This window comes from Gorilla gorilla, chromosome 1, assembly GCF_029281585.2.
Source record: "Gorilla gorilla gorilla isolate KB3781 chromosome 1, NHGRI_mGorGor1-v2.1_pri, whole genome shotgun sequence".
NCBI lineage: Eukaryota > Metazoa > Chordata > Mammalia > Primates > Hominidae > Gorilla > Gorilla gorilla.
Window position 1 is genome coordinate 148,378,479 of NC_073224.2, and position 144,179 is coordinate 148,522,657.

At 41.2% G+C, this 144,179-nt stretch overlaps 1 protein-coding gene, 1 long non-coding RNA gene and 2 pseudogenes across 5 annotated transcripts; 2 read left to right on the forward strand and 2 right to left on the reverse strand.

The window, feature by feature from the left end:
* Positions 1-29,070: 29,070 nt before the first annotated feature.
* On the forward strand, positions 29,071-56,027 carry LOC115933739 (uncharacterized). The gene is made up of 3 exons (XR_008668790.2): positions 29,071-30,015; positions 31,258-31,692; positions 52,092-56,027. It is a non-coding gene; the product is annotated as an uncharacterized lncRNA (long non-coding RNA).
* A 7,563-nt stretch (positions 56,028-63,590) lies between these two features.
* Positions 63,591-65,357, forward strand: LOC101143152 (WD repeat-containing protein 82-like; annotated as a pseudogene).
* Positions 65,358-73,553: 8,196 nt separating this feature from the next.
* CDC7 (cell division cycle 7) lies at positions 73,554-98,816 on the reverse strand. Of its 4 annotated transcripts, none has more exons than XM_019028906.4 (12): positions 98,757-98,816; positions 97,804-97,947; positions 91,716-91,799; positions 91,256-91,391; positions 87,660-87,753; positions 87,427-87,569; positions 86,039-86,288; positions 85,304-85,399; positions 84,349-84,527; positions 83,471-83,553; positions 79,049-79,198; positions 73,554-75,275 (listed from the first exon to the last, which is right to left on the reverse strand). In XM_019028906.4, the coding sequence occupies exons 1-12, from the start codon at positions 98,809-98,811 to the stop codon at positions 74,881-74,883; spliced, it is 1,809 nt and encodes a 602-aa protein (XP_018884451.3). In that variant the 5' UTR covers positions 98,812-98,816; the 3' UTR covers positions 73,554-74,880. The 4 variants fall into 4 exon arrangements, with proteins under 4 accessions (XP_018884451.3, XP_018884500.1, XP_004026166.1 ...); XM_019028955.4 differs by having other exon boundaries at positions 97,804-97,981; positions 98,757-98,799; XM_004026117.5 differs by having other exon boundaries at positions 97,804-97,981; positions 98,686-98,783.
* A 23,014-nt stretch (positions 98,817-121,830) lies between these two features.
* On the reverse strand, positions 121,831-133,794 carry LOC134758902 (uncharacterized; annotated as a pseudogene).
* Between the last annotated feature and the right edge of the window lie 10,385 nt (positions 133,795-144,179).

The following is a 144,179-nucleotide window of genomic DNA, read 5'->3' on the forward strand; positions in this document are numbered from 1 at the left end:
TAAAATAACACATTTGAGATTCATCTATGTTTTTGGGTGTGTCAAGAGTCTGTCACTTTCCTTGTTAAGTAGTATTCTATTGTGTGGATATACCCTTTGTTTATCCACTCACCATTTGAAGGGCATTTGGGCTATTTCCGGATTGGGACGATTATAAATAAACCTACCATCAACATTCATGTACAGGATTTTGTGTGAACATAAGTTTTCAATTCACTTGGGTAAATTCCCAGATAAATAAGAGTAAGATTGTTGAGTTGAATAAGTGTTTATAAATGTATGCTCAACTTTATTTTAAAAAGAAACCTACCGGCCGTGGCTCACACCTGTAATCCCAGCACTTTGGGAGGCCAAGGCGGGCGGATCACCTGAGGTCAGGAGTTCGAAACCAGCCTGGCCAACATGGAGAAACCTGTCTCAACTGAAATACAAAAAACAATTAGCCAGACATGGTGGCATGCGTTGTAGTCCCAGCTACTGGGGAGGCTGAGGCAGGGGAATCGCTTGAACCCGGGAGGTGGAGGTTGCAGTGAGCCAGGATTGCGCCACTGCATTCCAGCCTGGAGACAGAGCAAGATTCCATCTAAAAAAATAAATAAATAAAAGAAACCCGCCAAACTATTTTCCAAAGTAGATGTAGTATTTGCAAGTTCTAATTATCCACATCCTCACCAGCACTTAGCACAGGCACACCTGGTTTTATTGTGCATTGCTTTATTGTGCTTCACAAATACTGTGCTTTTTACTAATTGAAGGTCTGCGGCAACCCCGCATTGAGCAAGTCTATTGGTGCCATTTTTCCAACAGCAAGTGTTCACTTTGGGTCTCTGTGTCACAGTTTGGTAATTCTCACAGTATTTCAAATGTTTTCATTATTATTATATATGCTATGTTAATCTGTGATCAGTGATCTTTGATGTTACTATCATAATTGTTTTGGTACACTGCAAACCACCCATCTATAAGATGGTGAACTTAATCAATAAATGTCCTGTGTGTCTGACTGCTCTACTGACTCGCTGTTCCTCCCTCTCTCTCCCTCTCCTCGAGCCTTCCTATTCCCTGAGACACAATTTTTACATTAGGCCAATTAATAACCGTACAATGGCTTCTAAGTGTTCAAGTCGAAGGAAGGGTCACACATCTCTCACTTTAAATTAAAAGCTAGAAATGATTAAGCTTAGTGAATAAGACATGTTGAAAGCTGAAATAGGCTGAAAGCTAGGCCTCTTGCACCAATTAACCAATTAACCAAGTTGTGATTGCAAAGAAAAGGTTTTTGAAGGAAATTAAAAATGCTACTCCAGTGAACACACAAATGATAAGAAAGCAAAGCAGCCTTATTGCTGATATGGAGAAATTTAAGTGGTCTGGATAAAAGATCAAACCAGCCACCACATTCCCTTAAGCCAAAGCCTAATCCAAAACAAGCTCCTAACTCTCTTCAATTCTGTGAAGGCTGCAGAAGAAAAGTTTGAGGTTAGTAGAGGTTGGTTCACAAGGTTTAAGGAAAGAAGCCATCTCCATCACATAAAAGTGCAAGGCGAAGCAGCAAGTGCTGATGTAGAAGCTGCAGCAAGTTATCCAGAAGATCTAGCAAAGATCATAGATGAAGGTGGCTACACTACACAGCAGATTTTTAATGGAGATGAAACAGGCTTATATTGGAAGAAGATGCCATTTATGGCTTTCATAGCTAGAGAGGTGAAGTCAATGCCTGGCTTCAAAGCTTCAAAGGATAGGCTGACTCTCTTGATAAGGGTTAATGCAGTTGATGACTTTAAGGTGAAGCCAATGCTCATTTACCATTCCAGAAATCCTAGGGCCCTTAGAATCTTGCTAACGTGTGCTCTGTAAGTGGAATAACAAAGCCTGGATGACAACACGTCTATTTCCAGCATGGTTTATTGAATGTTCTAAGCCCATTATTGAAAGCTACTCCTCAGAAAAGAAGATTCCTTTTAAAATATGACTGCTCTTTGACAATGAACCTGTCACCCAAGAGCTCTGAGTGGAGATGTACAAGGAGGCTAATGTTGTTTTCATGCCTGCCAACACAACATCCATTCTGCAGCCCATGAATCAGGAGCTTATTTCTTATTATTTAAGAAATACATTTCATAAGGCTATAGTTGCCACACATAGTGACTCCTCTGAGGGATCTGGAAGTACATGGAAAATCTTCTGGAAAGGATTCACCATTCTAGATGACATTAAGAACATTTGTGATTCTTCAGAAGAGGTCAAAATATTAGCATCAATAAGAGTCTGAAAGAAGTTGATTCTAATCCTGATGGATGACTTTGAGGGGTTCAAGAAGTCAGTGGAGGAAGTCACTGCAGATGTGGTAGAAATAGCAAAAGAACTAGAGTTAGAAGTGGAGCCTAAAGGTGTGACTGAATTCCTGCAATCTCATGATCAAAGTTGAACAGATGAGAAGTTGCTTCTTAGGGATGAGTAAAAAAGTGGTTTCTTGAGATAGAACCTATTCTGTTGAAGACGCCATTAACATTGTTAAAATGACAACAAAAAATTTAGAATATTCTATCAACTTAGTTGATAAAACAGTGGCAGGGTTTGAGAAGATTGACCCCAATTTTGAAAGAAGTTCTACTGCGAGTAAAATGCTATCAAACAGCATCTAATGCTGCAGGGAAGATGTTCATGAAAGGAAGAGTCAATAGATGTGGGAAACTTCATTTTTATCTTTAAGAAATTGCCACAGCCACTCCAACTTTCAGCAACCACTCCCCTGATGAGTCAGCAGCCATCAACACTGAGGCAAGACACTCCACCAGCAAAAAGATGGTAACTCGCTGAAGGCTTGGGTGATTGTTAGCATTTTTCAGCAATAAAGTATTTTAAAATTAAGATACATACATTTTTTAAGACATAATGCTCTCATACACTTAGTAGACTACAATACAGAGTAAACATAACTTTTATATGCTCTGCGAAACCAAAAAAATTCATGTGACTTGTTTTTTTTTTTTGTGATATTTGCTTTGTCCTGGTGGCAACTGAACCCTGCATATCTCTGAGGTGTGCCTGTATTGTAATTTTTAATTTTAGGTATTCTGTGTGTGGTGGAATGTCATTGTGGCCTTAACTTGCATTTCCTTAATGGCTAATGATATCGAGCATCTTTTCATGTGTTTATTTGCCATCTTTATATCTCTTTTGGTGAAGGGTCTGTTCAAATCCACTAAAGTGACATGATCACAGTTCCGTGTTAGGAGATTATCCTGGCAGTGGTGCCCTGCCTTGCTACTCAAGCTATCGAATGAGGACTGACAGCATCTGCATCTCCCAGGGGCTTGGTAAAAATGCAGCACTTTGGCCTCATCCCAGTCCAGCCCAATCAGACTCTGCATTTGAACAAGATCCCCAGGTGATTTGTGTGCATGTTAAACTTTGAGAAGCACTGGTGTTCAGAAGAAATTAGAGGAGAGGGGAAAAATGTAAGGGACAAATTTAGGAAGCTATTGCCATATGGAGAACTTAGGAAGGCCGAACAGTTAGGTAAAGGAAGTAAGAATCCACACATCTACTGGCCCAGTCTGGAAACATGGCTCAGGGTTTGAGTCCCTATATGTTCCCTTACTTGTGTCCTGCTGCTGGATAAAGGCCCATGTGGTAACAAAGAGGGTCTTCAGAGGAAATCCCATTACCTAGAACAGCAGACCCAGGCCTCTAGTTACAACCTGAGGGATGGTAGTGTGGGGAGGCTTGTGGGGTCCCTAAGGCAGCACAAGGATAGGATTCCTTTTAATCAATTACTTTAGCCAATACTGGCAGTGCCTCTGACACCGTGCTGGATACACATGAGTAAGGTTCAGCCCTCAGATGAAAGTCATGATCTAGTGGAAGAGACAGAGAGACGTAATTACAATTCAATAGGATCAGTGTCATAGCAGAGATCTCTCTCTCTCTTTCTCTAAAATACCGTACAAGCCCAGAACTTAGAGAAGGGGCAGAGGGATTCAGAAAAAAGTTAACAGTTGACTTGGGTTTTAGAATTTAATAATAGCTAACATTGATGGAGCACCATCATGGAGCTATGTGCCAGACCTGTATCTTAGATTACACGTTACTATGTTTATTCCTCACAATGGCCTTCTGAGATAGGAACTGTTGTTAGCCCCATTTTACAGACAAGGTAACCATGGGCACGCCCCAGGCCTCTTAGCTAGATTCCCACTCAGTCTGTCTGGCACCAATGTTTGCATTCTTAAGTGAGCTTGCACTGTGAGCCAGGGAGTGTCCGAGAGAACCCCAGGAAGAACAGATGCAGAAACCAGTGTCCATGGCCCAAGGAGCTCCCAGACCTTGCCTCTGCCCCTTTGCCCAGAGTGACTGAAGAGAATGACAGATGCCTAGGCAAAGCCTTCAAGCTGCCTGGGGGAGGTCAGGCATTGCCGGGGGCACCCGGCTGTCTTGTTTGCTGCTGAGCAGCCTTCGGTCAAGCTTCCATGGTCAGCCTTTGCTCCGGCCACTGCCTTTCTCTGCAAGCAGAGCTGGACAGTGTCAAAGCTTGGCTCTCCTTCGATCTCACATAACTGTGGATTTCTCCTCTATCTAAGGAGATAAAGCCAAAGACAGGGTTTTGCTATTTCTCAGCCACCCCTGACAGCATAGAGGTCTGTACATTGTAAAGATTTCCGAAAAGGAACTCTGTTATGGTTTTTAGAAGTAAACCTGGAGATGCAGGGTAGACATGCCCCTCAGCATGCCTTTGTAAAGGCCTCTTGCCCCCCCAACAACTGCCACCCCTGCTCCCGACATGTCAGTTGGACTTAGTAAGCTCCTTGAGTTCAAGGACATGTATGCACTTTACATACTTCTTGCAGTGCCTTCGCACTGTGCCTACCCGAGGGAGGCGCTCCAGAAGTGTTGGTTGTGCCAACACCTCAGGAGGCTGAAGCATGGGGAGTTTGTGCCTCACAGGAGTGAGGAGCACAGCCTCTGGATCTAGGCTGCCAGGCTGATCCTGTCCCGGCCCCTTAACAGCTGTGCGACATTAAGCAAGTTGCTTAAACTCTCTGGGCCTTAGATTTTCCTCTGGAAGACGGAGATAATTGTTCCTCTTTCCTACAGATGTTACGAGGTTTAAGTGAGTTATAAATACTGGTGGTCCCGACTTAAAATTTTTTGGCTCTATGATGGTGCAAAAGTGACACTCATTCAGTAGAAACTGAACTTTAAATTCTGAATTTTTGATTTTTAATGATTATTAAATTTTTATTTTAAAGATTATAAAAGATGCTTTGTATTCCATAATTATGCCCAATTGTAGGCTAATGTAAGTGTTCTGAGCATGTTTAAGGTAGGCTAGGCTAAGCTGTGATGTCAGTAGGTTAGATGTACATGCATTTTTGACTTACTACAGGTTTATTGGAACACCCCATTGTAGGTCCCAGCCTGTAAAGTGCTTAGAAGAGTATCGAACCCATATTAAGCACAATGTGATGATTAGCATACTAGAAGAGAGCAGTTTTTGGAATCAGACCTGGATTGGACTGGGTTGGAATCCCAGTCCCATCCCCTTCTAGCTATGACCTTGGGCAAGTTACTGAGCCTCTCTAAGTGTCAGCTTCCACATCTGAAAAATGGGGATGATGACACCTTCATCGGAGGATGAGGGAGAGGAGGAGAAGCAGTAACAAGACCAGGTGCGGTGACTCACACCTATAATCCCAGCACTTTAGAAGGCCGAGGCACGCAGATCACTTGAAGCCAGGAGTTTGAGACCAGCCTGGCCAACATGGTAAAACCCGTTTCTACTAAAAATACAAAATATATTAGCTAGGCATGGTAGTGGATGCCTGTAGTCCCAGCTACTCAGGAGGCTGAGGCAGGAGAATTGCTTGAATCGTGAGGCAGAGGTTGTAGTGAGCCGAGGTCGCACCACTGCACTCCAGCCTGGGAGACAGAGGAAGACTCTGTCCCCCATCTCACCCCCCCAACTCCACTCCCCAAAAAAGGCAGTAACAAAAGTAAAAGGCTGGCCTGGTGCCTGCTCAGAGTAAGACTGCTGTAATCATATGGTTTCTTGATTCACTTGTCCACCTGATCTGAGGGGAAGGCAGACATGGCTGCTCTTTGGTTGACCTGATAAGGTGCCTTCACCCCTATCTAGGGCAAGTGGAAGTCATGGGCAATTGGAGGTCAAAGGCAACAGGACAGCTGAGTTGTGTTCATGGTGAACCTAACACTTAAAAAGGCAGAACCTGCCAGATGAATTCAGTAGGTGCCCTGAGGTAAGACAGCAAAATGGCCCTTAGTTCAGAAAGCAAACACTAGAAATTGGTGGCTGCAGGGGCCGAGGACAGGGACCCAGAACTGGAGCCACCTCCAAGCCATGGTTTCCCAGAACCTCTGTGTATTTCTGCCCTCGGCAATCTGCCTGCAGCCTGGGTCTCTGTCTCATTTCATAGCTCACTACCTGTTTCTAGGTATTTCAGGCTCTGTACAGATGAGTCTGTGCCATTTGATGTTGCTGGAACTGGAGTTCTCAGTAAACCTTGCTGACAGATAATGTGCAACATCAGAGTACTTCCAGCGAACCTTGGGTCAAGAACAGGGAGGGGGAGGAGAGATGAAGAGCAAACATCCACAGAAGATCAGTGGAGAAAGCCTGACTCTTAGTAGAACTCCTGTACAGGGTGGCCAAGGACACGGTCTTCTGAGTTTCTTCGGAGGTGGCCTTAGGTGGATGGTCTCAGGAGGCTCTTTATCACCTCTGTCTTCTGATGCGTCTTCACTGTGACCATGGCAGTGGGGCCCCTCTCATCCCTTTGAGTACAGCCTTCGGGAGCTCCTGGGGAGGAGGTGCATGGAAGGTGGGCGAGGGTTGACACTAGAGAGGTGGGCAGCACCGAATCACAGAGGGCTTTGGCTGCAGAGCCAAGGAATCCGAATCGCATTGTGTAAGCAACTGGCAGCCAGTGAGGGACTTTAATCAGGGAAGCAGAATGATTTGATGGGTGTTTTAGAAACTTTGTTCTCTGCTGGGCGGGCCTGGTGGCTCATGCCTGTAATCCCAGCACTTTGGGAGGCTGAGGCAGGTGGATCACAAGGTCAGGAGATCGAGACCATCCTGCCTGACACGGTGAAACCCCGTCTCTACTAAAAATACAAAAAATTAGCCTGGCATGGTGGCGGGCGCCTGTGGTCCCAGCTACACAGGAGGCTGAGCCAGGAGAATGGCATGAACCCAGGAGGCGGAGCTTGCAGTGAGCCAAGACTGCACCACTGCACTCCAACCTGGGTGACAGAGTGAGACTCCCTCTCAAAAAAAAAGAAACTTTGTTCTCCGCTGTGTGGAAGATAAGCATCTTGAGAAGATAAAGGAAACACTGTCTAATTTTTTTTGATGTACTATATTTTCCAAGTGAAGCCTACATCACTGCTATCACTTTCCTCTAGTTACGTATTTTTATTGATGCAATCTCTTTAAAAGGTCAAGGAAAATTTTTATTATCTTAAGCCTTTGATGATGCCCTAGTTTGTCCTTTCCCCACCATGGAAAGTAGGGCACAGAGAAATCAGGCAACTTTCCCAAACTCCTGCAGTGGGTTAGCACAGCCAGAAAGGACTTCACAGAGTCTGGATTCTCAGAACTGTGCTCAAATTAGATCCTGCTGCAATCCACCCACACAACCAGGTTTGCACTTACCTCCTAAAAAGTTGCTTTCAACTTCGAAAAAGAGAATATCTAGGTTTTCGAAACCTGGCTGAGATCGAGTTCCATGTTAGATTTTTGCAGATCACAGCCTTAGTTTTCTTCTGCAATACCAGCCTTGCATCATTAATGTTTCTCAGTGGTTTTCCTGCCAGTCCCTTCACTGTATTCCGAGTGTAAACAGTGTCAATGTTGACCTCTAGGCCAGCGGGGCTACCAGGCCCAAAAGAACCTCACCTCGGGAAATGTGAAGGGGGCATCAGCACTGGATAGAGAAGTCAATGTTGCCTGCCTTCTAATATCTCCAGTGCGCCTCTTCCTTTACTGCAGAAACTTGCCTCAGACTTTTGCATGAGTCAGCAGTTTCTTCTAATTGGCTGGAGTTGTGGCGGCTGCTCCGCAGTCCATCCCACCGTACTATGTCTCTAGAGCACACCTGGCAGGAAGGGACTGTGTGCAGAAAGGATGTTCAGATGTTCATGAGGCTGCATTTATAGTGCACTATGAATTTCATGTAAGTTCTTCTGCTATTTGAAGTCAAAAGTGGTGCACTATATATCACTGCAATTTATTTCAAATTCTATCTATGCTGTTCCCAAATGCAACATAAATGCATTGCTGTCATTTGTACAAACGACTTCCAAATGGTACTGTGACAAACAGGTATGTTTCCACACAGTTTTGCTCTTTTCAAAATACTGCATAGTACTTTGATTCTGGTCCATGTCTGACACACTTACCCGTGAGTCTTCTAAGGAAAAACCAACAGCAGGTGAAAAACCCTAGATCACTCAAGAAAACAAAATTTGAGCTTTTAAAATTCCATATTGTTGGACTCAATTGGACTTTGGGCTCTGGGGAATGAACAATGCCTTTGTCCACAAATGTAGGTTTCCAAAGAAAAGTACGGCAGGCTTCAAGGGAATCAAGCCTGCAGACAAGTTAGGACTTTTACAAATAAAATAGAAAATATAAATCTTGTGCTTTTTAAGCATCTACTTGTAAGATATTTTCAGCCAGAGAGTAAAAGCGTGCATTTTCTAGCAAGGATGCTTTACAAACCTGTCTCTGCAAACAGGTGTAAGCATGCATGTAAAAGCAGAGGGTAGCCACTTTATTGTCCCTCAGAGAATAAAGTGTTGTCCCAACAGGATACAACATTCACCTTGCTCTGAACAAAGCCCTGAGTGGAGCCTGTGCTGTATTTCACTGTGACACCATCTGGCCCCTATTCTCGAAGCTCTACATCCTCGTTTTCTCTCAATGAAGCACTAACTCAGAACAAGCTTGTGCTTATAAGAGGACTTGCATTCAGCTCAGTCCTCCGTGGAAAGGGATGGCAAATAGTGACCACGGCTGGCAAAAATCCACACGGGAGAAAGACCTCCGTGTGTGCCTTTCAGAAGTCTGAGGTGTCCAGTCTATATTGTGCTACAAGCCTCTCCTCCACATTTCTTGATTTTTAAAAAATCTTGGGCAGGCGCGGTGGTTCACGGCTGTAATCTCAGCACTCTGGGAGGCCGAGGCGGGTGGACCACAAGATCAGGAGATGGAGACCATCCTGGCCAACATGGTGAAACTCCATCTCTACCAGAAATACAAAAATTAGCTTGGCGTGGTCGCCTGTGCCTGTAATCCAGCTACTCGGGAGGCTGAGGCAGGAGAATCCCTTGAACCTGGGAAGCAGAGGTTGCAGTGAGCCGAGATCGTGTCACTGCACTCCAGCCTGGTGACAGAGCGAGACTCCGAAAAAAAAAAATTTTCACCAGCCTTCTTTGTATTCCCAGTCACCTGAGTGTTCTGTTACACTGTGTGATGCGTTTCTATCATTCAAGGATAATTTCAGAGCTTCATTTAATTTTTGTCCTCTACCCCCAAGTCCAAATGGGGACCCCAAAACACAACGACCATCCATTATTATACCAAGGAATTCAGGAAACGCTGAGAATAATGTCCCTCAGGGTTGCTTTCTAGAATTAGCATTTAACTGTGAGCCTGAATTTCTTCCTTTTGCCACAAGGAAAAAACAATCCACTGGAGAAATTGTGTTACTGATGAAACTGAAACAAGAGCATAAAGTCAAATGTCTTCCACAAATCTTCCAGCTGGGAAAAATGAGAGCAGCTTCCCTAAAAAGGGATAAGATTCAAGATAATTGTGTTATCATCCTGAGACATGTTTACAAGATTCAAGCTTAGGGGAGCACAGTGCTATCAGGACAAAACTAGCTTGCTAATCTTGTTTTCAAATGTATTTGGAAAAGTCAACTAAAGTTAAAACTAAAAATCTCCGGCTGGAAGAGTTTTTTTAAAAAAAGGTCTAAGCCTATTTGCCCAAATTCCCAAGTTAATATTTAGTATTTATTAAAATGTGAAATTGTGACATTTAAAAAGCCACATAATTAGTTTAAGCCAGGCTTGATTTGTCTTTACCAACTTTCCTCCTACATTATATCAATAATTACATGTACTGCTTTTTTTCCCACTTATAAGCATTTTTTCATGTTATAGTCTTCATAATTATCTTTTCATTTGTACCTTAATATTCAAACCGCTAAATGCACCATAAATACATTTATCATTCCCCTTTTGTTTTTTTAGGTTGCTCCCAATTTTTCACTATTGTAAATAATACTGCAATCAGCATTTTGAGTACTTTAGTTATATTTCAGCATTTGAATTACTTCCTTAGGATAGATTTCCAGACGTAGAAATAATGAATTAAATAGTATGTACATTTTTATGCCCCCGGATAGTTTGCTAAATTGTTTTTCCAAGGAATTATACCTAGTTACTCAGTCGTTAGCAATGAATGAGAAGCTTGTTCTCACCAGCATTGGGTATTAATATGTAAAATGTGTTCATTAATTTAACAGGAAAATAATCTATTTACCTGGAAGCTTTAAAATTTTTAAGTAGGCAAATACGTCCACCTTTTCCTCTGAGCTTTCTTAACTTGCTTGAGACTTATTAAGTTGTCCCTTCTCCTACCAAGAGCATTGGATTTGCAAGTATGTAGGAGGGCAGGATCCCCCTGGCCTAGGACACACTCTCCGGCAACTCCATCAAAACATCTGGAGGTGGGTCCTGGCTCCAGTGAATTCCCATGTGCAGCCAAGCCTGAGAACCTCTGGCATAGAAGGTAGGGATTCAGGCAGTGGGAAGATGAAGGCAACAGTTTCCCTTTAAGGAAGTTTGATGGAAGGCAGAGATATGATGGAAGTTTGAAGGAGTAAGGGTCAAAGAAAGGTACTCTTAAAAATAAAATACATGGGCTGGGTGCGGTGGCTCACACCTGTAATCCCAGCACTTTGGGAGGCCAAGGCGGGCGGATCACCTGAGGTCAGGAGTTCGAGACCAGCCTGCCCAACATGGCGAAACCCCATCTCTGCTGAAAATACAAAATATTAGTCAGGCTTGGTGGTGGGCACCTGTAATCCCAGCTACCCAGGAGGCTGAGGCAGGAGAATCGCTTGAACCCGGCAGGTGGAGGTTGCAGTGAGCCAAGATCGTGCCACTGCACTCCAGCCTGGGCAACAAGAGCAAAACTCTGTCTCAAAAAAATAAAATAAAATAAAATAAAATACATGACCTCAATATGTTTGAAGGCAGAGGGAAAGATTCTTTGGAAAGCAAGAGAATAAAGTAAGAGAAAGAAAAATGAAGAAAACAGGAATGAGGGAGAGGAGTTGGGTCAATGTCCCAGGGAGAGGGGTGAGCATGGGAAAGGGAAAATCATTTCTGCTTAGATGTGTGAAGGAAAGAATATGGGTGAAAATGCAAGGACGTTTTGAGGTATAGGAGTTTGCATGGGTTGGCCTTGATCTCAGGGCAGTGGAAATTATGTGGAATACCTACAGTGGAGAAGGGGAGAAGAGGAAGTAAAAGGATAGTTTACTAAAAGTAGTCGATTTATCAGCTGGTCAGCAGCACTCTTCCAGAAAGCCTCCACTGAGAAATGGACAACAATCTAATGACTAAAATTGGGGTTGGACATGATTAGTTGTCACTTACTCACATTATCCTTCCAAGTCTATCATGGTGGCCTGGCTCTATACATTGTATGAGGCAGGGCTCAATCAGAAAAGTGGAATCATCATGCATGAAACAGGGTAAGAGAATTTTTTTAAAATGTGGATTAGGCCTTAAGCAATTGTGGGTGCTGATGGGGACGTCAATGCCAGACTGTTGTCTCTGCATCTGGTGTTGGGACTGAAGTTGTTGTAGGCCAGAGGGAAAGGAGAACTGAATGTGCAATGAGGGAGAGCAATTAAGAACAACTGGTACTCCCATCTGTTTCACCACCTCCAGCCTTGAGGATGTGGGTGACTTGCAGAAACAGCTGGTACCTTTTGTCACAGGTGCACACATACCCGGCCCAGGACTCGGAGGAGCTGAAGGAGGGAACTGGCAGGAGCTGGAGTCCCACGCTAACAAGGTAGGCTAGGAGATACTTAACAACATACATGAGCTGCCACGGTACCTGGTACCTATACCCACCTTCCGAACACAAAAATGGCTGCTGCCTCAACTTTGCCTTCCAAATTTTACTTGCAGAACTGTAGAGGAAAGGGAATTCTGAGACTTGGCTTCATTGTGGTCCAGTTGACACCTTACAAAGCCACCACACTGTTTGAAAACAGTCTGTATTTGAAGACTCTATTTGACTGTTGGAAAACAGTGTCTATTTTCAAAAGTGCTTTGAAGTGGCCAGACGCGGTGGCTCATGCCTGTAATCCCAGCATTTTGGGAGGCCAAGGTGGGCGGATCACCTGAGGTCGGGAGTTTGAGACCAGCCTGACCAACATGGAGAAACCTCATCTCTACTAAAAATACAAAATTAGCCTGGCATGGTGGCACATGCCTGTAATCCCAGCTACTCAGGAGGCTGAGGCAGGAGAATCGCTTGAACCCAGGAGGCGGAAGTTGCAGTGAGCCAAGATCGCACCATTGCACTCCAGCCTGGGCAACAAGAGTGAAACTCTGTCTCAAAAAAAAAAAAAAAAAAAAAAAAAAGTGCTTCGAAGCACTCTACAGACTCATGCAAGAATCCAGCACATGCAGTAGGCTGCAAGCAATGGTTGAGTTTTATAAGAGGAGAAATGTCAGCTCAAAGGTTCCAGTTTGGGCCCAAAGTTACATCTTGTATTCCTGTTGGAATGATGGCATTTAAAACTAGTTTTCTGGTCCTATAAACGAGAACAGAGACGCCCTCTCTCTGTTGGTGGTGTGCTTAGGGAGGAAACTCCCCATGCCACTGTTTCATAACTGTCACCACAGCAAGAAGTTTGGGGCAAAATAGCCCCCAGAGTTTTTGGAAAGTAGCCTTAACTGAGCTTTTCCTTGTCTTAGCACACCCTCACAACTTAGACGTGACTGAGGATTGGGAACCATTTCCACAGCCAGCGCTGCAAACAGTGACTGGTATGAGTAATTAACTCTCACGTGGGGGCAGCTTGCTGTGAATTTGAAGACTCTGCAATGTCCCAGATCCTCATAAAGCAGCTCAAATATTTGCCGTCCAACGAAGCATGGCTGAAATAACAGTCTCCTTGTTGAAGGTTTTGGGAATGCAGCGTCAGCTAGACCCTGGGGCCCTGTGGCTTCCGTCCTCTCCTGGAGAGGTGACCAGCTGAGGAGTCAGGCCTCCTTGGCTCCGAGGAAGGGGGAACAACATCTGCTGTGGCATGTGCCCTGCCTGCTTCATCTCTCACCTGGCTTTAAACACACAGGGAATCAACGCCAAGCTAGAAGCTAGACAGCAGGCCCTCCTCCCTGTGTTTAAGCTCACACAGCCACATCTGATGCTGTGGAGAGGGCTAGTGTCAATCAGACTCAGACCCTCATTTAGTTTTCCTGCGCATGTGTGATGAAGCCAAACCATTTACTAGGACCTGGGTTTGAAGGATTTTGGAAAACATTCTTGGAACCTTGAAAGGCTGGCTTCCCAAAGAGTCTCTCAACCCCTCTCTTCTTTTTCTTTCTTCTGTGGTTTCCTTTTCCTTCTTCCCCTTCCTCTTTTTCTCTGCCCTTTGTTCTCACTCCAGAAACACATAACCAAACATTTACTGGGATCATGCCCGTGATGTAGGTAGGGGACAGGAGAATGGAAGGCACCATGCCTGCCTTCAGGGGACCGACTGGTCAGCAATGGGGGGAACACGGGGCGGTGAAGGCAAAAGAGAGGGCAGATGTCAGTTGAGCCGAGTCTTGAAGCAAAGGTAAGAATTACCAGTGGTCTCCTCCGTGCTTCGGTTGTCATTTATCTGCCCCAACTCCCTCCTTTCATACCCTTTGCCATCCACTAGGCTCTCACTGGAGAAAGAACCTGGCAGCCAGCAGTAAACTCTGACATCTTCTTATGGCCATCTCTGGGCTCATCTCCTGGGTAAAGAAATCACTCTCGAATGCAAACCCTCCTAACTTCCTGACTCTCCAGAAGTACCCAAAGTAAAGTTTCAAACACCCAATCACCTGCCCACTTTTAATTAGAGCTGGCAAGTCCTCTCAGCTACGGTGGCCACTTAACATTTCTGCAATTCTCTTAGAACACGAACAGACTTTCAAATCTCTTTCCTGTTGTTCACAGTGTTCCTGGCTGCTATGGTAGATTTTGCTGTTGCCTCTATTTTCACTCATGCCCCAGCCACACCAACGCTTGTAAGGGGGCCAGAAACAGTTTTAAACATAATTTGGCTTCCAGCCTAGAGCCGAATTTATCATCCACTCTTTCCCTGGCATCACACTTGTCCTGCCAACCTCTGGTGCCTGGCTCAACTGTAGCCTGAAAGAGTTAACAGCCAATAAGCTAGAACTAACTCTTAGGGGAGGAGCTTTAGAATGCTGACATGATAGTCACCAGATCTGCAAAATGGCATTCAGCAAAGTGTGAGATTGTTATGAGACCAAATGCTAAACTTAATATATGAGACCTTGACACTAGGTAGCAGATAGATCTGCTTTCAGGTCCCCTTTTTGCAGAATCCTTAGGAGCAGCATGTCATTTACCCACACTGCTTTACAAATGCTGCATCTGGAGTCAAGAAGACAATCTGAGGGGTTTGGAGGTTGCTGTCTGCCTGGTGATCAGAATGCTGCCCTTATGTCATATAGCAAATCAGAGGGAGGTCACTGGACTGCATCACCTGCGTCTCCTGGGAGCTTGTTAGAAATGCTGAATCTTGGGCTCACACTTGACCTGCAGAAACAGAATCTGCATGTTGACAAGATCACCAGGTGATCTGTGTGCACATTACTATTTGAGGAGCACTGCTATAGAGTTTTACGGCAACAAAACACTTTTACATACATAAAATCCTCCTCTGAGGAAGGCAGAGGAAAGTGAGGATTTGAGAAGGTGAGTGATTCTTTCAGGTCACATGGCTGGCGCCAGACATTTCTTAACTCCTATTTATTTGGTGCTCTTTTCACTGAACCACTTTGCCTCCTGCCAACAGTCCGGAGAGAATGACAGTGGCCATGGAGGCTTTCATTGAGCTCTCACCACACGCCACACATTGTTCTGATTAAGTTATTTAATATCACTGGATCTATGAGGTGGGGGCCTTTATTTTTCTCATTTTTCTATTAGGTAAGTGGTGGAGCACCAGAATCAACTAGTGTATTCCAGACTCCATTTAAGTTGCCCACACTGAAAGTTGAATTTTGAATTTCCCAGTAGTAACTGGGAAGCAGTAAGGAAACAAGGAAATAAACAGGAACCTAGCTATGTGACACTGGGCATGCCACATCACCCCATATCACTTATCCAAGAAATGAGGTTGAACTGGATGATCTTTAAGGCAATTTCCAGCACTGACATTTTAGCATTCTAAATATTTCTAAATCCTTTGCTTGATATCTACTGATGGCTTTTCTTCTGAGCATCTTTGATTTAGGATCAGAAACTGTCAGTCAAGGCCAGAGGATGGGGGAAGGAGATTGGAGGCAGAGGCACATTTTACATGAATGGGACAGATGACAAGCCCCGGGACCACATCCTGCACCTGCCTGCCGGCCAGCCACAACCCAGTCTACTGTGTGGCATCGTGGGATAACTCCCAATATGGCTGTCCTGCAGAAGTTTATGAGACTAATTTAACACCACTCCTTGCAGCTGCACCACACCCAGTTCAGCTGGCAAGAGGATGCTTTCAAAGAAGAAAGGTGATCAGGCCTGGAGTGTTTCCCACAAGCCCAACGTCACAGAATGAGTTAACTGCCAATGAATCAGAAACATATGGTGCTCAACAAGCTTCTCTCAGATTATGCACTGTTTAATAATCTAGGGAATCGCTATTTGTCAAAACAGTTGGAACTTGTTACCAAATGCAGGACCTCTGAGACCCAGTTTGAAATGTATTGTCAAACACGCCAGAGTCTCCAGGGCCAGATTAATGCATCTTAGCTCCATCCATGGGAGATTATTTTCCGAGTGTACCATTTGGTGATTGTAACTCAGAATGGGGTCTGACGAGAGCTGAGGTTTAAAAGACACCTGACCAATTACGCCTAAGTAAATATAGCTTAAAACAAATCACAAGTAAGCATTACTTTAGTCACAGTGCAAAAGAACACACACTTGCTGCTTCTATTTTCAGAAAATTAATGAACGATTTTAGTTATGGCAAAACAACCCTGCAGAACAAGGGTCAGTTTGCTCTTTAATCAAGAAGCTTTGCCAAATATTTACTAAAATAGGGCAGACTCCTTGTAAAAGTATAAATAGTTTTGTTTCTTATTTAAAATAAAAAGGTCTCTAGCACCTTATATGGTCTGATCCTTTGATAGCACTCAAGTGTTTCTATAGTAGGATTTCCATTGTGGTCTCTGCTAAGGAAAAAAGAAACAAAATTGCAGCACGAGGTCAGAGAAAAATGATGCTTCCCATAAAAATCCAATCGAAACTGCAGAGTAAACTGTGAGGAATGTTGTCTCATAGGATAAAGCATGTGGTGATGCTGTACTCAGACTCAGTGAGGACCAAGATTCCCGTGGCCAACTCATGATTCATCCCTTCACCTTCTTCCCTCCTTCCTGATAGCCCCAGATTCTGTGTCTCTCCCCAGTGTGGTCCAGGGGATAAGCTCCATGCTCAGCTCCAGGGGCAAGTTCTGCTTAAGCCAACCATGGGAGTTCCCTGATTGGTTTAGGAACAGTCATGTGACCCAATTCTGCCCCATGAAAAGTAGGAAGTCTGCTGTGGGGAGGTTTTGGGAAACAGTTTCTTGCTCCTAAGAAAGAGGAACAGGAAGAGACAGATCTTCTTACAGGTGTTGCCGTGTTTGGATATGATGCTCCAAAGTGGCAGCCATGTTGCTTTCAGGTGAGGGTAAACCTGACAGGGTTGGGCAAGATAAGGAGAATCAGTGAGAGACGGAACACAGCCCTGACACATCACGTCTGGAGCCCACCTGCCTTTGGATTTCCCGTTATGTGAAACAATACACTTCTTTATTGCTTAAATCAGTTTGAGTTGGTATTTCCAGTATTTGCTGCCCAAAGCATCCAAACAGATCTAATATAGCTTTCAAATTCACATACCACAGACTAGCCACCCCTCTTTTCCATTGCTATCCTGAAAACTTTGCCTCACCCATTGTTTTGCCAAAAGTCTTCTGAAAGGGTAAAATTTCCCCAGATACCATAACATAATGCTATAGATTAATCAATATGTCTACATGGTGATCCTCAACTGATTACAACTAATTTCATTGTTATTTATCAAGACAGGCAAACCAGAGTGGTTTTCTAAAGGGCCCTTTCTATAGTAAAAATAACATTCGGTCAGTCACACGTTCATTTCCAGGACTGGTTGAGTGGATCCATCCACCTTCTCTCATGGATACCCCTTGTGACAAAGCTGAGAATGTCAAGACAGCTGATGGGACTCAGGTTAGACAACAGAGGGTCTGAAACAGCAAATCTTACCGGTTCAACCAAGAGCCAAGGGAGTTGACATAAAAAACAGACATATTCTATATTTTGCATTCAGAATGTCTTTTTTTCTTTTTATAACCTTCATCAGAGATTTTTATGTACACACATTCCAAAATGGAACGATACAGCAAAAAGAGTCAAGGAGAATTCTAAAGCATTCTCTGCCTACATCTGATGAATGAAAGGGTTGGATTTTTCATCTTTATTTATTTGGCCTCAATGTTCAGCTTTCTTGTATCTATGAAGACCTAATTTAGCACACTTGAAATCCCTTGAGGGAGGTAGTTATTGAATGTGCTACCAGCTCTAAGAAGGAGAGCTGGAGGCTTTACTCCATGAGGGCCTCTGGCACTTAGATTACAGATTGGAGGAATGGTGGGTAATTCTCAATCAAAACTGAATCTGAAAATTATTTTTAAGACCACTTAACATGCTATCTATCTTCTTAACAAATTTTAAGTGTACATTACTGTTGACTATAGGTTGATTAGAGCTTACTCATGTTGCTAAGTGAAACTTTATATCTATTGATTAGTAGCTCTCCATTTCCCCCTCCTCCACTAGTCCCTGGTAACCACTATTCCAGTCACTGATTTTATGAATTTGACTATTTTAGATACTTCATACAAGAGGAACCATGCAGTATTTATCTTTCTGTGTCTGGCTTATTACATTTAGCATAATTTCCTCAAGGTCTATCCATGTGGTCACACAGTACAGAATTTCCTTCATTTTAAAGGCTGAATAGTATTCCATTGTATAAATATATCACATTTAAAAAAATCCAGTCATCTGTCAATGGACATTTAAGTAGTTTCCTTGTCTTAGCTATTGTGATTAGTGCTGCAGTGAACACAAGAATGCTAATATCCCTTAAAGATCCTCATTTCAATTCTTCTGGATATATACCCACAAGTGGTATTGCTGGATCCTATGGTGGTTGTATTTTTAAATTTTCGAGGAACTTCCATGCTGTTTTCCATAGCAGCTGCATCATTTTGCATTCTTGCAAACATGTATAAGGGTTCCAATTTCCTCACATCCTCACCAACACTTGTTGTCTTTTTTTTTTTTTTTGATAATAGCCATCCTAATAGGTGTAAGGTGATTTCTCATTGTGATTTTGACCTGCATTTTTCTGATTATAGTGATGATAAGCTTTTTTTCATATTCCTATTAGCCATTAGTATTTCTTTTTTTGAGAAATGTCTGTTCAAGTCTGTAGCCACTTTTTAAATTGGCTTCTCAGTTTTCTTGCTGTTGAGTTGTTTGAGTTCCTTATGTATTTTGGAGATTAATCCCTTGTCAGATACATGGCTTACACATATTTTCTCCCATTCTGTAGGTTGTCTTTTCACTCTGTTGATTGTTTCCTTTCCTGTGCAGAAGATTTTTAGTTTGATGTAGTCCCACTTGTTTATTTTTGTTGCCTGTGCTTTTGGTGTCATATTCATTGCCAAGACCAAGATCACAAAGCTTTTCCTCTATGTTTCCTGATAAGAATTACAGTTTCAGATCTTATGCTTAGAAATGTTTTTTGCTGGATGCTAGAATGCTAATCTTTGCTCCTATATTCACTCAGAATTATAAAATGAAAAAGAGGTTGTGAGAATCTGAGCAAAATTCACAAATTATAAATCAAATGTCAATTATACTTTCTATGTTCATGCATTCTTATAATGGCAAGAATATCTCTGGTTGCACTGACATTTTGGCACACATCATCATGCTCTTCAAAGACTGTAAACTGTGGTGTGACCTCTGTTCAGAAAGAATTACTGCCCTATAAAGTTATAGAGGCACTGAGAGTCTTTTACTTTCTCTTCTTTGGAAAGGTGCAGTGCGTTCCTTGCAGACATTGCTCTGAATAGTATGTTGCACAGACTCAAACACTGTACCTTTTTAACACTCACAGCTTGAACCCAGATTCACAGCCTTTGGGACTCCTTCCTTTGATATGAAATCCAACCACAAGGCTCATGAACTATTAACACAGGCCTTTATCTGTTGCACTTGTTACAATTCGAGCAGAAAGAAAGTAACTCGCTGCAATACTATTATGGGACAGTGGGCTTCAGTGATAATAATCCAGGGCACACCTCAGTTTGCAAAATGCTCTTCCTTATGTTGTCTCATGTCAGCCTCCCGAGAATCCTGATGGGATTTTATAGACAGGAAAAACAGATGAAATCAAAAGGCTCAAAGTACTTGACCAAGTTCAGAGGCAGAAGCAGAGCTAGCACTTGAGCCTAGCTTTCTTACTCCAAATCCAGTGTTTCTTCCACGATAATATCTTGTCTTGACAAAGGTGGCATGAGGGCAGGGTTATGTGATGGTTAAGAGCACAGTAGTTCTGGGTTCAAATTCCAGTTCTGCTACTTATCAGCCAGGTGAACTGGGGAAAGTTGCTAAGCCTCAGGGCCCTGCCTTGGTTTTCCCATCTATAAAATAGAAATAATAACACGTACACCATTGGGTTTTGGAGCTTAACGCATTAATGCAAGAAGAGCACTAAGCATAGTGCTTCACACAAAGTGCAGTACTCAGCAAGTCCTCAATGAATAATAGCTCTTAAAAAACCAAAGGGAAGTGAGCCTTGGTTGAACACTTTGCATGCGAATCCCATTTCTCTGGGTTTTCTCTGTTATTGACTGTTAGTCAAAGGTGTCCTGTGAGCTCCAGTTTCCTGTTTGGCCAAATGAAGGCAATGGGACTTGATAAGAACAATCACAAGAACCCCTCTATCTGGCCTCCATTTTTAACACTGCTCTCCATTGTCTGTGGGGTGTTTGTGTTCACCCTAGCTGTCTGGGGAGAAAGGAGGCAGAAGGGAGTGAAGGACCCTGGTATCAAATTTACCACCTTTCCCTTCATGCTAACACTCCCCACCGCACCCAGCCAAGATGTTTACAGGGCAGGAGATTAAGATGCAAAGGAAAGTGGTGATGCCTGGGAACGGCCTTGGCTGTTTTGGAAAATACACACCAACACACAGACACAGCTGCTATTGACTTCAAAGACATAATGATTCTAGGATGGCAACATTATGATTTGGTAGTTAGATCTCGTAAATTTACGTCATTTGTTTAAAGCCCTACAGGGCACAAACAAGTAGAGTAAACTGCAATAGTCAGATCACCTGACAAAAGTAATCATAAGATGAGAAGGCCAGCACCAAGGAGAGACTGTTTCTTATTACTACACTAAATGAACTGGACAATTCCACTGGGAATGTTTACTTTGTGTCATACAAGCCACTCTAACCGAGGCCCAGGGGATGGAGGAAGTTCCAGAGAGGCAGGATCCTCTCTCCAACCCTTTTGAAGTTGACCAACTATTTGCTGGAATGTGCCACACAAAAAGAAACTGACCAACTGTTTGCTGGAATGCACCATACAAAAAGAAAACAAACAAGAATTAGTACAGATTCTTGTGCAGCATTAAAAATGATTCTTCAAGAGTGTCAATGCTCCCTAGGGCTGTACTTGGCCAAGGGGATCAAACTCCCAAAGCTCAAGCTCCCAAAGTTCTAGCTCTTTATAGTCAATGCTTACTTTCCCTCTTCCAATAGCTTAGGCCCTAGAATGGAGTCTAAGACCCAACCCCTGACTCCCCATTTCCTCCCCATGAGTTCACCCTTGGAACCCAGGGTGTCCTTTCCCAAAAGCCAACCTTGGTTTGGACCCTCTCGACCCTCAGAGTTGTAGTAACGCAAAGCCCTGCATAACTCCTGTATGGGAGGGCAGCTTTGTAAAGCCTTGAAATGTTTCTGTTACCTCCCTCCCCTGGACAATGAGTGCCCATGGTCTTTAAGACACTTAAGTAAAAAGGAGCAAAGAAGGACCACTCGAATGAGTCTCCTCAGAATGCAGATTTATTCCAAGGCAGTTTACTGTCCTTCCTAGATGGAGCACTGCTTGACCACTTTTAAACACACAGCCCTTGATAAAACAAATGTCAAGTTCTGCCTAACCAGTTCTGCCCACTGTATTAAAAATACTGGACACTTATGGTCTCTTTTTGTTGGTATGAGTTAATAGAATTTTTGTCTTCAGTAATGTTTCAGGAAGTCTGGAAGTCAGGAAGACTGCTTTAGAATTACCTGAGATGCTTGTGAAAATGCAGAATCCCAGACCCCATCTCTGGCCTAATAAAGCAAAGTTTCTGGGAATGGGCCAAGAAATGAGCATCCCATGTGATTCCGATACACACCAGAGCTTGTGCTGATCAATGAGAAGTCACCTTGTCTGGCATTTACTCCTTCCGTTCATGAATATGTATTGAGCACCTATGATGTGTCAGGCATGGCTCTAAGCTCTGGGAATACAGCAGGAAATAAAGTAGACACTGCCAGAGGAAGCTTACCTTCTAGAGGGGAAGACAAACAAATAAATACATAAATGAGCCTATTTTAATACCACCTAGTAGTATCAGGGGAAGACGACAAGGGCAAGGTGATAAAGAGTAGAGGTGTTATTTTTAGCTAAGGCAATGGGGAAGGCCTTTCTGAAAAGGCATTTGATTTGAGCAGAGCCCTGAATGCAGTGAGGGTGCAAACCAGCAGATAACTGAAGAAGGAGTGTTCCAGGCAAAGGGAGCAGCAGGTGTAAAGGCTCCAAGACAGAAAGGATGCTGGGTATGTTCGAGGAACAGTGAAGAGAGAAATGTAGCTAGGGCAGAGAGAGTGACGGGGACAGGGGTGGAAGGACTTGTGATCAGAGAGGTTGGGGAGGGGTGCAGGTCACGAAATGATTTGAGGACTTTGGGTATAATGGGAAGCCACTGTGCGGTCTGGACAGGACCGTGACATACCCTGCCTCTGGGTTTGAAAGGGCTCTTCTAGCTGCTGCTTCTGTCTCTATCTAAATCTTCTCTCTAGGTGTTCCCAGCCAGTTCTATGGCTATGAAGTGAAGAACTGATTGAGGGGAACAAGAGTACCTTCTAGTCACCCTCGTACGTCTATCACTCATGGTATTCTTCTATGTGTCAGGCATTTAAATAAATCACCATCTCATTTAATTCTATGAGATAGGCACAGGATTAGCACCCCTATTTTATTGATGAAGAAATTCAAGCTCACAGAGATTATACAACTTGAAATGTGATGGAAGCGGGTTTTCTAACTTAGGCTGCTGATTTTAACCAATGTGCCCCACTGCCTCCCCTGATAGAATCACTAAGCTTTGCTGCACCTGCATGGGTAAAACGAAGCATAACAATTGTGAAGATTTAACAAAGAAAAGGGGTCTAGATTCATGACTGGTGGGGGAAAGGTTGAAGCAAACACATGCATGAGAACCTTGAAATTTCAGCTTTATTATTTTCAGTTTGTGCTTTAGCAACTCCTTCTTCTGTATACTTAATAGCGAGTCATGTAAATTCAAAGTCACAGCCCTAAAAAGCCACCTAACCATAGGGAGTTTAATTTAGCAGCAATTTCAGACTGCCTTCTTTCTCCTCCTTTGCTCCATCGAACCACAGCTGCATCCTGCTCTATTAACCACAACTCAAAGTTGCTTCCAAAGTCTGTTTTTCCTTTTTTCAATCTGGTCTTTCTTTTTAGGGAATTATCTCCGTACTTAGCACATCAAGATAGGAAATGAACTTCTCGACTCTGTTAGAATTACCCCCTCAGTTAGCGAAGTTGAATAGAGCCCTCACCCAAGGCAGCCCACCTAATCTAAGAAGATGTCATCTCATAAACATATCAAATGATGGTCCCCTTGTGCCAGGGAGAGATCTACTTTTTATACAGTATTTTTGTAGGTAGTCTTGGCAGACTAGGAGCTGTCTAATTGAAAGGCATGGAGTATGAGTTAATTGCTGCCGTTGTTTTTCAAGCTTAAACTATTAATTTGTAGCTTCTTGTGTAACTGACAGAAAAGCAACCAGGAAGTATTATCCATTAATAATGCAGTAAAGTTCTAGTTACTTAGGAGGCTGGAGCAGGAGGATTGCTTGAGTCTAGGAGTTTGAGGCTGCAATGAGCTATGCTTATGCCACTGCACTGTAGTCTGGGCGACAGAGCGAGACTATGTCTCTAAAAAAAAAAAAAGAAATTAATATAAAAAATACAAGTAAAATTAAATGCCCCCAGCCACTGCTGCAAATTCTGAATCAAATGAACTGCAGATATTCATATGTTTATTTCAGTTGCCAATAAGAATTTATATTTGCCTAACAGTTGAGCTGAGAGCAAAACTTTTTGTTTTTTTAAGTCTAAGAAGAAAAAAAAGGTAAGGACAGAGAGGGTGGGGTTCAAAACTAACTTAGAGCCAGCTGTGTTTCTTCTTCAAGAGGGACCACTGAGGAGGTGATGGCTTGTTTAATTTCAGAAATGTAAACAGAAGAAAGCCTGTCACAAATTAGAATTTAAGTACTAATTAAGTCTGATGCAGTATAATGGAGATTTAGATTTAGTAAATATTGATCCCAAGTGGCTTTACTTTCTTTATACATCTCAAATTAATCTTAATGTAAACAAAGGGCATGTGTTCTTTTCAAAGTAAAATTTGCTCCTATCTGTATTCCAAGAGAAATGAGATTGGAAACCACAAGGATTACATTTCCCAGGAATGTATATGAAAGACCACAGCCTTGGAGCAGTGCTATCTGTATTTCTGCAGTACAGCTTGGGGCCTGTCAGTCCACACAGAGCAGCAGCAGATCACTAAGGAATCCTGGGCAAGATTAAACACACACACACACACACACACACACACACACACACACACACACACACACACAAACGCTTATATAAACTGACCCAAAGTGTTATAGACTCCAAGATTTTAAGATCTACTTCTTAAGGTCAATTGCATAACTGGAAAAGTGAGTTTAAAATATTTGAAAAAATTTATAATTAATCTACCAGTGACTACAGCTCCAATTTCAGTCCATCTCTGCGATGGCTAACTGAAAATCCAGATTGCCTTTGAGGGCATGGAGAAATAAACAGTTCCTGATACTTCACAGAAGAGGAATTTATTTAATGCTGTTAAGGGAGTTAGTGATTGCCCAGTTTACTCTGAAACCATCTTTGTCATCTAAAAAACTAAGAAATTCTTGTCAAATGAGTTAACTGTTAATTTTGTTTTTATGTAAACACAATATACCTATATTGTTTTCCTAAAGTTTTAGTATTTTCTTAAGCAGTTGGCATCAGAAAGACAAGAAGAAAAAGTGTGCACTTGAAATGGGCAAGACATTTTCTCAAGACGGGGATTTTGTCATACTGAATTGGTAGATAGACCGAGAAATATTTTGGTAATAAAATGTACGGTGTCTTAAATTTTATGTCAGAATTATAGTCCTAGAAAGAACTATCCCCCTCTTTTGGGCATGAATGTCCCCGAAAAACATTAGCATTTCTCTGAACAGTTTTATAACCAAACTAGAGATCAAGAAAGTGAAATAGCTGGGTTACTCATTTTATAGGTGGGAGGACTGAGGCTTCTTCCGTGAACCCAGTAAAGAGATGATAGCTTAGATGAAATCCAGGATGTATGTTAGAGGAGGAACAAACAGCAATTGGCAATGGATAGGATTTGAAGCGTGAAAAAAAGGAATCAGGTACGTGTCAGGCCTCTGAGCCCAAGCTAAGCCATCATATCCCCAGTGACCTGCAGGTGTACATCCAGATGGCCTGAAGCAACTGAAGACCCACAGAAGTGAAAATAGCCTTAACTGATGACATTCCACCATTGTGATTTGTTTCTGCCTCATCCTAACTGGTCAATGTACTTTGTAACCTCTCCCACCCTTAAGAAGATTCTTTATAATCTCCCCCCACCCTTAAGAAGTTTCTTTGTAATTCTCCCCACCCTTGAGAATGTACTTTGTGAGATCCACCCCCTGCCCCCGAAACATTGCTCTTAACTCCACCACCTATCCCAAAACCTATAAGAACCAATGATAATCCCACCACCCTTTGCTGACTCTCTTTTCGGACTCAGCCCGCCTGCACCCGGGTGAAATAAACAGCCTTGTTGCTCACACAAAGCCTGTTTGGGGGTCTCTTCACACGGACGCATGAGACAGTATGCCTCCCAGGTTTTGGGTTTGAGCAGTTGACTGGATGCTGATATGACTTCCTGAGATGGTAAAGCCTGGGAGAAAAACAGTTGTGAAGGTAATAGGACAAAGGATTCTGCTGTACATGACGTCCATCGGAGGCGTTAACTATCTACACGGCGATGTTAAATAAGCAGTTGAATATGTGAGTCTGGAGGCTCAAGGGAGCTCAGGGCTAGACACAGAAAAGGGGAAAGAATTCAGATGGAGAAGAGAAGCAGGCCCCAGGCTGAGCTCTGTGTAGGCAGTAGTTCTAGTAGGAAAATCAAAGTAAGGAAACTCCTAATTTTGAGATCCTGTACAGAGTATTTTTATTACCTTGTTCAGAGTTACGAATGCCTAGAATAGCAAACATACACATATTTAAACATATGTACAAAAACATATTTCAGGGTCAAAAATTGATGAATTTTGGATTAATTGCTTTGGAATTATTTTTAATCATTGCAAGTCAAGAGTTGATTATATTCTGGAATACTATGCAGCCGTAAAAAAGAATGAGATCATGTCCCTTGCAGGAACATGGATGGAGCTGGAGGCCATTATCCATAGCAAACTAATGCAGGAACAGAAAACCAAATACTGCATGTTCTCACTTGTAAGTGGGAGCTAAACGATAAGAACTCATGAACACATAGAGGAGAATAGACACTGGGGTCTAGTGGGAGAGGATCAGGAAAAACAGCTCATGGGTACTGGGCTTAATACCTGGGTGATGAAGTAATCTGTACAGCAAACCCCCATGACACAAGTTTACTTACAAATCTGCACATATACCCATGAAATTAAAATAAAAGTTAAAAAGAGTTGATTATATGCTTATTTTCACATCCAGTAGGAACTTGTTCAATGAATTTGACAAACCTTTAGTAAACGGCTTTGGAGTAAGACATTCTGGGCTCGCATGCTAGTTACACCTACCTAACTAGCCATGAGATCTCAGGCAAATAAATTAGGATCTAAGCATGGAGTTCATGAGGTAAAAAATTGCACTGGGAGAAGTAAGTGAGACAATTTAGGGTAAAATACCTGGAACAATTCCTAGCACACAGTAAGAGTTCAATAAGAGGAAGCGATTATTAATTAGATAAGGCATGTTCTCCCAGAGACCTTCAAGTCTGTTGAGAAGAGGCAGACACAACCAGGAAATGCCAGCAAGAAGTTTCCAAAGTGAGGAGATTTGATATGAGCAGAGAACCTCCTGAAAACACTTTTGTTGCCTTCCAGTCAAAAGGAGTCAGAGGGATGGTCCTGGCCGCCCTTGCTCTCCTGGGCGGGTTGAGGCAGCCCAGCTTCAATCCTTAAAGAACTGTCTGTGCACAGAAGAGATGCTGCCTCCTCAGGACTCGGAGCCAAGGGCAGCTGGCTGCCCTATCTCGGTCCTTTCCTTCCCTTGGGTGCGTCTGCCTGTCCCACCGCCCTCCTCTTACCCGTCCAAGTCTCCTCCCAACCGGAACTTTACCCCTCCCAGGGTCACACTTGGTTTCCTGACATGCGGTTATGTCCCTAATTAAACAGTTTCAGTTCCCTCTCTGGCCTGGGGTTTCCAATAACAAAGCCTGTGGCATCCAAAGGACACTTTCTTTTGGACCCAGGTCTTGCTGCTGGGTTGGAGCCCTTGTTTTTGAGGTCCACTCTGGTCCGAAGCACTGCCTGTACCTTTGCAGACATGGGTTCCATCCCCTGTGAGGCAGGGGGCTGTTCGTCCCTGCTTGACGTGGCTACTTGGCTCACTGGTCTAATTCACTATGGATTCTGAGATGTCTCTTTCTTCTATTCATTATATCACAGCAGCTTGAGCAGCCAAAGGATCAAATCTAAGCAGGACGTGAGATATACTTCCTGCCTTAGTCTTGTCCTCATTGGCAGCCAGGCTGCTGTAGAGGCAAAAGGCAGAACATTTTACTGAGTTCAGTGTGTAGCTGAGTAATAGATCCATTTTTAGGGTGTTGGGTCCCAAGGCAGTGGTTGAGCTGGGTCTCCAGGGATTTACAGGATTGAAGAATAACATCAACAACAACAAAAATCGATAAATGTAAAATGCTATATGCTGGTGAACAATATCCCGTAAGTTCATTTAAAACAGCAAATATTCTGTATAATAACAATTTCTAAAATGATCTTTGAAAATGATTACTTTTGAATTCATTAACCCAATTCTTCAAACTATGAATAGTCCTCAGTATTGCTGAGTTTGTTTTACCTCTCATCCTGATCTTTTTGCTTTCTACTCTGAGCTTGAAAATCAACAATTAAGCATCTCTGTGTGCCAAGGAAATTAGGTCAAGCCTACTGCCATGGATCCTGCCAGCCATGCCAGGCCCAGAGGCTTCCTGCCACCTGAGAGGAGCCATTGAAGACCTCCTTGGGTGGTCAGAGCTTAGGGAAAGGCAGAAGTGGGTTTATTTCAAAGGTAGGCTTATGCTTTGGGGCCTTTTTCTTGTACCGGCCTCTCCCCAGGCCCTGTACCTCACTTTCAGTTTGTAATTTTGTGTTCCTTTTCTTTAAAAGGGCAGAAATTATATGGGCTTGAGGACTCACTAAATCTGGGTCTACCCTTATGAGGGGTGAACTCACTTGAGGGCCAGCCAAGAGATCCTGCCAGCCCTGGGCTCCTTTTGGGCAGCCTGCCCTGAGTGGGCAGAGGCTGACCTGTAAAGCTGTATTGGGTGTAGTTGCCATGTCAACAGGCCCAGGGCAGTGACCAAGGACCATACTGGGGAAAATATCCCAGGGCCCAGGTTACTGCTAGAGAAATTTGAATGGCCAGAGGCAATCCACATTTTTTCTTCTTTTTTCAGAGACAGAGTCTCACTATGTGTCCCAGGCTGGACTCGAACTCCTAGTCTCAAGCAGTCCTCCCACTCAACTTCCTGAGTAGCTGGGATTATAGTCACGTGCCACTGCATCAGCCCACAATGGACATTTATGCCCGTCACTGAGTAACCAAAGTAATACTCCAATACTTTTTGATGGAGTATTAGAAAAACAGATTCACATAAACCATGGGCTGTGAGGTAGGGCTGATCATCCATCTGGTCACTTGGAGGAGGCTACCAAGGACTCCTATCTCCCTGAGTTTGCCCACATGTGACCGGATCCTCCTGATTTGGAGGACTTGTCTTTGGGGCTCCCTGTTCTTTACACGTCTTATTCAGGGTTCTTGTTGCTAGTTTTTGTGGTTTCTTGAGTCTTAGCTGTTTCTCCAGGACTCTGGCCAAGTTCCTCGATTCACCGTACCTGCACGGAGGGCAGGGAATGTAAATAGTGTATAGATTTTGAACAATATTGTAAATGCTTTATGGATTGTGTATTACAGAGAGTAGCTGAGCTGTAAAATTGGGATTAAACCAACGTGTTTACAGAAATGTTCTGACCGTAAAATTTCTGTGCTTTCTTAATACAGCCTTTGTGATGCAGAGCTTTGAGTACTTGGAGGGTGCTTCAGAACTGGGGACTCCGAGACCATCTCTGGCAGCCTCTTGTGAGCATCTGAGCCAACATCTTGGTTGCATTTTCTCCACGTTGGAGTGACTCTTCTTGGGCATGCCAGCTTCTTCTTTGAGTCTGTAATGCATTCCTGACCAAATACCCCTCACATGTGCCCTTCCATGTGAACAGAAACGCCTCTCCCTCTGAGGTGAAAATGGTGCTGTCAACACCCTCCTCAGAGGGCACATGCCTTGTGAGTGAGAGTGATGGAGCTCCGCCAGCAGCCATGCTCTCCACCCTCCTCACGGGGAAAGGCTGCTCTTTACTGGCCAGCCCTCTGGAAATGTCCCTCTGAGTCACTCTTAATAAGACAGGAGAAAGCAATTTCCTGCTTTCACGCCTTCCCTTTTTTCTTTTCTCTCTTCCTTCCTTCTTCCGTTCCTCTTCCTTCCCTCCCTCTTGACCTTCCTCTCTCCCTCCCTTCTTTCCTTCCTTCCTGTGGCTCTCCTTTGTGAGTGACCTACCTCCGCTTCCTACTCTGTGACTTTGCACATTCAATCATTGCCTGGCTCCACCAGCAGTATATAAGGTGAAAGAGGATCCTGCCAGCTGTTCTAGGCCCAGAGGACACCTCTCTCTCTCTGTCACACACACACACACACACACACACACACACACACACACACACACACACTCTCTCTCTCTCTCCCTCTCACACACACACACACCCACTCATTGATGGGGTAATAGGATCAAGAGGTAGCTTTGCATCATCAAAAAGAAGTCAGTCATTCTAGCCTGGAGCTTTAGAAGACGAAGTAAAAAAGAAGTCAGACAGTCCTAGCTTTGGATCCTGGCCCAGCCACTTACTAGGTGGGAGACCTTGGGTAAGTCACTTAACCTCTCTGAGCTTCTGTTTCCTTCCTTGGGTGTAGAATGGGGATAAGAAGCCTGCAAGAGCAGAATAAGTATTCAAAGCTATATAGTAGGTGCTCACTAAATAGCAGATATTTGTATGATTTGAAACTGTCCATAATTGTTCCTGTAGGCTTTAAGAAGAAAACACCCAGAAATGAGTTGTATCATCTGAGTTTGTGATGGATGCATATTGGTAGGAAATAAGTGAGACAATATTTCAGAAATTGGCATAAGGCCATGGGAGATCCAGCTCAGAGACCACTTTGGACTGGTCTTGGCTTACAACCCACTGAAAACCAACTCACTGAGGTTCATTTATTGGGAGGTTGATTATAGTTAATTAATAAACTAGGATTGAAATAGGCCTATTTTTAGTACCGCTATTTTTTTTTTTTTTTGAGATGAAGTCTCACTCCATCACCCAGGCTGGAGTACAGTGGCACAATCTTGGCTCACCACAACCTCTGCCTCCCAGGTACAAGCGATTCTCCTGCCTCAGCCTCCCAAGTAGCTGGGACTACAGGTGTGTGCCACCACACCTGGCTAATTTTGTATTCTTAGTAGAGACGGGGTTTTACCATGTTGGCCAGGCTGGTCTCAAACTCCTGACCTCATGATCCGCCTGCCTCGGCCTCCAATTTTTTTTGAGACAGAGTCTTGCACTGTTGCCCAGGCTGGAGTGCAGTGGCACGAACATGGCTCACTGCAGCCTCGACCTCCCCAGGCTCAAGCAATCCTCTCACCTCAGCCTTCTGAGTAGCTGGGACCACAGGCATGTACCAGCACAGCCGGCTCATTTTTAAATTTTTTGTAGAGATGGGGTTTCGTCATGTTGTCCAGGCTGGTCTCAAACTCCTGGGCTCAAGCAGTCCTTCCGCCTCGGCCTCCCAAAGTGCTGGAATCCCAGGCATGAGCCACTGTGCCCCGCCAAGTTTTGGCACCACCAGACTCCAGACTGCTGTCCAGAACTTGTGCTCTGCTCTGCATTTTTTCCTAGCCTTGTCTGCCATCATAATGTTCATTTCCACATTCCACTTGCTCTCAGCTGACTGTAAATAACGCCAAGAAGCAACCTGGCATACAAACCCCTCCGAAGGGATTAATAACTGTTAATAATAATACCAGAAAGCAAGCACTTTACAGAATATATTATTCCTAATCCATATCATAATTCTACATGATAGTTTTCTTTTCTCTATGCTTTCATACAGATGAGGAAACTGAGGCTGAAACAGGCAATTAATTTGTGCAGGTGGCACGTTTACTACATGGTGGAACCAGGATCTGAACTCAAATTTGTCTGTGAATGTTTTCAGAATATTCACCTACATGTTGCCCAAAGTCAAGGCTGCCCTGGGGCAGTGTGTATACCTGAATGACAATCAGTACAGGCACTGAGGGAAGGGAGAACCAATGCTGGAGAGGCAAGCATAACTGCCACTGTTAACTTTGTGACCAAACTTCATGTCTTGTGGCCTAAAGGACAATCGTATCCCTTCTGGGGGAATTTCCCCACCTCCATGTTGAAGCCAAGGATGACTAGTACTCCATGGAAAAGAGGTCAACATGATAACCAGGAGATGTGGTCATGGGGATTAAAAGGTTCGAAGCTGTTCCAGAAAGGATGTCATTGATGTGGAATACAGGTGAGCCACTTGGTCCTCAAGGGAGTGCCAGGGAGGAGAGTAAAGACCACATGGCAGGCCAGGTGTGGTGACTCACTCCTGTAATCCCAGCACTTTGGGAGGCCGAGGTGGGTGGATCACCTGAGGTCAGGAGTTTGAGACCAGCCTGGCCAACATGGAGAAACCCCGTCTCCACTAAAAATAAAAAATTATCCAGGTGTGGTGGTGCATGCCTGTAGTCCTAGCTGCTTGGGAGGCTGAGGCACAAGGATTGCTTGAACCCAAGAGGTGGAGGTTGCAGTGAGCCAAGATCATGCCACTGCATTCTAGCCGAAACAAAACAAACAAAAGACCACATGGCAGTGAGGAGGCTCCCATAGTGATCCCAAGCAATGTGTGTTCCATCCCTGTGGCCTGCTAAGTGAGGTTTCCAGCAATTCAGTTGAGGCTGCTGGCCAGCCGGGGCTTCTGTTATTGGTGCCCACACCATTTGGTTGGCCCCTCCAGGAGAGAGGCCTGGGGAGCCTGGGGACTTGTACGATGTAGCTTGGTGGCTAGGAGGGTAGGTGCCTGTGTCAGAGCGCTTGAGCCAGATCCTGAATCTGCTACTCACAAGGAGTGTGAGTCTGGATACATTGATAAACCCTTCTGTAAATGCAAATAATTTCTTAATCTGTCAAATGTGAATCATAATTGTACCTATACTTTATTGGATTGTGGGAAGGTTAAAAGGGTTAATATATGGAAACACTTAATACAGAGCCTATATGTAATAAACACCCAATAAGTGTAAGCTTTTAATATCTTTTTGGTTTCTTTATATATTAAAGTATAGTGGTTTTCAACTGGGGACAATTTTTCCCCCCACACCGCTGTCACCCCCACATGTGGTTGTTATAACTGGGGGGTGAGTGCTACTGGTTTCTAATGGGTAGAGGCCAGAAATGTTGCTAAACATCCTCAATGCACAGGACAGCCTCCCATAGAAAGGAATTACCTGGTTTAAAATGTCTGTAGTGCTGAGGTTCATAAAAACCAAACCATGTGGATCTTCCATTGTTCACCAAGAAGTTGGTGAGATATTTGATCCAACCACGAGACTGGGAAGAGATTCAAGAGGTTAGTAAAAAGCGTCTTTGGTATAAATAAGTGGGGCTGTACCCCACATCATTTTGACCCAATTCTCAAATTCCACTTTCAGGATTGGTTAATTTGTTCCATGTGTTATCAAGCAATAGGTGACAACTTGGAGATCACTAGCATTCTGGAAAACCAATGAACAGCAACAAGGAAATAAAATAAACCATATTAGTTCCTAAGGTTCAGCTTTGCTCCTTGCATGTATGGACATCTCCACCACTGATGCGTTTACTCATTATACTTGCAGAAAACTTTATAAAATTCTATTTGCGTGACTTTGTCCAAGATATTTTCTCTACCTGAAATTTTCTGTTCTCCTTGCACCCTCACCCAACCCTAACTCCCCACACCCCCACCCCATCTCTTGACTACTGAAATTGACTTTTTTTTTTTTTTTTTTTTTTGAGACAGAGTCTGACTCTGTCGCCCAGGCTGGAGTGCAGTGGCATGATCTCAGCTCACTGCATCCTCTGCCTCCTGAGTTCAAGTGATTCTCCCACCTCAGCCTCCGAGTAGCTGGGATTACGGGCACCCGCCACCATGCCTGGCTAAGTATTTGTGTGTTTTTGGTAAAGATGGGGTTTCAGCATATTGGCCAGGCTGGTCTCGAACTCTTGACCTCAGGTGATCCACCCACCTCAGACTCCCAAAGTGTTGGGATTACAGGCATGAGCCACTGAGCCTGGCCTAAAATTGACATTTTATTCAGCTTTTAACATCTGCTTCCTGCTTCACCTCCTCCAACTTTACTGCAGTTGGGAATTTTCTCTCCTTTTCTGAACTCCTCAGTCATGGTCTGATCACACCTTGCCTTAAATTGAAGTTATTTGTGAATATGTCTTTCTCCCCGACCTACCTGAGAGCTTTTCCATGCAAAGACTTTGTCTTTTTCTTCTTTGTATCTTCCAGAGCTTCTAATGTTGAGGCTCAGCATGTGCTTGAGTAAATGAGTGAATGAATGGGCCCCCACAGAAATACTCCCTCATTGCAAGCCAAATTCAAGTCACGTGCAAGCCAGGGAGACCTGTGCCCAGGCGCAGGCCCTGGTTAGGCATTTCTATAGTATCACACATCTCTGATGGAGCCATTTTCTCTTGGATTCCCTGGGAAAACATCCCAGGCATGTACAATAAAGGTCACCCCTCTGGGCAGTGGAGTGTCTAGCTGAATTTATGTTTCTGCTCTCAAATGCCACAAAGCTAAAGCATAAATAGGGTGGGGCCTAGAAATAAGAGGAGATTGTGGTGTGAATGCCAGCAATTTAGAGCATTGAGCCCCCTGCCCTTGATGCAGCCAAAGGGCACTGCCCACTCTCTGTAGGACTGTTGTTAAGGGCCAAAGGGTGTCATGTGAGTGTCAAAGGAAAGTTCACATTTCCATGGAAGGCCCAGGGGCCAAGAGAGAGGTCAGGAGCGTCTGTAGGGCTTTTGTCTGACTGTTCTTTGTTCAAACCCACATGTGGCCCTATGTTGATCTCACAGCTCTCTGCATGTGTTGCTGGGTGGATGAGAATGCTGTGCAGCTGGACCCTGAGTAATGGTTCCGGCCTTCAACAAGCTCTGCAGAGAAGCTAGTTTAGACAGGGTTGCATTCTCCTCTCAATTTCCAATTTGGCAAAGGAAACTGCATATTCATCAAGTCAGAGGAGAGTTAAGGGCGTTGCCACCAAGTTCCTCTCCCTTCCCACATGTGTAAGTCGTGAAGGAAAAGTTCTGACAGTGTTTTTCTGTGATGCCAATTCATGGCTTAGGTGTGTCAATGCCAGCCTAGTTCCTGGTACAGGGTTGGTATTATTTTTAAACTGTGTATTATGGAAAATTCTAAGTATGTACACAGGTAGATGAATACGCAAGATTTCAAACATCTAAAACAGTGCTTATCACTCAACTTCAACAGTTATGAACTCATGGTTAACATTGTTTTACACACACCCCGACTCACTTCTGTCACCTCATTTGCATTATTTGGAAGCAAATTCCAGACATCATATAATTTTCTCTGTAAGCAGTTATGTATGAACATCTAAAAGAGAACTAATTTTTTTAAAGGCACAATACCATAATCACATTTTAAAAATAACAACAAATCATTAATCTCATCAAATATCCAGCCAGTGTTCAAATATTAATTTCTCATAAATGTCATAATTCCTTTTAAAAAGTGTCCTTATTTGATTCAGGATCCAAATAAGGCCCACACGTTGTGATTGGTTGCTGTGTCTCATTATGTTTCTTTTGATCTATAGATTCCACTGTCTCTCCCACTCTCTTTCTCTCTTTTAGTACCCTTGAAGAAACCAGACTGTTGGTCACGTAGATTTTCTCACAGTCTGGAGTTTTCTGACTGCAACCCTGTGGTGTCATTTTACTTGTTGCTCTGTTCTCTGTTCTTTCTGTAAATTGGTAGTTGGATCTTGGGCTTGATATGCTTCAGGTTTGGTCTTTTAAAAATTTTTTGGTAAGATTGTTTCATAGATGGTGGCATATTCTTCCATCAGGAAGTATGTAATATTTGGTTTCTCTCTTTTGTGATACTAGCAGCTGTTAATGATCAATTTCTAGATCCATTAATTCATTAGAAATTGCAAAATGGTAATGGTGGTATTCTAATTCAACCATTCCTTTTTCATTTTTAGCTGTAATACTTCCATAAAGAGATGAGGAACTTCTCCTTTTCTGTTACTTGGTTACTCAGTACAATTGTTCATATAGAAAAGGCAGGACAAATGCTCAATTTTTTTTTTCTTATTTACCAGTATTCTTAAAAAAAGGATTCACTAGCCACCTTCAAGGGTGGCCAATTATTATCTTTTAGAATCATCATGAACTCATGATTTAAACGTATTTGATGCATTTTAATCTATTGCAATTACTGTCATTGATTTTCAAATTACCTCATCTTTGGCCAGTGGGAATCTAAGTTGGCTCTTTAGTCTTCTGATACAATTCTGGTAGTTTTTGATAACTTCCTTGCTATCTACTATGACAAGGTATTCCAGGCACATCTTGTACATTTCCTGTTCTAAATGTGTAACCAACCATCTATCCAAAGAATCCTTGTTCCTTTTAGTGAGAAATGGCATTTCTGGAGCTCACTCTGGGCCCTGGGGGTGCTGTATGCTAACTAGGCAGCCATTGGTGCTAGGCCTTTTTGGTAGACAGAACTAGGAAATATGTTTATGTCTTAAGATAACATCCAACATCAGTTCATATTGATATTTCCAATTCAAATTCAGAATTGCAGGGATTTTGCTTAATGTCTTCAATCCTATATTTCCTTTCTCTCAAAGTTGAGAATCTTCATTTTTAAAGACACTGGGAATTATAGATTATTACATAATTATGCATTTGTTCTATCATAAAACACACACACATGCGCGCCTCAGAAAAACTACCAACATTTTCCCCAACAATATAATTCCTGAAAAGAGTTTAAGTGGTTTTTGTTTATGTAGTTATTGTCCCTATTGTATATAGGGACTTGCAGTCAAGTTGAAGATTTAAGTCTCATGGAATAATTCCCCTCTGTGTGGCTGTGCAAACTATATTCATGTTTAGGATAATTTATTTCATTTTATTTTCTGGAATTCCTTTTTTAAAATATAATTTTTTGGTAATTACAAAAAATATTTACATGGTTCAAAAGTCAAATCTACCAAAGCATATTTAGTGTGGCTTCTATTCAGATCTCCTCCATTATTTCCTCCTATCTGTTGAAAGTAATCATTGACTTAAAAATTTTATTCTTTATTCTTCTTTTTTTTTTAAATGCACTACACACATACGTTTCTTTTTCTCAGATATATATATGTATATATACGTATATATAGACAATTTTCTCTACTTTATTTAGTTTATTATATCTTGAAAATCATTCCATAGTGGTATATAGAGATACTTCTTATTCCCTTTTCTAATGTGTGTATATGATGGGACTCAACCAGTCCCTTAATGGTGAGCATTGGAGTTATTTCACCTTTGCTGGCAAAAAATAATACTAGTCATGTACCTTTTTTTCAACAATATATGTTTGGATTAGATTCCTGAAAATTAGGTTGTTGGATTCAGAGTAGCTTGTTGTTGTTTTAAAACAATCTCAAATTTAAACTATAGTACAAAGAACATATTTTTTCTACACCATTTGAGAGCAAGTTGCTCTCAAATGTCCCATCACCAGTGGATATGTTAGTGTGTATTCCCATAAACAATGACATTCGCCCATGTAACCGCAATACAACTATCAAAATCAGGAAATTAATGTTGGTACAATTCTACCTTTTAATCTTTGGACCCCATTCAACCTTTACTGATAATGTCCTTTAAAGCAAAAGTATCCATTTTAGATTCATGCATTGCATTTTTGTTTGACAGAGACATCTCTAGTCTCTGTCATTTTGAAACAGCTCTCTTTCCTTTACTTTCATGATGTTTATATGTTTGATGATTACAAATCAGTTATTTATTGCATGTTCCTCAGTTTGGGTTCATAGTGGTTTGTTTTTTTTTTAAAGTTGTGTAGGATTAATATTGATCATGTTCTACTTAAATTAGTCTCAGGACCTTGGCTGAAGGGGTGGACCAGGATAAAGGGAGAGAACTATCTCCACAAGACAGGGGCCCATCCCCTTTGGAAATGTGTTTATCTTACTGTACACAAAGGATCGGGGTCTTTTTCATGGAGAGTGCGAGTGTGGGGAAGGAAGCTGAATCCCCAGGAAGTTCTGTCAGATAAGAAATCTGTGACTCTGTAAATTCATCTACTTCTGTGTTTTTGTATTGTTCCTCCTTAGCTTCCTCCTTAATTTCAGTGCAATTATTTGAGGGGGAAAAAATCCCAGCTTTGTTTCAGCTGAAATAAAGGAAAAGGAATTGGTCAAGAGGGCTGGTTAAGAGAGGGCTGCCCAAGGCCAAGTAGGGTGAGTCCATAGCAAGCACTGGATGGGTAGCTACTAAGTAGACAGAGTTAAGAGCTCCTCTTTCTCCCCTCATACGCTCGTCCCTCTGCTATAGGACCCACCCTATTGAAACTGTTAGTGTTTTTCTTCTCCAAGGAACTGTGGATGCCTCCTGAATGGGAGCTGCAAATGATTATCAGAGTCAAGCAAGAGGAATGGCAAGGCATGTGCTGAATAACATCACATTAATATGGCTCTTAGCTACCTAACCCATTAGGAGCCATAATTAGGAGAGTTTGAAACAGACTGCAAGCATCTTCTCCAGAAAGAAGCTAGGTAAGGGCACACATTGATATGGAAGGAAAGGGGTGGGAGTATCTGTAAGAAGGACCTGGTGAGGGGTGTTTCTACTTGATGGGGTTTTTTTTTGTTTTTTTTTGTGTGGTTTTTTTTTTTTTTTTTTTTTTTTGAGACGGAGTCTCGCTCTGTCACCCAGGCTGGAGTGCAGTGGCGCGATCTCGGCTCACTGCAAGCTCCGCCTCCCAAGTTCACGCCATTCTCCTGCCTCAGCCTCTTGAGTGGCTGGGACTACAGGCGCCCGCCACTATGCCCGGCTAATTTTTTGTATTTTTTTAATAGAGATGGGGTTTCACCGTGTTAGCCAAGATGGTCTCGATCTCCTGACCTCGTGATCCACCTGCCTCGGCCTCCCAAAGTGCTGGGATTACAGGTGTGAGCCACCGCGCCCGGCCTTTTTTTTTTTTTTTTTGATAACAGATCTCGCTCTGTCACCCGGGCTGGAGTGCAGAGCTGTGATCATGGCTCACTGAAGCCTTGACCTCTCAGGCTCAAGTGATCCTCCCACCTCAGACTCTCATGTAGCTGGGACTACAGGCATGTGCCACCACACCCAGCTAATTTTTAAATTTTTTGTAGAGATAGAGTCTCCTTGTGTTGTCCAGGCAGGTCTCAAACTCCTGGCCTCAAGTGAACCTCCTGCGCTGGCCTCCCAAAGTGCTGGGATTACAGGCATGAGCCACTGTGCCCAGCCTGATGCTTTTTTTTTGTCTGTTTTTTTTTTTTTAAAGATCTCTCAGCAGAGTAATTTTATTTAAACTGAACTTGAAGAGAGAAGGAAGAGAATGGAAAGCAGGAAGTTAAAGGTTTGTGACTGATTTCAAGTACAGGATGCAGGAGCCCTCAGAGGGGCCTAGTTAGCCAGTACTCCCAGGAGCCCCTGCAGCCCAAATCTAGCCAGGCTTAACCCTGGGACGATAATCTGAGCCTACCTGACAAGTTGACATTTTGGTGAGGCACGGAGCAATTTACTTTAGCTGCATTGGTTTTCTTTTCTAGGGGCCGGGTGCGGAGGGGTGGGGGCGGGTAGGGGTGGTGAGGAGGAGTAAAACCACACATCCTTAGTTTAATCAAGGTGTTTGTGCTACTAAAGATAGAGCAGACATGATTTCCCCTAAGGAGGAATGGTGGTAGTTTGGGGGATGCTGTCTGTGTGTGTCTGAATTGGGCCAGAGCCCTCAAATAGACTGAGTCCTTTTGTTACTTGGCAGGAACTCCAATCCACTCATCAAGGAAAAATCAAGGTGCACCTTCAAACAACAGCTTTGAGATAATCTCAAAGATTTAAAAGTCAATATTTGCTTATAGGAACTCTATGTACGTTCCAGACACTTCATACTTGGGCCTTTTAAAATACCTTCTTTCCGATAGGGTCTAGCTTGGAGCTCACCACTAACCAGAAGGTCTCCATTTTTCCATCCTCCATCCCATTCTTTGGACTAAGCATTATTATATTTAGCCCTCTAATGATTGGTATCAGGCTACAGTTGGAGTTGTCTTGATGAGAGAGTTTCTTGGCATGATTCTGTTTATTGGCTTATCATTTTATGAACTGGAGAGAAACAGCACAATTAGACAGTGGAACTTCTAGATAAAAAAGATTTTGTTAAAACACTTGAAATTTAAAAGCCCTTTTTGCCTTGTAATGAGTTCTTTGAAAGATAATCTGTTTGGAGCCCTATGGGGTTTCCAAAGAAACATGCAGCTTTGAGGGCAAATGCTCTCTGTCTCCTGGTCCCACAAGCGCACATTTCTCAGCCCGCACTCTAGCTGGACTCTTCTGCTTCCTAATGCAGTAATCAGATATTTTGGTGGAGGAAGTTTTAAAGCCTAATCATGCTGTAGTGAGGAAGGTGGGATTTCTTTCATTGCCTGCAACTCAAGGGCACATTTTCCTCAAAAACCATGTATTACGTTTTGGCTTCTCACGAGATGCCCAACCCATTGCTATGAAAGGGCCCCCAGTCTCTGCCCTTGGGGAGGTTACCATCCAGAGCAGAGGAGAGGCAGCCAGCCAAATAATTTACACGTGTGGTAATTGCAGTAAACTTTTACTAGTGTTGTCAGTACATTCAACACATTTATTACATTTATTGAGCTCAGTGACTGGGAACACAAAGACAAATACCAACACGTGTCCAATCTATGCCACATGCTCTCATTGTACCATTACTTTTTTAGTTTGATCCCACCAAGCAATGAAAAAAAAAAAAACAAAAACAAAAAACACTGCCAATTGTAACATAAATGCACCCTGATTTCAGAGACATTAAAAAGTGGAAGTTCTGTATCTTTGAATGAGATATAGCAATCCCTTCCAGATTCATCCTGGAAGACAGGTAGGGAAACAATCACAAAGCAAGGTAAGAAGCCCTGTTACAGAGGTCTGAACAAAATTAGGAGTTGGTCCAGAGCCAGGAACACCTGATGCTTCCTAAGAAGGAAGGTGGTAGGCTTCACAGAGGACGGGACATTTGGACAAGATCTTAAAGAATGAATAAGGGGAAGGGAAGGATGGGAGGGAAGACAACCAAAGATTGGTTAATGGATACAAAAATACAGCTAGATAGGAGGAATAAGTTCTAGTGTTCTAATAGCAATATAGCGTGAGTATAATTAACAACTATTTATTGTATATGTTTAAGTAGCTAGAAGAGCAGATTTTGAAAGTTCTCAACACAAAGAAGTGATAAATGTTTGAGGTGATGGATGGATATGCTAATTATCCTGATTCGATCATTACACATTGCATACATGTATCTAAATTTCACACTGCACCCCATAAATACATACAACTATTATGTATCAATAATAATAAAAGCAAAAAAAAAAAAAGTAGATTCGTGATGCCTAGGATTGGGGAGGGGGAAGGGGGATGGAGAGTGACAAAAATGTTTTGGACTTAGACTATAGTGATGACTGTATAACTCTCTGAGTATACCAAAGCCATTGAATTGGACACTTTAATGGGTGATTTTTATGGTATGTGATTTATATTTCAATAAAAATGTTCTTTGCAAAGTTGAAATTAAATAAAAAGAATGAATAAGGATTTGCAGGTGGAGAAGATAGGGCATTCCAGGCTGAGGAAATTACATGTGCAAAGGCAAAGAGAAACAATAATCTTATTCAGGACTTCAGCTGTATCTCTCAGTTTAATGTTCACAACAATATAAGTTAGGTTGTATTATTACTTCGCTTTTGTAGAGAAGGAAACTGTAGGCACAGTGTTAGTAATTTGCCCAAGATCTCTTGGCTGGTAGTCAAGAAATATTAGCTATTGTTATGATTTCAGTACAGTCATTTGGGCCATTGTACTAGAGCTGTGCTATTCAATATGGCAGCTTAAAATGTGGCTGGTACAAATTGAGGTATGCAGTAAGAAAAAAAATACACACCAGATTTTAGAGACTTAGTACTCAAAAAGAAGATGTAAAATATCTCACTAATTTTTAAAAATGTTAAGTACATGTTAAAATGACAATATTTTGGATATATTTGGTTAACACGTATATTATTAAAGTTAATTTCATGCTACTCTTTACAACGTTTTCTGGGAAAAGAGTTAATTCCAACTGTTTCTTTCCATTTTTTTTTTTGTAATTGAGTTACCAGAAAGATGTTAAATTACATACATGGTTTATGTGATATTTCTGTTGGTCAACACTGTTCTAGAGCATTCTGCTATGAATTGGCTTGGTGAGGGTAAAAGGTGTGTGAGGGCAAAGGAATGTATTTGCACCCACGTTCTCTGCACTCTGCTGCTGGCATCTCTATGTGCCTCACCTCACTTGTGGGTGCCTCGCTGTCACCTGGCCTCTGAGGTTAAGTAGGTTGCCCCAGGCTCCATGGCTGCAAGTGGTAGAGCTGGGTTTTGAACGCAGGTAGCCTAGCTCCAGAGCCTGCCTTTGAGTTCCAGAAATGTGAGTGATTTTAGGTAGTGACATTCAGCACATGGAGAGTGGGGTCAGCTTGTGAATGTATTACCCCTTTCAGGAAGCATGCATGTGCACATTTCCAGAGGCCTCTGAGGAGTGAGTGAAATGCTGGGAATTTCTGGCATCAGTGGCAAGGTCTCCAGGAAATACCTTCCATCCTAAAGCAGTCTCCTGTGAGATCTGAGCTGCTTGCACATTGCGTTCCAGGGCCACCAGCTTTTGGCCTGTACTAGTGAAATTCTGCCTGAAGCCTAAGTCCCGAGCAAGGATCCAAGCCCCTTTGTACCCCAAACCTGCCTGCCTGTTAGAACATCACTGTTCTAACATCGGCCTCACCCTCCATCCAGCCACACACATCCTGGCTCTCATTCTACCCCATGCACTTCTATGCACCCTAGCCTTTCCTCTATGCTCCCACTCAGCTTATTTGATATTTCTTGTCTTGCCCACAAGGCCAACTCATCCTTGAAGACCCAGCTCACACATCACCCTCTCTACAGCCTTCCCTAACTCCTTTAAGATAAAATCTATCACTCCCTCCTCTGTTCCACATTGTAGTTCCAGATAACTATTTGTCTTTGTCTCTGTGGCCCCCGCTTGATGATGTGCTCCACCTGGGCAGTGGCAGCATCCTGCCTGTCCTAGTCTATCCTAGCAGTGCCTAGTAAGTGTCTGCACACATAAGATGCTCAACACCTGCTCTGGAACTGAATTAGATGGAATCACATTTAAACAACTGAAGGAGAAGGATGACAGCTCGCTCACAATAGGAATTCCTCTTTGCAAATCCTCAGGGAGACTAATTGCTCCTGCTCTTGGCCTGTCTGTTAAAATGCAGGATTAAAAAGAGAAACAGGTAGCAGGTTTTTTTGTTGTGTTTTGTTTTGTTGTTTTTTTTTTTTAACTTCTGAAATGAGTATTACAGAAGAAAATCATGCAAGAGGAAAACCATGATAACTCACCAGCATGATTCAGCAATGGGGCACACTTCAGAGGAAAGGAAGATTGGTTTTGCTCATAGGCTCTTTATCTGTGAAACACAATCACTCTCCCTCACTGGTGTTTCATGCTCTGACGTCTTATGGTTTGAGGCACAATCAGGGGCCTATTTCTGTGACACCTGAAGGCTTTACACTTGCTTCATTTGCTTCTCACAGCAGCCTCATAGAGTGCAGTGAATTTTTTCAATATTTTCATTGGTCTTACAGTTTTGTCTTATAGATTTGCAACTTGTGACAACTTTTCCCACCTTCACATGGTTTGATGATTTCCTTTCACACCTACTACTAATGGTTACAATGCTCTGGATCACGCCTCGTGAATCATCGGTGTCTGTCCTCCCCTTCCACAGCCAGGTGCTGACAGTAACAACTAGGTGCCGGCAGTATTTTAAAGATGGCAGTATGGCCTGGAGGACATGCCACAGGCCCTGAAAAGGAACCTTGAGTTGGACCCAAGAGCCAGTCCCCCAGAGGTCAGGTGCACCAGAGGTCAGGATCCCTCCCTTGCCTCACAGGGATACCCTGACCACTCTGCTCCCACTCCCCATCTCTCACTGAAGGATTCATGTCTGATATGTGTGGATGAGTTATCCTCCCACGGGTGATCCTGCCCCACCAAAATCAAAGTGACTCTTATTCTAAGAAGCAAAAATTTGACCTCACAAACACACTGCTGTTTCATCCTAGGAGCCTACCCCATCCCCTGAAATAATATTTTGCACAAAACTTTCAATTAATTTACTACAATGTCCAGCAAAGATCCAGCACTTTGAAGCTGGATGACTCAACAGGAAGAGCTTTCAGTTTTCTTCCTGATTGTAAGTTTGTGGCCTAAATTTTTGAGTAGGTACAATTTAGAGAAGGAAGGCTGCCTTCTGCTCAGGATAAACAGGAAATTTGCCTATACAGTCAGTGTGAAGAGCTGTGTAGTAGAATGATCTGCCGATATTTAGCTTCCATTATAGTGTTCTCCTCATTCTTCCTTCTCCATCTCCCCCTCCAGCTTCTCTTCTCTACTAAAAAAGGTGTCAGAAAGTCTGGGAATACAGACTGTCCTAAAGCACTGCAAGTAGTTCCCTCCTCCTGAAGGCAATAGAGCCCCCTAGAGACCATCCAGGTGACCAGCATGAAGAAGTGGGTGGGTAGCCCTATTTGTTGGAAGTGAGAAATAATGAGGACTTTTTATGTTTCAAAGACGGAATAGGAAAAGTTGTCAGACCTGCAATGTAATAGTCCCAGGGGATGAAGACTATACAGAAGTTTGGGGTCTATAGGGCTGGACGGCCTGATACAATCTGATGCCACCCCTTTGGATGACTGGATCTTTGCAGAAAGGTCACATAAGGGACTGAAAGTTAGTACTAAGAACTAACTTTCTGCAGTTCTGGGAACTTAAGCAAGGGGCCATCTTGGCCAAGCTGAACACAAGGTTGATCATTTTCCTGAAGAGACCTTGCTGTGGTTTGAATGCGTTCCCTACAAAATTCATGTGTTGAAGCTTAATCTCCATGTGATGGTACTGAGTGGTGGGGCCTTTTGGGAAGTGATTAAGTCAGGAGAGCTCCACCCTCATGAATGGATTAGTGCCTTGTAAAAGAGTGTGAGGAACTAGTTTCGGTCCATGTTGCTCTTCCACTCTTCTCCCATGGGAAAACACACTGTTCCTCCCCTTCAGAGAATAAAGCAAGAAGGTGCCATCTTGGAACCAGACACTGAACCTGCCAGTGCCTTGATCTTGGACTCCCAGCCTCCAGAATTGTGAGAAAGAAATTTCTGTTGATAATAAACTACCCAGGCTCAGGCATTTTGTTACTGTAGCACAAACAGACTCAGATAGACCTTCAATAGCCTGTGCAAAGTCTTGAACTAACATCATCTGAAGGCTCAAGTGGGCACTTTCCACAGCCATGTGGCAATGATCAGCAACATTTCCCCCCCTGGAGTGTGAAAGTCAGGCTGACCCTTCTTTTTGAATTATGTAAACCTCTGGGATTTTGGAAAAGTTATGGGGAAACAGAGGGCCCCAAGACAGAGAGGCTAGACTTTCTGCTAATCCCACAGTCTGATAAACCATGGGAACTTAGGCTACTTGTTTTGTGTAAAGAAGCTAAATGTGACAGTATTTGCCCCCTGGGTTTGTGGAGCAGTCCTGTTGATTACACTCAGGATACATGTATACATAAGCAATTTGAAAACGAGGTTTCACCACCAGCCCAAAGTTGAAAGCTGGTGAAGGGGCTGATCCACAGCCTCTGTCTTGATGGTTCTGGGATTCACTGAGTCAAAAACACACAGCAGAAGCCACTTGATATGTATTTTATATTTATAACAAGAAGCAGAAATGATCACTCTCGGGGGAAACGATGCTAAAACAAAACAAAATAAGAGCTTGAGCTTTGAGACAAGGTTTGCCACAGTCATTCTGCGTGTAAATAAAAATATTTCCCTACAACTTACTCTCTGCCATGCACTATGCTAAGTACTAGGGAATAAAATGAAAAACAAAGCAGACATAGTCCTTGCTCTCTAGTATTAAGGTAAAGAAATACGTTAATCAAATAATCACTCAAATAAATAAATAACTGCAGTTAACATTGAAGACTAATTATCTATTTTCAGCCCAATTAATTTCCAGCTAAGAAACAAGACAGATCAGCCTCTATGTATAAAGCTCAAGATAGAAAAGAGTTAAGCCCTACATGTGGCCCTGTTAAGGCTGTCCCAGGGGGAAAAGAGGGACCCATTCATCAGTCCTGGGGCAATGGGTTGGTTCTTCCTCTACTGTCATTTCAGAGAATGTGCATTCCCTCTGGCATCCTGGCTGGCCCGGAAGGTCACTGCAGGCTCAGGATGCCACAAATACAGGATTGTTCACTTTCTTTGGCTGGGGAACTGGGCTGGGGACCAAGCTGGCCCACAAATGCAGGTTTTCCCACTTTATTTCAAGGGCAGCCAACTTCAGGGCCTTAAAAACGGGCTAATGGCAACAATGAGAGTGATGGTGAGGGGAGCCAAAGTCAATGCCATCGACAGGCCATGTTGCCTTCAGAAAATGTCCCAATCTTTGAAATAACTACAGAATGATTGCCAGAGTGACTCAGAGGGGAGGAGAGTTGGAGTGACTTTGGCTACTAAGGTTGTGTGTTGAAATAATAAAAGGAATTTCCTAGGGATCCCCAATCTAGTCTATTTTTTAACAGTGTGGTTTCAATTTCTTCCTATAATTCTTAGGCATATCTTGAATGAATAGAGAATTTTCTGTTAATTAACCAATTCAATACTGATTAATTCTAGTTCACTCTTTTAATAGATGTAAGATCTTAGGTTACAATTAATCCATCTTTCATTTCATCTAACCAACAAACATATTTAGTGCCTATTATATATCAGACTGTGCTACAGTCGAAGAGGGGCACCTAACCCAGACTGAAGAGGAGAATAACAGAGAAGGGTGGCTTCCTATAGCAGAGATAAAGCTTTGGGGGTCGCCAAATTTCATGCCATCTATCGCTTCCCAAGCACATGGGAAACTACACTTCCCAGACACCCTTAGGAGTCCTTAGGTTGGGGCCACATGACTGGATATCCAATAGGATGGAGCAGAAATGATGTATGCTACTGTCAGGCCTGGCCATAAAATTCACTGTGCAACTGTCCATGTTCCCACTTTCTTTCCCTTCTGTTGTAACCTCTGAATCCAGATGGCAGCAATATAAGATGAAAACAATAAGGATCTCTAAGTCACTGCTTAGAGGAGAGCCACAGAAGGACTATGGGGCTTATTTGCTATAACCTAGCCTTGCTTACTCTAATATGTACTCTGTAAAGGTGGGGACATCTAAGTTTAGTACTGAAGAAGAAAATATCTAGGCTATGTCAGGTAAGATGACCAACTTTGATGATCTTATTCCAGCTAGATGGGGAAAATAAAACTATATCAAAAAATAGCCAGCTTACCAAGCAAAATATCTTGATCAAATACTAAAGTCTTGAATGAACCCCAGTTTTCTGCTTGGGAACAACTGAGTATTGTGGTTGTAGTCACCAAAGTAAAGACTGTAGAAGTTTCCTGGAAAAGTCTGATTCATAGCTGAGAAAGTTCTAACAAGAATGTAGGAAGAAGTAGTAGGTTCATTGAAGGAATCACTTTCTAATCATAAAAATGGATCATCCAGTTCTTGACCCTCTGAAGTTCACAATTTAATGAGGTAGAATTGAGGAGATCAGAGGCAGAATGTCAAGTTTATTCAAGTCCTAGAACCTTGGATCCAGAATTTTTCCTCTTCCAGGAAGCCTCTTCTGCTCAAATGTTAAACATGTCTCTGCTTAAATGTTGCTTCCTTAGGGAACCTTTCTGACAGCTTGATATAAAGAAGTCATCCAGTTACTGTCTGTTGACTCTCCCTATTCTAATTCTCTGTGTAGTGCTTCCCACTCTCTGATACTTTTCTTGTTTATGAATTTTGTTTGTTTGATTATTGGCCATCTCCCTTCACTAGAATAGAGGAAGGAATACTTTGTTCATCTCTCTCTCTAGCATGTTTCCAAGTGGCTAGCACATAGTAGGAGCTCCATAAATGTTTATTGAATAAATAAATAATCCCAGGAGGCCAAAAAAGAATAAAAAAGCAAACGTTTTGTTTTGAGATAGATTTGTAAATATACTGAATGGCCAAGTTGGGATGTGTCTCAAATGAGAACTACAAGATGGCATATTTGTCATTCTGCATCAAAGAAAAACCAATGTCAATAGGCATCAATATCTTGACTCTTTTTTAAATTAAATTTTCTCAAGTGGTCACATGGGAGCAGGTCTATTTCTGGAGAATACCTTTTTTAGACTCAACAAAATCCCAGGGATGAACACAGTTTTGATGTAATAGAATTTGTATACACTAAACCCCTTTATTGCAATATGTCTCCAATCGTTTGATGCCCTAGATGCAATTATTGCTTTAGAAGCTAAAGCAAGCAAATTCTCTTTTCAAAAGGAATATGAATTCTTGGGCTTGGGCCTCCACTTCCTGATCTAACTTCTCTGGACCCTGAGGCATGGGCATTTTAGAACTGAGTTATCAGATTTTAAGAGCATGTAGGGGGTCTGTTTCATGACTTAATATTATCTTCAGAAAATCAACTAAAATCTGTTTAAATACCATGTCTGAAATAAGTGTAAAGACTAAACGGATGTGGTTACAATCTTGAAACTAGAAGCTATAGCCAGAAAATAGGTCAAGAAAAAAATAGACACAAATTGCCTGGATCTTGGCCATAAAGGTCAAGTACTGCTGGTCACAAAACAAGGAGGATTCTTCAGAGAAACTCAGGGACTCACATAATAGTTCTAGTAACAATTACAACAACTAACATTTATTTAGTGCTTACTATGCGCCAGGCACTCTGCCAAGTGCTTATCATCTATCATCTCATTTAATTCCTTGGAACATGTGCCGCTGGGGGCCATATTAGTAATTTCTATCTACCTGTCAGGAAACTGAGGTTAATTACTGCATTAGTCCATTCTAATATTGCTATAAAGAAATATCTGAGACTGGGTAATTTATAAAGAAAAAATGTTTAATTGGCTCATGGTTCTGCAGGCTGTACAGGAAGCATGATGCTGGCATCTGCTCGGCTTCTGGGGAGGCCTCAGGTAACTTACAATCATGGCTGAAGGAAAAGGGGAAGCAGACCTGTCTTACACGGTGGGAGCAGGAGCAAGAGAGAGAGAAGGGGGGAGATGCTGTACGCGTGTAAACAACCAGAACTTGTGAGAACTCACTCACTATCATGAGAACAGCACCAGGAGACTGTGCTAAATCATTCATGAAGGACCACCCCCATGATCCAATCATCTCCCACCAGGCCCCACTTCCAACACTGGGGATTACATTGCGACATGAGATTTGGCGGGGACAGATCCAAACCATATCAATTACCTTGCCTGAGTACAGACAGGTTTTCCTGACTCTAAAATTCAAGCTATTAACCGCAGTCTCTCCAACTTTAACATTCAAATTTCCCATTGTGAATGTCTGAAAAATGCTTACAGTTCTTTTTTTATTATTATTATACTTTAAGTTTTAGGGTACATGTGCACAACGTGCAGGTTTGTCACATATATATACATGTGTCATGTTTGTGTGCTGCACCCATTAACTCATCATTTAACATTAGGTGTATCTCCTAATGCTATCCCTCCCCCGTACCCCCAATGCTTACAGTTCTAGAGTGACCAAAAAAAAAAAAAAAGTGAAATAAGAAAACATATAGATATATTTTATTTGAATCATTTTATAATAAAGAAGATCAAAATGTTCAATTCAGGAGACAGTATGTGGTATAGTGGAAAAAGTAAAGTGTGCCAAAGTCTCTGTGCCCTGTATCCTGCCATAACCGTTCGTATGATTCCAATTCCCTCACTCACCTTCTGTCTCAGTTTGCTGATCTAGAAAATGGAATGAATCCCTACCATATATTTTGCAGTCCCGAGAAAGCTTTCTGAAAGGCCTAACAAATGAAGGATTCTAATTTAAGTGGTCTAAACAGCTTTAATACATTTTAGGACTTTATTTCACTGTGGCCCACCCAGTCACAGAAAAGAGAAATGCCACAGTATAATCCTCATCTGCGCCACAAGAAACTTAAGTCAGTCTCTGTGGCCTATATTGTATTTTTTCTCTGGCCTATATTATACTTTTCCTCTGGCCTATATTATACCTTTTCTAAGAGGAATAGAAAAGGGAAAATCTTATATTTATGCTGAGGAGGCAGTGTGAAGTAGCTTGAAGGAAGGGTGTGTTCTCACCTCAGGTTCTCACCTCACAGCCATTGTGGGAAGCAGCTGGTATAGTGTGGCAGTCTGTAAAACATCAGGAGAGCTGAGGTTGTGCCACATCCATCTACTTAAATTCCTTCAACGTTTTTATTACTGCTGTGTAAATTATAAAGCTTCAGGATGTGTGTGTGTGTTTTCTAGGTAGAAAGCTTGGATCAACTTTATATGTATTATACTCAGACAAGATGAAGAAGGGATTCTTGGTCTGGCTGGCTGCCCCTAAGAGGCAGGGATAAATTAGGGAGGGCCTCAGATGTAGGGTGGGGGCTGGGGGGTCTGTGAGGAAGGAAGATGTGGTGCCCAGAGGTACTGAGAAACCTCAGGGCTGGGTTTGAGGTGGCTCTGTGGTTGAAGGGTGGAGCCCAAGAGATGGCTCAAAACAATATCCTTCCTTCCTTCCACAAATGTTGATTGTGTGATACATACCAGGCACTGTCCTGAGCATTGGAGATACAGTGATGAAGAACAGTCTTTTACAGAGTGGTTTAAGACATTTTTGAGGCAATCAGACTTAGGTTTAAATCCTCCTGCCTGTGCCACCAATTAGCTATGACCCTGGGAAAATTATTTAAGTCTTTGAGCCATGGCTTCTTCATCTATGAAGTGGGGACAACCTGACAGTTATGACTGAGAAAAGTGAGATTATGTAAGTGAAGCATTTAGTGTCGTCTCTGGTGCAGTGAGGACTGAGTGAATGATGGATGTCCACACAATGCTGTAAACCCCATAAGGCAGGGATTGTGTCTTGGGTTCACCTTGAATCTTCAGCACTTACTGGTGTGCACAGCAGATGCTAAAAGAATTATCTGTTGAAGGTTTGACAGTTAATGGAAGAGTCAGATTAGAGGCTAGGGAGCAGGCTAAGGGTCTGGAACAGGATGCAAAGTCAAAAGCAGAAACAGGATGTAGCAACGGAATATTCATAGTAAGTAAGTTACTGGGCAGGGGGCCGGGGGAAGCCTCTTCAAGGGGTGGAGGGTGTGTAAAGGAGCATGCAATAAAGGCACAAGGTTGTGATAGGTACAGGGATCTCCCCATCACACCAGACCCATGGGCTTATTAACACTCCCCCCTGCTCACCTAAACACACCCTGCCCCACTTCCAGCAACCACTAATGATTACGATAATAACAAAGGCAACTAGCAGGCAGAACAGACAGTTCAATTATTAGAAAGTTGTCTACGGTGAAAACTGGGGACAGAAAGATAGGCTCTTGAGACCATATTTCTAAATCAGGGGCCAGTTTGGGAGGGAGACGACCCCAGATCTGTGGCTGCTCAGATTTTCTCTCACCCTGTCCCTAGCCCACCATCTACCATCTATCTCCCTGATAGGATGGGTGACCACAGGTCCAGGTTGCCCAAGTTTAAGCTTGTTCCCAGAGCAGTCATTACTAAAGCAGGGATTCTTACACTTTTGTGTATATACCAATCACCTAGAGATCTTGTTAAAATGCAGACTTCTATGCAGTAGGTCTGGCTGGGTCCTGAGATTCTGCATTTCTTAAAAACTCCTAGGTGAGGCTGATGCTGTTTGCCTGAGGACTAGAGTAGCAAAGATCTACCTACCACTGGTTCTCAAATGTAACTATATCAGCATCATCTGGATTGACTCTGGGGTCCCAGACACACACACACACACACACACACACACACACACACACACACACACACACGGTGTGCTTCAAGGGGGCTCAGAAAGACCTGCTCTGAAGTAGCCCCCTTCAAGAACTTCCATCTGCCTTTCCCACCAAATCTTTTTTTTTTTTTTGATTAAGGGAGCACAAACAAAAAATCACCGTGTTACCCTTAATGAATACATCTCAGTCTACACGCAAGAGAAGGCATCATGGGACCTGGCAGCTCTCAGAGGGCATTGGGAGTGTAGCAGCTCTTCCTGCTCCAAAGAGCCACTCTAGAGTTTTCTAGAGTTTTTCCTTCAGACGTCCTGGTGTTTAGTTGTGTGGCATACACGAGGCTTTGTGGCAGTTGGTTAATACTGTGGGACAAGAACTGAACTAGGCACTGTGTGGGACAGGGAAAGATGCACTCTGTGGCTTTAGGGGATTTGAAATTAAAAGATAAGATTTCAGATTCTTTCAAAGCCCGAGCTAAACACATGAAAAAAACAAAAACAAAAACAACAACAACAAAACAGAACACCAGAGTGCTGAAAACAGAAGAATTGCAGTGGATGGGGTTGGAAAAGAAAGGCTTCCAGTTAGAAGTCAATTTCACACCGTGTTTTGCAGGAGCGAGTCCAGCGGATTCGTGGAAATGGATGGAGACTGCTGAGTTGAGAGACTGAGAAGTGGAGGTACCTAGGAAGGTCCTCCCTGAAAATACATCGGGTTGTAAAACCTGGAAAGAAATACCTCCATTTGTCAGGCACTCACAGGGCGCTGTCCTCCGGCAGCTCCCATGTTGAGCGCCCAGGGCAGCGACCAGACCGCGTCCTGTCCTCCTGCACGGGGCCAGCACTGGATGGTCCCGCGACACATAGTGTCTGCAGCTTTAGAGGCCTCCCCAGGAGTGCTACCGCGGTCATTTCTGCCCAGCAGTAAAATAACACCCAATCAGCGAGCCGCCAGCTGCAAACTGTTCCGACCTACTCCTCCCTCCCCGGCTTAATTCCCACCTATACCAAAGTGGCCCCACGCGGGCAGAAGCGAAAGACGGAAATGAGGGGAGGCCAACTACTCGAGATCTGCGCCCGAAGCAGATTTTCCACGCGCTCAGAGCAGGGTCGGGGAAAGGCCCACTTGGGGCTTCTGAGAGAGAGGGAAGGGCAGGGAAAGGGCTGCCCCCAAGCAAGACACAGTTGGGTTAACAACTGAGTCTTTGCCTCGTTGACAAAGGATAATGAGGGACTCGCGCCAGGCTGGCTTGAACTGACTAGAGAAAAGCGACTTCTGTAATTCAGGGCCCTCCGCGTGCGAAGGAAACTTTGGCAAAGCAGAAAGGCATGCAGTCTCCAGGCGGAAAAACGTGAACCATGGGACATGATGGGCTCCAGGGCCGTGGATGCAGTTGCCCGAGGCCCCAGGGCCGCCCCCGGAAGGCCGGGACTGCCAGGGACGCGGCGTGGGGGTGCTGACTGCCGCTCCAGGCCTCGGGGTTCACGCGCTCCAGCAGCATCCGCTCACCCCGCTCCCCGCCCACTTCCATGATCACGAGGGGGCAAGGCTAGCCAATCCGGGGTGGCCACCGCCCGGCCCTGCGAGGACTCGAGGAGCACTGGGAAACTGCGCGGTGCCTAGAGGTACAAAGAACAGGTCCTGGGAGGGTAGTAGGAGGGGACTCAGCACAGCCTATGTCAGTTTGTCAACAAGGATTTGCTGAGAAGTCGCACTGTGCTCAGCATAGCGGCACTGCCTACCTAATGGGCTTTGGGGCATAGACAGTGAATAACCTGGCAGTGATAATAGTGTGCTGAAAGAAAGGCCAGCCCCAACAGCCACTACAGGAACCTCAGAAAGGAGGGGGCGTCCCTGTTAGTGGCTGATACTGGATTTCTCATTGTGTTCGTGGCTGGCGCCAAGCCAGAGATCATAATGTAGAACAAATAAATGTGAAGTTTCTTACATCCAAGTGGCCAGGGAAAACCTATACTAATTACATGGTACAAACCCGCTGTGATCATGTGCTAAATTGGGTGGCAGTCAGAGTACAGCTGTCGAGATATCTCTGAGGGCCAGAGTGATCAGGAAAAGCTTTGTGGAAGAGGAAGAACTGGAGTTAGGTGCTGAATGACGGGCAGGATATGGACAAGCAGAGGAAAGTGGGAAGGCGTTCCAGGAGGGAAGGGGCAGCATAGCCAAAGCCCGGGGGATGAGCATGGTGGGTTTATGGGGTTTTAGAGGGATTAGCCTGTTTGGAGTGTAGCAGGTGCTCTGAAGAGCATGGGACAGAAGAGAGCACAGGCAGCTGGAGTGTAGAGATGGGGGCTAATTGCAGAATCCCACAGTGCCTAGGAAGGTCTCAGCTGTCAAGGTCTTCTCCTGAGACTCATTCTCAGCTCCTTTTGGGGTTTAGGAAAGGTCTTTCATGAGAGTTCCAAACATTTTAGTTACTGTTTAATTCCTTCTCACTGAATCCCCATGGAAGGGGGCAAAAAGCAAGTGCTACTCCTCCGAGGTACTAAAACCCTGGTGCTGAGGATGAGGCTGCTCCAGAGGGACCTCTGAGAGAGAGAGAGAGATGGTATCTTATGAGTTTCATAAGTCTTTTAGGCAAGAAAGCAGGAGGAGATACTGAAGGGACCCCCTAAGGAAGCAGAAAAGCTTTACCTTCTCCTCTGCAAGAGGCATCAGGATTCCCTTTGAAAACAGAGCAGAGGACAGCGCAGAAAAATTCAAGAATGTTTGCTCTCACCACTTCTATTTAGCTTTATACAGGAGATCCTAGCCAGTGCAAAAGGGCAAGAAAAGACATTAAAGACATGCAGACTGAAGCAGGAAGAAGTAAAACTGTCCTTATTACAGGTGGCATGATTTTGTATGTAGAAAAGCCTAAGAAATCTACAAAAATCTACTGGAACGAATAAGCAAACTTAGTAAGGTTGCAGGATACACTATAACAAACTGTCCAAAAATGAAGTTAAGAAAACAATTCCACTCATAATAGCATAAAAAGAATAAAATACTTAGGAATAATTTTAACAAAAGAAGTGTAAGACCTATGTACTGAAAACCTTAAAACATTGCTGAGAAAATTTTAAAAAGATCTAAACAAATGGAAAGACACACAATGTTCATGGATCGGAAGATTCAATATTGTTAAGATAGTAATTGTCCCCAAATTAAACTATAGTTTCAGCTCAACCCATATCAAAATAGGTTGTTTTTTGTAGGACTTGACAAGCTGATACTAAAATTTATATGAAAATGCAAAGGATCTAGAGAAATCAAAACAACTTTGAAAAAGAACAAAGTTGGAGGATTTAAAAAATAAAGCTACAGTGATCAAAACAGTGTGGTATTGACTTAAAGATAGGCATACATCCATAGAACAGAGCATATTCCAGAAATAAACTCTTACATTTATGGTCTATTGATTTTTGACAAGGGTGTCAAGGTAATTCAATAGTCATCAATAATTGATGCTGGAGCAATGGATATTCCTGTGCAAAAAAAAAAATTAACTTACATTCTTACCTCACAACAACCATATGCAAAAATTAACTAAAAATGAATCACAGCCTAAATGTAAGAGTTAAACTATAAAATTCCTAGAAGAAATCACAGGAGAAACATGGATTAGGGCAAAGGCTTCTTAGATGTGATACCAAAAACATGATCCTTAAAAAAATTAATAAATTCAACTTTATCAGAATTTAACTTTTGTTTTTCAGAAGATACCATTGAGAAAATGGAAAGGCAAGCCACAGACTTGAATAAAATATTTGCAAATCATATACCTGATAAGGTATTTATATTCAGAAATATAAAGAATTCAATAAGACAAACTGATTTTTTTAATGAGCAAGATTTGAATATATATTGCACCAAAGCAGACATATGAATGGTGAATAAGCATATAAAAAGATGTTCAACATCATTACTCATTAGAGAAATTCAAATTAAAACTATAATGAACTATTAATACCCACTGACAATATCAAGTGTCAGCAAGGATGTGGCAAAATTGAAACCATAGAATGGTACAGCTAATTTAGATAATTGTTTGGAAGTTTCTCAAAATGTTAAATATATTTGCTATATGACCCAGCAATTAAACTCCTAAATATCTACCCAAGAGAAATGAAGACACAGATTCACATAAAGACTTATATGCAAATGTTCATAGCCATGTTATACATACTAGCCCAAGCTGGAAATAATCCAAATGTCCTTTAGCTGGTGTATAAACAAAATGTGGTATATTCATACAATGGACTACTACTTGGCAATAAAAAGGAATGAACTACGGATACGTGCAACAATATGGATGAATTTCAAAAACATGCTAAGTAGAAAAAGTCAGATAAAAAATGTTTTGTATAATTTCACTTATGTGAAATTTCTAGAAAAGGCAAAATATAGAAGTATTCTAAAGTTGAATTATTATTATAATTGTGACTATTTTACAAGTGTATAAATTTACTTAAAATCAAACTGTACCCTTATAATAGGTAAATTTTATGGTATATAAATTATACTTCAATAAAGCTGTTAAAACAAAGGACAGAGAGACTGCTAGATAGGTCCTTGGGGAGAGGGTGGGGTGTGTGTGTGTGTGTGTGTGTGTGTATGTGTGTGTGTGTGGTTATAGGACAGCAGAAAACACCTATGGGAGATAGTAATGAATTTAAGTGCAATGAAAAAACATAGGGGCTCTGGAGCCAGCATGCTAGGTTTGAATCTTGGTTCTACTACTTACTGACTATATGAACTTGAGACAAATTACTTACCCACTTCAAGCCTCAGTTTTTCCCTCTGAAATGAGGCTAATGGTAAATCTCAAGGTAGTTGTACCACTAAAAATAATATATATATTGGCTGGGTGCAGTGGCTCATGCCTATAATCCCAGCACTTTGGGAGACCTAGGTAGGAGGATTGCTTGAGGCCAGGAATTGAAGACCAGCCTGGGCCACATAGCAAGACCCTGACTCTAGAAAAAATAAAAAATTAGCCAGGCATGGTGGCATCTATAGTTCTAGCTATTTAGGATGCTGAGGTGGGAGGATCAGTTGACAGGAGTTTGAGGCTGCAGTGAACTATGATTGCACCACTGCACTCCAGCCTGGGTGACAGAGCAAGACCTTGTCTCTAAGAAAAAAAGAAAAAAAATGAATTAAAAATATAAAAATAATGTATATTGAAGGTAATGTATGGGATGTGAGGGAAAATTCTGAAACCAATTACTTCTACAGAAAATTCAGAGCTTTGTTGTAACTGAAGAATTGTGGGTTCTCTGGGTATATTATAGCAGAATTATAAGCCTCTCACTGAACTGAATAAGCGGCCTTATTAGTGAAGAAGGCTGGGACCGTGGCCAAAAGCCTTGGTTTCCAGTACTGGTTCTGCTACCATTACACCATGTGACTAAAAAGGGTTCCATATCTAGGGGTTCCTAGATACGTCCCCCTCCCAAAAGGGGTTGTTGGGATGCTTCAGAAGTCAGAGCTTCTTACCAACATAAAAAATGCTGGGTATAAAGTAATGATGGCACAGAGGACAAGGTGGTGGCTGGGGCCCAGCGTGAGAGATCAACATCTCTGTGCCTGTGAACTGGGATATGAGAAGAGTAGCTTAGCAGGGGGCCATGGAAATTTTCACAAACCAAAATTGGCATTTGGAGCTGAGCTGGAAAGTTGTGAACACAGGATGTTGCTGAAAATGGTGCCCAACAGCGCTGCTACCTGAGGTTTTGGCAGGCTTCACCCCCTGCTAGTTGATTGCAGAAGGATGTTGGGTCATCAGGAAATAGGGGTTTGAAATGATCCCACAGGAAGGTGTGAACAAAAACAGAAGCAACAACAAAAAAACAGCCTAGTCAGGTTAGCTGGGGGGCGGGTGGGTGTTGGATGGGAGACAAGTGAGTTCTCACTTTCTTCAACACTTTAGAAACTTCTAAGGAGGAGCCCTGCTGGCACTCAAGGATGGCACTGTGATAGATCCCCATTTATCCCTCCATCCTCCATGAACACCTCCTAGGGGTGGACAGGGAAAGCAGCAGCTTGCCAGGGGGACTCATTTCTGGTTCAGGATGTTGGAAGTCTCCATGATACCTAGCACACACTCCCACTTTTTTCTTGTGAGATCACTTGGATTATTTGGGGGGAATTTCTTCTTCCCCATTACATACAGTCTTGGTGGGGCTGTCAATAAGGCATTCTGCCCTCGTTTAGCCAATTAAATTCTCTCTCTCTGAATTGAGCTGAGTGGTGAGAAAGAATGGAAAAAAACCTGTTGGAGAAGACCTAATTCCATGGACCTCACTCAACCTTTACTCACTCCTGCTCCTGAAATCTCAGCTCAGCTCTGCCCCAGTTTCTTAACTGTTCTTCCATTCTGTGAACCCCTGATATCATCCATTAAACTGTTTTGCTTAAGTTAGCTGTGGCCCATTTCTGTTACAAAGAACAAACACAGAACATGACTGTGACACTGCATGGGAGAGTTTTCATGAGGGACTTGCAGGGGAATCGAAGGAGCCTGGCTTCAGGTACCCACTTTCAGTCTTCTGATTTTTCAACTTTCTAGCCATGTGACCACAGGCAAGTCACTATATCCCTCTGAACCTCAACTTCTGTAAAGTTGAGATATTGTTACTTTGCAGCACTGTCAGGATTAAATGTGTTTATTCAATTATTCATGTAATACTTACCCAGCCGCCACCATTTGCCTGGAACTCTGGGAGGAACCAGAATAGAGATGTAAATAAGGCAGACATTGTATAGTCTCTGTCTCCATGGAGCATACATTCTAACAGGAAGAGAGATATTGAATATGTTTACGACACTGATGATGTTAAAATTGAAGTTCAAGGCACTGTGGGAGTGGTTAACAAGAGGACCCAGGAAATCTAGTAGAGGGCCATGTATGGAAGACCCTTAAAAACTGTGACTTCCTTTCCCCCTTCCTTCTCCTGACTGTTTTCTTCTTCATCATACCACTTTACATTTTGCATGCATGTTTTCTTTGCCATTTATGGCCCACTCATATCCACTTCTTGTAGTAGAATTAGGATACTCCAAAGAAGTCCTGAATTGGTTCAGTGATTGACATCTGCCTGTTGTGTTTGAAGCATAAATTGGAACCTACTCACCCCAATAGATAAGCCAACTTGGTGGGGGTTCCTTGTGTTGGGCATAAGGAAAGAACAAGGTTAAGAGGATGGGGAAAGAATAGAGAAACCTTAATACCTTTAGAATTAATTGTTTCTTAGGTTAACAAGGTTTAGTAAGAGTCAAGATGAAAGAGGTTGCCTGCCTAAACTTGATATTGACAAAACAAGGGTAGGCAATTTACTTGATCTGCTAGGTGGCTCTAGGTACCTTTCTAGCATTACAAAATCTCAGAAATTATTTACAGAATTTTAGCACTAGAAAAGATCTTAGAGAACATTCAGAAAGGGTTTTATTTAGTATGAGGAAACCATGGCTCACTAGAGCTAAGTCTCATCCATGTCCTCAGTGTGTAAGCTTATGACATCTTTAGACCCCAGGCTGGCAGTCAGAATGCCCACAGTGGTTCCTCTCTCATGTGGACAAATTCTGGTAGATATGCCCCTGAGAAATAGCCTGTGCTAGCCTTGTGAAGGAACTTGGCAAGGACCAGAGGAATGAGGCACTGCACTAGGTATGAGGGAGGGACAAAGACAATAAGATGAAAGTCCTTTGAGGTTCTTCTGACAGTCTGGGGAGTTGAGACACATACAATGCCAGATAATCACACAAGCAACATTACACGAGAACCACTGTTGGACATGGTCGCATCAACATCTCTGAAGCACAGCTCATCATTTCTGCCCACTTACCTCTTAAGTCTCCTGTTAGAGATGTCTTCTTCTCAGACACCTGTATCTATTAATAGCAGCACTATCCTACAGTTACAAAGGCTTGAAATATTGAAGTTGGTTTTTATTCCTATCTTTCCCTCAACCCCACATCCAGTATTTACTCGGATCTGTTGATCTGGTCCTTAAAGCTACCTCATCCTGTCCAAAGACACCAAAGTAGTATTCCTAATATACAGCTCTTATATTATTCCTCTGCTCAGAATCCTTCAGGGTGTACAGAACATTATTTGCAGAATGAAAACCAAACTCCTTAGTTTAACATTTGTGGTCCCTTATGGTCTAGACTCAGCTTCCATTTCCTCCTTCTAGTCTGCTACTTTCCTACAGGGATGTATTAACCATGTTATTTATTTTTTGTATTTTAATGCTTTGACATCTGGGGCCTTGCAGACCCCGGAGTTGCTACCCCTTCCAGGGCTAGCCAATTCCTAGAGACTGTAAACAACTTGCCCTTGAGCATACCTTTCAAAGGCAAACCACCCAATCCAGAGCCCACACCTGCAAATACCTTCTCTATTGGGCTGTCATACTTAGGACCATAATCCCCTGCCCTAATCACTCCAGGGCCAGTTACCAGACAACTAAGAGTAGTCCCTATGCCCCTGAACTAGCTGAAATTATTCAAACTAGTCAATCCTTAATCTGCTTAATCTGCCTTGCCCATTCTTTCCCATGGAAACCACCATAAAGGCTCTTGCTCATGTTTTCTCCTTTCCTTCCGCCTCCTGACAGACTCTGGTGCTTCCCCGAGTGGCCCCCTGTGGTGTGGCATGTCCGCTTCTCTTGGCATCTGTGAGTATAACTATCTTTTTGATAACAGTCATCTAGTCTGCTGGCCTTGCTATACCTAAATAATAATAATAAAACCATTAACTACATTTTAAAACAAGAAACCCTATGCTCCAGCGGGGTTCCTTCTGCTTCCCAAACAGGTCCCTGCTTTCCTATGCCCATGTCTTTTCCTGTGCCTTTCCTCGTTCCCAGAATAAACTTTCTCTGCCACATCTGCATCTTACAATTCTATCCATCTTTCAATATATTCTTGCTGGCATTGTCTTGAATCTCTGGTGACAATATAGACTTAAAGATGAGAGTGTGAGGTTCAGATTGGTTTGTGACTTATACTATATCACACAGCAAGTTGAAGGCGGCATCAGGCTCGAAGCCCAGCAGGCTTTCTATGTGCCCCTTCCAATCATTCTATTGGCTTAGGTCAACTGAGTGTGTGCAACAGAAATGGATCTTAGTTAACTTGAGAACAAAAGGGATTTTCCAGAAAGATGCTGGGGCAGCTCAAAGGATTTAAGGAGGAGCAGGAAGACCAGATCTCAGATGAAGTGGGAACAACGGCAGCCCTAGTGATAAGCCTTTGAATCTTCCCTCAGGATCCAAGTCTTTAGTAGAACTCAGCTCAAACTCACTCCCTTAAGGTTTTAAATATCTGAAAGTGACAATTTGAGGGACCCATCCTGTTAGGTATATCCCCTGGATCAATCAGCTATGGTAGGATGTGTTTGGGAGACAAGGTAGGGTCTCAGAACACTGATGTGATCAGTGGGGACCACTAGTTTGTATTAAGAGTTTCCCAAATAAAATGCAACCATTGAGACCTGCCAATATGAATCCCTTGCAGTCATCTTTCTAATATATTAAATCCTAAGTCCTTCTAAATAAAATGGAGCAGTGGAAGGGTTAGATAAAAATAGCTCCAAAGCAAAGCAACTTTAATAGTTCAATAAATAGTCACTGAATGCTAACTCTGTACATTCAAAGGACTTATGCTAGACATTGGGTGGGTAAAGGGATGAGGGTGGAATGAGAAAATCGGTAAGACCTGGCAGCTGCTCAAAGATAAGACAGGCATACAAATCATGACACTGAGAGGCAGGATAAAGGAAATGATGCTCCACAACAGATACAAAGTGCTATAAGGTTTTACAGCATGGAGAGATTCTCTAAAATTTATATCCAGAGGAAAACCAAAAAGCTAAAGTCCAGATTTTCCTTCTTATTGCAACTTCATCATATGCTGGAAAAACTATACATGACTTCACATGCAAAGGAACACAATGTTCTTATTTCCACCTACTGCAGTCCAGCTGCCAATTCAAATGTCTGCCACCTCAATTGTGCAATTAGGGAAGCATTAGGTTCAGTGGACTCAAGTGCCACTGCTAAGCTCCTGCTTGGATGGATTGCATAAACATGGTTTCTGGGAAGTAAAAAAGGAATTGCTAGAGGAGTCTTGCCTATGCTTCTATGAAGATTTCAGATGCCGGTTCCATCAGGGAAAAACTTCTGAAAATCTGTGAGCATGGCAAAGAGAAAGTACTCTAGAATTCTTGCTGATAGGGTTAAGGATGGAGTTCTTGGGTGATAACATTGCTATGCAAGGAGAGTTTGCTGCAACATTTTATAACTCAAGAGCTGCTGGCCCAAGGCTATGCTGTTGTAAAATATTTGGATCCATCTCACATTGTGGTAATGAGAGTGAGAAGAAGAATTTAAATATCTTAGTCTCACTGGGCTTATTAAAACAACTTTGGTTTATTGAGAGCACCAAAGTGCACCTCATGCCCTCTCAAGGTCAGGGAAGATGAGCTTAGGATATGATGTAGGGGAAGGGGAATGCACTGGCTTCTTCATTGACTACCCAGTGGTTACCAGAGGCACAGCAGGAGGCAGAGGCAAAAAGGCTGTAGAGAAAGGGAAGGCTGGAGAAGCAAGTGGGCAAGGAAATTAAGGAGGGAGGATGGTGTATGTTTGAGAGCAGAGCAAAAGGGAAAGGAAAGACCCTGGAGTTGTTTAACACTGTTTTCACTGTTGAAGTTGGGGAGAATGAGTAAAACAGAACCGGTCTCATCTTTAGCAGTACAGAGTGAGGACAAAATCAGTTGAGTGAAGGAGAAAATGAGCCAGTTAGTTAATACTTCTGTAGGCCCACTAGGCATCAGGCACTGCTGCATTTCCTTCTTGAGAACTTAGGAACAGAGAAGCCTCCAGCATTTGTACTTGGAAAACTTACAAAGACATATCAGACATCTGCTTGTCCTTAATACATACTATAGGCTTGCCTAGAATTTAGAATTCTAGATTTTAGTTTTCTTTTAGCCCAGTATTCAGTCTCCACTGTTTGGTCAGAGGGCTTAGACCCCTTTTGTTTAGAGGTTGAACATTCGCATACACAGATGGGATGCCCTCAGCCTTAAGGCTATAATCAATATTGGGAGAGTTGGGATGGGCAGCAGTGCACTTAGCTAGGGCCTCATAGTCACTAAAGGCAGGGCCTCAAATATAGACTCCTAACATTTATCTCAAAATGAGGTTGTATTAGGTTGAACTACATGACGTTATTGATTTTCTAGGTTAAAAAAAGATCGAATATCAACAATTTCATGTGGCTCAACTTAATACCTAAATTCATTGTAAATTACGTATGTGTTAAAGGTATTAATTTGTTAAATGAAAATATTTAAAAACTATCATTTTCAAAAACCTGCTTTGTTTTTTTTTTTTTTTTTTTTTTTTTTTGAGACGGAGTTTTGCTCATGTTACTCAGGCTGGAATGCAGTGACGTGATCTCGGCTCACTGCAACCTCTGCCTTCCGATTTCAAGCGATTCTCCTGCCTCACCTTCCCAAGTAGCTGGGATTACAGGCGCCTGCCACCACGCCCGGCTAATTTTTGTATTTTTAGTAGAGACGGGGTTTCACCATATTGGCCAGGTTTTCTCGAACTCCTGACCTCGTGATCCGCCCACCTCGGCCTCCCAAAGTGCTGGGATTACAGGCGTGAGCCACCGTGTCCGGCCTGTCATTTAAAAAAAAATAACAGAGCTGGGTATGGTGGCATGTACCTGTAATCCCAGGTATTTGGGAGGCTGAGGCAGGGGGATGAAAATATTTAAAAACTATCATTTTCAAAAACCTGCCTTGTCATTTAAAAAAAAAATAACAGAGCTGAGCACAGTGGCATGTACCTGTAATCTCAGGCTGAGGCAGAGGGATCACCTGAGCCCAGGAGTTTGAGTCCAGCCTGGGCAACATAGCAAGACCCTGTCTCTAAAAAAAAATACTTTTTTTAAAAAAACGTTGGGACCCGCTCGGCTTCTGCCTGTCGCCCCAAGATGGCAGACACAATGAGCCTGCGCCGCGCTGGTTGCCCATGGGGTGGCTGTGAGGACGAACGGTCGGCGAGGCTCCACAGTCCAGGCGGAAGACCGTCGTCCAAGCAGGAGGAAGAGGAGGAGGTGGCCCGACTGTTGGCCGACTTCCCCCTAGCCGCCGGCGCGGCGCCCGCCTCGCCCAGGTTGGCCCTTAGGCAGCCTGTCCGCTCGCCGCCGCCTGGCCGTGTGCCGCCGCTGCCTTCCCCAGCCGCAGCCATGAAGCTGACCCACCGCATGCTGCTTCGGAGCTTCTGTATCGCCAACGTGTTCTGCGAAAACTCGGACAAGATTAACTGCTTCGATTTCAGCCCTAAAAGCGAGGTGATCACCCTGAGCAGCAACGACGACTCCATCGTGCTCTCTGACTGCCAGGAGGGCAAACCAAAACCCTGTTCAGTAAGAAATACGGTGTGGCCTCATCAGATACACTCCTGCGGCAAACACAGTTGTTTACAGCTGTAACAAAATAGACGATACTATTCGTTACTTGTCCTTGCACGACAACAAATACATCAGATACTTTCCTGGACATAGCAAAAGGGTGGTGGTCTTGTCCATGTCACCTGTGGATGACACTTTCATTTTTGGGTCTCTTGAATAAGACCATTCGACTCTGGGATCTCCAGTCTCCCAACTGCCAGGGCCTCATGCACATAAAGGGGAAGCCAGTTTGTTCTTTTGATCCAGAAGGGTGAATTTTTGCTGCTGGTGTCAACTCTGAAATGGTCAAACTTTATGACCTTCGTTCTTTTGATAAGGGGCCATTTGCTACCTTTAAGATGCAGTATGATCGAACTTGTGAGTGGACAGCACTTAAAATCAGCAACGGTGGCAAGTTCATCCTCATTTCCACCAATGTCAGCTTCATTCGTCTCATTGGTGCATTCAAAGGAGTGGTGATACACACATTTGGCAGTTATGCCAACAGCAAAGCTGTCACACTGGAGGCTTCATTTACTGCAGACTCTCAGTTTGTTATGATTAGTTCAGAGGATGGCAAGATCCATGTCTGGAATGGAGAGAGTGGTATAAAAGTAGCTGTGTTGGATGGTAAACACACAGGCCCCATTACCTGTTTGCAATTCAACCCCAAGTTTGTGACTTTTGCCAGCGGGTGTACCAACATGGCCTTCTGGTTGCCCACCATTGATGACTGACCCTGATGCTACTTGGCTATTTCTGTACAGTGAGGGCCGCCAGCAGGAAGAAACTCAGAGGGGACTGAGATATTAGTGGGACTGGATCATTTGACTGTGCTGGAGAACATCCTTTTACGTGGCCTTCCCATGGATGTGCTGTACATCTGCTCAAAAGAAAATAATTACTTTGCTGAGCATCTTCAAAAGGACTCTTGGTGCAACAGACTCAATTGGAACTCAACTTTTCTAGCTGTCACTGCACCAAGCTCTGCTAGAGGAGTGACCAGACTCCTAATTTGGGTATAGTGGGGCTCAAGCATCTTCAATTTGAATGTACATGCTGCTGAGGAGCCGGTGAAGTCTTCGGTTCCGCACATCCCTTCTCCTACCCCGCTAAATGTATGGGAAGCCACAGTCCTGGTTTTGAAATGCTGGAGCAGCTCAGTGCCCCTTGCCCTCACCCTGCATGTCTTGTTACTGGGTCTCCCTGTGTACTTGTGGCATTATCCACAACCGTCATGTTTCTTAGGTGCCAAACATTTACAGAAATGTTTTCTTATATCTTGGGTTAGAGAAAGGGACAAATACAGAAGGACCTTGCTTGCAGGAAGCTGTGCAGTTAGTCACTGCAGTTAGTTGTGTGAGGCTAGGTGGTCAGGCAGGCCTCAGGCTGTAAATGTTGGGTGGGAAAAGGGCCTGAAAGGGAAGGAAGGGGGAGGGTAGCAGGTGAGTTCCTAGGGCTGGAAGATTTAGCAGCAGCCTGGTGCAGTGCCCTGTCATCAAGACAAACTCACGGTCCTCCTGGATGCCTACCAAGCTTGGTTTGTACAAAAGCAAGGTGGGAGTCTATTTTTGTACATGAGATACATCACACTTTGCTGTGGGCTAGTGTTGTGAAGTGAGTCTGAGTTGTTTACACTGATGCCTTCCCTGCCCACCACAAATTGTGTACATAGTCTTTAGATGATAGCACCCCTTTCCCCAGCTCCCGACCAAGAGCTGGTTCTAGGCCTGTGTTATATTTAACCTTTTTGCATATGATCTTTGATTTCTGTTGTTTGTATTTTAGCACAGTGTATGCACCTTCATTTAAATACATCTGTGTGCATACAGATATGCATACATGTGTGTGCGTATGCATGTATTGCTCTCATCTGTAGTTTCTGAGAGTTCAGCTGAAGCAGATGGAGTCCCACAGCCCAGGAGACAGACTGCATCCTTGCTAAGTGTTTGCCACAAGTGTTAGTGAGCCTTCCCTATTAATGTTTTCATTTCGGAAGACCGAATGAAGCAAAGCTTATAGTGCTTGCTGTTTCCACGGCAGCTAAGTGAGGGTCTTTGATGACTCCCTGTGTTCCTCAAGCCACACTTTGGGGTCCTCTCTGCAGTATTATCCCCCTTTTTGCTTGGTGGTACTCTGTGCCTGTGTGTGTGTGTGATAGTCACTCTTGCATGGCTCTTGTGTCTGGCTTGTGGCATTTGGGGATTTTCAGTTTGTTTGAGGCCTCGTTGCCAACGATAGATCACTCCCATTTACCTGGTATGTCTGCTTGCTTGCTGCTTTTCCTCGCTTTCTCTTGGAAGAGGAAGGGACTCTGGTCAGGCCCAGGCTGAGTGAGATGAGCTGTAGCTGGCTGATGTCCCTCTTAGAGCAGAGAGAGTGGTATGTCATTTTACTAAGTTCCTAAACAAATATTTATGCAGGCAACACTCCTTGCAGATCCAGAAACTGAGGCACAGCAAGGTTATGACTTGCTAGCACTTTTTTTTAAAACAATTACTTTTTGACTTGTTCCTTAAACTGAAAGTGCAAGAGGTGTATACCTTTCCCAAATGTAGACTAGAATCTGCAGGATGCCACCCACTGTATAGCTCTGCTTTCCCAGAGAGGATGGACTTTTAGAAACCAAATGATCTTAATTGTTAGTACCCACCCCTGGCTTTTCAGGGTAGAAAGTTCATGATAGAAATAATTGTTAAGAGAGAGTGCTTGGAACCGTGGGTTAACAGGAAAGGCTATATAACTTCACGTATCTGCAACCAGAGCAGCCACCAAGCATGACTTACCCAGCAGCAGGAAAATGATTTGTATTTGAGTTCCTGTGTGTCCCAAACTGAGGCACCATGTTCTTTGAAAACATGCCACCTCATGGCCTCTATTTTTGGGTCCTGCAGTTGCAAACCTGCCTCCTGAGTTAAGAAGGAAAGGGAAAAGATATAGCTGGCAGTGAGTGGAGATAATGTGGTGGGGGGATAAGGCAGAATAAGAAAAGAGATTCTGAGGGCTGGGGCTGCAAAGATTCTCTCAGCAGAGCCAGAGGTGCTCAAGCTCTCTTGGGGGTGGTTGGGGAGTGGGGCAGCGGCATTTGCCATCCTCTTACGAGTCACGGCCAAAACCACTGATGTGGTTTGATAGTGACACTGCACTCCTCAGCCAGAGGGGTACTTAAAAAATTATTTCCAGTTGCAATTATACTTACTGCTTATTAAGGAAAATTTGGAAATTTTAGAAATAATCAGTTTGCCACCCAAATGCTACCACTGTTAATCTTTTGGTGTTAAATGTTCCCCTACACATTTCTGTGCATAGATTTTTGGTGTGTTTACATAGTTGTTATTCTACTGTCTATACAATTTTATGTCCCTTTTGTGCTTAACATACAAACATTTTTTCCATGTTACAGTCTTAAACAGAAAAAAAAAATTGGGATCCAAAAAATGGAAGTGACCCTAGGCCCTTCTTGACTCTGAGAGACTCTGGCTGGAACCATGTTCTACTTTTTTCCTGGGCCCTTCACAGAGGAGGCCTCATATATGAACATCATTTGCTACCTAAGACCCAGAGCAAAAATTAGCCGGGTGTGGTGGTGCATGCTGTAATCTCAGCTACTTGGGAGGCTGAGGCAGGAGAATCGCTTGAACCTGGGAGGCGGAGGTTGCAGTGAGCCGAGATTGTGCCATCGCACTCCAGCCTGGGTGATAAGAGTGAAACTCTGTCTCAAACAAACAAACAAACAAGCAAGCAAACAAGAAGACCCAGAGCATATCTTGTGAAGTATTCTTGTGTTCAAATCTGAGTATTTTTCTGTTATATTTCAGCCCATTTCTTATAGCTGACTATCTAAATCCATATAGGTTATTCTGTTGCATATTTTTATATCACTATATCTGGTCACCAGGTGGCTGCTCAAAAACATCTATTTTATCTCTTCAAACCTTCTGTGGCCTCCCAAATTCTTGCTCTGCAAGCCATGTTCAACTTCCTACAAAGTTTGACATTAATTCTAAATTCATTCATTGAAAATTCAGGTCAACATAAAACCCACTTAGTGGGCCAGATGCAGTGGCTCATGCCTGTAATCCCAGCACTTTGGAAGGCCGAGGCAGGTGGATCACCTGAGGTCAGAAGTTCGAGACCAGCCTGGCCAACATGGCGAAACCCTGTCTCTACTAAAAATACAAAAATTAGCTGGGCATGGTGTTGGGCACCTGTAATCCCAGCTACTCGGGAGGTTGAGGCAGGAAAATCGCTTGAACCTGGGAGGCAGAGGTTGCAGTGAGCAGAGATGGTGCGCCATTGCACTCCAGCCAGGGTGAAAGAGTGAGACTCGTCTTGAAACGAAAACAAAAACAAACACCTACTTAGTGTAACTGCTATCAAAAGCCCACCTGGTTGACTCTGAATATGGATGCTGTCATAGCAAAGGAAGCCTGCTATAGGTCCCTGCTACCATTTCTCCTCTTCTGCTTCACTGGCCTTCTCAAAAAACAAACAAAAAAAAATTTGCTTCACTGTAGTTATACTGTGTGCATATGTGTATACTTTATGTGTGCTCATTTTTCAACAAATAATGATTGAGGCCTGATTCTGTGCCAGGCACTGGAGATGCAATGGTGCATGAAATAGACCTGATTGTTGTTGTCCTGGCGCTCAGTCTAGTGGTGTTATAGAATAGAGGACTGATAATGTAGTGCTATAAGTGCCACAACAGGAATGACTGGAAGCTACAAAGTGTTGCGGGAGCAAAGGCATTTTTTACCATAGGGTTGAATGTCGACTTGTCTCAAGCACTATTCTACATGTCAGAAAAAGAGACACTAAGTAAGAGTAAACTGGGATGCCTGTGTGAGGAGGCAACATTTGAGCAGGGTACTACTATATGATCAGCAGGGTACTATACAATGAGCAGGATGGGGTGGAGGAAGGATATGGTATCCTAAACTCAGAAGGAGAGGTAAAATAAGCCTTCCTAATGGCAGTGATGCTGAACTGAGACCTGAAGGATGAAGAGGAGTTAGCTAGGTGAAGGAAGCTGGGGTTTGGTGGAGAAGTGCTCCAGGCAGAGGAAACAGGAAATGCAAAAGCCCAGAAGAGAAGGAATAGAAAATACAAGAAATTTGTGACTAGAAAAGATGAGGGGGGTAATAGGTTATTACTAGTTCTCCCTTTGTCTGGTAAAATTGTTTTACTTATATAAGAGCCAGTTTATTTTGTATACCTTGTTTTCTCTTTTAGTAGGCTTACTGATACACAAGTCCAAACGTGTTTGGGCAGCTTCCTCACAGAACATGGCCAAAGGAACTCCTGCCATCTAATGGACAGAGAGATCATGATTTGCAGAAAATTAGCATTACTACAGTGTTAGGCTCACAGTATCTCAAATAACAGCAATTTTCCACTCAATGGTTTAAAAGGCCTTATGTACTAAAACAGGTTAAGGAAGAAATATGTAAGAATATTCTCAGACAATGCTCCCCTGTATGGGGAGATGAAAGGAAACCAGGGAAAGAAAGGAAGGAGGGAAGGTTAACAATTAGGTACTTGTGTCAGCATTGTACTTAGTGAGCATACTCTCATTCCTCCAATCAAGGAGGTAGGCAACATAAACCCCATTTCCAGATGAGGAAACTGCAACTCACAATACAGGGAAAAGCTGGCCTTGGCTGTCTCCTTTATGTTATGCTGCCTCCCATCAGGATTTATTTCTAAATCAACAAATGGTAAGGAGGCATTAAAATGTTGCCCTGTTGTGACATCCATACATTTACATTTAAGACCTCAATGAAAGTGCTTAAGATCCCATTTTGTTCTCAAAAGACATTGGGAAGAATCTCTATTTCACTAAATAATATACAAATCAGCTGGTGCCCAAAGCAGAGAGCCTCTGGTACCACATATATTAGAATGGACATATTTTGAAAGCTAAAAAACTGGAATGCCTTTCTAACAATTTCATACTACTTCTAGTTGAGAGAGACATTCTTAAAAATGCAATTTGGATGCAGAAACATTGGCATTCTCAGAACACTGAGTTTTTGGAATTCAAGCTGTCTCAGAAAAATCCAGATGAATAGGGTTCCACATGTATGAAGATGAATTGCATTAGCAAAGCATAATCAAATGTGTATATTATGCTTTCCCATAGTATTTTATACATACAAGACCTTAAAACATTGATTTTTTAAATTGTTATGGTGCCTGGTACACAGTAGGAGCTAAAAACATGACTATAATAGAGAATTGTAAAATTTTTGCTTACCTACCTCTTATACAAGGTTGTAAAAAGTTGTTAGAGATTAAATGTCCACCAGCTGTTCTGTCTTCACTGAGGTCAAAGCGATGGGAATGGAGCACCAGCAAATTGGAGTGGAGAGAAATTGAACCAAGATGGATGGGATGGGGGTTGTGGGGCTGAGAAGCCTTAGGACAGATGACCAAGGGAAAAACAGTATAATCCTTTAGATGTTTTAAGAATGACAGGAGCTGTCCTTAGAATGGGATTATCCTGGTGGAGCTTGGAAAACCCCATGGTGTCAGATTCCTGGTCAACTCCCAAGTTTTGACTGAGGACCCGAGTTTCTAAATGCAGCAATGGAAAATGTGGGGGGATATATAATACAGTCTCTACTTTCAAGAAACTTATAAACTGTGTATAGGGAATCAAGGACATGATCATTTGGACTGATCAGTGAAGGCTTTGTAGAGGGAAGTGGGATATACAGATTAGAGGGAAAGGCATTCCAGGTAATGGCAACTACAAAATCCAAAGGCCCCTTTGGGGCCACTCTGAATCTAAAGCGTGGCATTAGAATCTTGGCTTCATTTAAATTACATTTTATGGGGAAGTTGGGTGGTCTACTGTTAAGATTATGTAAGAGGAATGAGGCATTTCATTTTTCTTACCATTTGGTGTCACTCTCAATCAAATAAATTGTACTAAACTTAGGAAAATAAGCACCCTTGTTAAAAGAGATTTTGGCTTTTGTCAAGAAAGCAAATTAATTTTTTTAAAGATAAAAGTGATAGTGAGATTCCTTTTTATGAGGAGTACACATGTGGTATGACCATTTACCTATGGAGTTTCAAAATAAAAAATTAAAATGACAGAAAGGACACTCACAGAACACCAGGCATTCATTTCACAAACTGCGGGGAAAAGTGTATTTTAAAGATACATTGCTAATACTTGCCTAAAGATTACTCTTACACATACAGAGTGTGACTGTTTTTTGTTTTTGTAAATCAGAGCTTTGAGTATAGAGAGACGATGGCAACACGCCAGAAGAAATAAATTTCTACCGGGTAGAAAAGCATGAAGATGAGTGTCTAGAGAGATTTGGAGGTGGCTGGGTTCCCCTGGCCCTGCTCCTTTTTCTTAAGGACAGAGCTAAAATAACAATGTGAGGCTACAGATCATCTGTTTCTTATTTACTTTCTTGGTCTTGTCCTAGCTAAAGTCATTTCTAGATCATGTGCTACAGTCTTCAGAAAAGTTATGGAAGGAATTTACACAAAGGGCAAATACATAATTGAATACATGTATAAAAACACATCAATAGAATGTGGATAAAGAACACAGGCAAAAATTCTGATTAGAAGGAAATCAATGGATCTTTCATTTTCTGATTTGTACTACTCACTCTACAGCTGACAGTGTTCAGTTTCTTCAGGATGTCTGTCAGAAGCCCATTCCTTGATCCATCTTCTTGGGTTACCTGCTGGAGTAACACTGGCATTCTCTAAATCTAGAACTAGAGAGATGTATCTATAAAGTATTTATTCCCTATTTTCCTTCATATGTTGTTTTCTAGTGCTAAGCCTGTTATTTTCCTTAAAGAATTGCTTCAGTAGGGTCCAAGATGGAATCAGCTAATGGCTAACACATGATGTGTTAAATTCGGAAGAGTAATTTTGCACATGGTTTATGCTTAAATAGAAATTCTAAACCATTTACATCTGTTTTCTGGTCATCGTTCTTGCTTTATAAAAGCTATGCGTATGCTCTCCAAATAAGTTTTTATTTTGCCCATTTTGAACTCTTCCATATATTAATTTTTTAAAGCACTCAAAATAGAGATCGAGAACAATTGTGTCCTTTTAGTTGTCTTCTACAGAAGAAAAAATCAGGTCAGATTAAACTCTTGAACTGTTGCAATTACTTGTTTTCCAAACTTCAGTTTTTTAATTTTCTCTCTTTTAATTTGCAATCACTTTCCTAAGATCATGCCTTTTTACTTTAGACAGCTAAGACATCGTTTACTAAATATTTGCCTTAGCACTGATCTTTGTGGTTACTTTGTTGAAAACTGTGCTGTAAGTTGACACAATATTAACTACTTCTGATTACTTATCTGGTACACGTTTGGTAATATCTACCTTTCAAGAAAGGAAGACAGTTCAGACACATAATTTGACAAAATTAGGAATCAGCAACATCAGTTCTTCGAATATAGGAAAAAATCTGAACAGAGTTGACATTTCTATCTGGTGTTAGTGTTCTTTAAAGACCACAGACAACATGCACAAATGTAGGCGGAAACAATACATCTGCAGATACTGGCAGACAGCATTACCCGCCAAATTTGGCCAGTTTGTAAAGATAAATAACTTTTCAGTGACGTGCAGGGCTGAAATTACATAAACAACAGAAATTACTAAGACTTAAGCCTACGAGTTTTGTGGGTTTCAAGATTTTATGCAATCAATATTCTGACATCTGTAACACCATTTTGTCCCTAAAATGCTGATGCTAGAACAGTAAGATATTAACATTTTACTTGATGACTTGCTCATTATCTTGAAGTAAACTATGATTAATTCTTTGGAATAACCATTATTGAGCCACATATTTAGGTCATTAAGACAACTATAATCATCTCCTTATAAGGAAGTTTCATTAAAAATGCCAGAGAGCTCAGCCTGCTTCAAAAACCAATACTTGTAGCTTGTTATATTAATAGTTCTAAATGTCTAAGGCTTTTTAAATGAAAATACCCTTAACAGTTTTATCGAGCCTGAGCACTAGGAATTTTTAAAAACTGACAGTGAAAAATAGCTGATTAAGAGGAAATGGCATTAACTAGTTACCTTCTTAGTCTATCCTTAGAAATTCAAATATTTTAGAGACATTTCCCATTATTTAAAATGGTCTTCAGAAGGCTTAAAAATCTAAAGAATACGCATATAGAAGCTCCCTGCCAATTCTGATTTAGCACATTGGGAATATTTGTCCAAAATTGAGGCAATATTCTTCAGTGGGACTGAAATTCCCCGAGAACTAATTTGTAACACTGGGTATATTTAAAAACACTAGCTCCCTTTTACTTCCCCCTCAATATCAACCAAGTTCTTTGCCATTAATGGAAAGTTAAAACAACAGCCCTGAATTTTAAACTTTCTTAGAGAATGTCTCCTTATCTACCCTTTGGGTAAATTTTTCTTCCTCTTTAATTTCTGAATATATGTTAACATGACTGTTTCATTAACATACTACCTATTTGCTGAAAGAATATCACCATTCACCCATCTCAAAAGAAAAATATTCCCAGTCGTCAATTAAAAAAAAAAAAGCTATTTTTCAAATGAGTAGTCTGACATAAAAAATATAAAAGGATAACTTTATTAAATATACAAATTCAAGAGCATTCAATTTTTTTTAAGATTATGGCATAAGACAGATCAATGGTAATGGTTTATATATCCTATACTTACCAAACAGATTAGGTAGATATACTGACCTATCAATGCTCAAAATAACAAAATGAATATATGTCCCTAAACTATTTCTGTATTCTATGACTACTAAATGGGAAATCTGTCAGCTGACCACCCACCAGACTTTTTCCCATAGGAAGTTTGATATGCTGTCATTGATATATATCATTTCTGAATATAAACCTCTATCTTGGGTCCTTTTCTCTTTGCCTACTTCATTATCTATCTTCCCAACCCACCTAAGACTTAGTCAAAACAGGATACAGAGATCTGGATGGCTCTACACAGAGGAAAAATCTCCAATAATACTGTCAATTCTGTATTCACTTTTCCTTTCAGCAGCTACCTAATTATATCTAAGATGGTGTGAAAAAATATACAACTCAAAAAAGAAAAGCATTTGGACTATCAATCTTCACCTTGGTCCTGCAGCTTCCCTTTATCAACCAGTGTATGTATTATTTTAAATTCCCAACTGTAAACACGTGCAATATTTAATAAAACATCCAGAAACTTTGTGGTCAGCACCATGTAATTTCCGAGGAGAATGTTTTAGGTAGTGGCAGAGAAGGAAGAAAATCGAGAAGCCAGTAAGAAAAAAATGGCAATTCACACCAGAATGCTTTCATGAAGTGTTTTTTAAAAATGGATGAATTCAATTTTAAGTGATACTTTGCCCCATGACCAACATTTCCTCATTGTTTTAGTGTTCATAAAAGGCCTAATATGTACCTCTAGAAAAGGAAATTATCTTCTTTACTTACAAAATTGTTCAGAGCACCAGCACCAGCACCAGGTTGAGTTTCCCCAAGCTATACCTAGCTCATAACTCTAAAAGAATCTACAAATTAAGTCTTTTGATTCATTTAATCCTCATCACATCCATTAATTTTAATTAATTAAAACTAAAACTGCTCCTTTTTCTGTATATGTCAGTGAAAGGTAATTAGGGAAGCTAAAAATCTGACCTAATAGGAACCCACCTAAAATCTACTTAGGTAGGTTTAACTCAAAGAAGATCATGTTGTTAGTCCCAAGAACTATCCCAGGCATTTTAAGTATTCTTAATCTATATTTTAGAATGTGCCACCAAACACTAAAATGTTAAAATAAATTATTAATCCTGCTCTGGTCTCTAAACAAGAACTTGTGGCTATTACAAAGTATTCTTTTTTATTCTACCTCATAACAGTAAACATTAAATGAAGATCCATTATCACAAGCTCATATCTTTAAAAAATGGATGCAACAAAGCTTCTTCTGCTGTTATTCTTGAAGCTGGATTTAGATCTAGAAGTTTATCAAGCAGGTCATAAGCTTCATCAGGTACCTCATTCCAGCCTTCTAAATTGGTATTATACTCATCAAAACAATGCTCACAGCTATTACTATCCCCCTTTTTAAATGAATTCCCTGAGTATTGTCCTGGAGGTGTTTGTACGAGGCAAGAAGCTTTATGGTCAGTCTTCTCTGAAATAGCTGGTTGATGAGAAGCATGCCCTTGTATATCACCTGTTAACTTGGGAGTGCTAGAATCCATACCCCTGAGTCTCTCACAGAGTTTTCTCAAGTCTTGTGCTGGAACTTCTTTGCTACATAATATTGATTTCCCTAAAAGCAAAAGAAGAAAAAACAACAACAGAAAAAAACATTTTATTATTTGAATATATCAGAAGCCTCTCTCATGAGAAACATGAAAGTTCAAACATATGCTTTATAGACACGGACATACACACACACACACACACACACACACACAGTATGAGACAGAGCACCACATGCTATATTTAAGTTGTATTTGAATTGCATAGTGGGAGATAAAGTGGGAGATAATAAGTAGAAAGCAGTGACTTACTATGCTATGCCAGGCACTCACTTGACTCTGCCAATTTCTCAAGCTTCATCTTACCCTTCTATAATCTTTAACTAGCTGCAGCTCCCACGCCCCCACTCTACTTCCTTTCCATGCTTCTATGTCTTTGACTACATGACTCCTGTCTTTGCCTAGGATGCCCTGCACCCCTTGTGTGCCCAGGACACTCTCACTGACATCACCACTCAGATCAAGAATCACCTCTGAGGCTTGACACCCTCAGAAAGAACTGATCGATTTCAGTTTCTACTGTATCTTGAGAGGAGTTCTACTATTACTTTTGCTATCCTATATATGTCTGTCCCACCTAGTAGACTGTGAGCTCTTTGAAGGCAGGAACTGTCTTATTTATCTTTGAACCCCCCAAACCCAGCCTATGCCTGGTACAGATTAGGTAGTCAGTTAATGTCTGTTGGACTAGACAAAAAGGCATTATTCTTTTCAACAACTGTTCAAATGACACATACATCCTTAGAGATGCTGTTCTTGACCAACCTATCCTAAATGAGCCTCTTCCCTCCCCTTTTCCTTTTATCTCAGTACCACTCATTTCTCATAGTATTTATTTATGTTCTCTCCCTCACTAGAATTTAAGCTCTGTGAAAGCAGAGACTCTCAGTAGTACTTGGCACACATAAAGCCCCAATAAATGTTTCTGAATGAACAAATAAACAAACTAGATCTGTTTTTAAAAATATAAATGTATTTGAAATAACTTCCTGATGGGTTTATTATCAGATGTGCAAAAAAAGTTAATCACACAAATGGCAATCATGTATTATTTTTGCCTTGCATTTCCTTATTAAACAGAAATGTACTAAATGTACGAAACAACAAGTACCACAACATTTAGATGCCTTTCTGAGAATGTAGATTGTCAACAAAGTCATTAATCTGACTGTGGATGATAAAAAGTTACCTTTACATATTCTGAACTAACTACTGGACTGGTGTACTAAGCCAGGGAAAAAAATGGGGGAGGGAAAGGGAGGAAACAAACAATTACTAAAAACCAAATTCTTTGAGAGTACAATATGCCAATGCTTTTTTACTTTTAAACTGATTCTATCATTCCTATTCTCTCTAGAAAATTATAGCCAGAGGGGAATACTCATATAGTTTTATTCCTTTATTAGCTTGTTCTGGAGTCATAAAATAACTAATAGTATATGTTATAGCATGTCCCCAAGTTATACAATATGCTTTTTTTATATGACCAAAAAGAGGGTTCATTTACAATATTCAGGAAAAATAACTTCAAGTAACACTATCAGTCAACATATTTTGTTACAGACTACTATGTGTCAGGAATTTGTTTCAGCTCAAGACTTTTCTTTTTAATTTATTCAACACAATTCACTGAGTACTTAATGACAACCCACAATGGAGCCAGGTTTAAGGGTTGAGGACAGATAAGAGAAGTAAAGGTGCTCTCACTGCTAATCTCAGCCAAGTCATTTCTTTAGGTTACAAAGGGGAACGCAGTTGTGTTTGTTGAAATTTTGAGGCTTTTATAGTCAGTCCAAAGTTATAGTAAGATCAAGACTAAAATAACTACAGATGTCATACTAATACAACTGAGACAAGTCCTATGGCATTATTTTTATTATTTGTTTTTTTGAGACACAGTCTTGCTCTGTCGTCAGGCTGGAGTGCAGTGGTGCAATCTTGGCTCACTGCAACCTCCATCTCCCAGGTTCAACTGGTTCTCCTGCCTCAGCCTCCCGAGTAGCTGGGACTACAAGTGCATGCTACCATGCCCAACTAATTTTTGTGTTTTTAAAAGAGATGGGGTTTCACCACGTTGGCCAGGATGGTCTCAGTCTCCTGACCTCATGATCTGCCCACCTAAGCCTCTCAAAGTGCTGGGATTACAGGTGTGAGCCACCATGCCTGGCCCTATTTTTTTTTTAATATGAGAAGTATTACAATGATAAATCTCTAAAAGCTCTTGCTTGCTATCATGGCACTTGATCTAGAGTATTTTTGTGTCAGATGTTGTATTTCCATTGTTGGCCCTGATTATAACTTGGATTACCAATGGGGGAGAGTCAAGCTCTTCGATAAAATATGTTGGTGTTTGCTGATAAACTTCATGTTCATAAACCTCTCACGAAGTTATTCAATAGTAGATTAAAGTTTTCTCAGTTGAGAATAAACATACTTGTTATCTTATTATGTAAGAATGCCATTTCTAAGATATCAATCTTGCTTTCCACTCATGGTCACTTTTTTTCCCTTGTATGTATTATTTCATCCTATTATCTTCAAATAAAATTTTCTTACAATAAGTACAAGATAGTTACAAATCGTGGACTGACTTTGCTGTAGAAGCATATTTTGGCAAGCCTCTATTAAGATGAGGCTTTCTTCACAACCACCACTAAGTTTTTCTTGTAGATTAGACTATAGCACTAGTGCGTAAGCAAGGGCAGTAATTTTTGCAGTGGTTCTTAAACACCCATAGTTTCTTAGTCAGAATCACTTGTTTTTTCAAACTAACAAGGCTGGAGCCTTCCTAAGTATCTTGTTTTTCTGAATCATATTTTCCAAGAATAGGCTGAGTGGGCAGGCATATGTATTTCTTAAAGATTCTCAGATAATTCTGACATGCAACTCTGGTTAAGACCCACTGATCCTGGGGTTGAGCACAAGACAGCCCAGCTACTCTTGAGGTAGGCTGGCTGAAACTTTGTCTCCTGGGGTGTTCTGTATTGTATGGTAGTAAGCTGAGTCAATCCCACTTATTCCTTGGAAAGTATTAACTATAACTGAGCTTGGAAAATAAACATTAAATGGGCACTTGAGTTCAGACTGTTGGCCAAGCAAGGCTGAGATAATTCTCACGTGCCCTATGAAGTACACTGCACATCCCAGTCTTGAAGAACTTGCATGGCTAAGGAGATGACATCCAAGTCCAATATATGCTTACAATAATATCCCATCAGTTAAGGCATTCTATGCATTCTGCTTATCTGCTACCATAAACCTACACAACCTGACAACACACATTTCCATTCTCTTCCCTAGTCCTTATTACACTGTATTAATAATTAACTGTTTACTTGTTAGTATAGCCTAAGATCATTTAAGGCAAGGACACTCTAAGTACCAAGACATAGTGCATCTGATGTTTAAAATACAATACAAAAGTAAAACATATTAAAAAGTAAAACATGCCTTTAATAAAAGGTAAATTTATGTAATAAAAGTCAAACCATAACTAAAAGGAATTAAGATTTTACTCCTTATTCTTATAAAATTATAAAGGTAAACTTTAAATACTGCAACAGTGTATTACTTTGTGCTTAATAAGATTAAATGATTATATGTATAGAGGAGAGGTGATAAATTTATTTTCAAGCAACTGAAGAATTTTCTACTTAATATTAGAGAACTTTATCAAGACTGAATGTTTATTTGTAAAGAAAATTTCACAATAATTTATTAAGTGATTTGTAGGAGATAATCAAAGGCATTTTGTTTTGTTCTATAATACAAAACTGCTTACCAAAAGTTTTAGCAGCTTGGATAGTTTCTCTGGATCCCCTAATTGTCATAATTTGGGCCAAAGCAGTTAAATCATCACTTGCTTTATAAAATGGATATCGTCCACTAAGCAAAGAAAGAAATATGACACCTGCAGACCACATGTCAATTGCTGCAACAGAAGACAAATTTTAAAAATAAATTTCAAATCTATAATTTTATCATCTAAATCAATAGTCCTCAACATTTATTATGCATTAGAATCACCTTGGGAGCCTTAAAAATTTCAGATGCCCAGACCCAAAGATTTTGATTGAACAGTTCTGAAGTAGGGCTCAGGCATCAATGTTTTAAAAAAGTTCCTCAGGTGATTTTAATGTACAACCAGGACTGAGAATCCTCACTGCAAAATATGTTTTCTTTCTTGAGCAACGTGTTGGTAAATTTAAAAGGATATTTAATCACTAGGAAACACTAAGTAAATGCACATTTTATAGGATCAAAAGGAATCCAAAAATAGCTATGTGGGAAAAAATCTGAATGAATTACATACCATACTGGTCAAAGTGCTTTCATTTTAGTGAAAAGTAATGAACATTAGAAGCTCTTCTTCAGCTGACACTAGCGCCAACTACTGCTACAGAAACTTTTAAAAAATTACTTTTATTTTTTTGTGACTGTGAAGGCTTTAATTTTTCTGAGTACACAGTAGGTGTATATATTGATGGGGTATATAAGATGTTTTGATACAGGCATGCAATGTGTAATAATCACATCCTGGAAAATAGGGTATCCATTCCCTCAAGCATTTATCCTTTGTGTTACGAACAATCCAATTATATTCTTTTCTCTTTTTTTTTTTTTTTTGAGACAAGGTCTCCCTCTGTGGCCCAGACTAGAGTGCAGTGGCACAGTCTCAGCTCACTGCAATCTCTGCCTCCCAGGTTCAAGCAATTCTCATGCTTCAGCCTCTTGAGTAGCTGGGATTACAGGCATGTCACCATGCCCAGCTTTTTTTTTTTTTTTTTTTTTTTGTATTTTTAGTAGAGACGAGGTTTTGCCACATTGGCCAGGCTGGTCTCAAGTTCCTGGGCTCAAGTGATCTGCCTGCCTCAGCCCCTCAAAGTACTCTTTTAGTTATTTTAAACTGCACAATTAAATTACTGACTATAATCCCCCTGGTGTGCTATCAAATACTAGGTCTTAATTCATTCTTTTTTTTTTTTTTTCGAGATGGGGTCTGGCTCTGTTACCCAGGCTAGAGTGTGGTAGTGTGATCTCGGCTCACTGCAACCTCCGCCTCCCAGGCTCAAGTGATCCTCCCACCTCAGCCTCCTGAGTAGCTGGGACCATGGATGCACACTACCACATCCAGCTACTTTTTTGTTTTTGGTAGAAATAGGGTTCTACCATGTTGCCCAAGCTGGTCTCGAGCGCCTGAGCTCAAGCAATCCACCTGCCTTGGCCTCCCAAAGTGCTGGATAATTCATTCTTTATAACTATTTTTTTGTACCCATCAGCTGTCCCCACGTCCCCCACACCCTCCCACCACCCTTCTCAGCCTCTGGTAACCATCTTTCCGCTCTCTATGGGTTCAATTGTTTTAATTTTTAGATCCCACAAATAAGTGAGAACATGCAACTCTTGTCCTTCGGTGCCTGGCTTATTTCACTTGACATAATGATCTCCAATTCCATCCATGTTGTTGCAAATGACAAGATCTTCTTTTTCATGGCTGAATAGTACTTCCATTGTGTGTAAGTACCACATTTTCTTTATCCATTCATCTGCTGATGGACACTTAGGTCACTTTCAAATTTTGGCTATTATGAATAGTGCTTCAACAAACATGGGAGTGCAGATACCTCTTCGGTACATTGATTTCCTTTCTTTTGGGTATATACCCAGCAGTGGGATTGTTGGATCATGTAGTAGCTCTATTTTTAGTTTTTTGAGGAACATCCAAATTGTTTTCCATAGTGGTTGTACTAATTTACATTCCCACTATAGAAACTTTAATCTTCTGAATTCTGGTAGTTAAAGATTACGACTAGCTCTTGATGTTAAAAAGCTCTTTTTTTTTTTTTTTCTTAAAGTTGACATCTCTCTTAATTGTTGACTTCCTAGTATCACCAGGTTATCTGCTCTCTGCTCTCTGCTCTCTGTTCCTTGGGCTACTGTATCACCTTTTTTTTGTTTTTTGCTTTTGTTTTGTTTTTTTTTGAGACTGAGTCTCACTCTGTTGCTCAGGCTGGAGTGCAGCAATGGTGCGATCTTGGCTCACTGTAACCTCTGCCTCCCGGGTTCAATTCTCCTGCCTCAGCCTCCCCAGTAGCTGGAACTACAGGTGTGTGCCACCATGCCCTGCTAATTTTTGGTACTTTTTAGTAGAGACGGGATTTCGCCATATTGGCCAGGCTGATCTCGAACTCCTGACCTAGTGATCTGCCTGCCTTGGCCTCCTAAAGTGCTGGTATTATAGGCATGAGCCACTGTGCCCGGCCCTACTTGCCTTTCTTAGCTCCTTTGGTACCTCTGCCTGCTCCTTCAATGTTTTCTCCAAGCCTTAAGTGCTGACGGATGTTCCTCAGAGTTTTAACTTCTCCCTCTGTATACTCTCCCTGATTGGTCCATCCACTTCATGGCTTCAACTGTCATTTATATAATGATGACATTCAACTGTATTTCTAGCCCAGCTCCTTCACTGAGCATCAGACTTAACTTTGATTCTGCTGGAAATCTCTATTTGGATGTCCCACAAATACCTCAAACCAATTATACCCCAAACTAACCTTACCTTCCCCTATAAACCAGTTACTTCTTTACTCTCCACCTTGGTTACTGGTACACATCCAAGTCTCCCAAGCTAGGAATCTGGTAAACATCCTGAATGCCTTTTTCCCTCACCATACCACACCCTAATTCTACATCCAATTATCCACCAAGCTCTGCCTTTCTAACCCTTCACTTTTCTTTTCATTCCTATTACCAATACCCTCATTCACATTTTCATCCTCTCACCTGGACAAATTCATGCCACCACTCTCCAAAAGCTAATCTGTTTGCACGCCTGCCAGAATGATCCATCTAGGATATACCATTGTCACTTCTTTCACTTAACTTTCCAATATCTACAGTATATAGTCCAAACTGTAACAACTGTGGTCTGACCTTGTCTACCTCATTCCAGGTTTATTTCTCACCATTCCTCAACTTGCATCTTAATATTCTAGCAAAATTGGACTTTTTTTTTTTGAGATGAAGTCTTGCTCTGTCGCCCAGGTTGGAGGGCAATGGTGCGATCTTGGCTCACTGCAACTTCCGCCTCCTGCGTTCAAGTGATTCTCTTGCCTCAGCCTCCTGAGTAGCTGGGATTACAGGCGTGCACCACCACACCCAGCTGATTTTTGTATTTTTAGTAGAGATGGGGTTTCACCATGTTGGTCAGGCTGGTTTCAAACTCCTGATCTCAGGTGATCCACCCATCTCAGCCTCCAAAAGTGCGGGATTACAGGCATGAGCCACCGCGTCTGGCCAAAATGGAACTTTTTTAGTTTCCTGTATGCTGTTTCTTGAGTTCCTTGGCTCATGCCTCTATGCTAACCTCTCGGCCCAATTTACATTCTAAGAGGTCATTTCTTTCATGAATTGCCTTTCATAATCTCTTTGGGTTAGGATAGTTAGATACTCCTTAAATACCTTGAATAAGTTTTATTACCATACTCAACAGGTTATTTTATAATTATTTGATGGTGTCCTGACTAGAGTGTGAACAGATGGTCTCATTTATTTATTTATGTTATCATTAGCAAGCAAGAACAGACATTCAATGAATGAATACATTTCTTCAAAGCCCATAATCCAAGTGAATAGCAGGATTCATCTATTCATTCAAGATGTTTCCTGGATTCCAGCTCCATGGTAACTTTTTAGATTACGGAAGACATTTTTCTTTTTCAAAACCTTCTAACTGCTATTATATTGTTTATATAATAACAAAAATAATTTTAATCAAACACAAATATATCTACATCACAGGAAACTTTTGAGGTATTAAGCAAGCAAATAAAATGCTTTAAGTCTTTGGCTGGCAAAAACTATTAAACATAATTTTTTCCCCCACAAAGGTGATGTCAACAAAATTCCACAGATTACATTTTGTGTATTTATTTACAAGATGGTAAGATCATCTTGTAAATAAATACGCAAAATGTAATCTATGGAATAAACTGTTTAAACAAAAAAAGAGAGGCAACATTAGGATTAAAAACTTTCATAAAGAATAGCATTAGCTTAAAAATAGGAATGCCACACTGCAAGAACTGCTTACATAATTAAAAGCAGAAGAACTCAATTATTAGTTATAAATAGACAAAGATCATAAAATAAAATACGTCTGGAACAATCCATTTTAACTGGGTTCTGTATTTCCAGTACAACATACCTGTAGTTTGATTGGGGCACTTTGTCAAGACCTCTGGTGCTCTGAATCCTGGTGTACCTGCCCTAGGGGCAACCTGCTGACGCCTTATGATGAAATAAGATTTCTCTAGTTATGTTAAAGTTGAACTATGTAAGTCTAAAAAATAACATTCATCAATTTAGTTCACAGTAAATTTTGTCTTGATACCTATATAATAAGTGTTACTATAAAGTAAATGATAATCTAGTGTGATAAAAATCCTAGATTTTTCTTCTTCTGTTTTTTACCCCCTCTACTAGTTCCCCGGACTTACTCCAGAAAGGTTTAAAATAACCTCCAAGAATAAAAAGCAGTAGTGGATAATAAGAGCCATAATAGAAAAATAGAACCCAATAGCAATTCACAGGTATAAAAATTCATTTGTTTGGAGTAATTGATCACAGATACACTTATATATTTGAGTTAATCAAGAAAGGCTTTATGAAAGCCAAGCCTTGAAGGAAAGGAAGAAATTTATGAGTCAAAGAGTTGGAGGTGGGAGTAAGAGAGAAGCTCTACTATTTGGTTCTGGTTACTCCACATAAGCAGGAATAAAAAGAGAAAACAGAAAAGACTACATCAGCAATCAAAATGTGTGATTCTAAGCTTCTAAAAGCCACCCCGTCCCACTTATTTGCATATAAGAGCAAATGTGTTTTCCAGAGTATATCCATATCAAATAAATAATATATGAAAACTGTTATCATTTGCTCTTCAACATACTACTGCTCTGCATCAAGGCCCATTGTAGTTCACTGATCTGAATTGATCCCTTGCACTCACAAAATTATCCACCCAAGTCAATGCAATTTCTAATGGCAGCATGCTGGTGATTTTATAACACCAGCAAAACACATTACCTTGAAAGACAAATACTACAAACTTTATCTGTTGCATAGCAGTCACAGGTCAGGCTAGCTGGGCAAGAACTGGCAGTTTTCCTCATCACAGCACTATTCATAACTTTTGTAGAAATAGCCTTCTTTTTTGTTGCTAACTTTCTAGACAGTACATCCACAGTCTTTGACTGCTTCATGAGCTGTAAAAGAAAAGTCTTATTTTTCTATTTTCATGACATTAAACATGATGTCCTAAAATGCTAGTATGGCAAAAAGCAATAGCGGAAGCATAACTTTAAAAACTGCTGAATGGCTATTGGACTGTAAATAAACAGTTGTCTATTAAAATGTTTAAGGTCTTCTTGGGTTTTTCTGTAAAGTCACCTTATATTAAAATTTACTAATTAGTCCTAGCTTGGCCAATATTTGAGTTATACTTTATTAGAACTTTTCCTGATATATTACAAAAGTATAAAACAGTTATGTTCTAGTGTCTAACTCCATTTCAGAACTGTAAACTGCACAAGTACGTTGGCTAAAATCACAGTTTTAATTTGTTGCTCATGCTGTCTAGCTGTCACAAGATATCATAAGTCAATCCGAAATCATCTACATTGATGATGATTTTGTTAACTTTACAAACATCTTTACACTATCAACTATGTGTCAGAATAGTTAGCTAACTGTATGGAGCTCACACTCTAGCAATGACAGAAAGCCCTTAATGTTCTAAATGTTCCTCTAGAGAAAGAGCAGTAATAGCTAACCAAAAATGAGAAAAAATTCCACCAGAAAAGTTCAGAAAAAAACTGGAGAAAACAAGTTTTGACTAAATGCTTAAAGCAGTAATACCTTCTGCCAAAGCCAAACTCTAGTTTAAAAAAATTTCTGATAATAAATGTTAATCTAGTTATTACCTAAATTCTCTTCAGTGTATGACTGACTGACCATTACGCTATTAAGCTACATTACTTACTTTCACTGCAGGGCTCTCATGTGAAATGGAGCTGTGTATATTGAAATTTCTTTCTCCAAAAACAGAGCGCTGGACAGAAAGGCCTACAGATCCCTCCTACAATACCAACAAAAACAAGGAAAATAAGGATTATATCTGTAACACTTTCTGCCAGCTGTACTCTGCCATAGTTTTGAAAGAGTTAAGTGAGATGAAACAAAAACAGCTGCATCCAAGTCATTCTCAGGCACCAAACCACTTCTGTGAAAGGAGAAAATAGTCTAGACAGAACTCAACACCCATACAATGTTATCATAGTCCACAAATATATATAACTAAAAAAAATTAAAAAACCACCTGCATGGATGTTACATTTTGCTGTGCAGCTAAAATGGAGATAGACACTTCAGAATTCCTCCCCTATAACTAATGCTTTCTTTTAAAAACGATAATTAATCTGAACTTTTTAACATGCAGGGAAAATTTAATATTTTCCATTTTTGTCATAAAATATGATTTCATAATAGTTAATGACAGATGTTATAAACTGACAAAGTAAATTTTAGTTTTAAAATAGTAACCAAAATGATTCAGTACAAATCTTAGTGAAAATTTAATCAACTGAATACATATAACAAACGCAAAAAAAAGTTTTTTAAATTATAAGTACTATCCTAGTATTCTATCTCCCTCTGTTGGTTGAAGGAGTATATTTCTAAAACAATGTCAGTACTTAAGAAATAAAAGAGAGAGAACCTTTCCGTCTTTTCCTTGTTTAATCTGAATTTGTGCATTTGTGTAGGGTCTTTTAACAGAAGCTTTTGTGGTGAACTGCTGATCCAGCTCCTTAGGTACTGGGCCACTCAATGGAATCTTGTTTCCTGTGATTATGTGGGATTTGTTTTGTGAACACCTTTCCTGCTGAGCTTCAGACTGGACAAATTTAAGAAGCTCTATTTTCGTATCATGGGTTCCTTGGGCCAAACCAAAGTCTACCAAGGCATACCTAAGAGACAAAATTAAGCATTTTTACTTATCTGTAGCAATTAAAGCTTAGTAACATTGTAATACTCTCAAACCATCCTCATAAAAACTGTAATTCTTTTTGGGATCAATTAGGAATTTATAACATTCTGGAAAAAAGAAAAAAAAATAAGTTTTCCAGACAAAGTAAGAATTTAACAGCTAACCAGGATTGAAAATTAAGAGGTGTCCCACAATCAAATTTTCTTTTTCCAGTGGTCTGTGTTAATAAGGCAGAAGAGGAATACATAACATAAACACAGTCCGTTGTTCTCTGATGGTGGCAGAGATGGCATCATAGCAGATAATTTCTAGTTAAGAAAGCTTAAAAAAATTAAAATCATGGTTTTAAAATCTGTTCCAATTAAAGAAAATTAAAAAGTCAGGCATATAAAAGCTCAAAAAAGAAGTTATAATATTATTATGTTTAATATGATCCATTATATAGAGGTATTTATGTTATTTTTAGCTTATAATTTCTCTATAATTATAATCAGCATTAAAAAGTATACATAAAAATAAAACTTTTGTGTTAAAACAGGAAATTGGCTATCATGTGGTCCAATCCCCTCACTTACTAGAAAAGAAAAATGAAGTCCAGAGATAAGAGACATGTCTAAGGTCAAAAATTATTAGACTCTAAGTCTGTTAGTTCATGCTATTTCCACTGAACCATGGTACATCTAATAATGTACATTATTCCACTAATACAATTTTATCTTCTTCGTCACCAAATTTCCCTTTCCAATCACAAAGAAACTGAAATAGAAATAATCTGTGCATGGCTGTTGCAGTATGTTATATTATATCTAAGAGATATAGGTCAGAGGATACAAAGTAGCAGATATGTAGGATAAATAAATCTAGACCTAATGCACACTCTGAAGATTACAGGTAATAAAACTGTACTGTATATGAGATTCATACTAAATGAGTAAATTTTAGCTGCTCTTGCCATAAAAACAAAAATAAGATGGGTAACTGAGATAAATATTTGCTTCACAATAGTAACTTTTGTACTATCTATATATAACATCATGTTCAATACCTTAAATATAAACAATAAAATTGTTTTTTAAAAGAAATAGGATAAATATTTTCTAGTAAATCTTCATACTTACTTTTTCAGGCGCCTATTATATAAAAAATTGCTGGGCTTAACATCACGGTGAACAATACCAAACTGATGAATGCGTTTCAAAGCTTTGAACAGATTAAACATATATTCCCGTACTTCTTGAAAGGAAAGAGAATTCAGAATGTCCTAAAACAAAGTTACAAATGAAATGAGTAACAAATATTGTTTGCAATTAAATATTTAGCTAATAAAAATTCAAGAAATATTAAAACCTACCAAAAACGACTCATGCTCCAGATATGGCATAGCAATAACTACATGATCATTCTTCCTAAAGCAGTATTTAACTCCCATGACATTATCTTGCCCCCTAGTGGAAAAATGCACAAGGAACTTTTAGAAGAAAGGTCAGAGGGACTGAAACTTTATGCCTAATTTTAAAAACCGCAATTTTAGCAATGCATACATATTGCTAGAAAACTGACTTAAATCATCATCACATAATATAAACACAAGTGACTTGTGTTCTCGTGTTAAAGTTTTCTTTTAAAACAAAAATGGCACCAGTTTTGAAGTTACTATAATAATTCAAACGAGGTAATTATAGTTGTGACTGGGGAAGCAGCAGAATGAGAAAAAAGGGAAAAGATTAATAAGACTTAGCAGATAAGATGGTAACAGTAATAAATAAATTAAGGTCACTAAACTAATAGATCAATAAGCCAGGATTTGAACCCAGGCATTTTGCTCCAGATATATGCTCTTAATCACTATGCTACACTGCTTCATAAAAGACGAAAATAGGACAAAGGTGATTTCTATGATTTTGAGCCTGAGTAAGAAAACAATAGAGATACCAAAAAATGAGTAGAGAAGCCAGTAATAGAAGCATCTAAAACCAGACCTCATCATTTTGATAGAGATATCTAGACAAGGCACTAAGCCTTAAGTGAGAAGACCAGTGAGAGTACTTGCAGAGAAGTGATACCTACAGACATGAAAATTAATAGCGAGAAAAGAAAACTGAGCTTGGAAGAAGTCAAGTTAGAGAGCCAAATAAGAAAGGAATTTTGAAGGAGGAGTTATTAGCATGGAAGTCAAAGAGAATAACAACTGAGGGAAGGCTTTTAGTTAGGCAAAGAATAATTAACTGGTAATTTTTAAGACAGCAATTTAAGTGGAAAGGAAGAAACAAAACAGAAGGAAGGAAAATATAACACAATGGAAGCTGAGCCTAAAGACAATTTGCCTGACTGCATTGTAAGATCAGATGAAGGCATTTTTAGCATGTACTTTTTTAAGCACAGAAAAAGAAAAAGTGGTAGAGGGAGACAGTTAAAAGTATAGAAAAAGGAATGATCATATTTAGGGTACAAGAATGTATGCAAGCATTCTTTATAGAGGCCATCTCATTTTCTTGTCTTCTATAATACACAGAAGGCTGAAACAAACAGGCTTATTCATTCATTCAGTATTTAGTGGGCACTGTTATTTGCTGTTAGGGATTATAGACATTAGTGATGCAATAGTGAATAAAATTTACAGAATTTCTGTCCTCATGGAGTTTACTATCTAGTGGACAATACAGATAATAACAAGGTAACTTATAATGACAGATTATGATAAGGGCTTTGAAAGAAATCTAAAGATGCTATGACAATAAAAAAAAATAGGAGAATCTAATTTAATTCAGAGAAGACATCTTTCAAGCAGTGTCACTCTTTTTTTTTTCTCAGAGGCAGGGTCTTGTTTTGTTGACCAGGCTGGATGGAGTGCAATGGAGTGATCGCAGGTCATTACAGCCTCAAACTCCTGGGCTCAAGTGATCCTCCTACCTCAGCCTCCCAAGTAGCTGGGACTACAGATGTGTGCCACCTTGCCTGGCTAATTTTTAAGTTTTTTGTAAAGATGGGTTCTTGCTAGGTTGTCCAGGCAGGTCTCAAACTCCTGGCCTCAAGCAGTCCTCCCAAAGTGCTGGGATTACAAGCATGAACTACTGCGTCCAGTTTCACTCTTGCTCAGATCAGAAGATGAAGGGTCAGCAAGCAATGACTGGGAGAGGTCTTCCTAAATGGGGCAACAGTCTGGGCAGTGGCCCTGAGGTAAGAAAGCTCTTGAGACAAATTTGATAAACTAAAGAAATGGAGCACAGTGAGGGAGGTGGGAAGATAGGCATGAGAAGGTTGAATTTTTTTTTCAAAGTACATAGGGAAACCATTGAAAGATTTTAAGTGGTGGAACTAATAACCCAATTTAAGTTATATACATATATATTTTATATTTTAAAGATCATTCTGGCTGCTGTGTAAAGACAGAATTAAGGGGAGAAGGAAGAAGCAGGCTACAGTCGTAGTCTAGGCTTCATCTGAGGCAGTGGCAGAGAAGATAGAAAGACATGGATGAGGCCGGGCGCGGTGGCTCACGCCTGTAATCCCAGCACTTTGGGAGGCCGAGGCGGGTGGATCACGAGGTCAGGAGATCGAGACCATCCTGGCTAACACGGTGAAACCCCGTCTCTACTAAAAATACTAAAAATTAGCCGGGCGTGGTGGCAGGCGCCTGTAGTCCCAGCTACTCGGGAGGCTGAGGCAGGAGAATGGCGTGAACCCAGGAGGCGGAGCTTGCAGTGAGCCGAGATCGCGCCACTGCACTCCAGCCTGGGCGACAGAGCGAGACTCCGTCTCAAAAAAAAAAAAAAAAAAAAAAAAAGAAAGACATGGATGAACTTCTAGATATATTTTAGAGCCAAAATGGCTAGGAGTTAGTGATTAATGTGGTTTAGGAGAGAAATAGAGAAAATGAGGATGATTTCTAGGTTTCTGGCCCAAACAAGTGTGTAGATGGGCCATTTGCAGAGATGGGTGGATAAGAACATTTGTTGTGGTGTTTTTTTTTTTTTGGTATGTTAAGGTTTAGTTTTGTCTTTTAGGTTTGAGATATTTATCAGGCACCAAGTGGAAATGTTAAATAGGCAGGTGGATATACACAAACCTGTAGTTAAGATAAAGGTCTGAGATTAACTATATACTTTTGGGAATCATTACTTTAGATCATGTGGAAATGGAGGACACTAAGAATACAGAGAAACCTAAGAGCAAGCACGAGGAACTCCAATATTTAGGGGTCAGATAGAAGTGGAAGAGCTAGCAAAGACACTGAAAATGAAACGCCAAATGAGGAAAGAAGAAAACAAGGAGGGTGTGGCAGGACAGAAGTCAAGACAAGGGTTCACGTCATTTGTGTTAAATGATGCCTAGAGTAATGATTGACTCTATAGTTTCCAGTTTAGCATAGAGGAGAACAGCCGCAATAGGTATTTAGTGAAACAGAGGTGTGGAATGAAAACAATGTATGCAGATAATTTTTGAGAAGTCTGGCTGTAAGGGGGAACAAAGAAATGATGGAGCAGGTGGAAGAAGGAGGGCAGTTTAGGAGGATAAGATTCTAAATCATGTCCATATGTTGACAGAAATGACCTAGCAGAGAGAAACCATACCAGATGATTCTGTTATTCTAAATAAAATATTTGATGAGGTCGTCAATAGCTGGGGAAATGTGAAATGTGAGTTCCCTACATTTACAAAATAATCTAAACCATGAAAGCCAAGGTTTATGATTTGGCAGGAAGGTTACAAAAAGCAGTGATAAAAGACAGGAAATCAAGTCGAGCCTCAAGGGAAATCCAATCTAAAAGAATTACTATAAATTTAACTAACTATTGCAAGGTTAGAAGGAAAGTGCTAGCAAATTGCAAACACTTGACTGAAAAATGTATTTAATTCACATATAATCTCCTCATCCCTGCTAAATATCTACTTTAAAATCTTATAAATTATATACAAGTTCAATTAAAATAAGTTTAAATTGCCTACCCAGCCACTGTTAGGCACTGAAGTTCAGCTGCAATTCTTATAGGATGACTTGTTGGAATCAAGTGTTTTAGAGCAATTTTCTCTTCAGGTCCTACTTGTAACTGTGCTGTGGCCAAATAAACAGAGCTGAAAGTGCCTGTAAAGCAATTTATTAAATTTTTCAATATCTGGTTTTTAAAAATGTTAATGAAACAATTCTAAGATAGATTGTAAAAACTGTTTCAATGGCATAATAGATTAAAACAGGACTTCATTTTACGGTAAATATTTATTATTTATTCTTTCTTTGAGGTTGAAAAAGAAAAGCTGTTACCATAATTAGTAATAAAACTATGGTCTTAATAGTCTAAAAAGTGGTATATTTTTCAATAAGAAACAGTAATGAAAACCAAGACTACAAAAGGAAAATAGAAGGGAAAAAAGACCTTGTAAAAATAGTAAAAGCATATCCCCAGATTACCTTCTCCAATTTTGTCCTTAATCTTAAACACATTACTAAGCTGTGGTACAGCTTCATAAAGCTTCTCAATATCTTTTTTAACACCTTTCAAGGAAACAAAAATTTAAAGTTTTAATCAATGACAGTATATTTTATAGTTTCTTAAAATTTAAAAAGCTCAATGAAATAAATTATAAAATATGAGTAATTAATTATACATAAAAGTTTTAATAACATTGTGATAAGATTAAAACCCTATCAAGTTGCTATAACTCACACACACCTCTTGAACAGACAAAAATGACAGTCCCAGAATTAAATACACCAAATTTCTACTATACTGGAATTATATACTAAGAGATACATTGTTACTATAGAGATTACAACATGAAAAAGCACCAAATTTTTAAAATAACTAAACAATTTGTGCTGTGATCACTAGATGGCATGACAATGACACATTGCGATGTTCTTGAAAACTATTTCCCGTAAACATACAAAATCTTAAAGGCTCGGTAAAATTTTATGTATTAAATATTCACACTATATTTTCAGAGAGAAGGCCTACTAAAGCTCTCAAGCATGTAAAAAAGTATTTTTAAAAAATTGTCCCAATTGCCAGTAGTATCCTCTATCCTTGACTGCAGATAAATTGCTACTTTTAAATAAGTATCAGTTCTTTATAAAAATCTACATAGTTAAAACAAGGGGAGGCAATAATACAAAACCCAGTAAACTACTGGATACAGAAGAGAACTAGATAAGTCTTCAGATTTTATTACAGTATCTAGGCTCTACTAGCCCTATATAGCATAAGTTTAAGACATTTTCAAAGCACTGGCACATGCATTATCTTTTGAGATCTTCCTAACAGTACTGTGAACTTGGCAGAGCAGGAATGATTATCCTGATTTTTCAGATAAGGAAACTCAATTCAGGGAGGTTAAATCATTTGCCCAATTTCACAGAGGTGTTGCTGATTATATATATTTTCTAATTTTCTTTCTTTTTTGAGATGGGAGTCTCACTCTGTTGCCCAGGTTGGAGTGCAGTGATGTAATCTCCACTCACTGCAACCTCTGCCTCCTGGGTTCAAGAGATTCTCATGCCTCAGCCTCGTGGGCAGCTGGGATTACAGGCACGCACCACCACGCCCAGCTAATTTTTGTATTTTTAGTAGAGACGGGGTTTCACTACACTGGCCAGGCTGGTCTCGAACTCCTGACCTCAAGTGATCTGCCCACCTTGGCCTCCCAAAGTGCTGGGATTACAGGCGTGAGCCGCCGCACCTGGCTAGAACTAATTCGTTTAAATAAACGCTGTCTTAAAAAATGCTCAGCAATGGGTATGTAAAAAAACCCAATAAATTTGATGCAGTCACTAGGAGCTTGGTCTAGTAAAGGAAACATGTTATCATTCTTAATACAAGGTGACACCTGTAATAAAAGAATGCATATACTACTAGGTTGGGGAGGATTTCTGAAGGTGATAGGAAGCCTTCAGTTGACAGCTAAGTTTTGTTCTGAAGCATTCACCAAGTAGTGAAAGTGGAAGAAAACATTTTAGGAAAAATTAACTATGTCTGTAAAGACAGGAACAAGAAAAAAAAAAGGCTTGGATGATTAGGGTAGGGGGAGGGCTGAGAGACAATGAAATACAATGTGGCCTGGGGCAGTGGCTCGGGCCTGTAATCCCAGCACTTTAGGAGACCAAGGCAAGAAGACTGCTTGAGGCCAGGTGTTTGAGACCCCATCTCTTAAAAAAGTTAAAAAACAAACAAACAAACAAAAATTAGCTGGGGTTTGTAACACGGGCCTGTAGTCTCAGCTACAGAGACTGAGGCAGATGGATACCTTGAGCCTAGGAGTTTGAGGTTACTAAACTATGATCGTGCCACTGTACTCCAGCCTGGGTGATGGAAGAGGGAGACCCTGTCTCAATACTACTACTACTAATAATAGAAATAGAATGTGGCTGAGGAAGACAAGAGAGAATGCACATGAAAGCTATAGGAAGTTTTTAAGCAGAAAAATGACAAGTGGAGAACAGATGTGAAAGGGAGGAGAAACATTAAGGGTACTTCCACACCACTACTCACTTATTATGCACCTACTCCTCTTTACAAAAATCAAAATGTTTATTAAGGTTTCCTGTCACTTCAGAACAACTTCAACAATTTTAAACAACAGTAAAACTTCCTGGCAACCAAAGTGAATGCAATATCCTAAAATTCTGAAGTGGGAAATGACAGCAGAAAGCAGAAAAGTGCATTCATGTCAAAAGCTGGAAAACAGTACTAAAGACAGACAAATGAAAACAGACTTTGAGGACTGGAGGAGGATCCTGAAAGTCTATAATGTGCTAAAAATTATTTAAATGCCTCTATTTTATACATGAAGGTCTAGGCTTCTATTTTGACATTTTAAGTCACTTTTGTTTTCTGCTGCAAAATATATCCAAGTTGGTTTTAATATACCAATAGTCTCCTTAACTACACTCCTTGCCAGCCTGGAGTCTATCTGTAACATAGTAGTCAGTCGGCTTGCAACATAGCAGAGTTTAAACAGAGTATTCTGATAAAGCTAAGTCACCTTGTCACTATTTTGCTCAAAACCTCTAATGGTTTCACATCTCACTCCAGTAGAAAGCCTCTTTACATCTCTCTTTGACTTCATTCCAATTACCTTCCCCATTCTAGCCACAATGACCTCCTTGCTATTCTTGAATGCTAGGCACACTCCCATCTCAGGGTCTTTGTACTTGCCGTTTCCTCTGTTTGGAATGCTCTTCCCCAAATATCTGCACAGGTCACTCCTTCACCACCTTGAAGTCTTAGCTCAAATGTTACAGAAGGCTATGACCAACCATAGTCACTAAAATTATAATCTCCTTCCCCAATACTTCCTATCTCCTCTTCCCTTTTACATTTTCTTAGTAACATTAATCACTTTTGAGCACAGTATTTACTTCTTTTGTTTACTCTCTGTCTACTGTCTAACTACCACGGTGTTAATTTCTGTTTTATGGTTTGACTTATCCCTAGCACCTAAAAAAGTACATGTATATAACAGACAATAAATATTCATCACATAAATGAAACGTTTTCAATATCTTGTCATGGATTAAAACTGACACTCTAGGCATATAGTCATGGTTATTCTGGGGCTTCATGTACTCTCTGGTTTATACCTCCTGGAACTAGGGGATAATACATAATGTAAGCCCAAACTGGGACACTCTTGAGTGAAAAGGCAGCAGGAATAATAATTACATTGTGACAATAGCTGTAAGCTAGATCTGTCCCAGGCAAACAAAGATGGTACCCATAGCCCATTTTAGAAGCATGGGCTAAGGGTGTCATTGTAGCAAACAGAATGAAGCCTTCCTTCCTTCCAGTAGAGTTCACCAGTATGGAGGAGACTTTCAATATAGAGTTTATACATCATTCTTTCACTGAACAGATCTTTCTCACTTATTAAAACTTGGCATAGAGTAGATACTTAAAAAAAAAAAATAAAAGCTTACTGGCCAGGCATGGTGGCTCACACCCATAATCCCAGTGCATTGGGAGGCCAAGATAGGAGGATCACTTGAGGCCAGGAGTTTGAGACCAGCCTGGGCAACATAGCAAGATCCTGTTTCTAAAAAAAATATTTAAAATTAGCTGAGTGTAGCGGCACACGCCTGTAATCCAAGCTACTCAGGAGGCTGAGGGGGTAGGATTGCTTGAGTGCAGGAGTTAAGGCTGCAGTGAGCTGTAATTGCACCACTGCACTCCAGTGACAGTGGCGTGACAGAGAGACCATGTCTCAAAAAAAAAAAAAAAAAGCTTGCCAAAACAGTGAAAGAATAAACATTTGACCAATATTATGCCAGATAGTTTGTGCATTACAGCATTTTTCTTAATAGGAAAAAATAGAAACAATCTATAGGGTCAATAGTAAAAGGTGATTAAATATATTATAATATAATATGCAATGGACCTTAAATCCAGTTGTAGAATATTTACTACATGAGCAATATTCAAGATATATATTAAAAAAAATGGAGATCAGAAATAAGATCCCAAACTCTTGTTTTGTTGTTTTCAAAAACAAAAACAAAACAAGATCCCAATTTAGTTTCTAAAAAATGTACCTATGTATGCCTAGGAAGGCTAAAGGAATATAACAAAATGTCAACAGTGGCAATATTTCAATAATGGGAAAAGACTTTATTTTGGCTTTCTTTACTTCAAAAATTTCAATAATCATGTTTATCAGAAAAATGTTATAAAAATCTGACAAATATCTCAAAATAAAGAGACATGCTATTCATCCATTACACTAAGTATTTTACTTTATATCCTTACATTAAATCATTCATTCAAATATTTTCAAGCACCTACTATGTGCTGGACACTGTTAAGCTCTGGGAATGCTAAGATATATAAAACATCCAATCAAAAATTTAACTTCAATAAGGAGTAAAGCTGATGAGGTACAGGCATATACCTGTCTCATGATCTAATTTGATTTACTTTCCCAATTAGATTACAAGACTGTTATGTGCCTGGACCTCATCAGCTTTGCTCCCTATTGAAGTTATGTTTATATAACTTTAGCAAGAACCATAAGATATGTTTATATAACTTTAGCAAGAACCATAAGAGTAAAGTTTTAGCACGTTTTATAATTTATCGTATTATAATGTCCAATGTTGTTACATAAACGCTACAAAACTTTTGAAATCTGGAATAAAATTCACCCCACTCATTACTTCCCAGCAGATTTTCAGAATATTAGAATAGTGGCATTCTCCTAAACATGATGCTAGAACCAATTCAGAGTCATCCATTCAGATACTTTGCTGAAGTCACAACATACTTCAGAAACCAGAGGAGATACTGCCGCCAAGGGGCTTACAGTGGAGACAAAATGCAGAGTCCTAAGCAATAGAAAAAGAATACTACAATGACTGTGTTACTGTGTTATGTGTCCAATGACTAGAAAGGGAAAGATGAACTAAAAAAACAGCTAACTGCTGGAAAAATGGAAAGGAAGAGGAACAGTATCCATGAAACTGGATGAAAGTGGCATTTTAAGATTATTCTAGCACCAACGTACAAGATGAACTGAAGGATGGAAAAGTGCAAGAAGGCAGCATAGGTGAGAAACTGTTGTAAATCAGGAACAAAGTGTAAGGAAATGAATTAATGTGGTGGAAATGGGAACGGAAAGAAGACACAATGCCATACTTACTAAAAAGAAATAAAACTAGGTGACGATATGGGGAACAAATAAAAAGCATCAGCTGAAGATTAAAGTTTCAAGTTTAGGTAAGTGGGATAACTGACTTCCATCAAAGCAGAAAGTATGTGATGTCATATTTTTCTAGGGTGGGGTTATAAAGAATATATGGACAAAAGGTCAAAATAAGTATCTTTTGGACAAGCACAGAATTCACTTAAGACAAAGATGGGAAAGATGATCTGGCTACCCTTTCAGAAAAAAAAATACAGTCAACTAGAATTCCTCTATTTAACAAATATTTATTATTAACAAATACCTACTATGTCCCAGGTCCTGTGCCAGAGCAGAAATGAAGGTACACATGCGAGTGTACAAGAGCAGGCACTGCTTGACCCTGTCTTATTCACCCCAAGGTCTGGTTTACGGTCAAAGAACATTTCATGCTGTACACTGAGATATGGTGCTTTATTATTGCTACAAACATTTCATATTTTTTTGTCTGTGAGTTCTGCTTTTGAATACTTAAGTGATGATCTCCAGTGTCAATTTCTAAATTTAAGCTTAAGGCAATGTGGTGAGTAGAGATAAGAACACAGATACAAAAGAGAAATTTAATTTGGGCATCATCAAATTTCTGCATTCTTAATTACCAATACTGAGACCATAGCAACTTCAACCGTAAAACAGGTTGTATTACAGTCTTCCAAATCGCAATTCAGTCCTACATTTAAATCATACGAAGCTCTGTTTTAACACTGTCCTATAGAAACATACAATTCACTTTAAGATTTAATCTTATTTTTTGAGAGGAATTGAAAACACAGAATTGTTGCCTGAAAAATCTTTATAACTGTACATCTTTGGATTTAAACACGTACCTGCAAGTTTAAAATTCTGCTCGTTTTTTTTTAAAGAGCCTTCAGCCTGAAACCGGTCACGCTGGGGAGAAAAAGCCATTGGCTCATCCATCTGAATCCCCAAAGACGCCTCCATCACAAGCCAATTGGGATGCAAAATGCCAGCTAAGGGGTTACATCCACAGGGGGAGGAAAGCAGCTGTGAAAATTAGAACACTGGAGAAGTTTAGATCACTCGCTAAACCACGCACTAAAAACATGCTACTGCCCCCAAAGGGGCAAACATTTTCAAACGCACGATGTGTCCAAACCTCCACAGTAGGGCATACTGTGGCCTTGTCTAAGGAATTCCATGTGCTTTATTTTCACCTATCAGAAACACCGGCAGGGGGCTGCAGGGAGAATTTCCCGGCTTGGGCGCCCGCGCAGCAGCAGGCGCAGTGGGAAACGGCGAGGCTGCGAGTCCGGCACAGCCAGCGGGACCGCGTGGGGGAGGGGCCGAGCGCCGGGGGCGGTTTGAAGTCAGGAAAAGAACTGAGGGAGAAAACCGTTTCGCCACTGACAGGAAGCGCCAGGAGGCTCATCCAAGGCCCCAAGCAAGTTGACGGAGAACTGATACGACCCTGGCCACGAGTACTTGGCGGAGGAGGAGAAGGGTGAATGAATGGGAATCCGCCGGCCAGCGCTGGTCGCGAGCTGAGCCGGGAAGGACCGGCTTCCCTCGGGCCAGAGACCGAACCAGATGCTTAGTGCGCAGGCGCGCGACTTTCCCGCCGCAGGTCGGAGGGATCCGAAGGGGGGCGGGGAAAGGAACTGCACGGCGAGAAAACCGAAGTCACGATCCAGAATTCGTTCCTAATCCCTCACAATCCCGCGCGATGGAACAAACCGTCGGAAACTCACGGTTTAAGGGGGTACGACTTCTGTGGCTCCCCAGATGCCTGGGTCGCCGTTTCCAAGAGCTCCCCACCTACCGAGTCGATCGGATGCGCCTGCGCAACACTTCCCGCCGCCGCTCTGGTTGCACATGCGCACACTAATGCCCTCGACCCCGCGGATTCCGCTACTGGGCGTTTGCGCAAGAGGGTGGGGTTTCTTCCCGCCGCCTTGGCCAGCTAGAAGAGCGGTTACGGGAATGAAGCCCGTGGATTATCTTAAAAAACAGGGTGAACCATAAGGCTAAGGGCCCAGCATGATTTCCAGGAAAGAAGCTAGCTCAGAGAAGGAAAAGCCTCAGGTGCTGACACACCCCTGTATACCGTGGCCGCACAACACATTGGGCACTCCATGGATAAAAGGCACTTTCTTGACTCTGCTTTTATTTCCTTTTCGTTGAGTGCCCTACTTCCCCGTTAAAAACGAGCAGAAAATGTAATTGCTGATTGTTTGTGGCTGTGTTAGTAGAAATTAGCACAGTGGCAGGAAGGCAGTGTATACTATTTACTGAGCCCTTGGCTATGAGGTAGGTGGGTTTTTCTAGGGGCTGGAATCATAGTGAGCAAGATAAACACCATCCCTGTAGGAAGCTAAATTCCAATGAAGCGATGACAATAACGGATGAATAAATGAACAGTATTCTTTCCGGTATTGATTACTACTTGAGGGAAATAAAATGAAAAGATGTGATACTGACCAGGAAGGTGGCATCTAGATGGTCAGGGAAGCCCTCTCAAAGAGACCTGGATGAGAAAGAGCTGGTAGGGAGACTGTTGTCCTGGCAAAGAAAGGATAGGGCAAATGCAGAGAGAAAGAGGAACTTGGTATGTTGCAGGGGCAGAGCAGGAAAGGCCAGTGTGGGGGAAGCATAGTGAGTGAGCGGCAAGATAGTCCCAGATAGATGAGGGTGGAGAGTTAGGCAGAAGCCAGACCAGGGTCCTTGAAAGCCAGGATAAGAAGTTTAGCTTTTGTTCTGAGTACAATTGGAAGCTATTTGAAAGTTTTAAAGCAAGGGAGTAATATGATCTATCTGTTATGAAGAGAATGGATTGTAGAGGGGCAAGTGTGGAAGCAGAGGAAATAGGATGCACTTTATGTTTAGGAGAAAGATAATGGTAGTTTGGACCAGAACAATGGCGGAAGAAATAAAAGAAAGAAGACAATGGGATTTGGTGATTGGCTATGGAAAATGAAGAAAAGGGCATCATCAACAGTGAATCTTAGGTTTTGGGGCTAGCATATGTGTGGGTGGTAGTGCCACATAGAAGGGAAGTCTGTGAGGTAATGGTTTTTGATTGAGTGAGGTGGAAGAGAGTAAATCAAGAATTCTAGTGTGGACACTGAGAAAGAGAAAAGCGGACCATGACATCCAGGAGATGGCCTGGTACTACCAGCTTGGTTTGCTGTTGCTTTGAGCTGGCCTGGCAATCACAGCTAAGCATTGGTATTCTTCTGTTGGACATAAACAATTTCACAGAACAGCAGACAAGACAGAGTTGTGACCGTGATAGATCAAGACAAAAGTAAGATCACTCTATAATCATATGTGAACACAGACACAACATCAACATTGCCCAAGCCATAAAAATGATCAAATATCTCCTTATCCTGGCTAATATGAGTGCCTGCTGCTTCTTTACCAATTATAGTTTTAACCTCAGTCTAGTCTTCCTTCCTTCTACATAATACTTATTAAAATACCCAATTATAGAATTATCCTTGCTTCCTTACAGCTTCCAATCCAGGCCAAAGTCCCTCTTTCTTGAACCCTTCCGTAAATCTCCTAACAGAAACTCAAATTCTATAACAAGTCCTTTTTAACACCCTCTTCCTAAGACATCCCATGGTTCCCCATGGTGTGCATTCTCACGTACTGAAACATCCAAGTACTGAAACATTCAGTATTCAGTTCCAATACTGAAACTGTATTGGAAGCAATACATCCAAGTTGCTCAGCTATAGTTGTGTTCCTGGTGGTCATTATCTGGAGGTCGTTAACAATAATCAAGTCCAAGATATGCACGTGATGATGTCAAAGAAACAGATGAATATATTGGTCTGGGGTATAGTTCAGGGTGAAGAAATAAACTTGGCAGTTATGAATTTATAGATGAAACCTAGTCTTGGACTATATGATATTATCTAAGCAAAGATCGTAGATGGAGAGTTGCGCTATGATAACTTCCAACATTTCATAGTTGAGCAGAGGAGGAGGAAGAACCAGCAAGAGACTGAGAAGTAGTAGTCTGTGAGGTAAGAAGGCGATGTCATAGAAGTCAAGAGCAGAAAGTTTTACAATTAGAAGAAAGTGGTCAGCTATAGCAAATGCTTCACAGAAGTAGTGAGGATACAGAATTGATCAGAGATAGTCATTAGAGCCTTTAGAAAGAGCAGCTTTGGAGTGAGACAGAAAGACTATATTGAATTTATTGACGAACAAAAGATCTACAAACGGAGACAACTCTTGAGGTTTGGTTTGTTTCTTAGTTTGGTTTCTTGTCTTTATTGGGGGGGTAGGGCGCACAAATAGAATGGTGGCTACAGTGACAAATTGTTTATAAACTTTATACTAGCCGTGTAACTTGGGCAAGTTATTCAATATCTGTGACACTCCTATTTCAAAAATGTAACACGGATAAAATACTTGCTTGGTTTTGCTATAGGGATTAAATTAGATAAAGTGACATAATACATGTAAAGCGCTTGGTCCCATAGGCCTGGACATTGTTAGCTTGTATTAGTTAATTTATAGTAGGTACTTTTTCCCCCTTTGTCAATGATCCCATCCCTAATACCTAGCACATGGCTGTTCACATAGTATGGATTTAATAAATGGCTATGGAATTAATGTACAATGAGAAGTTAGGTTTTATTTATTTATTTTTATTATTCATTCACTTATGTATTTACTTAGTAAAGACAGAGTCTCGCTCTGTTGCCCAGGCTAAAATGCAGTGGCATGATCATGAATCACTATAGCTCTGAGGCTCAAGCAACTCTCCTGCCACAGCGTCCCAAGTAGCAAGGATTACAGCTGTATGTCACCATGCTCAGCTAGACATTAGGTTTCAAATGGTTGGTTGCACTTATGTCTCCTGTAAGCAGATTGGAGGTGGAGATAGATTGTTTAATAAAAATTATTATTTAGAGATGTTGATAACTACATACACACAGTTTTCTTTAGGGTCAGACCAGTGCCTTTACCATTTTTCCTTCATAACATGTTTATTCTGCCTCCAGGTCTGTTTGTGCTGCGTGTGCATGTGTGTGTGTGTGTGTGTGTCTTTTTATCTTTTGTTTCTATCTCTGCATCCTCCAAAGTCAGTGAAGTTTTCTTTAGATAGCCTAGCCCAGGATCTGTCCCTTCCCTAACTCATGGCTGACCCATTATGGGCTGGTAGAAGTCACCAACTCAGAGTTAGCAAGAGAAGCCATGGACCTGTTTGTGCCAGTGAGATTGTGGATCTGTGCTATTGCAAAGGGATCCTGCCCTCCTAAGTGTCCTCTTGTCTTAGAGGGAGCACATGAGAACAATCTTATTAGTAGACTTCAAACTACTTAGGCACCAGGTAATCTGCATTTAGAAGCCAAGTGATTCTAAGAGTTGTCTGGGAAAACCAGATGTCCAGCGACTGGAGACCTTGAGGCTGTGGAAATTTGAGTTGGGTGCAACTTCTCACTCTGGGAGAAATGGGGAATCTCTGGTCAGTTGTATGGTGAACTCAGAATAGGTTCCCAGAACAACTTTCAAATAATTCTGCTCATCTCTCTCTCCATGAATGTCCCTACCAAAGGACACACCCACCCACCCCCCCACACACACACCAAAAAAAAAAAAAAAAAAAAAAAAATGACTAGGAAAGAAAGAAATGACAAAGGAAAAGTTAGTGGAAGTCTTATCCCCCTTTCCACTATTATATATATAAATAGCTGACACACTGTCTTAGAACCTCCTATCTTTAAGGAATTTATTAACCTAGGATAGAAATAAAGCAGACCGGGTGTGGTAGCTCATGCCTGTAATCGCAGCACTTTGGGAGGTTGAGGCGGGCAGATAGCTTAAGTCCAGGAGTTTGAGACCAGCTTGGGCAACGTGGTGAAACACTGTCTCTACAAAAAAATACCAAAAAATAAAAATAAAAATAAAAAGGATTAGCTCAGCATGATGGCACATACCTGTAGTCCCAGCTAATTGGGAGGCTGAGGTGGGAGGATTGCTTGAGCCTTGGGGGTTTAGTCTGCAGTGAGCTGTGATGGCACCACTGCACTCTAGCCTCGGTGACAAAGCAAGACCTAGTCTTAAAAAAAATAAAAAATAAAAAAAAATAAAGTAAAGCAAATACACAGCTTTTGAAACTGAACAGAAATTATTTCTTAGGGCAATGCCAAGTAAATGAAGAAATTCCTAGGTTATAAAATGAAATTCTAGCCAGTCATTATAAAGTATACCAGGGTGAAACACTTAGAATTTAATGGAGAAAATTTTTATTTCAAAAGTAAAATTGCAAATTATTTAAAAATCTAAAAGGTATGAATCAATTCTGAAACTACAATGAAACAGCAAGAAAATTTGAAATACTCAAAGGTCCACAAATTTACCAAAGTTTGATTTCTCAATTAGTAATGTAGGACAGAAAAAAACTGCCTACAGGATTGTTACACAAACCAAATAATATTTAAAGCTTCTAGGAGAGCTCATGGAAGACACCTAACATTTGAATTTATTTTTTCATTCAATGAATGCCTTCTCACACTTGCTGTGCCCAGCAACACAATAGGTACTTGTAATATGCAAATGACTAAAAAGAGGACTCCACTCTTAAGTAGCTTGATATATATCTACTGGCTGAAGTGGACAGTTTTCATATTTATCTTTTATGACCCAGCATGGAGCATGTCTTTCTCAGGGAAGCCTCACCAACTGAATAGGTTGAGTTCCTGGGTGCGTGCTTCCCTAGCAACCTGTGCTCCAGCTTTTATCACAGTAACATGAACAGCACTTATTCCATGTTATTCATTTATTTGACAAATTCAACAACATTGGAAAAATATTCACTGACCACATATATGTCAATTACTGTGTAAGGGAATCTCATCATCGTCACTGTCATCATGGCTAACAGTGACATAGAGCTCACCACATGCCAAGCACTCTTCTAAACAATACACATTTATTAATTACTTGACTTGAGCAACAACTCTACGAGGGGGTGATTAACTTTGGGTCAGAAAGTTTTTCTGGAAAAGGAAAGTCCACGCTGGGTTTTGAAAAATTGATAGGAGCTTACCAGGTCAACCGGGTAAGGAAGAGATACTCTGCTAGGCATTCTAAGAAGATTGAAATAGACAAATGTTTTCAGGGAACTGTAAGTTGTTTGGTATTACTTTAGCCCAAACAGCAAGAAAAGGACTGGTACGAGGTGAGCTAGAGAGTAGACACGGACATATCATGAAGTTTCTTGTGTGCTGTTCTCAAAATGAGGGCTATAGAGAACTAATGAAGGGTATTAAATAGGAGAGAGAGAAATAGACTTGATTTATTGAGATTACTTTAGTGTAGGAAATAAACTATAGGAGGAAGAGGCTATAAGCTGAGTGACCTATTCAATAAATGTTTAGAGATGGAGAGTGACATATTCTCACTTATAAGTGGGAGCTAAATAATCTGTACGCATGGACATAGAGTGTGGAATGATAGACATTGGAGATTCAGGAGAATGGGAGGGTGAGAGGGGTGTGATGGTTGACAAATTTCTTAGTGGGTACAATGTACACTATATGGGTCCTAGATACACTAAAAGTCCAGACTTTACCGCTATGCAATATATCCATGTAACAACTCTGCATTTGTATCCCTTAAATTTATACAAATATAAAAAGAGAGAGAAAGAGAGAGAGAGAACTTAAAATAGATGACCTGAAATGGTCTCTTTTGGAAAAGCTTCAATTTTTTTAGTCTCCTCTACATGAGGCCTTATGCTGCATACAGGACGTTTCTATTCTGTTTGTTTCTCCTTAAGAGATGATAAAAAGAGACTAAGCACCTAGTTTGATTAAGTACAAGGCTTACAAGAAAGCAGAAGTAGCAACCCTGATCTCATCATTGCTGATTGACAAGAATGTTGTTTCTAGCATTACCAAATGTGGTCTCCTTTGCAAGAGAAAGCAGTTGAAGTAATAACCAGGTCAGTGATTCTAACAAGTGGATCATAGGAACAAATTAGCTGATGAAAATACATCCCTTTCTCTCTGATGTAGCTTTTTGGAGGAGGTGGATTAGTGAGCAGTGGGTCCCTGTTGGATGAGGGGTTAGGGAAGGGATGGCCTGAGCTCTAAACATAGGAAGGGCTTCCATGCATATCCTACATGTCTGGATGATGGATTGAGACTTGAGTCTGCCATTTTTTGGCTTCCTCCTGAAGATGATAGTCAGTAGCAGTCAAAGTCATGGTTCAAGAAGGGTCACTAACATAGCACTTTCCTCTAGACACACCTGTCCTTAGAAAAACACCCAAAACAGAGTATTCTTCTTTGGAGTCAACAGTGGGAGAGTATGAACAAATAGAATAGATACTCCCTGCACACAGGGTATGGGCTCACAACAAGAGCTAGCCAGCTGGTGACAGCACTTTCTTTGTGGCCCACTGCTCCTCTAAAATAGGCCTGTTTCTGTATAAGAACCTGGTGAATTATTGAGAGGGAATTGGGATAAGTTGTTCTGCCCTCCACCCCTTTCCTCAGGGTACAGCTGGAATTGAGGTAAGTACATAATATCTAAGTTTAGGCCTATATTAGAATAATGAGGGAAATGGACACTTTGGGCCACTTAATGAGGTAAATGGACACTGAATGAGGTAAAAGAACATAGTACTGGCATCGAGGGACATAAATTCTAGCAACCAAGCTGGGAGACTTCTCTCTCATCCAAGCATCCCAAACAAAAATGAGAAAAGTTCAATAGCAGTGCTATAAGGGAAAACCTCCGCAATTCCTTCTTGATCCCATTTGATATATATTTGCATTATTGACATAATGAATGTAAGGGAAGGGGATGCATTTGATGCACACTGTCGTAGGCACTGAGTTGGGCACTGTAGTAAGATCTTTTTATGTGTTATCTTATTAATTCTTTAATTATTGGACCTATTTTATAGATCAGAAATATTAGCTTTAGAAAAGACTGGCCAGGCGCAGTGGCTCACTCCTGTAATCCCAGCACTTTTGGGAGGCTGAGGTGGGTGGACTGCATGAGCCTAGGAGTTTGAGACCAGCCTGGGTAACAGGGCGAAACCTCATCTCTAGGAAAAATACAAAAATTAGCCAGGCATGGTGGTGCGCACCTCCAGTCCCAGCTACTTGGGAGGTGAAGGTGGGAGGATCACCTGAGCCTGAGAGGTCGAGGCTACAGTGAGCTGAGATCATCAGGCCGCTGCGCTCCAGCCTGGCAGGCAGAGCAATCCTGTCTTAAAAAAAAAAAAAGACTAAGTAAATACCGATGACAACAAGCCAGTAAGTGGCAGAGCTGAAACTGGAATCTAGGATTCTTTGAACACAAAGGTCTTCATTTGGATTAGACCTCAACTATATATTTTTTCCTTTTTATTGTGGTAAAATACACATAACATACAGTTTACCATCTTAACCATCATTAAGCATACTACAGTTCAGTGGTATTAATACATTTACGTAGTTGTGCAACCATCACCACCATCCATCTCCAGATCCCTTTTCACCTGGTAAAACTGAAACTCTACACCCATTGAACAATAACTTCATTCCCTAGTCCCCCAGACCCTGGCAACTACCATTCTACTTTCTGTTTCTATGAATTTGACTACTCTAAGTAACTCTGGCAGAATCATACAGATTTGTCATTTTGTGGCAAGCGCATTTCACTTAGCATAATGTCCTCAAGGTTCATCTGTGTTGTAGCATATGTCAGAATTTCCTTCCTGTTTAAGACTACATAATATTCCATTGTATGTAGATGCATTGTGTGCATCTACGACCTCTGTATCTGTGGATTTCACATCTGTGGGTTCAACCAACTGAGATTGAAAATATTCGGGGGGAACTATAGATGTTTGCATCTGGACTGAACATATACAGACGTTTTTTCTTGCCATGATTCCCTAAACAATACAGTATAACAACTATTTACATAGCATTTACATTGTATTAGGTATTATAAGTAATCTAGAATGATTTAAAATATATGGGAGGATTGGATAGATTATGTGAAAATACTACACCATTTTATATAAGGGACTTGAGGATCTGTGGATTTTGGTATCTGTGGGGGGTCTGGTAACCAATCCCCCGTGGATACCAAGGGATGACTGTATCACATTTTGCTTATCCATTCATCTGTCAATGAACAGTTGGGTTGCTTCCATGTTTTAGCTATTGTGAATAATGCTGCTATAAACATTGGTATACATGGGAGACCCTTTTGGTTCTTTTGAGTATGTACCTAGCGGTGGAATTGCTAGATCATATGGTAATTCTATTTTTAGCTTTTGATGAACTACCATACTGTTTTCCACAGCAGCTGCACCATTTTACATTTCTACCAACAGTGCACAGAGTTCTAATTTCCCCACATTTTTGCCAACACTTTTTTTTTTTAATGGTGGCCATCCTAATGGATGTGAGGTGGAATCTCACTGTGGTTATGACTTGCATTTGCCAAGTAATTATTGATGTTGAGCATCTTTTCATGTGTTTGTGACCATTTGTATATCTTCTATGGAGAAAAGTATATTAAAGGCTTTTTCCAATTTTTTGAATTTTTTTAATTGTTGAATTTTAGGAGTTCTCTTATATTCAGGGTATTAATCCCTTATCAGATGTATAACTTGACAATATTTTCTCCCATTGTGTGGGTTGACTTTTTACTTTATTAATAGTGTCTTTTGATGCACAAAGATTTTGTTATGTTTTTAGTCCCCAAAGGAAACAATCCCAAAAGCTTAAATTTTCATAAAGTACAGTTTGTCTATTTTTTTCTTTTGTTGCCTGTGCTTTTGGTGTCGCATTCAAGAAATCATTGTCAAATCTAATGCTGAGAAAATTTGGCCCTTTGTTTTCTTCTAAGAGTTTTATGGTTTTAGCTCTTTGTTTAGATCTTTGATCTATTTTGAGTTAATATTTGTAGATGGTGTTAGGTAAGGGTCCAACTTCATTCTTTTTTTTTTTTTTTTTTGAGATGAAGTCTCACTCTTTTCACCCAGGCTGGAGTGCAGTGGCACGATCTCGGCTCACTGTCACCTCCGCCTTCCGGGTTCAAGTGATTCTCCTGCCTCAGCCTCCTGAGTAGCTGGGATTACAGGCGTCTGCCATCACGCTCGGCTAATTTTTGTACTTTTAGTAGGGACGGGTTTCACCATTTTGGCCAGGCTGGTCTCGAATTCCTGACCTCAGGTGATCTGCCCACCTGGGCCTCCCAAAGTCCTGGGGATTACAGGTGTGAGCCACTGTGCCTGGCCCCAACTTTATTCGTTTGCATGTGGATATCCAGTTTTCCAGGAGACCTCAACTATATATTTTTTAAAGTTTTTTCAACTTGGCTAGCAAATAACTTGCTCAGGCTGACTTCAATTTGAAATTCAGTTTTCAAGTACGGGTAACTTCGTGCTCTATTATTGAAAAAAAGGTACTAATTTTTGTCCTGTTGTCCTGTAGCACAGTTTAAAGAGATACAAATCTCTCAGGAGTAGATTAAAGACAATTTTTTTAAAAGGAACCCAAGCAGTTGAGTATAATAATTATTTATCTATCTAGTGTTGTTTTATATCTATTCATTTATCTTTTTTTTTTTTTGGTGGTACCTGTGGCTAGTTGCAACCCAATTTCAAAAACTAAAAACGTGAAGAATGGGAACTTGGTAAAAAAAATACCTGCAAATCTACCAAGGGAGAAAAAGTATTTATAGTATGAAATAAATATATTGCACCTGAAGGTAATTACAGCATGCAAAGAAAACAAATAACACATATTTTCCTCCTAAGATATACAGATTTCAAACACTCTGGAGAAAAAAATCCTGTTATTATTACTAAAATTCAGAGAGACTCACAGGACCAAATTCATATTTTAAAAATTTAAATGCAAACTTATGAAAATTGAGATTTCTGTACATTCCCAGGGCTCCAATATATAGTCAAATACTATTAGGACTGGGAGGTCAAGGAGCAAGTACTGTGATATGTCAAGTTTCGTCTCCAGGGACTGAAACTTGCTAGCATCTGGTACTACTCTGAAATGTGCTGATTATATCAGTTCAGCTATTAATGGGAAAAATACCCAGTATGATGAAATCTTAATGGCTTGACTTCCAATTGTTTGTTATCTTTAAAGAAGATGATTTAAGATTTTGAAAAATCCCTAGAAATTTCAAGTTCAGGCCCTTTGTGTTGGTGCCTTTTTGCTGGAAAAGAAATATGCTTAAGAGCACATTTTAAAAACGATGTTATCAATACTATACAAAACTTTTCATATTCTTATGTGTTTTAAAATTACAGAATAAGATTGTAATTAGCCAATATTTATTTTTTAAAAACATAAAGTTGTGACTGTCCATTATTTAAGACAATTTACTAAGATATAACTTAATACAGCCATATTAATTGGGGTTTAATGCTAGTGGTTTTTCAGATTTAGAACAATTATCTTCTTAGTTTTAAGTTTTAAATATAAAATTTTATCCCAAAGAAGAATTTTCCAGTTAGGCTATCCATCACTGCCCCTTCTCCAAAATACTAACATAAATTTATTTTATTTTATTTTATTTTATTTTTGAGATGGAGTCTCGCTCTGTCTCCCAGGCTGGAGTGCAGTGGTGTTGTCTCAGGTCACTGCAACCTCTGCCTCCCAGGTTCAAGTGATTCTCCTGCTTCAGCCTCCTGAGTAGCTGGGACTACAGGCATGTGCCACCATGCCCGGCCAAAGTTTGTATTTTTAGTAGAGACGGGGTTTCATTGTGTTGGCGAGGCTGGTCTCAAACTCCTGACCTCAGGTGATCTGTCCACCTTGGCCTCCCAAAATGCTGGGATTACAGGCATGACCCACCATGCCTGACCCTAAAATAAATTTAAAATGGAGGCATAGGCACAATTAACTTTGAAGCTTTAAATATAGTGATAAACTTAACTCTCGTAAGTTTGAGGTTGGAGCATCACAGTGGTCTGAGAACTATAGACCAAATCCCCTGTGGGACAAATCCAGCCTGTCACCTGTTTTTGTACACACCGCAAACTAAGAATGGATTTTACACTTTTAAGTTATTGAAAAAAATGTATAAAAGAATATTTGGGACACATGAAAATTATATAAAAATCAAATTCTAGTGTTCATAAATAAAGTTTTATTGGAACACAGCCATGCTTATTTGTTTGGTATTGTCTATGGCTGCTTTCACTCTACAATGGCAGAGGTGAGTTGAGTAGCTGCCACAGAGATGTGTGGCCCACAAAATCGAAAATATTTACTAGCTGGCCCTTTATGCGAAAAGTTTGCCAACTTGTGAGCATCATAATTGCAGCTTGCATTGTGAAGTCAACATACAAATAAACCAAATGTCACTAAGGCGTGCAGAAGAAATTTTTACCATACAATACATCAGTTGTTTAATATGGAGAAACAAAGCACACAAATATTTACTTAGTATTTGTTAATTACAACAGCTCAGAATTGTGACTAGTGCTTTCTAATGGTAGTTTCTTTTTCTTGACAAGAGAGCAGCAGCTTAATCTTTCCATGTGAAAAAATACACTTGTCCCATGATCCTCCACAAGGCAGGAGATGGAGGAAATATTGCAGGAGTCTCTTTGCTGAAGTCTTTGTTAACAGCATGACCATGGATGGACAGTGACTGGCATTTAATTTTGACATGAGGAGGGAGAATACTCAGTGCCTCTATTAAAGTGAAGGGAAAGACACACAGAGTCTTTTCTTGCTGCCACTTGTGTAGCTGGGAATGGGTTGTGGTAAAGTCAATAAAATTCTTCAACATCCTTCAATAACAATGATTCTAGTCCTTCTGAATGGTTCAAATTCTATGTTGATACTTATGTTTTCTAGTACATTATTCTCTCTCTAGCCACATGAAAAGGCTAGAGTACCACAAATGTCTCAAAATTTAGAGCTCCAAATTATGACACCTCTTTAGAAAGCTGGCAGGTCCTCTGGGTACTACAAAACTAGGGTTATATCCTCACTACCTAGAAATATCCCCTTGTGGTCATCTCTCAAAAAGGGTAACAGTGATCTCAGAGAATATGCTGTAGGGAGCTCAAAAGGATCCCTTGCCTTCTAAGCACCCTGAAGATCGTGAGCTGTATGTTTTAAGAATATATAGCTGGCCAGGTGCGGTGGCTGATATCTGTAATCTCAGCATTTTGGGAACCCAGAGCAGGTGGATCACTTCAGGTCAGGAGTTGGAGACCAGCCTGGCCAACACATCAAAACCCCATCTCTACTAAAAATACAAAAATTAGCTGGGTATGGTGGTGAGAGCCTGTAATCCCTGCTACTGGGGAGGCTGAGGCCTGAGAATCACTTGAACCCGAGAGGTGAGGTTGCACTCCAGGCTGGGTGACAGAGTGACACTCTGTCTCAAAAAAAAAAAAAAATATATATATATATACATATGTATATATATATGTATAGCCACTGTTTTCTTCCAGCCATCACATAGCTAAGAAAATGGCTGAATGTGGCTACTAAAAAATAAAAGAGAAGGGAAAACGGAGGCCCAGGAATGAGAATGAACAGTGTCTTCTAGCATGTGATGTATAAGCATATCACCCCAAATAAATAGCAGCCTTACCAATAAAAATAAAAATTAAAAACACAATTATATGCAATTTTTAGATCCTGTAAGCAGACAAAATTATATTCGATTTTTAGATCCTGTGTTTAGATGAGTATTATTTAAACACTCATCTTCTATATTGCAACAAATCACATCTCTGTAATCTATACTATGTTCCTGTGTTTCAATATTTCTGGTATGAAGCACATCTGGAACTTGTCAAAGGAAGTTAACTTTACAAGATAGTTCCTTGTAGCAAGACCCCTGGCCAATGAGTTCTTTCTACCACATTTCCACTGTAGTTCACTCATGAGTAGTTACCATGGATATTAAACGTGAAGGATAAGTTCTCTTAAAGTTTACATTTTCCTTGAACAAATTGAGCACTTTATCATAAAACTGGTCTAACAACAAGCATTCCAAAATTTCTTTTTTCTTGTAAACCTTGAATAGACAGTTTTAGAAATTAATGTGATCACGTGATATGCCCGCTTCCCTCTTTCGTGCCATTTTGTGGTTATGATTTTATATTTGATCTTTTTCAATATGAGGTTAGGAAGTCCTATGAAAGAAATTAATATAGGACTGATAATAGGGACTGATACAGTTTGGATGTTGTCCCCTCTAAGTGTCATGTGGAATTGTAATCCCCAGTGTTAGAAGTGGGGCTTGGTGGGAGGTGATTGGATCATGTGGGTGGGTTTCTCATGAATGGTTTAGCCTCATCCCCTAGGTGCTGTCCTCGTGATAGCGAGTTCTCAAGAGATCTGGCTCTTTACAAGTGTGCAGCATCTTCCCTCTGGCTCTCGCTTGCTCCTGCTTTTGCCACGTGACATGCCTGCTCCTGTTTCACCTTCCACCATGAGTAAAAGCTCCCTGAGGCCTCCCCAGAAGCTGAGCAGATGCTGGCACCACACTTGTACAGCCTGCAGAACTGTGAACCAATTAAACTTCTTTTCTTTATAAATTACCAAGTCTCAGGTATTCCTTTATAGCAATACAAGAACCTCCTATAACATAGGGACTAAACATTCTTCTTAAAGCACCTGAGATGTTTTGGGATTCTGTCAAAACTCAGCATCCCAGACTTTTGGTACTATTCAATTTTGGTACATCCAGCACTGATGCAGTAATAACTCTTCAAACATTCAGAATGTTAACTTACACTAAAATATGAATTGCTAAAGCTAGGACATATAAGATAGTGTCTGTCTGGGTTCCCCCGAAGCCCAGCAACATTTATTAAACAATGTGATTCCAGGGAGCAGGCATACAAAACAGGAAGGAGGAGAAGCCAAGATGAGTATGTATTAAATATTAAGGGGTTAGCCACTCCTGTGGATGACTGGCACACAATGCTGCAGCGTCTTCTGAGGAGGCTTTTGAAATGTATTGTAGAATTTTTCACCTCAGTTTAAAAGGGAAAGCAAATATTTATCCAATAGTGTCTGTCCCTCATGGGTCAACTCCCTCTCCCTTGCCAGAATGCTGAGTGGGTTCCTATGGGTGTTCTATATAGGGGTGCCAGAGGTTCCCCAGGGCAGACAGCTAGAGGAACACTTCACAGGTTGAAGCAAGAATACTATCAAATCACTTCTGCACAAACTTAGTTGAGGTCTACAGGAAACAAGCAGCAGCAGCAGTGGCTGAAGTGAGAGGTCTGGCTGGTAGGATTGAAGTGATGCACTGTCCAGAGCTGGGAAGGGTTTGAATTTTACCCTACTTGCAAGCTAACAAGTTTGCCTGTCACAGTTTCATGGGCACTGGCAGAAGGCATGAGACTGCTGAATCAGACAAAGGACTTTATTCCATACGATACAGCAGGCAGCCTGAATTTCATGTTCATTTTAGCACCTCTTTCCTCCAACTTCCACTAGGACAACACAGAGGGGAGTCCAAGTGGATGTGGCACATACAGTGTGAGGAATACCTGAGATATTCCAAGCTTAACAATCCTCAATCTTTTGTATGACAGCCCCCAGCAAACCTGCCTAGCCTTTTCCCTGGTAGAAACTTGGCCTTCATTTTACTGGTGCTATGGTTTGAATGTGTCCCCTACAAAATTCAGGTATTGCCAATGTGATATTATTAGGAGGTGAGGCCATTAAGAGGTGATTAGGTCATGACGGCTCCTCTCTCATGAATGGGATTAGGTACCCTGATAAAAGGGTCTGATTAGAGAGCTTGTCCCTTTTGCCCTTCCACGTTATGTCATGTGAAAACACTGCATCCCTCCTCTCTGGAAGATGAAACCCTCACCAGACACCTAAGGTTGGTGCCTTTCTTGATCATAAACTTTCAGCCTCTAGAACTGAGAGAAATTTCTGTTCCTTATAAGTTGCCCAGTTTGTGGTATTCTGTTATAGCAGCACAAGCAGACTAAGACAACTGGCCAGCAAAAAAATCTGTCCTCTGAGGCAGAGAGATATATTATCTTTTTTCTTTTTTTTTTTTTTTTAGTATTTATTGATCATTCTTGGGTGTTTCTCGGAGAGATATATTATCTTAATTTTCCAAAGCTGTCTGCTATACAAACACCTTCAAAAAGATAGTCTGGAACAAAAGCTACTCGGAAGACATGCATAAATGTGAGAGATCAATAGGGAATCATCTTCCAAGATGCACAAGAAGTGTTCAATACTAGTGATGTTTAACTGGTTTAAGTAATAGAGACGTTTCGTCTTTTGACACTGGTCACCTTGCTTAATTAGATAGTCTTTGCAGAGCCTCTTGTTTCCAGGTGTGGAGAATTCACACGATAATCTGAGCTATCCTAAACTGTGAAAAAATGTAGAAGTTCTATGGGACTGTCTTGACTCTCATCCATTCTCCATACTGTTGTCATGATTAACTACATGTACTTATGTCATAATGCCAATTTGTCTCAAGCGTATTGTATAAAATTGAGTTTATAGAGATTTATGTTTGACACAAAGGTGGGGAATTTTTAGTTTTTGAGTGGCAGTAAAGAAAAGAAGATATGTAAGTTTTAGCAACTTTGTCTCACTGATAAAAGTATTTGAATTACCTATTCTATACTATGTATAGGCTGTAACTAATTTTACTTTTGGAGTAACTTGAAGAAAGGAATAATATCTTGTTAATTTTTCACTGTCGTCTAGCACAATACCTGGCATATGATAGATACTTAAAAAGATATTTGTTGAATAGATTATTAAAGGAAAACACAAAAGACTAAGGTCATCTACAAGAAAAGATAAAGAGAAAAAAGAAATGTAAATACCAATATTGAAATATACTGTTGCGGGAAGTCAGGGACCCCAAACAGAGAGACCGGCTGAAGCCATGGCAGAAGAACATAAATTGTGAAGATTTCATGGACATTTATTAGTTCCCCAAATTAACACTTTTATAATTTCTTATGCCTGTCTTTACTGCAGTCTCTGAACATAAATTGTGAAGATTTCATGGACGCTTATCACTTCCCCAATCAATACCCTTGTGATTTCCTATGACTGCCTTTACTTTAGTCTCTTAATCCCATCGTCTTCGTAAACTGAGGAGGATGTATGTCGCCTCAGGACCCTGTGGTGATTGTGTCAACTGCACAAATTGTTTGTAGAGCATGTGCATTTGAACAATATGAAATCTGGGCACCCTGAAAAAAGAACAGGATAACAGCAATGTTCAGGGAACAAGGGAGATAACCTTAAACTCTGACTGCCGGTGAGTGGGGTGGAACAGAGCCATATTTCTCTTGTTTCAAAAGCAAATGGGAGAAATATCGCTGAATTCTTTTTCTCAGCAAGGAACATCACTGAGAAAGAGAATACGTCCCTGAGGGGAGGCCTCTAAAATGGCCACTTTGGGGGCAGCTATCTTTTATGGTCACAGCTGTAGGGATGAAATAAGCCCCAGTCTCCTGCAGTGCTCCCAGACTTATTAGGATGAGGAAATTCCCGCCTAATAAATTTTGGTCAGACCACTTGTCTGCTCTCAAACCCTGTCTCCTGATAAAATGTTACCAACGACAATGCGTGCCCGAAACTTCATTAGCAATTTTAATTGCGCCCCAGTCCTGTGGTCCTGTGATCTCGCCCTGCCTCCATTTGCCTTGTGATATTCTATTACCTTGTGAAGTATGTGATCTCTGTGACCCACACCCTATTTGTACAATCCCTCCCCTTTTGAAAATCACTAATAAAAACTTGCTGGTTTTATGGCTCGGAGGGGCATCACGGAAACTGCCGACACGTGATGTCTCCCCCGGACACCCAGCTTTAAAATTTCTCTCTTTCGTACTCTGTCCCTTTATTTCTCAGACCAGCCAACACTTAGGGAAAATAGAAAAGAACCTATGTAAAATATCGGGGCTGAATTTCGCCCAATAATATAGCACTCCATGGTATATTTGTTAGGGATATTGCTACTTCTTTTTCTACTTGCTGTGGTTTGAATATTCCCTTCAAAACTCATCTTGAAATCTAATTGCCATTGTAACATTATTAAGAGGTGGGGCCTTTAAGAAATGATTAGGTCATGGGGGCTCCACCTTCATAAACGGATTAATGGAAGTAGGTTAGTTATCACAGTAAGACTTCTTTATAAAAGTGAACTCTCCCTCACATGTGCTGTCTTGCCCTTCTGCCTATCTGCCATGTGATGTTGTACAGAAAGGCCATCACAAGATGTGAGCACCGTGCTCTTGAACTTCCCAGCCTCTAGAACCATGAGCTTAATAAACCTTTCTTTATAAATTTTCCAGTCTGTGGTATTCTGTTATAGCAATAGAAAATAGACTAAACACTACTTAAACCCTCCTGTCCATATCAAGCAGACAGTAAATATTTATGAGCACTTATATGGTGAAATTATTTTACCTTTATGGATAAAAGAAGATCTCTTGACTTTTTCCAATGTCACATTCTCTATAAAGAGCCATAATTTGGCCAGGCGTGGTGGCTCATGCCTGTAATCCCAGCACTTTGGGATGCGGAGGCAGGTGGATCACCTGAGGTCGGGAGTTTTAGACCAACATGGCCAAAATGGTGAAACTCCATCTCTACTAAAAATACAAAAATTAGCTGGGTGTGGTGGTGCGCACCTGTAATCCCAGCTACTCGGGAGGCTGAGGCAGCAGAATTGCTTGAACCCAGGAGGCAGAGGTTGCAGTGAGCTGAGATCGTGCCACTGCACTCCACCCTGGGTGACAGAGCAATACTCTGTCTAAAAAAAAAAAAAAAAACCAAGAGAGAGACATCATTTATTTGGCAGGTAGCACATTACAGTAGATAGCTCATATGAACTTTATGATTAGACTAATTTAGTTTAGTTTTAATCTCAGCTCTACCACTCATTAACCTAGTGACGGTGGGTAAGTTTCTCATCTAAAGATGAGCATCTAAATAATACTGCCTTACCAAGTACTTCTGAGGGCTAAATGAAACAACATGTTTGAAGGTCCTAGAAGAGTGCTAGGATCCAATAAATGTTAGTTTCTATGTTAGTTTCCTGTGGTTTCCATAACAAATGACCACAAATTTGGTGGATTACAACAATAGAAATGTATTTTCTCACAGTTCTAAAGGCCAAAAGTCTGAACTCAAGGTGTTGGCAGAACTGTGCTCCCTTTGAAGACTCTAGGGGGAATCCTTTCTTGCCTCTTCCACAGCTTCTGGGGGCTCCAGGTATTTCTTGCCTTGTGGCAGCATAACTCCAATCTCTGCCTCCATTTTCACGTGGACCCTCCTTTTCTCTCACTGTCTCTACTCTGTGTATCTCTTATAAAGACATTTGTCATTGGATTTAGGGCCCACCCAGGCAATTCAGAATGATCTTATCTTGAGATCCTAGGCTTAGTAACATCTGCAAAGACCCTTTTCCAAATAAGGTCACATTTTCAAGTTGCAGGGGTGACGGCCTGGACATATATTTTTTGGGTACCATTCAACTCACTATGGTTCTCTTCCCATTTCTTCCTCTCCATTTAAATATATAGAGCACAAAAATCTGAGTATATTAAAAAGATTTTAGCAAATTATTCCTGGGGGTTGAAGTAAAATCTCAACAACAAGAAAAAATATTCAAAATATTCAAGCAGTCAAGTGATGAAAAACAACTTGTTATAATTGAGAAAAAGAGGTTTTATGCAGACAATCCAGGAAGCAGATAATATGAAAAAGAAGCAAGAAAACACCTATGCCTAGTTATGAACCAGACACTGTGCTTTGTTTTGTGTGTGTGTGTGTTTGTTTTGTTTTGTTTTGAGTCTCACTCTGTCACCCAGGCTGGAGTGCAGTGGCACAATCTTGGCTCACTGCAACCTCTGCCTCCTGGGTTCAAGCGATTCTCTTGCCTAAGCCTCCCGAGTAGCTGGGATTACAGATGTGCACCATCACGGCTGGTTAATTTTTTTGTATTTTTAGTAGAGACGGGGTCTCACCAGGTTGGCCAGCCTGGTCTTGAACTCCTGACTTCAGGTGATCCACCCACTTCAGCCTCCCAAAGTGCTGGGATTACAGGCATGAGCCACCACACTCGGCTTGTGCTTTGTTTTTTAAACACACCTTTTAAAGAAAAATATTCCAATAATCCTATTAGGCAGAGTAAAACAGATTTACAAAATATGTACTTACAAAAATTCAGTTCAGAAGGGTTATGTGTCTTGCCTAATATCATATAGCTATCAGGTACAGTGCCAGAATTTTAAAAAACTATACCTTCATTGCACCAAATTTAATTATAATTGATTCATAGACACACCGTTATCACTAGGCTGTACATTATCTATTTTTGTTGTTTTTACTGCAACTGGTGGTTCACTGCAACCACCCACAAACCTATGACTCAAGATAGCTCAAAAACCAGAACCTTAACAATTTACATCTGCTTGTATATTCCTCCCCATCCCATTCCCCCAAATCCTAGAGGTTTGCTCTTTTCATTACATCACAATGTCTGAAAGAAGTGGGAAAAGCCTTGGCTTGAAATTAGAAAGCCCATGTTCACATCTCAAGTCAACCACACAGGAGGGGTAACTTTATGCCAATGCTTCTCTATTTCTGCCCTTTCCAACCTGTTTCAAGTGTTAAAGACAAACTGCAGGCTCAGCCCACCTGGTCCACTGACAGCCCAGCTTGGCAGCATATTAAGAATATCCCACCTTGTTTCTGATCATTTAGGTAAACTGCTGTGATTTAAAATAAATTGCTTCAAATATTTTCCTTTTAAAATTAAAAAAAAGTAATTATATTACCTAGGGGTAGAAAGAATAATTTATATCCATGTAGCATATCTTTTTCTGCAAAAATCTTTGCATAGTAACATATTGGTGAGATCAGTATGTTGAACTGACCCGCCCATAGGAACAAAATAATTAATCTTTAAGAGTGAATGGGTGTGGTGGCTCACCCCTGTAATTCCAACATTTTGGAAGGCTGAAATAGGTGGATTGTTGGGTCCAGGAGTCTGAGACCAGCCTGGGCAACACGGTAAAACGCTGTCTTTACAAAAATATACAAAAATTAGTCCAGCATGGTGGCATTTCCCTGTAATCCTAGCTACTTGGGGGGCTGAGGCAGGAGGATGGCATTGAGCCAGGGAGATTGAGGCTGCAGTGAGCCGTGATGTCACTACTGCATACCAGCCTGGTCTATGTGTCTGTTTTTATGCCAGTACCATGATGTTTTGGTTACTATAGCTCTGTAGTATAATTTGAAGTCAGATAATGTGATTCCTCCAGTTTTGTTATTTTTGCTTAGGATAGCTTTGGCTATTCTGGGTCTTTTGTGGTTCCATATAAATTTTACAATGGTTTTTTTCTATTTCTCTGATATAACAGGATTGCTTCTGGAAAGGGTACTGGGTAGCAGAAAATAGAGTAGAAAGGAAAATTTACCTTTGTATGCACGTTTGAATCTTGTTCCACATAATCATATTTTTCTATTCAAAAGAATAAGTGAAAATTAAAACAAACTATTTAAATAATGTTTCTGATTTCCAATTGTGTGGAACTCTGTGTGTATATATATTGAAGGCTAGGAAGAAAATATTACTAATAATAGTGGTTCTTTCTAGAAGATGAGATTACTGATAATTTTTAAAAATTCTTATCTTCATTTTCCAAAACTTACATTAAAACCATGTAAACAGTTAATTTTTTTAAAAGAAAAAAAATTATTTATAAATGAAAAGCTGTGAAGAGAAGCCAGTGGCTACTTGCTTAGGTAACAGTTTGTGAGGAGGGTAGGTCAGGCCTTAAGGGATCACCCATGCTCTCCAAGAAAGCGCTATGCAAGTTACAAGGACAATGAGGGTACTGCTGGGGACCCATCTTTGTGGATCATGTTTACTCAGTAGTAACAACAGCTCTCAGGATCAAATGGATCACATTTAGTCATGGAGACCCCTGACATAAAGGAGTGGAAGCTCCCAGAAGGAATTCTCCTTTTATTATTATTATTACTATTATTATTTTGAGACAGAATCTCACTGTGTCATCCAGGCTGGAGTGCAGTGGTGTTATCTCAGCTCACTGCAACCTCTGCCTCCTGAGTTCAAGTGATTCTCCTGCCTCAGCCTCCCGAGTAGCTGGGATTACAGGCATGCACTACCATGTCTGGCTAATTTTTGTATTTTTAGTAGAGATGGGGTTTCACCATATTGACCAGACTGGTCTTGAACTCTGACTTCAGGTGATCCACCCACCCTGGCCTCCCAAAGTGCTGGGATTACAGGCATGAGCCACTGTGCCCGGCTGAAATTCCCCTTTTAATCCCCAATACTTGATGCCAGTCGTCTCTCAATAGATGTTGAGTAAGTAAGTGAGAGGGCCAGGGAGGAAATAGAAAGCACTGGTCTTGTGGCATCAGAGGACATGGACTTAATTCCCTATCCTATAATTTAAAAAATGTTCAGTGTTGTACCCTAAAGTTACTTAAAACAGTGGGTCTCAGTTTCTTCAGTCTTAAAAATGAAAGGTTTGAACTTGATCAATGATTAGCAACCAAAAGTTTACAAATCAAGTGACTTTTCTATTAACAGCTGGCTGTTAAGGTCTTCCCTCCAAACCCATCCACTTTTCTATAATTCCGTCTCTTCCATAAGGTTGCATCTAAGTTCATGGGACCAAGATTTGCTGACTTATCAAGATGTGCCTGTCTGTGTGCATATGTGCAGATGGTAACATCTGGTCTTTGCTTATCGTCTACACATGCTGGCATCCACCGAGAAGCGCAGCCTCCCATTCTGCCCTTGGCCAGTAGCCCAGGCAAGACCCTATGAGTCATTCTTTGTTCCCATCCACAGGGTCTCTTTAGGTCCAATAGCTCTTTGTTTCCACAACTATGTCACTTTGGGGTACAAAAAGACAATATGCAGCTTCCTCTGACACCTTGGAGAGCAGGGAAACTCAGCAAACCTGTCTCAGGACCACTAGTCTAGACACTACACAGCTGATTCTTCTGCCCCCAAAGGGTCTGGTCACTAACCTGGTTTCTCCTTGAGAAAGGAGACCATAGGCACCCCTTGCTCCTAAATCTCTGAACCTATTTGCCTTAGATTTCTCCTGTTCCCTCCCTCCCTTTCCTATTTCTTGGCTTGGAAGAGGGGTTCCTGGCCCCTGTTCTCAGACTATACTTCCGTCTAGAACTCTTCGGTTCCAAATTTTCTTCGTCCTGGTCCCAGAGTAACCTTTTTACTCATTCCTCTGAATCTCTCGCTTTATGTGACAGAGCAATACAGTGTAGTGAGTAATCACTCAGGCTGCCACACTTACGTTCTACGACAATAGCAAAGCTGCATAATATAGTGGGCCTCAGTTTTATTATATGTAAAATGGGGTTAAGAACAGCACCCACCTGTATTAGTTTTTTTGTTTTGTTTTTGTTTTTTGAGATGGAGTCTGGCTCTGTCACCCAGGCTGGATGCTGTAGCACAAGCTCAGCTCACTGCGACCTCCTCTTCCCGGATTCAAGTGACTCTCCTGCCTCAGCCTCCCAAGTAGCTGGGACTACAGGGGTGTGCCGTCATGCCCGGCTAATTTTTGTATGTTTAGTAAAGGCGGGGTTTCACTGGCCAGGCTGGTTTCGAACTCCTGACCTCAGGTGATCCTTGGCCTTCCAAAGTGCTGGGATTACAGGTGTGAGCCACCATGCCCAGCCAGTTTTCTATTGCTGCTCTAACAAATTACCACAAAACTGGTGGCTTAAAACAACACAAGTTTATCTTACAGTTCGGGAAGTCACAGAGTCCTCAATGTTGGTAAGACTGTTCCTTCTGAAGCCTCTAGAGGAGGATCTGTTTATTCGCCTTTTCCAGCTTCTAGAGGCCACCTGCATTCATTGGCTTGTGATTCCTTTCTCCACCTCCAAAGCCAGTAGCAAAGCATCTTGAAATCGAGCATTTGTGCACACTCTGAGGCCGTCATCAGTCATCATATCTCTTTTTCTCACTCTGGCTCTTCTCTTGTGATTACATTGGACCTAGCTTGGATAATGCAGGCAAGTTTCCCCAACTCAAGCTCCTTAATTTAACCACACCTGCAAAACTTCTTTTGCAATATAAGGTAATATATTCACAGGTTTTGGAATTAGGATATGGATATCTCTGGGGGCCATTATTCTGTCTATCACACCATCTAATATGATTATTGTGAGGATTAAATAAGATAATGCATGTAAAATGCTTAGTTTGATACAATATTATTGTTAAGCCTAGGCCTAGTCTTTTGAAATTCCTAAGCTGAGAATTATGATCTTCAGCCTGTTGTGTTAGCTTTTCTTTGAGGCAATGCATGCTTCATGTTCCATCCATCGCCTGAATAAAGAGGACAGTTGTAGGGTATGAGGAAATGTGGCATAAAAAATGTTCATTAAATTGCAAATATCCATTCCTGCCACATCTGTAAGCATTTTCATGTTTCCTGAATTGGCCCACATGTAAAGAAGTTTACTCACCAGTGAACTAGATGGTCTCCAAAGTCCATTCCTACTCTATTATTTAGGTCTTCTTTTCTGAGCAAGTATGAACTTGTCTCGGACCCCCTCCTGGCTTTTCTTTTCACTCTGCTTTCCTCTCTGTCTCATCCTTCACAACTGAAATCCCCAAGGAGTCGTGTAAGTGCCAGGAGGGGGAGTGTGTAGTCAAGGTGGGGCATAGGTGGGACCAGTACCCTAGGAAGGACTGCCTATTTGTGTTGGGCAATGGAAGCCCCACCTCACAGAGGGAAGCAAATATTTTATGGTACTTTATTGGCATCAGAGAGCATGAGCATTTCCAGGTGACAGTTGAGAAAAGCTGGAACATGAAATTGAGTTTGAGGGAGTCTTGCTTGGTTCATTTGAGTAGAACCATCTGGTCTTTCACAGGCCTCAATAGCTGTGCTAGCTTGACTGTGCTCAGGCAAGGCTGCAACCCATCAACTCTAAAAATGACAAGAAACGGGCAACATTCAGTTCCTTAAGGCCAGGAAGGAAATTCTTTTACAATGCTGGGAAAAATGTAAGAATGTATTCCCCAAAGTGGGGTCAGGAAGTCCCAGAGGAGAGTTATATCTCATTTTGTGAAATGACCTCCAGAAATTAGAAGCATGGATTTTGTGGGAATCGAGGGATTGCACCAAGGATTAGAACGAACATTGAAGAAAGGAAGTAATTGTCTTCTTCTAGGAAAAGAAGACAAGTCATTGATTTAAAATTATGAGCAGCTGTGGTGCACCTGGACCAGAACTGACATATAGTTAGGAGACACTAATAAACCCTGGCACTTATCACTGATCAATAATTGTAAGGATCACCTGTTAGTTATTGCTGTGTTAGGGATTCAGTACTTGTACTTATTTATATTATCTTTCATTTTCAAAAAACCCTGCAAGTTAATTTATTATCTTGTTTTATTCTCACGCACTCTCAGCTTTAGTTTTCTTTATCTTTAAAACTGGAATGATAATGTGTATCTTACAATATTGCTAGGAGAACTGCATTTAAAAGTCTATATAGGCTGGGCATAGTGGCTCACGCCTGTAATCCCAGCACTTTAGGAGGCCAAGGTGAGCAGATCACTTGAGCCCAGGAGCGTGAGACCAAGCCTGGGCAATACGATGAAACCCCATCTCTACAAAAATTAGCTGGGCCTAGTGGTGCATGCCTGTAGTTCCAGCTACTTGGGAGGCTAAGGTGGGAGGATCACCTGAGCCCTGTGGAGGTCGAGGCTGCAGTAAGCTGTGGGCGCCACTGCACTGCAACCTGGGTGACAGAGTGAGAACCTATCTCAAAAAAAAAAAAAAAAAAAAAGTCCTGGTGTGGTGGCTCACATCTGTAATCCCAGCACTTTGGGAGGCTGAGGCAGGTGGATCACCTGAGGTCGGGGGTTCTAGATCAGCCTGGCCAACGTGGTGAAACCCCAACTCTACTAAAAATACAAAAATTAGGCGGGTATGGTGGCAAGCACCTATAATCCCAGCTACTTGGGAGGCTGAGGTAGGAGAATCACTTGAACCCAGGAGGCAGAGTTTGCAGTGAGCCGAGATAACACCACTGCACTCCAGCTTGGGCGACAAGAGTGAAACTCCATTTCAAAAAAAAAAAAGTCTACATCAAACTGTCTGGCATTTAGCAGATGCCAATTTATACTTATGAATATGAAATTATTGTTGAAACAGGCAAAAAAGATATGAAAGATTTTTTTTTTTGAGACAGAGTTTGGCTCTCACCCAGGCTGGAGTGCAGTGGTGTTAGCTCACTGCAAGCTCCACCTCCTGGGTTCAAGTGATTCTCCTGCCTCAGCCTCCAGAGTAGCTGGGATTACAGGCACCTGCCACCACACCTGGCTAATATTTGTATTTTTAGTGGAGATGGGGTTTCACCATCTTGGCCAGAGGCTAGTGTTGAACTCCTGACCTCGTGATCCACCTGCCTCGGCCTCTCAAAGTGCTGGGAATACAGGCGTGAGCCACCGCGCCCGGCCCATGAAAGGTATTTTGATCGATTATTTTATTTGGCAATTCTACAAGGTGCCTGCTACGTTTCAGGCCCCAAACAAACAGTATTCAAATATAGCCCTGACTTTAGGATGCTGACAGTGTAGTGAGGAAGACAGACCCAAAAACCCTGATCAAACAAGAAAGCTATTAATTAGAATTTAATAGAATATATTTTAGGATAGGGTGCTAAAAAAACTGCTTCTAAAACCAGGATGAACGTTAAGTGGACTCTTAAAAGTAATGAGTGGGAATCGGAGTGAAAGAGAGAGAGAGAGAGAGAGAGAGAGAGAGAGTGTGTGTGTGTGTGTGTGTGTGTGTGTGTGTGTGTTGTGCAGTGTCCTACCCATTCATTTAGGGCAGGAGAATAACTGCCACTAGTTTTATACTGCCGGGGGAAAAATATGCCTGTGGAATAGGACCGAACAAGTAGGCAGGAGGTGAATCACACCTGCTCTTCTGCACCTTTCCAAGAAGTTTAAATTTTAGGCTAAAAGTGATGGGGAGCCATTGAAGGATTTTATGAAAGTTATGCTGTGTTCAGACTTATGGTTTAGAAGGATTATTTAGGTAATAGTGTGGAAGGGAGTGACCCAGGATGCAGGAAGAGTCAGGAAACTAAAAAGAGGCAGTAGAGTATAGCGGTTTAAAGTATGAATTCCAGAGATGCACAGCCCAGCCCAGGTTTTCTGGCTTCACCATTTTCTGGCAGTATGGTCATGGACAATTTAACTTTTTTTGTGACTCAGTTTTCTCATCTGTGAAAGGAGGATAAAAATACTACCTACCTCTTAGGATTGATGTGACAATTAAAAGAGTTAATAGAATACAATAAACAGCACAATATCTCCCACATAATGGGGCCCAAATAAATGTTAACCTGTTGTTATTATTATTATTAATAAGCTAGTGCGAAAGAGGAATGAGAAGGGCCGGGGCTAAGTCAGTGGCACAGTGGAGATGAAAGGAAGGGGAGGGTGTCAAGGAAATGGAATTGGAAGGACTTGGTAAGTGTATTAAGGTGGCTTTAAAAAGAATGGAGGCACAGAGGAGCTTTTTGAATTCCCTGAGTGAGTGGAGGAGTCTGGATTCAAAGCTGTTCTGGTGGATATTCTTTCCCCACTGTTCTTTTTCAGTAGGTTGCACTATGATCCTGTCATCCTGCTTGTCCTTGTCTCTGTGTACTGGGTTCAAATCTCATCCACAAACACAGATGTAGAAGAACTATAAATGTCCTTCTTTTTCTGTAGCTCAACTTAAATTCTGTTTTGAGCCTTCCTCTTGGATGGCAGGAACACAATTTCAGTGAAATTGGGGTCTTCCTTCCATTTTCCCATGAGCTTACCTATGTTCTAGGAGTGCCAGGGTTTGAGGTTGGGCCTGGACATTAGGTCTTTGGTGTCATCTGGCCAAGCTGACATCCCTTGGGGCTACTATTGCCTCATTGGGTCCTCAGCCATGTTCCACTCGGGCTGTCCTCAGGTCACCTCTCAAACTCATTCATAAAGCTCCTTTAGGTTCAGCACCCCCCTCTTGGGAATGCAGCGATTGTTCTGCTTCTCACTCAGGTGCTCCCATGATACGTGGGGCAGGTCTTCATTTCTGTCTCTTCTTGGACACATAGAAGTGATTCCATGGTTTCTGTACTGCCCTGATATGTGGGTAAAGCTGTCTAAGATGTCGGTTCTTCTCCAGGGTCTTGCCACCTGCAGGACGTTATCTGTGTTCTTGGATCTCCTAAACCTAGCCAGGGTTTCTGCAGACTCCCTTGGGTCGCAACTCAACCTGAAGGATGGGGTGAGGAAGCCAAGATGCCCTTTTCTCAAGGACCCCAAGCATCGAAGCTCTCCTTGCATCACCTTGACTCTTCTTTCACCCTTCAGTCCTGAAACCTGGTTCTTATCCTATCTTTTCTTCTTTTTTTTAAAAAAAATTGCCCTAAGTCTTTTCAGTTTCCTTAAGGGCCTAGGTTTTGAAACTTAAAAGCTAGGAAGAGACTCTTTTTAAATCTGCATTCTTCTGTAACAACCCTTCCCTGAGGCAATTAAAGAGCGGAAGTGCTAAAAGATGAGAAAGTGTCAAAGAAAGATAATCCATTAATACTTCATAGACAGTATCCCACCACATTTTAAATAGAGTCATCAGGCAGTAACCTACAATCTATTTTGTCTTTAGTCTTCAAATGTCTTTGATCTTGTCCCTGGTTGACAGATATGATATAAGTAACTCTGATAGTCATTTGACTTATTGATGTTGGACATGTAGGTGGAGCTGAATTTTACTAATAAAGAAATCTCTTAAAGACAAGATAAAGCCAGCCTGTTTGAATTAGGGGGAAAACTAAGGTAGAAGTGAAAGAGGGACTTCTCTCTCAATACTACCTTAGCGCCATGGGGGTGGGACAGGGCTGAAATTGGGAAATATCTGTGAAAAGCTGAGATAGGTGAAGGAATTTATCTCTAGCTAGATGTGGAGAATCATAAACATTGGTTTGCCTGGGATGGCACTAGTTTATGCCACTTTTCCTCATGTGCCACCTGGTTAGTGACCACTTTCTCTAAAACCTATCATATCTTGGACAGTAAAGTATGTGGTTATCCCATTTCTGGTTTATATAAGCCTGTTCGAATGTTCCAATTTGGAACTAGGCTGGAGACATTGAAAGCCTTAATTATCAAGCCTCTATATGCAATGAGGTCAGTAAAATCACCCAAGAGCCTGAGATAGAGGAGGGTCTTTGTTTTTAACTCTAGGACTACATAAGTAAATAGCTACTTTGATATAAAAATCATAATTTCAGTATAAATAAATAAGGGTATACTATTTAGCCATTTCTCCTTTGTTTCATTATTCACATATATTATTATGGTTTTATAAGCCTTTTTTGCCCATTCAATTTGTAGTAGGAAGGAGAATCTCAAATCATCTGCTATTCCATGTTTCATTCCAACATTTTTAGAGTTCTTAGTTATCCATGAGTGAAATCAAAATACACGCTGCCTAGATAAAATCATCATTTTCAATCATTGATGTGATCTTGCATTAAGATAGTTTCCCCCAAAATGGTCAAATTTGTACATTTTATCCATAGATGAAGTTGATTAGATTCTGAAGGCCAAAAGTAAGAGGCCTAAAGCCATGTTGATTTCCAGTAAATTCCCTGCTGCAGTCCACTATTCTGATCCCCTGAGGCCCTCCTTGTCTTCTTAGGAGTTAGATCAGATTTTCAAGAACAGCAGCTGGGTCAACCAGGCATCCTAGAACTGGATAAACAAACTAGAGTCCAGAACAACTCCCTATCTTTTCATCCTTTCCTGTTACTAGAATGCCTTAGTCCATTTGTGCGCTATAACAAAATACCTTAAACTGGGTAATTTATAAAGATCAGAAATTTTATTCCTCAAATTTTGGAAGCTGTAAGTCCAAGATCAAGGTGCCAGCATGTTCAGTGTCTGTTGAGGGCCCTGTCTCTCTGCTTCCTTGTCACTGTATCCTCTAGAGGGGATAAAGTCTGAGTCCTCACATGGAAAAAGGGACAGAAAGGACAAAAAAGGCCTAAGCTAGTTTCTTCCAGCCCTTTTATAAGGCACTAATTCATCCATGAGGGTGGAGCCCTCATGATTTAATCACTTTCCAAAGGCCCCACCTCTTGGTATCACCACAAGGGGAATTAAGTTTCAACATGAATTTTGGAGGGAACACATCCAAACTGTAGCATTCTACCCATGGTCTACCAAAATTCATGTCCTGCTCACATACAAAATACATTAGTTCCATCCCATAGCCACAAATGTCTTGTTCCAGCATCAATCTTAAGGTCTAAGTCCAAAGTCTCATCTATATATTATTTAAATCAGATATGGGTAAGATTCTAGGCACAATTCATCCTGAGACAAATTCCTCCTCCAGCTGTGAACTTGTGACATCCAACAAGTTATGTGCTTCCAATATACAAAGGTAGGGCAGGCATAGGATAGACATTCCCGTTTCAAAAGGGAGCAACAGAAAAGAAGAAATGGACAACAGGTCTCAAATAACTCAAAAACCCAACAAGGCAAACAGCATTAAATCTTGAGGCTTTAGAATAATCTTCAACTCCATGTCCTGCCTTTCAGATACACTGGGCTGGGGTTGGATCACCAAGGCTCCAGGGACTCTGCCTTCATGGCCTTACTGGGCACAGCTCACATGGCAGTTCTTAAGGGTTAGAGTCTTGTGCCTGTGGCTCTCCCAGGCTAGAGTTGCATGTTGGTGGGTCTACAGGTTTGGTGTCTCAGGGGTGACCCCATTCCCATGGCTCCACTAGACACTGCTGTACTGTGGGGTTCTCTGTGGTGACCCTGACCCCATGGCTCCACTGGGCATTGCCCTAGTAGGGGACCTCTGCAGCAGCCCCACCCCAATGCAGTTCTCTGCCTGGCACCCAAGGCTCTCTGATGCATCCTGTGAAATCTAGGTGGAGATAGGCATACCTCCGTGGCTCTAGTGCTCTGTGTGCCTGCAGAGTTAGCGCCATGTGGACTCTGCCAAAGCTTATAGCCTGTACCTTCCAGAAGGGCCATCTGAGGCACATCTGGGCCCATTTGAACCACAGCTAGGACAACCAAGGAGCACTGTGACTGATGTGGGGAGCAGAGATGAGGTGGTGCAGGGCAGTGAATACTAAGATCCCAAGGGCCCCTGAGGTTTTCTACTTCCCTTTTAATTGTGAATTCCATCTTTAAGTCATTTCTCTCTTTACTAGAAGAATAAAGAGATGCTATGCAGCCCGTTCAATATTTTGCTTAGATATTTCTCCCATGAGATATCTTAGTTCACTGTTCTTAAATTCTGTCTTCCACAAAGCCCCAGAGTATGGACACAATTCAGTGAAGTTCTTTGCCACTTTGTAACAAGGATGGCCTTTCCTCCAACTTCCAATGATATAGTCCTCATTTCCATCTAAGACGTTATCAGAATAGCCTTTACTCTTTATATTTCTGCCAGCATTCTGATCACAACCATTTAGATAACTTCTGAGAAGACTGAAATCCTTTCTATAGCTCTCCCTTTCTTTTGTGTTTATCTTAGTCCATTTCCTGCTTATTATAACAAAATGCCTGAAACTGGGTAATTTATAAAGAAAAAAATTTATTTATTACAGTTACATAGTCTGAAAAGTCCAAGATGGAGAGGCGCCATCTGGTGAGGGTCTTCTTCCTGCTGAGGATTTTCTGCAGAGTCCCAAGGCAGTGCAGGGCTTCACATGGTGGGAGGGCTAAGTGTATTACATTAGGTCTCGCTTCCTCTTCTTATAAAGCCACCAGTTCCACTCCCATGATAACCCATTAATCCATTAGCCTATTAACCCATTAATCCATTCATCCATTAAGAATCTATTTATGAGTGCAAAGCCCTCATGAGCCAATCACCTCTTAAAATTTCACAGCACTGCCACATTGGGGATTAAATTTCAACATGAGTTTTAGAGGGGACAAATATTCATACCATAGCAGAACCCCACTAGAATTGCCCTTAATGGTCCATTCATAGCAATATGAGATTTTTTTAGCTTGCTCCTCCAAACTCTTCCAGCCTCTGCTCATTACTCAGTTCCAAAACTGCTTCCACATTTTTGGGTATTTGTTATAGAAAATACCCACCTTCTTGGTACAATTTCTGTCTTAGTCTGTTTATGCTGCTATAATAAAATAGTGGCCTGGGTTATTAATAAACAATAGAAATGTATTTATCATAGTTCTGGAGGCTGGGAAGTCCAAGATTGAGGCTCTGGCAAGATCAAGGTACCCATAGATTCAGTGTCTGATGAGGGCCTGGTCTCTCTGATTCTAAGATGGTGCTTTATTTCTTTATTTACTTAAGATGGAGTTTTATTGCTGTGTCATTCAGAGGTGTGATAGTTAATACTGAGTGTCAACTTGATTGAATTGAAGGATGCAAAGTATTGATCCTAGGTGTGTCTGTGAGGGTGCTGCCAAAGATTAACATTTGAGTCAGTGGGCTGGGAAAGGCACACCCACCCTTAATCTGGGTGGGCACCATCTAATCTGCTGCCAGTGCAGCCATAATATAAAGTAGGCAGAAAAATGTGAAGAGATGAGACTGGCCTAGCCTCCCAGCCTATGTCTTTCTCCCATGCTGGACCCTTCCTGCCCTTGAACGTCAGACTCCAAGTTCTTCAGTTTTGAGACTCAGACTGGCTTTCCTTGCTCCTCAGCTTGCAGATGACCTATTGTGGGACCTTGTGATTGTATGAGTTAGCACTTAAAAATTCCCCTTCATATATATATATATCTCTCCTGTTAGTTCTATCCCTCTAGGGAACCCTGACTAATACAGATTTTGGTACCAGGAGTGGTTCTAGAGGAACAGAATATTAAGGATGGAGTTCTTTCGTTGGTTTTGGGGTTTCTGGAGTTGGCTACTTAATATGATTAGACCCAAAAATGCTAAGGACTCTCTTATTTATTTATTTATTTATTTATTTATTTATTTGAGATAGAGTCTCACTGTGTCGCCCAGGCTGGAGTACAATGGCATGATCTCAGCTCACTGCAACCTCTACCTCCCGGGTTCAAGCAGTTCTCCTGCTTCAGCCTCCCAAGTAGCTGGGATTACAGGTGTCCACCACCAACCCCAGCTACTTTTTGTATTTTTAGTAGAGACGATGTCTCACCATGTTAGCCAGGCTGGTCTTGAACCCCTGACTTTAGGTGATCCACCTGCCTTGGCCTCCCAAGGTGCTGGGATTACAGGCGTGAGCCACCATGCCCAGCCAGGACTCTACTTCTAATAGTATGGAGAACACTGATAGTTTTGTAGAGGGGTCTGACCTGCAGACCCTGACCCAGCAATGGATGACAGATGTACACTGACACCGATATTTTTGCCTGTCAGTCCAGCTAAGGAGCTCTGCTCTGAGTCTGGGGCATTGCCTCAATAAGCCAGTGAAGTTCACATTTATTTAGTACAGATTAAATGACAAAGGTCTTGAGTAAATACCACTAGAGGGTAATTGACATTGCTGACCCCCCGAGTAGAGAGCAATTATACACCCGTGGTTGATCAAAGGTTGGTCTTAGGACCACATGAGTAAACAAGCTATTTAGATAAATTCCCCACATTTCCTTGTTGTTTGCTTTTTTGCTATGAACTAAAGGTAAAGAGGATTAGGCTGCCTTCAGCCAAATCTGTTACTGAAGCTATGCAACCCCACCCGGGGCTTCCAAGAAGGTTTGTGACTATTTTCTACAACTATCTTTATAATTTTTCCCACCACCCTGACTGAACTCCCACAGTCTTGGTGTGAACTATTTAGAGAGCTATGCAAAATAAGTGCATTTTACACTCCTGATTCACTGCTTATGAGAGGCAAGGAGTTTGGTGACTCCATATGTAATACCTTTGACCACATGTGGAGAACCAAGGAACATAATGAAGCTGGTTGGTTGCTCCTAAGTTCGGTGGATGAAGTGATGGAAGAAAATGATAAACTCAGGGATTCTGTGTTCCAGCTTCAGAGGCAGATACTGAGCCTCAAATCTGCTAAGATTGCCCCGAATGAGAGTCTTAGCTCCTGTAGAGAAAGAGCTGAAATTGTGAAAAAACAGACACAAGCTCTTATCATGTGAGTGGCTGACCTGCATTGAAAGATGCATGCACAGCCTCATCAGGTGTCTACTGTCCAAGTAGACAGGTGTCTACAGATCCAAGTGAGGGCATTGATTGGAAAAGAATGGTACCCTGCTATTGCAGGATCTGGCCAGCAGCCCGCAATGCAACAGGGCTCACTCCTTCTTCCCAGGTGGATCGGCAGGTTGAGAAATAATAGACACACACAAGATAGTGAAAGCTGGGTCCAGGGGTGTCACCGCCTTCTGGTCCCGTGGTGCCAACAATGCACTGGATATACCAGCATTTATTATTAAGTTTAGTGAGGGCGGGGGTAGGTTAGTGAGGGATTTAGGGTCATTTGATTATGAAGTGAGATGGTCACATGGGGATGAAGTAATTCTTTAACATAACATCTGTATGCAGAAGTACAGTATATAGGGATAAGAATTTACAATACCGTGTGTGCATCAGTAATTTCTAACAGATCCTTACAACAGAAACACAGTCTTTCCATAACCTATGATTAGCAAGATATTAATCAGCAGTAACAGTTGCAGCAAAAGCTGGTTACAAATAATCCATAGAAACAGGACATGAAGCTAGACAACCGGTTAGACCAGAAATTCTCAGAAGGGAGTATGCTTTAACCCTAAAGAGTGCTAGAAGAGCCATGGCAAGATGAGGGCGTTTATAGCCCTATCTTATCCATATGGACAGGTGCCCCCCGTGCGTCCGTTTATAGGCTCTCCACAAGGGTTGCATTCCATTCCCAGAGCTATGAACATCTGCTTTTCTGGGATAGGAATCTTGGTGATGTGAAACCTCCCTGACTGCATGTCCATTCATAGGCTCTCTGCAGGGCGAAGCACATCACGCGCTGTTGGCTCATTCTGGCAGTCCAACCTGGCATTACACAATCCTGCATGCAGTTTTGTATTTACAATAATCAGGAGCATTTCACCTTTTATTCCATAGCAATAGTTTCAGGGGGTCTCCCTACACCCTGCAACTTGGAATGGGGATGTGTGGGAGGCCCCTGATGAAGCTGGGGACACTGAGTTTGTAAACTATGATGAACCTTTTTTGCCAGAAGAAACAGCTTCCCCATTCCCAGTAGTGGCAACATCCCCTCCCTGACCCAGGCTGCCATCAGCCTTTCCACCTTTGTCTAAGGAAATGAACCCTGCACTGCCTAAGGCAACAGTGATGGCCTCCCCTGAGGCAGTTGCCAGGCAAGATAAAGTTGATTCTCCTCAGGAGCCACCCTCAACACCCGAGTTTGCTTCTAGACCTATAACTAGACTAAAGTCCCAGCAGGCCCCTATAGGGTGAGGTTGAGAGTGTGACCCATGAGGAGGTGTGCTATACTCAAAAAGAACTGCTTGAGTTTTCTAATTTATGTAAACAGAAATCTGGAGAACAGGCATGGGAATGGATATTAGGGGTGAGATAATGGTGGAAGGAAAGTAGAGTTGAATCAGGCTGAATTTATTGATTTGGGCCCACTAAGTAGGGACTCTGCATTTAATGTTGGAGCTCGAGGAGTTAAAAAGGGTTCTAATGGTTCATTTGCTTGGTTAGCTGAAAGATGCATTAAAAGAGGGCCCACTGTGAATGAGCTGGAAATGCCTGATCTCCCTTGGATTAATGTAGAGGAAGGGATCCAAAGGCTTAGGGAAATTGGGATGGTGGAGTGGATTAGTCAATTTAGACCTACTCATCCCAGCTGGGAGGGTCTAGAAGATATACACTTGACCAATGTCTTGTGAAATAGATTTGTGAGGGCAACACCTGCATCTCTGAAGGACCCTGTCATTGCTCTTCTCTGTATGTCAGATCTAACAGTGGGAACTACAGTCACTCAACTACAAAATTTAAATACAACAGGAGTAATTGGATCCTGAGGGGGCAGGGGCCAAGTGGCAGCACTCAACCATCGAAGGTGGGCGTAGCTACCATAATAGACAGCAGAGGCAAAGCAGCAATCAGAATAGTCTGAATTGTGTAGGGCTGTGGCATTGGCTAATTAATCATAGTTCCTAGAAGTGAAATTGATAGGAAGCCTACTGCATTCCTACCTAATTTATAGGAGCGGAAAACTTCTAGGTTGAATGGACAAAAGACTAATTTGAGGCTGGGCGTGGTGGCTTAAGCCTCTAATCCTAGCACTTTGGGAGGCCGAGGCTGGTGGATCGCCTGAGGTCAGGGGTTCAAGACCAGCTTGGACAACATGGTGAAATCCCGTCTCTACTAAAAATACAAAAAATTAGCTGGGTGTGGGGATGGGCACCTGTAATCCTGGCTACTTGGGAGGCTGAGGCAGGAGAATCGCTTGAACCTAGAAGGTGGAGGCTATGGTGAGCCAAGATCACGCCACTGCACTCCAGCCTGGATGACAGAGTGAGACTCTGTCTCAAAAAAAAAAAGAAAAGACTAATCTGAATTATAAAAGCAGAGAATCACAGCCCCTTAACCGATTTCCAGACTTAAGCCAGTATACAGACTCAGGACCCCTTGAATGAAGGTGAAGCCAGGTCCCCATGAGGAAGGACCCCCCACTATACCAACAATTTATGCAGTTAATCTTTCTCCCATCCTTCCCCAAGGAGACCTCTGGCCTTTTACCAGGGCAATTGTGCACTGGGGAGAGGGAAATTATTAGACATTTCGGGGACTACTGGACACTGGCTCTGAGCTGATGTTGATTCCAGGGGACCCAAAAACATCATTGTGGTCCTCCAGTTAAAGTAGACACTTATGGAGGTCAGGTAATTAATGGAGTTTTAGCTCACGTCTGACTTACAGTGGGTCCACTGGGTCCCTGGACTCATCCTGTGGTCATTTCCCCAGTGCCAGAATGCATAGTTGGCATAGACATACTTAGCAGCTGGCTCCCTGACTGGGAGGGTGAGGGCTATTATGGTGGGAAAGGCCAAAAGGAAGCCATTAGAGCTGCCTCTACCTAGAAAAATAGTAAATCAAAAACAATATCGCATCCTTGGAGGGATTGCGGAGATTAGTGCCACCATTAAGGACTTGAAAGACGCAGGAGTGGTGATTCCCACCAAATCCCTGTTCAATTCTCCCATTTGGCCTGTGCAGAAGACAAATAGATCTTGGAGAATGACAGTGGATTATCATAAGCTTAACAAGTGGTGACTCCAATTGCAGCTGCTGGACCAGATGAGGTTTCATTGCTTGAACAAATTAACACATCTCCTGGTACCTGGTATGCAGCCATTGATTTGGCCAATGCCTTTTTCTCCATTCCTGTCCATGAGGCCTACCAGAAGCAATTTGTCTTCAGCTGGCAAGGCCAGCCATATACCTTTACTGTCCTACCTCAGAGGTATATCAATGCTCAGGCTTTGTGTCATAATCTTATTCAGAAAGACCTTGTTTGCTTTTTGCTTCTGTGAGATATCATACTAGTCCATTACATTAATGACATTATGCTGATTGGATCCAATGAGCAAGAAGTAGCAAATACACTGGACTTATTGGTGAAATATTTGTGTACCAGAAGATGGGAAATAAATCCGACTAAAATTCAGGGATCTTCTACTTCAGTAAAATTTCTAGGGGTCCAGTGGTGTGGGGCCTGTCAAGATATTCCTTGTAAGGTAAGGATAAGTTGCTGCTGCATTTGGCCCCTCCCGCAACCAAGAAAGAGGCACAACACCTAGTGGGTCTATTTGGATTTTGGAGGCAACACGTTCCTCATTTGGGTGTGTTACTCCAGCCCATTTATCAAGTGACCCAAAAGGCTGCCAGTTTTGAATGGGGTTCAGAACAGGAGAAGGCTCTGCAACAGGTCCAGCCTGCTGTGCAAGCTGCTCTGCCACTTGGGCCATATGACCCAGCAGATCCAATCGTGCTTGAGGTGTCAGGGATGCTGTTTTGAGCCTTTGGCAGGCCCCCATAGGTGAATCACATGGAAACCCCTAGGATTTTGGTGCAAGGCCCTGCCATCTTTTGCAGACAACTATTCTCCTTTTGAGAGACAGCTCTTGGCCTGTTATTGGGCTTTGGTGGAAACTGAATGTTTGACTATGGGTCATCAAGTCACCATGCGACCTGAACTGCCTATCATAAACGGGGTGCTTTCTGACCCACCTAGCCATAAAGTGGGTCATGCACAGCAGCATTCCATCATCAAATGGAGGTGGTATATACGTGATCAGGATTGAGCAGGTCCTGAAGGCACAAGTAAGTTACATGAGGAAGTGGCTCAAATGCCCATGGTCTCTATTCCTGCCACCCTGCCTGCTCTCCCCCAGGCTGTACCAATGTCTTCACGGGGAGTTCCCTATGATCAGTTGACAGAGGAAGAGAAGACTAGGGCCTGGTTCACAGATGTTTCTGCACAATATGTAGGCACCATCTAAAAGTGAACAGCTTACAGTACTACAGCGCCTTTCTAGGACATCACTGAAGGACAGCAGTGAAGCCAAATCTTCCCAGTGGGCAAAATTTCGAGCAGTGCACCTGGTTGTGCACTTTGCATTAAAGTAGAAATGGCCAGATGTGTGATTATATACTGATTCATGGGCTGTAGCCAATGTTTTGGCTGGATGGTCAGGGACTTGTAAGAAGCATGATTGGAAAATTGGTGACAAAGAAATTTGGGGAAGAGGCATGTGGATGGACCTCTCTGAGTGGTCAAAAACTGTGAAGATATTTGTATCCCATGTGAGTGCTCACCAATGGGTGACCTCAGCAGAGGAAGATTTTAATAATCAAGTGGATAGGATTACCCATTCTGTGGACACCACTCAGCCTCTTTCCCTAGCAACCCCTGTCATCGCCCAATGGACCCATGAACAAAGTGGCCATGGTGGCAGGGATGGAGGTTACACATGGTCTCAGCAACATGGACTTCCACTCACCAAGGCTGACCTGGCTACGGCCACTGCTGAGTGCCCAATTTGCCAGCAGCAGCGACCAACACTGAGCCCTCGATATGGCACCATTCATCGGGGTGATCAACCAGCTACCTGGTGGCAGGTTGATTATATTGGACGTCTTCCATCATAGAAAGGGCAGAGGTTTGTCCTCACTGGAACAGACAAACCCATTATTCTGGACATGGGTTTGCCTATTCTGCTCGCAATGCTTCTGCCATCCATGGACTCATGGAATGCCTTATCCACTGTCATGGTATTCCACACAGCATTGCCTCTGACCAAGGCACTCATTTTATGGCAAAAGAAGTGTGGCAGTGGGCTCATGCTCATGGAATTCACTGGTCTTACCGTGTTCCCCATCATCCGGAAGCAGCCAGATTAATAGCATGGTGGAATGGCCTTTTGAAGTCACAATTACAATGTCAAATAGGTGGCAATACTTTGCAGGGCTGGGGCAAAGGTCTCCAGAAGGCCGTGTATGCTCTGAATCAGCACCCAATATATGGTACTCTTTCTCCGATAGCCAGGATTCACAGGTTCAGGAATCAAGGGGTGGAAGTGGAAGTAGCATCAGTCACCATCACTCCTAGTGATCCACTAGCAACATTTTTGCTTCCTGTTCTCCCGACATTACATTCTGCTGGCCTAGAGGTCTTAGTTCCAGAGGGAGGAATGCTGCCACCAGGAGAATGCTGCCTTCCATTCCGTTAAACTGTAAGTTAAGATTGCCACCTGGACACTTTGGGGTCCTCCTACCTTTAAGTCAACAGGATAAGAAGGGAGTTACAGTGTTGGCTGGGGTGATTGACCCAGACTATCAAGATGAAATCAGTTTACTACTCCACAACAGAGGTAAGGAAGAATATGCATGGAATACAGGAGATCCATTAGGGCATCTCTTAGTATTACCATGCCCTGTGATAAAGGTCAAAGGGAAACTACAACAGCCTAATCCAGGCAGGACTACAAATGGCCCAGGCCCTTCAGGAATGAAAGTTTGGGTCACTCCACCAGGAAAAAAACCATGACCTGCTGAGGCGTTTGCTGAAGGCAAAAGGAATTCAGAATGGGTAGTAGAAGAAGGCAGTAATCAATACCAGCTATGACCACGTGACCAGATGCAGAAACGAGGACTGTAACTGTCATAAGTATTTCCTCCTTCTTTTGTTAAAACATGTTTGTGCATGTATATACTTGTATTAAGAAAATATCTTCATTTTATTTCCTTTATCATGTGACATAAGATTTATTGACTTCATATCAGCATTTAAGCATTGTTAACTTTATGTAATAGTATTTGGTTTGGGGATTGGTGCATTTCTGGTTGCATGAAGGATAGTTGTATTATGTTAGGTGTAATTATGACCTTATTATTGCCTTTATTTGAAGATTATATATGATCTCAGGAGTTGTGTATAGGTTCCAGTTGACAAGGGGTGGACTTCTGATGGTTAATACTGAGTGTCAGCTTGCTTGGATTGAAAGATGCAAAGTATTGATCCTGGGTGTTTCTGTGAGGGTGTTGCCAAAGGAGATTAACATTTGAGTCAGTGGTCTGGGAAAGGCAGACTCACCCTTTAATCTGGGTGCGCACCATCTAATCAGCTGCCAACATGGCTAGAGTATAAAGCAGGCAGGAAAACATGAAGAGATGAGACTGGCCTAGCCTCCCAGCCTACATCTTTCTCCCGTGCTGGACTCTTCCTGCCCTTGAACAACCGACTCTGAGTTCTTTAGTTCTGGGACTCAGACTGGCTTTCCTTGCTCCTCAGCTTGCAGACAGCCTGTAGTGGGACCTTGTGATCATGTATATAAACTCCCCTTTATATATATATATATTATAAATATATATATACTATATATATAAAATATATATAATATATATAATATATAAGTATATGTATTATATATATATAAATATATATTATATATATAAATATATATATAATATATATTAAAATATATATATAATATATAAACATATATATTATATATAAATATATATAATATATATAAATATATATAATATATAAATAAATATATTATATAAATATATATATAATATATAAAATATATATTATATATCAAATATATATAATATATATATTATATATAATATAAATATATAATATTTATATTTGATATATATAATATTTATAATATATATTATATATATAAAGGATATTATATATCCTTTTAGTTCTGTCCCTCTACAGAACCCTGACTAATACAAAAGGGAACAAATGCTGTGTCCTCACACTGTGGAATAAATGGAAAGGCAAAAGGGCAAATGCTCTGTGAAGCCTCTCTTATAAGAGCCTTCATCTCATTCACGAGGTAAGAACCCTGTTGACCTAATAATCTCCTAAAGGCCCCACTTCTTAACATTATTGCATTGGAGATTTATTTTCAACATAAATTTTGGAGGAACACAAAGATTTAAACCATAGCATACAGGGATCCATTGGCTGTCCTTATTGGAAACCTTTAGTTTTGTGTAGGAAATGCTGTTTTTCAGCTGCATTATTAAAAAATGCAGTTCTTTTAATTTTTGTTAATTTAAATTAGTTTTTTGCATATACATGACATTATAGTTTCTCTTTTAAATGTATCATTCTACTTTTATAATAAACTTAAAGGTCAATTTTGATAGAAAAATAAATAGACCCTTTCTGTCAAATTTATGCAGACCTGTTATTCAAACAAATTTCAGTGATCCCATGAGCTTTATGAAATAATTTCTTTTTATGATTTACAACATTTCAAAAATAAAATTTAATTGTTTGTTGCTTTGAGGAACTTGGGAACTTGGCAAAGTTGATAAATATTTCAAAGTTACAAATAATATTTACAGTGAAACAGGATAATGGAAATTGTAATCAAAATGCTATCAAGACGAGCATATAAAATGATATGAGCTGTTTTTCAAAAAGATATGTATTCCCGTAACTTGTTATCTTTCAGTTTCTATCATTAGAAAACATTGGAAACATGCAGGAGCTCAATTATTCCTCCAGGACATATGTGAATTAGATAATATACTTCAGTTCTTAGTGAGGAGATAAGAAAATTGAAGATCTTATTGGGCCCTCATTAAATGTCTCTTGCCAGTATTTCAAACACTTTGGGGAACATTCTCAGGAGAGAGTAGACTCTGCCTAGGGGAAAAAGAGTGGGAAATTAGAACAGAGGTCATATTTTCCATTGCAAATAAGACTAGAAGATATGTTTTATTGGCTGAGTGAAGCAAAATCATTCTATTGGACCTCTCTGACGCTTGGCAACACTGGAATCAAGTCAGTTCTTTCTCTTTAAAGACAAAAAAGATAATAAAGTAGCAAACATGTGAGTAAACAGCAGGTGTGAGGAAAAAGCCTTGTCTTTTGGTTGATCTGTTCATTAACAGAATGAGATAAACATAGGCAAAGAAAAGGTAAAACAGTGCTTGTTAAAGGCAATGGAAAACAGATTAGACAGCATGGTCTTTGTGATAATACACAATTGACTTTTCTCATAATAATAACAGCAGGACAAAGCATCTTATCTGAGTCCCAATAAAGTGCCAGGTGTTCTGCTAGGTGCTTTTACATGTATTACTTGAATCCTCACAATTGTCCATTGTATTATAACCTGAGTTTTGCTGGTGCTTGCTCTTACCTACTAACACAGGATATCAGCTCTTCAAAGCTCCCTCCTTCCTGCACGATATTTCTGGGAGTCCTCAGAAGGGACTTCACATGCATTCACAGACAGGTTCAACCACTGACCATCTTTGCTGGGTACCACTGTGTCTGTCATGGACAAATTGCTGCAGATTGTGGGCACAAGTATTGCTTTCCCTTGGGCTTTGGTGGATGTCATCACTGTCCTCCACTGCCACTCCTAATAGGTAGCATCTGCTGGACATCACTATTAGTTCCATTGGCTAGCACCATTGATGGCCGGAAGTGCTGAGGATTTCAAAGTTACATGGTGTTCTGTGGAGATGAAGGAGAGTATGCCTCTGCCACACACTAATAGTGGGCTGCCAATGGAGCACAGCATTTTACAATGAATATGAGTCTTTCAGTTTTTGACTTCCTGTCTCTATCCCCTCTCTGCCACAGTAAGTTCCATTTGACAAATTAGAAAGTGAGTTTCAAAGGAGTTAAGTAACTTGAATTAGGCAACTTGCTAGAATCACTTGGCTAGTAACTGGAGGAACTGAGGGCTGGACTTTGATTTGTTTAAAGTCTGAGCTTTTTCGATACACCCAATATACTATGCTGCCTCTCCATTCTTGGGTTCTCTTGGGTGCTTGATGGTTCTGAGGATTCCTTCTTTGGAAATTGAAACTCTCTCTTCTCTTTGCCTCCAAGCCCATACATATTGCAAATTATCTTCCAAATTCATCCTGCTTTGTTTTCTTCCCCAGATCCTCTTCTTCTCACCTATTAACCTATTGTTTGGCTCTCACCCTCTTTCCATCTTTCTTTACATTCTCCTTTAGACTCTCTAGTTTTGCCTATTGCCTTTAAAGAAACTTTCCCAGCAACAGTCACTTAACATTTATTCAGCTCTTATTGCAGATACTATGGTAAGCAATGGAAATAAAAATCTTCAAAGACAAGGAAGATAATAAAGTAGCAAACGTGGGTAAACAGACAGCAGGTGTGAGGAAATAGGAAGGAATTTATAGTCTAGTATGGAAAATACACTAATAATTATAGCACTATATGATAGGTACTGTACTGCGAAAAGGCAGACATAAGGGGTGATGGGGCGACAAAAATCAGATTATAAAGGTAAAAAACCGCAGGGAAGGGGCAAATAAATTACCCTGGGAACTAAGAGAAGTTAGATGAGCAGCCCTTGAACTGAGCCTTGAAGAGAAAGTTGGTATTAGATAGTTAAAGAATGGGGTAAAGGCAGAATGGGCTAAACAAAGGAAGCAACACTTACAGAGTCACACAGTCTTGAAGCTCTATTACCTGTTGCAGGAGCTGTAAGTAGTTCCATAAATTAAGGGTGTGTGGGAAGAAGTAAAAGGGAGTAGTATGAGGGTATCCACAGGCCAAAAATACTTCCAGCGGCTACACAGATAAAGCCAATGAGCGAAGCAGGCTGGGTAGATTACAACATGGAGAGTGAAGACTGTGACAAACCAGAGAGCACATATGCTGTCCCCATGAGTGACTGCTCCTCCCTCCAGCCTGAGTTGCCACTGTGAATACAGACCCAGATATGACGGATTTTTTTGTTGTTGTTTTTCAAGGGAAGCCTAGAATACAGATTTTTATGTGAATTTTCCCAATGATTAAAATACCATGTGGCCAAGCAAAATACATCTGTCTGCAACATATGGGACAAATCATGATGACCCATGTATGTTAAGATGAAGAGATTGAACTTCCTCCTAAACGCATTCAGCAGGACATCACTGGATGTTTTAAAGTGGGGATTTACATAATCAGACTTGAGTTTTGCAAAGACTACAGTTCACTGATAGAACTGTGAAGGATGGATCAGAGACAGGCAAGACTGGAGGGTGAGTGAGCTGCTAAACATCTATAGTAGGAAACCAAATGTAGCCATAAGAGCAGAAGCAGCAGTGGTGGGGAAAAGAGGGCAGACACAAGGATGGCTTGGGATCTGCAGGGCTTGGTGACTGATTAAATAGGAAGAATAAAAAGAGAGAGAAGAGGCAGAATAATTTCCTTGCCATATGGGCCTATAGTTTTCTAGAAGCTGAAAAATATTTCCCCTTCTGCAAAAAGTTATGCAGTTCAGAAAGATAATAGCAAAATGTTCCAGAAAGTTGAGTCAAGGCTTGTGTAATGAAATGAAACCCAATGAGGGTATTTATGAATGTGCTTTATGGACCCCACCCAGAGATTCATTGTGCTGGGTCCTGCACTATCTCTTCTGCGTGATAGCTGGTTATAATCATGGATTGGGTTATTTTCCATTACACAATTCTCCTTTCAGAATGTCTCTCTTTCTTACAGCAACCAATTTAGTTCACATCTTCAGGCCCTGGTTATTACAATAGCTACCTGGTTAGTTATCCTTATTCTTGATCTCCATTCTTCAGCTTGTCTCTAGGATGCTTCGTCTTTCCAACTACGACAAGATTAAACTCTTCTTGCTGGCTTTCAAGGCACTCCACAATTTGGCATCAACCCTTCCTTTGAACTGTATTCCTACATGCAGCCTGATTTGAATCCTATACCCTTTGTGAACTGGTCTACTCAAATCTCATTTTTGCCTTCAAGACTTGGCTCTGTTTGGAAAGCCCTAACTTCTCCCCTTGCACACAGGAAATGGTCCTTCCCCCCTGAAGTCCTCTATTTTGGTCTCATTGCTCCTCTTTCTCAGCTCCTAAAGCAGTTTGGACCTCTGCTAGATGGACCATAGGAAGAGTTCTTGAAGCCTTAAAATGCCTACCACATATAAGGAGTAGCCAGTCCCCTCTTGTGTATGCTGCAATGACTCCAGCAGGATGCTTCTAGTGAGCTCAACTCAGTGTCATGGTCATGGAGGAGTACACTGGATAGGGATTACATGTTCCAAAGGCAACTATATTTGGATTGAGTCATCTCTGAGATTACTTGTCACAAACCTGACCTCAAAGACATGTTTCAAATGATGGTTAGTCCTCTTTTTTGGGAAGGATAAAATGTTAGATGAACAAAGTAATTTGTATTTAGGTTGCTATCATGAGAAGAACGACATTCTTAATTCTCTGTGTAGCCATTACATTGACCAATGCAAGAGGAATACCAGATCCAGGTACCCTGAATGGCTAATGAAGAAACTCCCTCTGCTACCCCAGATTCCAGCATATTTTTGCTAACAATCTGTATCACCAAAGGAAGTCTGTGCATGTCTTATGCTAAATCGAGCAGTTTTTAAAAAACTATAGTGTTGTTTCATGGGGTTTAGGCATCTTCCCAAGAAGACCTCAGAGATATTTCAAGTAGAAAGCACATGGGTAACTCCAGGCAAAAATCAGTTGGCTACCTTTCAAAAGGCTCTATAGGTTAGATTATCTTGGTAAATTTACCACAGCCCATGGTCTGGCTCTCAGTCTTGCGGGTTTTGAAACTGGATTTTATCAACACAATACAGATCTATTTGTCATTACTGGTTCACATTAATCAACCTACAAACACTGGTGGAAAAAAACAGAACATCTGGTATTAGTAAC

What these genes read in the sequence shown, in the direction of transcription:
- CDC7 (XM_019028906.4), bottom strand. Translation starts at nt 98,811, where the DNA reads ATGTGCAACCAGAGCGGCGGCGGGAAGTGTTGCGCAGGCGCATCCGAT. An exon ending in TAAGGACAAAATTGGAGAAG is followed by an intron (nt 91,392 to 91,715) that starts GTAATCTGGGGA and finishes ATTGCTTTACAG; the next exon opens with GCACTTTCAGCTCTGTTTAT. An exon ending in CCAAGCTGCTAAAACTTTTG is followed by an intron (nt 75,276 to 79,048) that starts GTAAGCAGTTTT and finishes TTTTGCTTTTAG; the next exon opens with GGAAATCAATATTATGTAGC.